The sequence below is a fragment of the Crinia signifera genome, chromosome 12, assembly GCF_055691185.1.
Source record: "Crinia signifera chromosome 12, ASM5569118v1, whole genome shotgun sequence".
NCBI classification, from domain to species: Eukaryota; Metazoa; Chordata; class Amphibia; order Anura; family Myobatrachidae; genus Crinia; species Crinia signifera.
Window position 1 is genome coordinate 11,459,923 of NC_139228.1, and position 141,360 is coordinate 11,601,282.

The window sequence follows — 141,360 nt, forward strand, 5'->3', positions numbered from 1 at the left end:
TGGCCATGAGCACATCACCAGAGCTACAGTGCTTCTATGGGCTGCTGTCTGTGCAGCCCAGAAGCAATTCTCTGCAGTGAGCATACCCAGACTTCAGTGAGTCAGTGTGATGCAGCTGAAGGAAGGTATGCATTGCACCAGAGAGGTGAATGGAAGTTTATTTTAATTTAATAATATTTGTGTGTAGATCTTTATTAAGAGTATCATTTTGTGTACTTTAATTAAAATTAAAGTTATAAAAAGTGTTTATTTTGCTCTGTACCTGTGTTTGTGTGCATATGAGTACATCATTTATTTACAGTAATTGCATACAAACACTGGTACAGCGCAAATCAAACTAATAACCTGCAAATATATAATGACTGTTTGCAACGAGCAGTACCCAGGAATATGCATCCCCCCTTAAGTCTAAAGGCAGGAGCCGCCACTGGGAGTGTCCATGCGTATTAGCGCCTATGCACATGAACAGTCCCCCACCGTCAGAACAGATCTGAATTGCCCCACTATTCTTGCTGTAGCCCCAGTTTGTTCCTCTGCAGCCAGGGCCACCGAGAGGAGGGGGGAGCAGGTACTAATTACCTGGGCCCGGGCTTGCTGGAGGGGCCCGGCAGGAGCCCTGGTCTGACCCCCCCCGTCCCTCCAGCAGCAGCACACACCTCTACAGCATGTGGTTTGCTGACAACGGGCTTAGCATTAGCGTCCAGAACCAGTAACGTTGGACCCACCTGCTGATTTCTCTGACCACCCGGTCCCCCCAAGTTTGGATGTCTTTGGCTAAATCACACCTGGCTTAATTGGATACAAATTACTGAGAGCTTGAAGACCCATCAAACCATCTAAAAGGGACTCCCTCATACAGCAGTCCAGGAAAATACTCCGTGTGGACTCCATGAACAATCGGGAGTGCTGCTATTGCGGACAGTGCAGGTTATATTCCAACCCCACTGTGGGTCATTCATAATTCCTTGCAATCTGGAATATTCTGATGCTGTTTTTAACCATTTAATTTCATTTCTGTCATATTAAAATTTTATTTTCATCGATTCACCTATTTTTATCATCTAATCGCTGTGTTGTCAGCATGAACGTCTCACTGACCGCACATGCTGTAGGTGTGTACTGCTGCTGGGTGTTGGGGGGGGGTGGCGGATGGACGGGAACAATAACACTCCCCTCGACTTTAGTGGTTTTTTCACCCCTCTCCATTTTGTGGGCGTGGCCTATTCGTCGGAGGTGGCCACGCCTTACGCAATTAGGACACGGCCCAAAATTGTACCGGCGCCCGGCATACCTCTGTCTGCAGCTACAGTATTGCCAGTCCCCGTAGCTCTGTAGCGCAGGATGGAGCAGTCTGCACAGGTATTCTGTACCAGCTCAGAGCTGCCGCACTTCTGGTCTCATCCAGTACTGTTTTGTGACTCCATTTGGTTAAATTTACTATCCAGAGTATTCGCAAAGCTGGCGAATATCCGTCTTGTGACCAATAGACTGATTTGGCAGGGAATGGGGGGGGGGGGGGGGGGGGGCAGGTACTGTAAGGTTATGTTATGCATGTAGACCATGCACTTGGAGACCTATCACATGCTGGACCCCTGGGGCAATACATACACACTGATGTTGGTGACTTGTGATTGGCTGACTGCGCCTGGACCCTTCCTGCTGATAGCATATACATCCTGATAGAGCACATTAACATTTTTGTACAGTGTATACTGGGATCACAAGTTAAAATGAATAGTTTGTTGATTTAATGGGTAGAACAATGATATGCAAGTCTTTTTAGTTGCCACAAGGCGCGCACAGCCCTGATTTCAGCCCTGCAATGAACACGGTGAGGAGCCGCTAGATTATGAGGACTGCTGTAGTGGGTGATGAAGTGCCGGAGTCGGCTGAAATACCTGAAAGTCCAGGGGCCCCGACATGGCTTAACCCTTAGAGTGCCAATTGAATTGGTCAAAATAGGTGTGAAAATTGCCAAGAAAACATTTGTATTCATCAGAATGATCTGTAATGTTACCTTATATAGGACATATCAGCTTTTTTACACAACGTATTTTATTTGAATTAATATAACAAAGGTGAGTGACGCTGGTATTTTTAGCAGGTATTTTGCACATCTCACAGAGATGTTGGCACTGAAAGGGTTACGACAGCCTTATCCCTAATTTCTTCCAGCCATTAACATTTCCTGTACATTATGCTTACTGTGCAATGACAGTTCTCGTGCTGCAGTAATACCTCTAGGAGAGTTTATACAGACTCTAATACTATCTTCTGGCCTGCTCTTTGCATTGCCATCAGATCACCGTTTTGTTGCTTGGACCAACCAGGGTTTATGATTCTAGAAAAAAAAAAGAGTAAGAAATGACATTGGAATTATCAGCACATATATTGTAGATTCAGAATTGGCGAATGAAATCCAAAATGCATCGTCACAAAAGTAGCAAAATGATAGCACTCACTAGAGAACCAGGACCATCACAGGGCAAGGGACAGCAATCAGAGGGCATGGGAGGGACGACTACAACATGTGGGACGGCAATCAGAGGACAAGGGACGGCAATCACAGGGCAAGGGACGGCAATCGGAGGGCATGGGAGGGACGACTACAACATGTGGGACGGCAATCAGAGGACAAGGGACGGCAATCACAGCACAAGGGACGGCAATCAGAGGGCAAGGGACGGCAATCACAGGGCATGGGATGGACGACTACAACACATGGGACGGCAATCACAGGGCAAGGGACGGCAATCACAGGGCAAGGGATGGACGACTACAACACATGGGACGACAATCAGAGGACAAGGGACGGCAATCACAGGGCAAGGGACGGCAATCACAGGGCAAGGGACGGCAATCACAGGGCATGGGATGGACGACTACAACACATGGGACGACAATCAGAGGACAAGGGACGGCAATCACAGGGCAAGGGATGGACGACTACAACACATGGGACGACAATCAGAGGACAAGGGACGGCAATCACAGGGCATGGGATGGACGACTACAACACATGGGACGACAATCAGAGGACAAGGGACGGCAATCACAGGGCAAGGGATGGATGACTACAACACATGGGACGACAATCAGAGGACAAGGGACGGCAATCACAGGGCAAGGGACGGCAATCACAGGGCAAGGGACGGCAATCACAGGGCATGGGATGGACGACTACAACACATGGGACGACAATCAGAGGACAAGGGACGGCAATCACAGGGCAAGGGACAGCAATCGGAGGGCTTGGGACAGCAGTCAGTGGGCATGGGATGGCAATCAGGGGGCATGGGATGGACGACTACAACACATGGGACGGCAATCAGAGGACACGGGACGGCAATCACAGGGCAAGGGACGGCAATCGGAGGGCATGGGAGGGACGACTACAACATGTGGGACGGCAATCAGAGGACAAGGGACGGCAATCACAGCACAAGGGACGGCAATCAGAGGGCAAGGGACGGCAATCACAGGGCATGGGATGGACGACTACAACACATGGGACGGCAATCACAGGGCAAGGGACGGCAATCACAGGGCAAGGGATGGACGACTACAACACATGGGACGACAATCAGAGGACAAGGGACGGCAATCACAGGGCAAGGGACGGCAATCACAGGGCAAGGGACGGCAATCACAGGGCATGGGATGGACGACTACAACACATGGGACGACAATCAGAGGACAAGGGACGGCAATCACAGGGCAAGGGATGGACGACTACAACACATGGGACGACAATCAGAGGACAAGGGACGGCAATCACAGGGCATGGGATGGACGACTACAACACATGGGACGACAATCAGAGGACAAGGGACGGCAATCACAGGGCAAGGGATGGATGACTACAACACATGGGACGACAATCAGAGGACAAGGGACGGCAATCACAGGGCAAGGGACGGCAATCACAGGGCAAGGGACGGCAATCACAGGGCATGGGATGGACGACTACAACACATGGGACGACAATCAGAGGACAAGGGACGGCAATCACAGGGCAAGGGACAGCAATCGGAGGGCTTGGGACAGCAGTCAGTGGGCATGGGATGGCAATCAGGGGGCATGGGATGGACGACTACAACACATGGGACGGCAATCAGAGGACACGGGACGGCAATCACAGGACAAGGGACGGCAATCACAGGGCAAGGGATGGCAATCGGAGGGCTTGGGACGGCAATCAGGGGGAATGGAACGGCAATCAGAGGGCATGGGACGGCAATCAGGGGGCATGGGATGGTAATCAGGGGGCATGGGATGGTAATCAGGGGGGCATGGGATGGTAATCAGGGGGGCATGGGATGGCAATCAGGGAACATGGGATGGCAATCAGGGGGCATGGGATGGCAATCAGGGGGCATGGGACGCCAATTAGAGGGCATGGGACGGCAATCAGGGGGCATGGGACGGCAAGCAGGGGGCATGGGATGGCAATCACAGGGCATGGGATGGCAATCAGAGGGCATGGGACGGCAATCAGAGGGCATGGGGCGGGCAATCAGGGGGCATGGGACGGCAAATCACAGAGCATGGGACAGACAACTACAACACATGGGAATGGCAATCACAGTTCATGGAATGAGTAAGGCTATGGGGAGTGAGGGTCAGGGTTATGGTGTGGGAAGCGAGGCGAGGGTTAGGGTTATGGTGCGGGAAGGGAGAATTAGGGCCATGGTGTGGGAAGGGAGGATTAGAGTCATGGAGCCAGATGTACTAAGCTTGAAAAGTGATAAAATGGAGAGTGGTAAACCACCAGCCAATCAGCTCCTACTTGCCATGTCACAAGCTGTGTTGGGAAAATGACAGTTACAAGCTGATTGGCTGGTGTGTTATCACTCTCTATTTTATCTCTTTTCTAAGCTTAGTACATCTGGCCCATGGTGCGGGAAGAGAGGGTTAGGCTGAGGGAAGGAAGGGAGGATTAGAGTCATGGTGCGGGAAGAGAGGGTTAGGCTGAGTGAAGGGAGAGTTAGGGTTCGGCTGTGGGAAGTGAGGGCTATGGTGTGGGAAGGGAGGATTAGGGTCACGGTGCGGGAAGGGAGGGTTAGGGTTAGGCCAGTGGTCAGGGAACTCGTCCTCATTATCCCACACAGTGCATGTTTTGCAGGTTTCCTCACAGAATCACAAGTGAAATAATTAACTCCGCCCTCGGACCTTATCAAATGTGTCTGTGAATAATTAGTACATCTGTGCACCTGCTGGGTTACCAGCAAAACATGCACTGTGTGGGGTAATGAGGACCGAGTTCCCTGACCACTGGGTAAGGCAGTGGGAAGGGAGGGTTATGGTGCGGGGAGGGTGGATTATGGTCATGGTGTGGGAAGGGAGGATTACGGTTAGGCTCTGGGATGGGAGGGTTATGGTACAGGAAGGGAGGATTAGGGTCATGGTGCGGGAAGGGAGGGTTAGGCAGTGGGAAGGGAGGGTTATGGTGCCGGAAGGGAGGATTAGGGTTAGGCTCTGGGATGGGAGGGTTATGGTGGGGGAAGAGAGGATTAGAGTCATGGTGCGGTTATGGGAGTGCAGTTTAAATCCCGGCGGTCGGGATCCCAGCGTTCAAAATCCCGACGCCGGAATCCTGAACCCCGAAATCCCAACACTTTCTCCCCCCGTCGGTGTCCACGACACCCTCGGAGGGAGAATAAATTAGTGTGCCGATCCACGCCCCCCCCCCTGTCGGGATTTCGGCGTTTGGGATTCCGGCGTCGGGATTTTGAACGCCGGGATCCCGACCGCCGGCTTTTCATGCCGAATCCGGTACAATCCGCCACTGGTTACAAGCCTAATATGAATGTGTTTTATATACTGTACCCAATCTTTTTCAGGCTGTCAGATCTCTGTATAAGTTCCTTGATAGATTTGTAGCCATTATCCAGAAAATGATTGTTACTCAGATCCAGATGCTTGAGCTGTGTATTGTTACTCAGTGATACCAGGTGTGTCGCTTCTTCATCCGTCAACTGGGTATCCCAAAGCCTGCATAATACAAGATAAGACACAGTGCACTCAATACAAACAGATACTGTACAAAGTACAATACTGTGATGACGTAATCATATGACATCACACTCACGGCTCAGGTACTTCCTAGATCTAAATGATCCCGCAGGTAATAGGGGCACATTTATCAACTGTCTTATCTCTGCTATTTGCGGAGACACAAATGAAAGACTCTCCAAAATATATTAAATGCATGGGCTCGTCATTTATCTTCTCTATCCGCACCATCCGGCGCTGCTGGGCGTATATGTATGGCAGCCATTACGGGGAAGGGTTCTCTCCTGGTCAGTTCTGCATTAAGTAGCCCATATAGCTGGGTGCAACAGAAACAGGAATCCCATCTCCGTCCTTCTACCATGTGGCAATTAGCCACTTCCTGATGCACCACACTTAACCGCACCCCCTTTTCTGATTGGCCTGTCTTATTCACGTGTCCCTAGCTAGTGATGTTCAATGACGGTTTAAACTGGTAGCCATAATCCATGAATGGTTTAATGCCACCCATGTAAATTACAGATGGCGCCATCAATGGTGAGCCAATCAGTGGCCATCCTTAATGTGTGTTTTGCATGCACTATTTTGGCTTAATATAATAGTATGGTGCAAAAAGCAATAATATGCCAAAAAATATAGCAACCAATCACAAATAATTATTAAGCAATCAACAGTAGTCATGGAATCTGATTGGTTGCCATGAGTTAAGCCCCATACACACTAGGCAATATAATAAGAGATGTAGCTCATTTTGGCACTTCTGAGCGTTATTGTTCATTGGATCACCCAGTGTGTTCGCCTCCAATGACGCACGATGTGCGCTCACCTGGGTCGTTAACGACACGCCTTGTATTCTCTGCATAGCCCACACTCCCCTCCAGCCGTCGCTCCCCCACCAGCATTGGCAAGTGTGTATTGGATTTCTGATGCCAGCACCCCACCGGTTTCCAGTGGACGCTGATATTGGCGGAGGCGACAGACCTGTGTACAGACCTTTACAGTGCCTAGTTGTTCCTTCAGCCAGGTTATTGTCTAAACCTTGTGGTTTCACCTTGTTTCATTGCCATAGAACTCTAGTTCAGAGATCAGTACTTTCATACAGTGGCGCGTGACAGAAAAGAGGCATAGCCTGGCATAAAGGGGTATGACCTTAATGGAAGGGGGAGGTGCGCCCAGCATTCCTGGAGCCACAGAGCTGCAATGGAGACTCTGCCTGGACTGCCAGCTCCTCCTCAGTGACAGTAGATAGGTGTTGCGGGACAATAACCTGGGCCCTGGCTTGCTGAGGGGCCCGGCGGGGGCCCTGGTCCGCCCCCTTCACCCCCCCTTCCCCCTCCATCCCTCCACACCTACAGCATATGCTGTGCTGACAGCAAGCTCAGCATGAGCGTCTCACTGACAGCGGGAGAGCTCATGCTGAGCCTGCTGTCAGCACAGCACATGCTGTAGTTGTGTGCTGCTGCTGCTAAAGGGGGGGACACAATAACACTCCCCCCTTGACTTTAGAGTGTTTTTTTCATCCCCCTAAACATTTTGGGGGCGTGACCTAATTGCGGGAGGTGGCCACACCTCCTGTGATTAGGCCACTCCCCCAATACTTTACCGGGGCCCGGCAGCCCTGCGGCCCCCTCTTAGTGACATATAGATCTGTTATACTCACAGTAATTCCTCAATCAGGCATGTTGGGCTGGATAGGGCGGCCATCAGCTCACTGAAGAGAGGACCAGCCAGGTTATTCTCAGTGAGGTCAAGGCGTCTTATGGACTGGTTCTTACTTACTGCGGAGGCCAACTGGGGACAAGACCTCTCTGTGAGCCCAGTGCTCCTCACACTGCAAAGAGCAGAATACAGTGACAAAGAACCATCGTGTGTGTGTGTGGTGTACATATCACAACCATGTCCTCGCAATAAAAAGGGTATACAGTCATTAGGTTGCCAATATTAAGGTCAACTTGCATTGTGTGTCAACCACATAAAGTGGACAGGCATTAGCTCGACACCTAAAATAGGTCAACATGGCCAGGGTCGGACGGTCAACACAAGCATTAGGTCGACAATGGGAAGGTTGACAGTCAAAAGGTGGACATGAGTTTTTCAAGGGATTGTTTTGAGCCGACATGTGCCGACAGGTGGTATTTCATGCCCTACCGTCCACTCTGACGTGGTGGGAGAGTAAAATGGTGTGCCGAGCGCAGTGAGCCATGCGAGGGGACGTGGTACACTTAGATGGTGTCCATGTCGACTATGTCAACATCTGGGACAAAAAAAAACACAAAAAAATCATGTCCAGCTCAGCTATGGTGAGGTCAGTGCATAGTAACATGGTTCCCTATACATGGCTATGGTGGGGTCCCCGGTTTGAATCCTAGGACCAGCGCTGTTTATATTACCTGTAATTTCCCCCCTGGCAGCCGGGTGATAACAGGTAACAGTCTCAGGATATTCTCAGTCATGTGGTGGCTCAGTGCACTCGTTACATGGTTCCCTGCACACAGCTATAAACCCATTACTGTACACTTTCCACTGTGCAGTGTGCGGTTCAAGACACAACTACCCTGGCAAATTCACACCACCTTCTATGCTAGATCCACATGACATGGCGGTCCAGGGGCTCAGCAGTCCTGAGTTGTATGTTGCACTTTATTTATTATTAAACAAAGTGCAACATCAACATCAGTCTGCTGCAGCGTTACACCCATGGAGTGGGGCCATTTTTTCTTATGTCTAGAAGAGAGAGTGTCAGCAGAGGGCGGTGTTACCCTATTACTATTAGGTGTATGCTAGATGCACAAGTCATGGTGGCCCAGGGGCTTTTGGGTGATGCTGGAAGCCTCAATCAGCTGTTCTGAGTTGTATGTTGCACTTTATTTATTATAAGTGCAACATCAATCTGCTGCAGGATTACACCACACCCCATTTAGGGTCAGATTGTCAGAGGCATACATCTTCCCCAGAAGTGTTCCAAACCCACTACTTGTATACTAGATGGATCTACTTGTACACGGTAATAGTGGTGGCTGACAGAAAAAAATAAATGATTTGTGATTTAGTGTAGAATAAATAGATTGTGCTGATGGTGAGCCTCCATTCCAAGAAGGCATTACACGAAGTCTGTTCCATAGAAAATGCCCAGCAGTATCTCTGTATCACCTGCTGCCTCTCCATCACACTTGCCCTCTCATACACTGCCTCTCTCCCTCACCTCCTGCCTCTATCCATAACCTTCTTCCTCTCAACATCTACCTCTCCAGCACACTTGTCCTCTCATACATTGCCTCTCTCCCTCACCTCCTGCCTCTATCCATAACCTTCTTCCTCTCAACATCTACCTCTCCAGCACACTTGCCCTCTCATACACTGCCTCTCTCCCTCACCTCCTGCCTCTATCCATAACCTTCTGCCTCTCCACGTCTACCTCTCCAGCACACTTGCCCTCTCATACACTACCTCTCTCCCTCACCTCCCACCTCTATCCATAACCTTCTGCCTCTCCACGTCTACCTCTCCAGCACACTTGCCCTCTCATACACTGCCTCTCTCCCTCACCTCCTGCCTCTATCCATAACCTTCTGCCTCTCCACATCTACCTCTCCAGCACACTTGCCCTCTCATACACTACCTCTCTCCCTCACCTCCCGCCTCTATCTATAACCTTCTGCCTCTCCACGTCTACCTCTCCAGCACACTTGCCCTCTCATACACTGCCTCTCTCCCTCACCTCCTGCCTCTATCCATAACCACTGTTTCCTACTTCGTGACCTTTGTTAGTAGACCTGCTTAGGGGTCACCTGTCCAGTGATATTTGTACGTTGGACTACTGGAGGATCCTTTCCAGTGGGGGACAGCTGCACCACATTTTGTTTAGTTTCCCATTTTTGATCTCTAGAGGGATTAACAGAGTTAGGGTTAGGATTGTGGCCTGTCCTTACCAGTAACCTTTGCATGGCTTTTCTCCCAGAACCGTAACACCCCACACCTTATTATGATGCCCCACACGCCACATGTAATTTTCTTCTGTACACAATGGATGGATAGCTAAATAAATGAGGCAGACAGATTTTTCTTTGCACACAACTCCTGTGCCGTGGTCTTCATATGAATGCAATGTTTCTTGGAGAACACAGAAACAGGCTACAAGCCCATGCTAGCACAGTCACACTGTAGCTGGTTACATTGCTGGCTGTGATGGTGGATGTCCTCACTCATAGCCCACCTTGGGGCAGCCTAGTAACAGCCCACAGCCGGGCATCACCCCAGCAGGTGGATGACTGCAATCAACAATAAAGATTACATGGCACTCCATGTACGACTCACAAAGAAACCTTGTTGCGCTTTGTGAATTTTTTTAAAGAAAACCCTACAGGATTTATTTGCTTTGTCTTATGTAAGGGAGGTATGCCACCTAATTTTTATCCATTTGGAAAAGCAGTTATGTAGTTATTGCTCAATAAAAAAAGGTTACTGTAATGTTAGTACCCTGCTTAGAGTCATTCCTACGTCTATTAAGTGGGTGGGGTACGCTTCTTTGTGAACTTGTTGCTTCACATATCCTTATAAAAATACATAATACACTTTTACTTGTTAGACATATAATCGGGACAACTGAAAAGGAAAAACCAGAAGAAAAAAAAAAAAATATATATTTATAGTCAAAATCTCATGCTGGACTGTACCGTGTGTACACACCATTAGATTCTTTGGCCACCCAATTTTCTTTCTGTGCATAATAACTCTCAGTAGCGCACGCAGGGGGGTTTCTGAGTACCCAAAAAAAACCAGGAGTCTATGGACCCTAGGCTAAAAGCTGAGGGTCTTCTCTTTCCATGGGTACAAGAATTTAGAAAATCGGCCCTTGGGAACCGGAGATATCTGACTTCAAAGCAGTGGTCCCCATCCAAGCCTGTTAATTGCTTTTCCCAGTCAGATATTTCAGGTTCTGTCTGACTTGGAGTTTTTCTGAGGGTATATTCCAAAAGCTGGGACTCTCCCCCTTTGATTGACACTAGTAGCTTGTCTCTACTGTTCCCAGAACCAGAGATATCAGCCTTCCAGCAGCTGGTTACTGCTCCAGCTCCACACACCTGGTATGTAGTTCTATATACTCGTTGGCAGATTGCTCTGCCTCCTGAACTCTGATCCCCTAGTCCCCAATACCATTTGGTAGGTGGGATTATCTAGTTGTATTTCCATTAAAATCTAAGAAATCTATTTCTGGGAACTGGAGATATCTGCAGTCAAGCAAGCTGTCCTCCCACCAGAAAATTATGAATAATAAGTCCACTCCACTATACACCCCTCCTCTGCATATTAAACATCCTCTACCACCCTGGAAGTTATGTATCAGGGCCCCTTCATTCAGCCCAATGCCCCCTTCTCCCACCTAATCTCCCACCATCTGTACAGTAAAGGGGTAATTAGTGGAAATTACTGATCCAGGCCCTACATGCTGAGCGGTTGATATAATACCCCCTACCACCCACGGGCCATCAAAGATTCCCCCACCCCTACCGCTGGAGGATCGGTAGGGGCCCCAATACATTCCTATGCCCAGGGGTCTACACTGCTTTTATTTATTTATTTATATATATATATATATATGTGTGTGTGTGTGTATATATATATATATATATATATATATATATAATTATTATTATTATTATTTATATACATTTGGTCTATCTATAATACTTTAACTGACCCAGCATATACTGGGTCACCTAAGTGTCCATCTCCGTGCTTTGCTCCGCCCCTCTGGAAACCCCCTTCTGAAAATCCTGCGTTTGCCCCTGACTCTCTATACATCTCAGTGTACATCAGTTACACTCACTTCAGATCCGCAATCCGGCATGTTGGCTTGGACAGTGCTGTCATCAAGTCACTGAAGTGAACACCAGCCAGGTTATTACTGGACAGGTCAACTTTCCTCAGGGACTGGTTATTGCTTATTGCAGAAGCCAAATGAGCACAAGAGCTCTCTATCAGGCCAACGTTTCCCATGCTGAAATATAGTACAGCGTTATATAATAATTTATATCAATATAATAGCACAGAGTAATATAATAATACAGTGCTATATAATAATATAGAGCAATATAATAACACAGAGTAATATAATAATACAGCGTTATATAATAATTTACCATATATACTCGAGTATAAGCCTACTTTTTCAGAACATTTTTTATGCTATAAAAGCCCCCCTCGGCTTATACTCGAGTGAGGGTCCCACTTGAGTGAATACGTTTTCCCAGTTTTTTGTTGTAAAATAAGGTGCCTCGGCTTATATTCGGGTCGACTTATACTCGAGTATATACGGTATATCAATATAATAACACAGAGTAATATAATAATACAGTGCTATATAATAATATAGAGCAATATAATAACACAGAGTAATATAATAATACAGTGTTATATAATAATATATATATCAATATAATAACACAGAGTAATATAATAATACAGCGTTATATAATAATATAGAGCAATATAATAACACAGAGTAATATAATACAGCACTATATAATAATATAGAGCAAAATAATAATAGAATTATATATAATATAAAGATATATAATAATACAGAGTAATAACAATATACAGCAATATAATAATACAGAGTAATATAATAATATAGAGCAATATACTAATACAAAGTATTATAATAATATAGAGGAATATATAACAATAGGGTTTATTCTAGCACCCACTGTCTTTGAAAACCCATGCATTTGCTCTTCCCTGCCTGGGGTGTTGCTGTCTGCTGTGGTGCTTCTAGCACAAGTCTGGTTTGCATATCAGTGCTGATATACAGACCACACTGTGCTAGAAACACCACAGCAGACAGCGACACACCAGGCAGGGAAGAGGAACTGCATGTGTTTTCAAAGATAGCGGGTGCTAGAATGAACACTATAATAATACAGTGTACAGGTTGAGTATCCCTTATCCGAAATGCTCGGGACCACGAGCATTCCGGATAAGGGACTTTTCCGGATTTTGGAATAATTTTTGTGTACTTGTTTCCTAGCACGGCGCCCGCGATTTTGATCGCATCGCATGCCAACCAAATCGCATGCGATGCGATCGACGCGATTTTTACATTGGAATACATGTAAAATGATCCCTGAGACACAATTTTACATTGATTTCAATGTAAAAAGCCCCAAAACCCCCCATTTTAATATCAAACCCCCCCTGATGGGTAAAATGGCCCTCCATTGTTAACGCCACCCCACTATTGACACCAACCCAAAGCGTGGCGAGCGCAGCGAGCCCGCGAGGGGCGGCAGTACGCGTCCTACGAACTTTTCATACCCCCACTATCCACATCGGCGTGGAGTTGATTTTCTAAAGTGTGGCGAGCGCAGCGAGCCACCGCGCCCGAAGCGTGGCGAGCGCAGCGAGCCCCGCGAGGGGACGCGCATAACTTCACAGGTATACATGTCCCCTCGCGGGGCTCACTGCGCTCGCCATGCTTCGGGCCTGGTGGCTCGCTGCGCTCGCCACACTTTATAAAATCAACTCCACGCTTACGTGTATAGTGGGGGTATGAAAAGGTCGGAGGACGCGTACCGCTGCCCCTCGCGGGCTCGCCACGCTTCGGGTTGGCGTCAATAGTGGGGTGGCGTTAACAATGGGGGTGCATTAACCATACTTTATACCCATGAGGGGGCAATGTCCCATTGTTCCCTATGTAAAATCGATATAATAATAGAGAGTAATATAATAATAGAGAGTAATATAATAATATAGAGCAATATAATAATAGAAAGTAATATAATAAATAAGTGATATAATAATATAGAGCAATATAATAATAGAGAGTAATATAATAATATAGAGCAATATAATAATAGAAAGTAATATAATAACAGAGAGTAATATAATAATATAGAGAAATGTAATAATAGAGAGTAATATAATAATATAGAGCAATATAATAATAGAGAGTAATATAATAATATAGGCCCTTATTCTGGTTGGTGCGGTAATGTCCGCGTGCGGTCGGTCCGCCGATGTTTTGTGTCTGCGCATGTGCAGAGGCGTCTCTGCGCATGTGCGAACGGGACGCACGTCCAAATTCCGCCTGAATTGTGTACACTACGAACAGGGGGTGGAGAGGGGCGTGAAGGGCTGTTTGGGCTCATTACCATATGTTTACACCCCGCGTTTCATGGGCGTTTTTGCACGGAGAAATGCCCGTGTGGTCTGAGGTTGTGGGAGCTGCCTGGCCACTCGGTCCTCCATTCGATGGTCTGGGACCATCGAATGATGGGGGAGGTTCCCTGAGATGGAGGAGGTGTATTCATGAGAAATACACTTGGGGTCCGTTCGGACAGCTTCTTACCGCATTCGGACAGAGTGAGCGATCCGTACGAAAGGCGGGGTTTTAGGACGCACGGTCCTGGCCGCATATTCGGCTCCGTCCGCACCGACCAGAATAAGGCCCATAGAGCAATATAATAATAGAAAGTAATATAATAATATAGAGCAATATAATAATAGAGAGTAATATAATAATATAGAGTAATATAATTTTAGAGAGCAATATAATAATAGAAAGTAATATAATAACAGAGAGTAATATAATAATATAGAGAAATATAATAATAGAGAGTAATATAATAATATAGAGCAATATAATAATAGAGAGTAATATAATAATATAGAGCAATATAATAATAGAAAGTAATATAATAATATAGAGTAATATAATAATAGAGAGTAATATAATAATATAGAGCAATATAATAATAGCGAGTAATATAATAATATAGAGCAATATAATAATAGAGAGTAATATAATAATATAGAGTAATATAATAATAGAAAGTAATATAATAATATAGAGCAATATAATAATAGAGAGTAATATAATAATAGAGAGTAATATAATAATAGAGAGTAATATAATAATATAGAGCAATATAATAATAGAGAGTAATATAATAATATAGAGCAATATAATAATAGAGAGTAATATAATAATATAGAGTAATATAATAATAGAGAGTAATATAATAATATAGAGCAATATAATAATAGAGAGTAATATAATAATATAAGGCAATATAATAAGAGTAATATAATAATATAGTGCAATATAATAATAGAGTTATATATAATTTATAGCAGTGATGGCTAACCTTGGCACTCCAGCTGTTGTTGAACTACACATCCCAGCATGCCCTGCTACAGTTTACTATTTGGCAATGCTAAAACTGATGCAGGGTTAGCCATCACTGATATAGAGCAATATAATAATAGGGCAAAGCATGTGTGCGCTTTAAATCTGTACTCTAAATTGAGATGTGGAACCAGAAAATGTATTTATCAGGGCTGGATTAAAGTTTGTTAGTTCCCACTGCGACTACCTTGTGGGTGGTCTCTACCAGGGTCGGATTAAGGCTTTGCGGCCCGGCTCCCAATCACTTCAATGGGACCCAGCACCAATTCTGCCACAGCACGCTGCTTAAAGCCACAGCGCCCCACACTGGGATTGTAACTGTGTGGGGGGCCCCCAGTGTGTGTGCTCAGTCCTGATCTATAAATTCTATAGAATACAGCTTGGAGAATCTATCATTTATATGGTGAGTGCAGAGCTTCTGCAAATGGTCACATGTCACATGCACCTCAGGTATGGGAGCGGTGCAGAGGATTAATGCTCTATGTATCGGAATATAATGACAGCATTGCGGAGAGTCTGGTGGTGCCGTGCTCTCACCAGCGGCTGGGGCAGTCACTCACTCTGGCATTGAAACAAGTACTCACAGTAATTCCTCAATCCTACAGGTTGGACTGGACAGGACGGATGCCAAGTCACAGAAGTGAGGTCCTCCTAGTTTGTTACCAGAGATATGAAGTATGGTTATGGACTGGCTGGTTCTTATTGCTGATGCCAGTGTGGAGCAGGAGCTGTCTGTGAGTCTGTTGTGGCTCAAACTAAGGAAAAATCAGAATGAGTCAATTAGAGGATTTGGCTGCTGATTGTTACTACTGGAAATGGCTACACAAGACCAGAATATTCTTAAATATTAGATAATGCTTCCGTGCTCATGTGAGATATACTATTACTACTACTACTACTAATAATAATAATAATTAAGAAGAAGAATATTTATATAGAACTTTTCTCAAAGTAAAGACTCAAAGAGCCCTAACAAGCGCATCTGCAAACACAGTTTGCCTTCAAAGACCTCACTCTTGCAAAGACAGATCAGCACAAAAACAACAGCGCTATTGAAAAAAATGCCATATTGCGCAGTTATGATCTGAAAGTTACCATCCAACAGTTTGACAAACCAAAATCCTCTGTTGGAGATATTGTTGTATGTGTACATATACACCCACACCCTAACCGCAACTGCTAGTGCTTAACTCTAGCCCTCATACCCCGCAGTCTGAACCAAACCCGCCGTCCCACAGCCTATCTGTAACCCCCTATTGGTTCCTAACCCTCACTCCCAGCAGACTATCCCTAACCCACACCCCTGTTTTGCCTGACCCTAAGTTTCTTACAAGTTTCTCCCTTTCATTCCTGGATTAACCGGCATCCTCATCAATTTTTTTGTTTTATTGTTTAAAAAACAAAACTTTTTTTCCCGTTTCTGGATGAGACTTACTTAAATAGCCAATGTAAACATCCTGTTTAGCTGTCCTTGAAGATGTTTTTTCCATCTTACAGGCAGCCAGGTGAGGAAAGTATAGAATGGGTGTTATTTGGCTGGAACCAGCCTTGTTTGTTTTGGTTGCAAGGACAAAACAGGGCACTTTATTCGGATAGAGGTGGTTACAGAAGCAATGTTGGAAGCAGTGGTTCTATACAAAGATGTATAGGAGGGCATACTGACCAGGAAAAACTGTACCTGCCATAAGGTGTGACCAATAGTACTTCAAGTAGTATTTCAGCATCTACAGAGGTTAACAGTGTCCAGAAAGGGAAGAAGGAGGCCCAGAAGAATAAGAAGAGGGAGAAGAGAAAAATAAAGAGAATTAGGAAGAGGAAGAAGACACAGAATACGTGAGAGAAGAGAAAGAGTAAGAAGCTTAAAACGAGGAAGAAGAATAGGAAGAGAAAGAAGAAGTCCCAGAAGAAGAAGAATAGGGAGGAGAAAGAGGAAGAAGTTTAAAAAGAGGAAGAAGGTAGAATGAGAAATAAGAAGAGGAAGAAGAGAAAGAGTAAGTAGTTAAAAAGAGAAAGAATGATTGGAAGAGAAAGTCCCAGAATAAAAAGAGAAAGAGGAAGAAAAGTGAAAAGAAGAAGAAGAATAGGAAGATAAAGAAGAAGCCCCAGAAGAAGAAGAAGAAGAAGAAGAGGGAGAAGACAAGAGAAAGAAGCTTAAAAAGAGGAAGAAGAATAGGAAGAGAAAGAAGAAGTCCCAGAAGAAGAAGAATAATAGGGAGGAGAAAGAGGAAGAAGATTAAAAAGAGGAAGTAGGTAGAATGAGAAATAAGAAGAGGAAGAAGAGAAAGAGTAAGTAGTTAAAAAGAGGAAGAATGATTGGAAGAGAAAGTCCCAGAAGAAAAAGAGAGGAAGAAAAGTGAAAAGAGGAAGAAGCATAGGAAGATAAAGAATAAGCCCCAGAAGAAGAAGGGAAAGAGGAAGAACATTATTAAGAGGAAGAAGAAGCCCCAGAAGAAGAAGAGTGAGAAGAGAAAAAGGAAGAAGGTTAAAAAGAGAAAGAACAGCAAGAGAAAGAAGAAGCCCGAGAAGAAAAAGAGGAAGAAGATTAAAAAGAGGAAAAAGTATAATAAGAGAAAGAAGAAGAAGAATAAGTTCAAAAAAGAGGAAAAAGAATAGGAAGAGAATGAAGAAGAAGAAGAAGAACCTGCAGAAGAAGAGGGAGAAGAAAAAGAGGAAGACAAAGCAGAAAAGGAATAAGGAGGTAGGATAAGAATATTATAGCTTTACGGCTCTTGTGCTGTGTCAGTAAATATATAACACTGAGAATATTGAGCGTCAGTAGGTGAGGCACAGCAATTCTATTTACTGCTAAGTCTGTTCCTCCGTAGTGACAAAGAAATGATATAGAATACAGGATACATTTCATGTGCTATCCTATTCTATCCATGTCCCATCAGTAACAAAGTATATCCAATAAGCTGTAAAAGGGTATTCAATTAAGTAGGCGGTACAATACAGTAGACCAGTTGATGCAGCATAGCAATTCAGCTACAGCCGGCTGAGGATTTATTTTAAGGGATCCACGTTGAATGGCCTGTCTGCAGGTGTTAAGAACATGATAGCTCATAGGTCTGGGAACTTACCCTGTATTCCTAGGGTTAACGCATGTCAACAGGGTAATTTACTGACCGAGAAAAAAGAGGTCTTATTGTATAGCTGCAGACAATAAAGGCCAAGATTGGTAAATGCCTTTCTGCCACTTCATCTTGGATGTCATCTCTCCTCCTCAAACTTAATATGTCCAAAATAAAATGAATTATGTTTCCATTAGCAATAGTAGTTAAAAACTTGTAGTAGTAACTAACTTCTCCGTTGAGCATGCGGCAATCAATCCTTCCGCACAAGCTCGCTACCTAGGTCTCATCCTTGACCGTTGCTTCCCGCGAACCAGGTTACATGTATCTAAATAACACATCCAAAATACGCCCATACCTTACACAAGGCACTGCTAACACTCTAATCCATGCTCTCAGCATCTCCCGCATTGATTATTGCAATAGTCTCCTACTGGTCTTCCCCAATACATACTCTCACCATTACAACCTATCCTGAATGCTGCTGCGAGGCTGATCTTCCTATCATACAATCCTTGGGAAGAGGTATCATAAGGTTGCAGACAACAGTAATAACAGAGCCATAGATAAGTATGCGCAAGCAGTGTTTCCGCTCACCACCAGGATGAGGGGGCGGCCACACCGCTGCCCTGAGGCACCTGGGCAGTATTTGGTTTGCTGGTCCGGCATAAAGCAGTCCTGCACTTCCTTAGGATGCACAGGGTGCTGAACCTCTTAGTTACACGGCAGCCACCACCCTCTTTGGAACTTTGTGACGAGGGATGTGTATGGGTCTCAGAAAACATTATCGTAATGCAAAGATTATGGAATACTATCATCTGGAGAAAAATATAAAGTAGATCATGAACAGAATCTTAAATAGAGGATCGATAAATAGTCAAACTCACCACAGGTGTTGGATCCTGCACCCCTGTTGATTTACTGCAGGTGCTATGAAATCAAAATACGAATCCTTCAGTTCAGTGCCTGTGAGGCTGGAAACAAAGGAACATTGGATTATACTGAATATCCTCACTGGACCTTAAATAGGGCCAAAATCATCAACGTTCCCAGTCACCAACTTCCCGCTAGTTGTGACGATGACTTTCAATACATATTGCTCCAGTACAGATACATGTGCTCCGAAAATGACCTGTCAACCTCAAGCTTTACTTATTACTAATTGCTAATGGGGGGGGGGGGGGGGGGTATGTAGTGCGGCCAAGATGGCCACCTCATCTGGAACTCTCACACCTCCCTACTCCCACTTATACTGTACTACCCATACACCTACCCTGCTCCCACCTATACTACCCACACTTATACACCCTCACACCTTCTTACTCCCACCTATACTACCTACATCTGTCAACAACAAACTAGAACTTATAGAACTTACACAACGTGCTTGATAGTGTGTAGCACTGGCGCCAGCCTCTCCCAGCCCTCACTCGGAATACTGCACTTCTCCACGTCCAGCTTTTCTGTCTCTCCGCAGGATTTGATGATAAAAGCTAACGCTGCACAGTCTACAGGTGTCAGGTGGCTAATGCGAAATGTAAAGGTTTTATTGGCACCCATATATTTTTTTATGAGAGTACTATTCCGGGACTCAAAGAGGTAGGCAAAAATACTTAGAAACTTCCTCATGTCACCAGTTCTGTCCTCATTGAAGTCAACAAGTGATTGCTGGAGCCACAGTGTTACATCTTTCAAAGCTTTCATGGAGAAATCTCCTAAACATTTCAAAAGAGACCTGGTGGAACTGTCCAAAAAACCGCAGAGGAATCGGAGGAACATCTCACTTTGTGTGTCATCCTTTATCTTACTTTTATCAAGTGCACTCTGCAACTTCTCAGGGGAATAGTCAAGATAATGGACCAAGGCAGCCAAAAATTCCTGGACAGTGAGATGCAAAAAGGAGAAATACACATTGGAAAATTTATCAGACTCCATCATAAAACTGGACAAGAGTTGCGAGGAGGCGTCCACATTGAAGGCTCGAAGGTCACACTCATCAAACACAAGGCGGTGGTATCTTACTCCGTGTTCTGCCATCCACCCAATGGATTTAATTTGTGTCTGAGCATCCTGCTTGTCTTGGCTGTGATTGGAGAGAATGTTGCTGACAAAGTACACAAAGAGCTGAGTCAAGGTTTTGGGCAGCGACGTCATCAGCTGGTCGTGATCTAACTGTTGGATTCTGAAGCACTCGGACAGTACTGTACAGATGATCCAGCAGCAGGATGGGATATAACATAAAGTGTAGAGTGTGTCATTCTCCTTTACATGATGGAACGCCTTGTCCGACAGTTCTTTACTTTGAAAATAGTTTTCAAAGTACTTCTGTCTCTCCTTGGGAAAGAATCCCATGATCTCCGACACACGTTGAAAAACAGTTGTATCAATGGATGCCAGCTTAGATGGACGACTGGTCATTAACACAGAACATCCCTTGAGGAGGGACTGCCTCAACAAGCTAACCACGATCAACATAACACTTACTGTCCATTGTGTGTTAGTGCACAAGTTATCTGATCTGAACTCCACCTGGAGAGAACTTTCATCTAGGCCATCAAATATGAAGAGAAGTTTTTCTGGATCTGTTAAGATATTTTCAAGTTGAGACTGAAGATATGGATATTGTTGAAGGATCATGTTCTCCAAGCTGACCTCACTCAGCGGGTTGAGTTCTCGGAATTTGAAGAAGAAGACAAAAGCAAATCTCTGATAGAGTTTCCTGTTCACCCAGTCGTAGACAAACTTCTGCATCAGTGTGGTCTTTCCTACGCCCGGTACTCCGCTCACCATCACTACACTTAGCTCGCACTGTTTCTGATATGACCAGCGGAACACCTTGTTAAGGGATATGTGCTCCGACATCAGCCGTCTTCTTCTCATTCTCATCACATGCTCTCTCCCGGTCTTTTCCAGCTCATCTTTAGGACGTTCTCTAAAGCAATCGGTGTAGACAACAATCATGTTGACATAACGCTCAGATATGTTGAAGCTTTGTTGTTCCTGTGTAGATCCTGGAGGTTTGTGTTCTTTTAGGTTCTCAGTCAACTCCAGGAGATGTTGCTTGTGCTGCTCCTGAATATCTAAAAATGATACAAATGTGAAAAATGTCCATTATTTTTAGATGCCACAAGGTGGAGAACACGCCCTATAAGACATATACAAACAAATAAGACATAAATGCAATGTGGAACAGTGAGTAGAGACCATAAACTGCATTAAAGCCATATCCAGGGTCTCACAAATACATGGGGACTTGCCGTAGGTAGAGTCAGCGGACAAGGGAGACCATGGCTTTCATGTTCACTGCAGATGGGCCATGTGATGCTTCATACAGAATGGAGGTCCTACTGTGAACCAAAATGTCAATCATATTGCATAAGCATAGGGTAACTTTGTAAGTGCATGAGTGCAGAGAACTGTGCCGGGCCTAGGTACTGGGAGGGGAGAGGCTAATGCAGGAAGGTGTGGCCAGTCCCCCTTCTTAGGGACTTTAAAAAATGTAAGCCTTTGTGCGGATGCGAAGGGGGCATCAGTGTAAAAACTGAAGGGCACCAGCAATAAGTGGGTGGCTAGCGGGTGGCAAGTTCCCACTCCACTCCCCCACATCACACAGGGAGAGATAGGAGTGACTGCTTCTGTATACAAGTATAATATAAATATATACTTGTAGAGTTAATGTAAAAGTCATCCTGCTTTTTGACACTGAATGGCACATATGTAGCATATATATTATAAGAATGAATCTTCTGTCTGTTGAGAGGTGTACTTATAATATAGACTAACAATACAAGGTCTGACAATTAAGTTGGCAAACTCACCACCGTGCGCTTGCCATGGCAGCACTTTGCAGACACCTCAGTATTGGCCTAAGCGCAGCCATTGGTTCATAGCTTCACACTTGGGTGGTGACCACAGTGATATTTAGCAATGAAGTATCTACTGTAGCACAGAACAGATCTTTATCTGAGCTGCTGGACTGCAGTCATCAGGACGTACAGTTTTTGTATATATGGTTTACACTTATCCACAATTATCCATTCAGTAGACGGCACCAGAGGAGACGTGTGATGCATAAAAATAATATATAAGGGTGACCAGGGCTCAGAGGGGGCCCCAACTTTTTGGTACATAGAGGCCTTTAGAAACTTTTGCCATTGAGTCTACAATATGTGTAGTTATTAGGTTTGCCCCTGGATCTGCTCATTTTATTGTGGTATGAAATGAACTGAAGAGCATTATAATATGGCATAATATGAACCTGGGGCACTTTAATGGTACAGTATATGAACTGGGGCGCCAAAATGTGGTACAATATGAAGTGGAGGGCACTATCATGTGGCATAATATGATATGGAAGGACTATCCTGTGGTATAATATGATCAGGGGTATTGTAATGTGGTACAATAAGAAGTGGAGTGCACTATCGTGTGGCATAATATGATGTGGAGGCACTATTGTGTGGCATAATATGATGTGTAGGCACTAGAATGTGGAATAATATGATGTTGAGGCACTATAGTGTGGTATAATATGAACTGTGGACACTGTAATGTGGCATAATATGAACTGTGGACACTGTGGGCCTTATTCTGTTTGGAGCGTCCGGGCCGTACGCGTACGTCCCGGGGTTTTTTACGATCTGCGCATGTGCAGATACGCTAATGCGCCGGCGCGAACACTCCACAACGCTTACGGCCGGGCTCTCAACGTGCGAAAAAACCTGTACGCGAGCGTACGGGTAATGGGGCGGCATAGGGGCGTGTTGATGGGAGCGGCCGAAATAATGAGGGAAAATGGGCGTAAATATGGGCGTACACGGGGGTGTGCACCAAAAATGAGCGGTGCTACTACCGCACGATCGACTAAGGCACCGTTCGTTTCGGACACCAAACAGGCGGCCGCCAACCGCCAGCTAAAACCACCCCTACAGATACCGCATGCCAGCGTGCGCCTGAGTTGGCTAATTTACGCTGATTACTACTCAAACACATACACCTGAATGTAATAAGCAATGCTGCAGTCTATTAACTACAAACCATGATTTCACTGCCTGCAAGCCACACATGCAGCACGCAAACACATTGGAAGCTTATGTTTCTATACTTCTCCACATTTAAAGGTTTGTTTAATTTAAGGTAAGAATCTTTTTATACGCTAAGGTAGGTATTTGCTAAACAGACACATTCACTACCTGCTTTCATAGACTTTACGCAGTAGCACACTCAATCTACACAAGTCGACATGTGTCAACGTGTTCACTGTAATACTAACATAGGTTTGGTATTTAGGATACAATAACATAAACCACATCTAACACCTACAAAGGATGTTTCAGCAATGTTTGAAGCCCATGACCACTATTTATCTTTATTAAGGTAGACAATTGAGTTAATAGAAAACAATAATTGAATAACAAATAGATTAATTAATCAATTGTCAGATTAGTAGTTGAGAGGCAAGATTTGCAGGTCCATATATGTGAAGGGTATGCCAGCGTGCACGGACGTACGCTCACTCTCACGAGCGGTGACATAAGCTGAGTTTTCCATTGAAAACAATAGGGACCCGTCCGTGCAAACTGGCGTACGCTCAGATCGCCGCAAGAAGGCGGTGGGGAGACGGAGGAAAGACGGCCGTAGACGGCGCCGTACGCTCAGTTGTACGCCTGTTGTCGGAGTGCAAGGGCTGGCCCGTCCGCGTACGTTGCCGTACGCTCATTTGTACGGCACTCCCCTTCTACGGTATTTCTGCCCGTACGTAAGCGGCTGATTTGTGGGTGGACTTAACCCTAACGGCCGCGTACGGCTAGCGTGCGGTAATTGTGAACGTACGCACGTTTGGCCGCTCCGATCAGAATAAGGCCCTGTATGTGGCACTGTTTATCATAATATGAATTGGGGGTACTGGGTGGCAGAATGTGTACGGACAGCCCTAAATGTGACATTGCGTGAACTGCGGAGAGGTGCCTCTCTATAAACATTGAAACAGGAGCCCTTAAACAAAATGTTTTTTATGGGGACAAGTTCTGGCTACACCCCTGCTCTAGCTGCTTGTGCCTTCTAACATGTTGCTGCCTTATAGGGACAAATAAGGTGATGAAGCCTAGGGAAGGTCTTTGAAATAAACCAGGTTTAATGAATCTTACTTTAGGTAGTTGCCTGTTTACTTCTTTAGGTATGTTCTAAATTTCTTGATGAATGAAACTATTATAATGAAGGTACAGTTATAAACCATTGTGAGGTCCCAAGGGCAACTACCTTGTGGGGCCCAAAACAATAAAAGTGCACTGTAGTGCCCTCAGGTATGCTGCTTTCACATCGCAAAATGCAGGGTCACACAGGGACTTTGAAACGGTTCAGTCCCGGTGCGACCCTGCATTTTGGTCTGTTTAGACGTCTGCTGATGTCATGCGGGAGCGGGGCAGAGCAGCGGAGCATCATCGGGGGCAGGGGAGGAGGCAGCGTTTAGAGCTGGCGCTACCGGTTTGCTGGACCGGGTAACCCCTTTCACATTGCACCAATTACCGGGTCGAAACGGCAAGAAACCGCCATGAACCCAGTACTTAGGTGCGATGTGAAAGGGTTATTAATGTTATACCACACAGAGACCCCAGTTCACGTTACTTCACAGTGCCCCCTACACTGTATGTAGCTGTGTGTGGTGGGTCCTCATGTGGGGGCCCCTTGGCAACTACCCTAGCTGCCACTATGACTCTGTGGGGTAAATTTACTAAAGTGTGAGTTTTTAGAAGTGATAGATATTGCCAATAGCAACCAGATTTTACCTATTATTCTCTAGAAGGTTCTAGATAAGTAGAAACTGATTGGTTGCTATGCTCCCACGTCTAAAAACCACCTTAGTAAATTGACTCCTAATTCTCTCAGGTTTGGACTATTTTACCATATTAATATTTACTTACCTGTCAGTTCTGGAGTCAGGTTGGGTCCATATTCATCCAACAGGATCTTCTCCACTAGAGTGTCCCCTAAATGTAAGAAAACCTATAGTTTTACTATATATGCTAAAGATACTAATGTCAAAATTAATGCATGTGAATAGGGTCTGAGCCAGTGCTTGAAGTGGGCCGGTATACAATGGTATGGCATACCGGCACTTCACTTGGAGCACTGCTTTTAGAACCCCACTAATCCCGCTCTGACGACCCCACCAGCAGCGCCACCCTCCCACTCTGACCCCATCAGCTGCGCCGCCCTCCCGCAGCATGGTCTGACGAGATTCTCATGGACAGGAAATCGTACCAGTGATGTGGAGGACCAATGAAGAGATGCCCAGTCCCCTTTCTGCATCCAATAATATCCCAGCTTGTCCCCACTCCCCTTTGATATATAGTTTGTTGTCCGGATCTGGGAGCTCCAAGTGTGATCTAGTCAGAGCACATTTCCCCGAGGCCTTGGGGAACCCCTGCCTGGTTGTGGTATTCGCTCCTCTTGACGGTAATTGATATGTGTGCCAGTTGTATGTTAACCGAATCTGCATTGCTAATCTATGTAACTGTTTCATTTCATGTATAAACTATATTGTATAGGTTCATAGTTTATATATATATATTCTATATTCTGTTAACCATTTGTGTCCACTTTGAACAATAAAAACTTATAATCACACGGGGTTGGATCCGTGATCCTAATAATACAGAGTGTGTGCTTCCATTACTTAATCGCAAGTGTATCAGCGTTTCAGACGCAGGGTCAGCTTTGAGCATAATCAAGCGCATATGCATTGTTAAGGTTTGTGTATCAATGACTGGCCTAAGGTCATAACAGGACATACATTGCATAAACTCTCATTGAGAGATACAGTCACTGATGCGACTGATAGTATGTTTAAATTGTGACCGGCTGCGATAATCACACAGTGTATTAAGTGTGGACCTTCATTTTCCATGCAGCAGTATAAGGGTTAAAATCTGCTAAGGTCACAGTACACTGGAATCAGCAGCTTCTAGCCATATGCAAATTTGTTGTTCCCATTGTCGGTGAATGTGAAGCTTTTAGAACTCTGAGCTAGGTATTTTCTAATATCACTGTGACAACCTGCCGTTGTTAGGGGTAACCAGCTGTATATTTTAGAAGGTAACGCATACAGTATAATTATTTTCCCATCCACTGGTTTATTAAACTATCAGTTTTAATAGACCCCATCAGCAGCACCGCACTCCTGTGCTCACCCCGCTGATGCTGGCAAGAGGGAGACTCTAAAAGGTGCCCACGCTGGGGAACGGAAGACCCAGTGACACTTTAGGTACACACTACACTCTATACCCTCTTACGACCTCTCTTTCTCTCCCTCTGTCTCACCACCATCTCTTAACTCCCTTTTTAATTCTGTCTCGCTCTGGCACTGCCTCTTGCTCTGTCTGACACCCTTTCTCACCCCTGAGGAAGCTAATCTGCGAAGCGCGTGCCGGCTAGCGGTGCGCAGGCAGATGGCTTGTTGATTTTTGTTATTTTTCATATGATGTAATTTATGATTGTGTACTTAGACTAGTGTATGTATCCTGGAAGCCGCTACTTAGGCTCATATGCGCTGGTACCTGTGTGTCAGTGCGTTCACTGTCAGCAAGGTACATAGCGCCCTTTGAAGTACAAAGGAATTCTATCCCTCCCTGGGCTGAGATCCCCTGGTGTATTAACACAGTGGGAAACCCATATATACGCAGGAGGCTCTGACAGTGCACTGGTGTATATCCTTTCACCAGCACGTCATAGATAGGATTATAACACACCTATTAATGCCCTATTAGAGGTGTGTGAATACATAGGAGTATTAAGAGGTTGTTATACCCACTCCCAATGAGGCTATTACCCGTAGCAATTTTTGTAGTACGGATGAGCCCTTGTACTAGATCTCAGTTAGAGGCATTATTGGAGAAGTGAATTAATCCACTCCCACCCAGTACATTATATGTGAAGATCTGGAAGCAGCCACTGCGATTCATTCTGTACTCGCAGGGTCTGCATAAGATCCAGACAGCCTATACACAATCCTACTAGTGTAAAACACTGACATTACAGCCACATCTGCCTGCCACCCCAGTCTTTTATTGTGTGAACCCTACCCATGTATGTTTAGTGTATTTTTAACAAATTTTCGCAGCCTTTTAAGTAAGCAAAAATAAAGGTTATATTTTAATAAATTTCCTAAGGTGCACCTTATCAAGGACATTCTTTTCTCTCTCGTAAATAAGGGTTAAAATCTGCTAAGGTCACAGTACACTGGAATCAGCAGCTTCTAGCCATATGCAAATTTGTTGTTCCCATTGTCGGTGAATGAGAAGCTTTTAGAACTCTGAGCTAGGTATTTTCTAATATCACTGTGACAACCTGCCGTTGTTAGGGGTAACCAGCTGTATATTTTAGAAGGTAACGCATACAGTATAATTATTTTCCCATCCACTGGTTTATTAAACTATCAGTTTTAATAGACCCCATCAGCAGCACCGCACTCCCGTGCTCACCCCGCTGATGCTGGCAAGAGGGAGACTCTAAAAGGTGCCCACGCTGGGGAACGGAAGACCCAGTGACACTTTAGGTACACACTACACTCTATACCCTCTTACTACCTCTCTTTCTCTCCCTCTGTCTCACCACCATCTCTTAACTCCCTTTTTCATTCTGTCTCGCTCTGGCACTGCCTCTTGCTCTGTCTGACACCCTTTCTCACCCATATGTATGTCCCACCAGGCCTTTGTGAATGTCTCCATGTGCTCCTCCCCCCAGTCACCAGTGTGTCCAGTAGTACGTACCAGTACCAGTAGTATATGGGATCCTACTACCATGGTGTATGAGGGGTATATGGTATATTACACTCAAAGTCACGCCCCCTTTTGTGTGGCCATGCCCCCTTTTCTGGAGCGTGCACAGAAAAACATTACTAACTTTTACACAACCCCACTTTAAAATTTCCGCTTCAACCACTGGTCCGAGCCCATGTATTGCATTTATCTTACATGGCGCTGCGAAACACTTGTGGCGCCTTATAAATAAAATTATAATAATAATAATAATAATAATCTTTAGTCTTCTTCTCTTCCCTGAGAGGGATCTAATGGTATCCCTATTTACAGCCCGTGCTGCTCCACAAGACCTTCACTTACCCCTTTGAACCATTTCCCCAAGTACTACGAGTAAATTCGGGTGTGGATAATCCATCTTTAGATAGAGGAGATATTTCCAGAATCCTATCACCGCTTCTCTTCCCGCAGCCAGAATATCTTGTACCACCGTTTCCGCACAGACGGAGTCACCCAGGTTTTTTTTAATTTCCTCGTAACCCTAGATAAAACAAGATCACAACAATGATCGTATAGTATATAAAGAATATGAACTTGATTCTATTAATATTACTATTATTGTATAATAATATATACAGTCACCAAGTTACTGGGACTAACTCCGCTGGCCCCGTAGATCTGCAATAATTGCAAAGCCTTTGCGGCAAAGGTACTTGTTTCCTAGCACGGCCCCACCAACTTTTATCTTATGGCATCGGGTTTATCACATCGGGTCGCATCGCATCGCATGCGACCCGATCGCATGCGATGCGATGCGATCACACCCGATTTTTAATTGTACACCCACCCTGATGGGTGATAATGCACCCCCATTGTTAACGCCACCCCCACTATCAAAGCCAACCCGAAGAGTGGCGAGCGCAGCGAGCCCGCGAGAGGCGGCGGTACGCGTCCTCCCACCTTTTCATACCCCCACTATCCACATTGGCGTGGAGTTGATTTTATATAATGTGGCGAGCGCAGCGAGCCCCACGAGGGGACGCGGATGACTTCACATGTATTCCGCGTCCCCTCACGGGGCTCGGTGAGCTCGCCACGCTTCGGGCTCGGTGGCTCGCTGCGCTCGCCTGACTATCTAGAATCAACTCCACGCCGACGTTGATAATGGGGGTATGAAAAGGTCGGAGGACGCGTAACGCCGCCCCTTGCGGGCTCGCTGCGCTCGCCACTCTTCGGGTTGGCTTTGATAGTGGGGGTGGCGTTAACAATGGGGGTGCATTTCACATATTAATCACCCATCAGGGTGGGTGTACAATTAAAAATCGGGTCTGGGGGTCCATTTAACATAGTAATGAGCCATCAGGGTGCCTTTACAATGTAAAATCGGGTCTCGTCGCATCGCATGCCATTGTAATGGCATGCGATGCGACGCGATGTTAAAATTGTACGGAATTGTACAGACAACTGTTAAAACCCTCATATCGGGTCAGATCGGGTCCCATCGCATACCTTAACTAATGGTATGTGATGGGACCCGACGGGCGCCGTGCTAGGAAACAAGTGCCATCACCAATCTGTGACTTTTACAGATCTGCGCATGCGCAAGTCTGAAACTGCAGTCACGGTGCGACCACAGTATACGGCACGATGGGGGTGTCACTATACGGTATATGTATTGTGCACAGTCTGGAACCTGATCCCTGGAGGGGGGATTGGGCCTGCAGGAAGTTGGGGTTTTTGCCCTGTACCCCTCTTCCCTGTCCAACATCATTACATCACTGTGGGTAGGAGACACAATGTCGTTCTTAAAAATATGAAAAATAAATAAATTTTATATTAAAATGTATTGGTAAAACATTTGCCATACCTCTGGCTCGAGCTTAGTCCATACATTCAGTTCACTAAGGACACGGTCGCAGTCGGCTTCCACAATGTACACAAAGTCTTCTTTGTAATATGCATATATCTTATTCAGTGTGGAATCATCAAATGTAAGTAGAAGGTTATAAAGCGTCTCTGTGCCATGTAAACAGAGATGGAGAAGAAAAGACATCATCGTCACTAAGAAATAATGGTCATGCAGTCATACACAGCAGCCGTAGTACTAATAACGGGGTAAATCCCTATGTGATACCCGTTTTAGTGATGTGTTGCATAGCACGTTTCCCCCTTGGCTCTTCTTAACCACTTGAGTGGCTGCTGCAGCGGGCTGTCTCTGAGAATTTCCGGGCATACCACTAAGATGAAAGTGTGTGCCAGTGGTGCCTGCAGCTGTGCATCACTGGCGCATCACCTATCGGGGCACCCCCCAGTGGCTGCTCTCCCCTCCCATCGCTCCCCCTCACCTCTCTGCTCCGGTGAACGTACGCCCAAGCTCCCCTGCCCCCGCTGCCATTAGTTCTAGTAAGCAGGCGGCAGGCTTGGGGTGTTCGTCGCGGCTCCTCAAGCCTGCCACCTGTTATGAACGGCAGCTGGATCAGTTGCAGGGCCCGGGAGCATCCGGCGTACGATTGGGGAGACCTCCTGAGCTGCCCCGAACATCCCCAAGCCTGCCACCTGTTATGAACAGCAGCTGGGGCATCGGCAGGGCCCAGGAGCTCTGGCATACGAGATGAGGGGGAGGGGAAACGACAGGAGGGGGGTTGCCCACAGCTCTGTGGTGGGTTATTACCTGCCCCATCAAAACCCACCACTCAAGGGGTTAAATTTTGCAGGACCCTTTGGCAGCCCCCCCCCCCCCCCAAGCTGGAACACAAAGACATCACTAGCTGTCCCTCTTATGCAGCAGCAGAACCAGGCAGTCAATATGCGAGCAGGACAGGACGCAGTGCAGGCAGAGACACAGGAGTACCAGGTTCCACGAGCTACCGGCAGAGTTTCCTGACCAGTGGAGAGATAGGAGGATGGAGAGAGCTGTAAGTGACTCAGGGATCCCAGCTTGTCCTCCTCCTCGTCTGAGTGTCTGAGAATTATTTAACTACTGGTTTAAATGTAATATACACAATCCAGATATCCCAACATGACCAATCCCAGGAGTGACAAATGCTGTCTACATGGACTTTCTTCTTGTAACCACCTGTGTTTTAACATCTCCCAGCCCTGTAAAATTGGGCAACCCATGCGGATACTGGTGCCCCCCCCCCCATCTCCCCTGTGGCAGTGTTCATTTCTCGTGATTCGTGACTTTTTGGGGGAGGGGGTTGGGCTAAAGATGCAAATCGCATCATTTAAAGCTAATCATATGTTAAGAGTGAAGTCCAGGAAGAGAGAATTTGTCACTACAGGAGTGTGTCATGTTGGGATACATGTACAATTTAATATATAACCCCCAAACCTTCCACTGGAGCCCCAAGGCTTAATCCGGCCCTGAGGAGGCGCGCACTGTAAGAATAAGGAGAGCCATTGCTAGTGCAGCTGCAATATTCAGATGAATTACATTTACCTGGGGGCATTCCTTCACCACGGCAGATCCGGATTGGCCCACAGAATTATAGAGCCCATCCTTTAGGAATCATCAGAATTATACATATGTTACATTATACTGCACAATACTATGGTGTATTCTCTACATGGAATTCATAGTAATAATCTGGTACATTACCATGCATGGACTAGTAGTATTTATTTATTAAGGGCCCAGACCATGCAATCTTTATTGGTTAGCCATGCCTCAATGGCAGCTGGCCACTCCCCCTCTGGAGACTGGCCACACCTTTAAACACAGGCCCCTACCGCTGCATCCCCCTGGGGTCCTAGTCCAACATTGCACCATGGTCCAAAGAGTTGGTGTACCTGTATCTACTTGCAATAAATGTCAGCTAATTCCATCAACGATTGTCTTATTAACAACATATATATAAATAAAGGACAAACATTTTGGTACCTTTTTCTGTAGTCGGTTCATCCTCCTCTTTTGATTGGCTCGCCTTCCATCCCCAACCTGGGAAGTGGCTGAAAACATGACCTGCACCACATTTATGGAATTGCAACAGCACATCCAGGGATTTCACATGGGAGAAGAAAAAATACAAAATAAGCTTTAATTTAATGAATAAGTGTTTTTGAGTTTTATTGAATTTTCCTTTTTACACCTATTTTCCTCATCATTTTGAAGGGGGGTTGATGTATAAAGCAATAAAAAGATTTGTGCAGTGGACCAGTGGAGATGTTGCCCATAGCAACCAATCAACATCTGCTTAATAAATGCTACCTCAAAGCTGATTGATTTCTGTGGTCAATATCTCCATTCAGGGTTGGAATGGAATGGGGAGGCCCTACTGCCTCTTTCTCCTCTAACGGTCCCCATATATGCACCCCTGGCAGAGAACGTGAAACACCTGGCAACAAGCATGAAACACCAGGGAATGAGCAAGTAACCCCCTGGCAACAAGCATGGAAACACCTGATAACAAGCATGTAACCCCTGGCAATGAGCATTAATCCCCTGTCAATGAGCATTACATCCCTGGCAACAAGCATGGGTACTTATGTATTATCTGGGCTCCCATGTTAAATGCACCCCATTTTTTCATACCCCTACTATCCAACTATGCATGGAGTTGATTTTATATAGTGTGGCGAGCGCAGCGAGCCACCGTGCCCGATGCGTGGCGAGCGCAGCGAGCCCCGCGAGGGGATGCGGTCTCATAAGAAAAACGGGAGCCCAGATATTACATAAGTACCCAAGCATGTAACCCCTGGCAATAAGCATGGAACTCCTGGCAATGAGCATAAAACACCTGGCAACAAGCATGAAACTCCTGGCAATGAGCATAAAACACCTGGCAACAAACATGCAACTCCTGGCAATGTGCAAGCAACCCCCTGGCAACAAGCATGGACACCCTTGGCAACAACCCCTGGCAATGAGTATAAAACACATGGCAACAAGCATGCAACCCATGGCAATGTGCAAGTAACCCCCTGGCAATAAGCATGGACACCCTTGGCAACAAGTATGTAACCCCTGGCAATGAGCATAAACACCTGGCAACAAGCATGTAACCCTTGCAATGTGTAAGTAACTTCCTGGCAACAAGCGTGGAAACCCCTGGAAGCAAAGCATGCAACCCCTGGCAACGAGCATTAAACCCCGGCAACAAGCCTGTGACCCCTGGCAACAAGCATGAAACACCTGGCAATGAGCACATAACCCCTGGCAAGGAGCATGTAAAAATGTGTCCTTGTTAAAAGGAAAGAGGCTTTTGACGCGTTTCTCCGGTCTTACGTGCACCGTTTCCTCAGAAGATCCTTGGTGAGAACTCTCTATATATATTTTACTGAAATACATTTGAGATAGTGTTTTCACATATACTTACTAGAAATTACTGTGTCCCACTTGTGTCAATGTTATTGTTTTATTTCTAAATGCTTACCATTTTTAATGTGATATTAATAAGATATTATTGAATCCTAAATTGTGGCAATTGCGCTCTGTTATGTTTGTATGACTTAGGGTTATTTCTTTCTGAGTGATACAGAATCACTCCTGAGAGCAGCATTTGTCATAAATTAAAGAATGTGTACCTATTATTATAATTATATATATATATATATCTATCAGGGTTGCCGACCCTCCCGGAATTACCGGGAGTCTCCCGAAAATTGGGTCCACCTCCCGGCCCCCTGGAAGGGTGGGCAACCCTCCCGGACCCCCACTGAACTCCCTGATCGCTGCATTTAATGCCGCAATCTGCGGGTCTCAGAGGAGGGGGCGGAGCTAAAATGACGCACTTGTGTCATTTTAGCCCCACCCCCTCCACGGAGATCAGTGATTTAGACTATTTCTCGTAATGGGGGCGGGGCATAATGATCTCAAAGTCAAGCCCCGCCCCCCCGAACGGGTAATGAAAGTCTCCTCTAAGGGCTTCTCCCGGAGAGGAGCATTTGAAAGTCGGCAACCCTGATATATATATATATATATATATATATTTTTTTTTTTTACTATTTGTGTCTAAATATATCACACATCTGTGACTACAAATTCAGGGTAATTTCTTGTATATCTATAATACAGTTTGTTAAGGAACACAACAGCTATTGTTTTGTCAGTTGGATTTGTCTTAACAGTACATACAGAATTATGATGTAATACGGACCTTTCCTTCTTGCTGCTGTCTGGCAAACATCCATTGTACATTAAAGAGAGGATCCGATAGAACCTTCAAGGTAGGAAATAAATAAATAGCATTTTATTAAAAGAACAATAAAGTTATAATTATCTTTTATATTTAAGGTGCTGCAAAGTCTACACAACTCCAAACAGGCAACAAACTCTTCATAGAAGCACACATGTAACCTGGTACAATGCGTTGTATATGTATATACAGTATATGAGGAACAATCTACAGCAATGTACAGGTGAATAAGGAGTGGGGGTCGGCAGGTGTTCATTTTCACTTGCATTGTAGAAATGAAGCCTATCTATACAGTATCGCTTCCCCTATTATTAGTTTCACATGCTGGAAAGTGAAAGTAGTTCAGGTCAGAGTTATGTGAGTCAGTAAAATGTCTCTATAAAGAATGGTTCTTTTGTTATTCTTTATACTTGACACTTCTGGGGATAAGGGAAATGTTACTCCCCCACGTTGGCCAATAACAGGTGTTACTCTAGACTCCAACAGTGTGTATGGGGCTTAAAGGGCAGGACTGTAAGTGACCCTGTGTCTGCTATTAGGGTGTGTACCGGAAGGGTCTACCAAAGACTGGTGAATGTTTAGCTGGGTACACAAAACTAGGCAATATTTTTAAATAGCATGCAGAATAATGATATCGTTAATGATATAATTGCGCATATTGTCTAGTGTGTACCAGGGGCTGGCTGGCAACTTTTAGCCTAGGGGGCAAGTCCAGAGCACTGGCCCATAATCTGCCAACTTTACGGTAGACGGAATGCTTTTGCGCGCCGAAGGCGCGCAGGAAAATTAGGGGCGAGGCCTATCATAAGGGGACGTACCATGCCTGTACCATGTAAGGGGACTGTAAGGGGACGTACCATGCCTGTACCATGATTGTATTGTCTACCTGCAGATTGCACATTTTAGCGAACCTTGTAATACCCATTACACATAAAGCCACATGCCGTAATGCCAATTACACATTATGCTGAACACCATGATGCCAGTTACACATTACGCCCAAAACTGCGATGCTAATTATTCAATACACCGCACACTGTGATGCTAATTACACATTATGCCGCACACCTTGATGCCCATTACACCCCATACTGTGATGGCAATTACCCAATGCTCTCCACACCGTAATGCCCATTACGCCCTATACCATGATGCCCATTACACCGCACAATGTGATGTCCACAGTGCCAGATATGCCCCCACAGTGCCAGATATTCCGCCACAGTGCCAAATACACATATGCCCCCACAGTGCCAGATATGCCCCCACAGTGCCAGATATTCCGCCACAGTGCCAAATACACATATTCCTCCACAGTGCCAGATATGCCCCCAGAGTGCCAGTGCCACATATGCCCCCACAGAGTGTCAGAGGCACATATGCCCCCACAGAGTGCCAGAGGCACATATGCCCCCAGAGTGCCAGAAGCACATATGCCCCCACAGAGTGCCAGAGGCACATATGCCCCCACAGAGTGCCAGAGGCACATATGCCCCCACAGAGTGCCAGAAGCACATATGCCCCCAGAGAGTGCCAGAGGCACATATGCCCCCACAGAGTGCCAGAGGCACATATGCCCCCAGAGTGCCAGTGCCACATATGCCCCCACAGAGTGTCAGAGGCACATATGCCCCCACAGAGTGCCAGAGGCACATATGCCCCCAGAGTGCCAGAAGCACATATGCCCCCACAGAGTGCCAGAGGCACATATGCCCCCACAGAGTGCCAGAGGCACATATGCCCCCACAGAGTGCCAGAAGCACATATGCCCCCAGAGAGTGCCAGAGGCACATATGCCCCCACAGAGTGCCAGAGGCACATATGCCCCCACAGAGTGCCAGAGGCACATATGCCCCCACAGAGTGCCAGAGGCACATATGCCCCCACAGAGTGCCAGAAGCACATATGCCCCCACAGAGTGCCAGAAACACATATGCTGCGGGGAGGGGGGGGGGAGCGCTTATCCACCCACTGGCTGCGGGCCGCACTGGATCAGCTCCTCCAGCGCTGGCCGCGGCTTCCTGCGTTGGCCGTGGCTTCCAGAACACGGCCGCGGCTACAGGAAAATGGCCGCCGGCCTCCTGCACTGAGGACATCCTCTGTGCAGGAGGCCGGCGGCCATTTTCCTGTAGCCGCGGCCGTGTTCAGGAAGCCGCAGCCGTGTTCAGGAAGCCGCGGCCGTGTTCAGGAAGCCGCGGCCGTGTTCAGGAAGCCGCGGCCAGCGCTGGAGGAGCTAATCCAGTGCGGCCCGCAGCCAGTGGGTGGGTAAGCGGCCCGGGGGGCAAATGGCACTCTGCCCCCCGGCCCAGCCCGCCCCTGGTGTGTACGCACTATAGTCAACCGAAAATCATGTTGACTTTTTCACCTGTCGACATTCTATATTTCGGTATTTTGACCTTGTCGGGATTTTAAATGTCGAGATTTTGACCTTGTCGGAATTTTGACCGTTGGTCAGTGGTTGTCGGTATTTTGACTGTCGGGATTTCATACCGAATCTAAGCAGCCAACCTATATCATTAGCCGTTGTTAGTACCGCTAACATATAGCAATTTTTGCAGTATGACCTTTTTCAGCTTAATAAATGATAAGTCTTGTCCGGGTCCAGTTTTTACTCCTTGTCCGGGTGGGATGCCTGTGATAGCTTTCACCAGGGGCATGGGGAGGGGAGATTACAGCCTCCCCGTGTGGTACGAACCGTTTCGGTTTTTGCTACATCTCCGGACCATGCAGGTAGGCTTTATTCTCTCCCTCCTCCTCTCCCTAGTGACAGGCAGCCCCACCGGACAGGACACCCGCAGACAGGCACTCCCCGGTCCGGACACTACAAGCTCCAGAATGACAGATTTTGATGAATGGAGCCTGTACGGTCCGGCGTTCCAGGGTCCTGTCCGTTTTTTACCCAAACCCTATGTAAAACCAGTTTGATGTTCAGTCTGGCCCGACAGTAATGAAATACCTTACAGGGTCTCTCACCCCCTTCAGGACAGCGGCAGTCTCCCAGCTGCTGGTGCTTATTAATCTGTATTGCAGATTTCCCCACAGCTCATACCCAACGATCGCTGTATCCTCCGTAGTTCAGAGTTAAGGATTTTATCCTCGGTGCATAAATCAGTCAGTTTGTCTCTAACGCGTTTCCCCCGCCACCTGTAGACTTTACCGGCTTCCTCAGAGTGTGGCTGTCATGATATAATGACATGAGAGAAGACAGTGACAGAAGGTGTCTGACTTTTAAAGGCTGCAAACCCAGAGCAGTCAGGTAAAACAAAGGGCCTAGTATGCAAACAAAATGAAATAATAACTGTTACCTCTTATCTGGTGATAAGTGTCTGCCTCGCTGTTCATGAGAGGTGCAGATTCACAGTGTGCTCAGCCCACCCTCAGCTCAGTTTAAGTAGTCTATATATGATATGATAGATATATGTACGGCTAGAATGTTGCTAGACTGGTCTGCACAGTTTGATTGAAGCCGGATAATGTAGATCTTTAACATGTGTTTCCTAGTGGCACGAATGTGTCCACAGATACGTGTGAAAATATGCAAGATCTGCTGCCACCCGGATTTGTGTTGAGATGATTACGGGCAGCTGCGTAGAAACGCCAAGATTCCACGGTATACGTCATTAGGTCGACCGTATTTAGTTTGACATGCATTGGGTCAACTACTGAAGGTTGACATGGCTTAGGTTGACACATGAAATAGGTCGACATGGGTAAGGTCAACAGGGTTGGAAGGTTGACACAATCATTAGGTCGACAATGGGAAGGTCTACAGTCAAAAGGTCAAGGTTTTCTTTTGAGCCGAAAGGCGGTATTTCATACCCTACCATCCTCTACGACAGGCGGTATTACATGCCCTACCATCCTCTACGACAGGCGGTATTTCATACCCTACCATCCTCTACGACAGGCGGTATTACATGCCCTACTATCCTCTACGACAGGCGGTATTACATGCCCTACCATCCTCTACGACAGGCGGTATTACATGCCCTACCATCCTCTACGACAGGCGGTATTACATGCCCTACCATCCTCTACGACAGGCGGTATTACATGCCCTACCATCCTCTACGACAGGCGGTATTACATGCCCTACCATCCTCTACGACAGGTGGTATTTCATACCCTACCATCCACTGCAGTAGGCGGTATTTCATACCCTACCATCCGCTATGGCAGGCGGTATTGCATGCCCTACAGATGTACCGGGTGTCATCTTTGCTGGCGATCCGCCAGCAGCACGGCGCCGCCATCTGACTGTGACGCGCGTGCGTCCCCCACGCACGCGCGTCACAGTATCCGGGGCGGCGAGGCGGACGCATTACTGTCCGCCTCCCGCTCGAGGGGCAGGGGGGGGGACCCGAGGAGGCTACGGGGGGGTGCGGTCGCCCGGTGTGGGCACCGGGCGACCGAGGGCAGCACCGTCGGAAGAGGACGCGTGCGTCCCCTTCCGGCATACAGATGGCGGCGGGGCATCACCTGCAAAGATGAGACCCGACCCATCTGTACCATCCACTACGACAGGCGGTATTTCATGCCCTACGATCCACTACGACAGGCGATATTTCATACCCTACCATCCTCTACGACAGGTGGTATTTCATACCCTACCATCCACTACAGTAGGCGGTATTTCATACCCTACCATCCGCTATGGCAGGCGATATTACATGCCCTACCATCCTCTACGACAGGTGGTATTTCATGTCCTACCATCCTCTACAGTAGGCAGTATTTCATGTCCTCTACGACAGGCAGTATTTCATGCCCTACCATCCTCTACGACAGGCGGTATTTCATACCCTACCATCCGCTACGGCAGGCGGTATTTCATGTCCTACCATCCTCTACGACAGGCGGTATTTCATACCCTACCATCCACTACAGTAGGCGGTATTTCATACCCTACCATCCGCTACGGCAGGCGGTATTTCATGCCCTACCATCCTCTACGACAGGCGGTATTTCATACCCTACCATCCACTACAGTAGGCGGTATTTCATACCCTACTATCCGCTACGACAGGCGGTATTTCATGTCCTACCATCCTCTACGACAGGCGGTATTTCATACCCTACCATCCACTACGTCAGGCGGTATTTCATGTCCTACCATCCTCTACGACAGGCGGTATTTCATAAACTACCATCCACTACGACAGGCGGTATTTCATGTCCTACCATCCACTACGACATGCGGTATTTCATGTCCTACCATCCACTACGACAGGCGGTATTACATGCCCTACCATCCTCTACGACAGGTGGTATTTCATACCCTACCATCCGCTATGGCAGGCGGTATTTCATGCCCTACCATCCTCTACAGTAGGCGGTATTTCATGTCCTACCATCCTCTACGACAGGCGGTATTTCATACCCAACCATCCGCTATGGCAGGTGGTATTTCATGCCCTACCATCCACTACGACAGGCGGTATTTCATGCCCTACCATCTGCTACGTCAGGCAATATTTCATGTCCTACTATCCTCTATGACAGGCGGTATTTCATACCCTACCATCCACTACGACAGGCGGTATTACATGCCCTACCATCCTCTACAGTAGGCGGTATTTCATGCCCTACCATCCACTACGACAGGCGGTATTTCATGCCCTACCATCCACTACGACAGGCGGTATTACATGCCCTACCATCCTCTACGACAGGCGGTATTACATGCCCTACCATCCTCTACGACAGGTGGTATTTCATGCCCTACCATCCTCTACAGTAGGCGGTATTTCATGCCCTACCATCCACTACGACAGGCAATATTTCATGTCCTACTATCCTCTACGACAGGGGGTATTTCATGTCCTACCATCATTACTACAGGTGGTATTTCATGCCCTACCATCCACTATGACAGGCGGTATTTCATACCCTACCATCCACTACGACAGGCGGTATTTCATGCCCTACCAACCACCGCTTGCACCTGACACAGGTGTCATACACCTACATAGGTACCTTATGCCTTTATACAGGTTGAGTATCCCTTATCCAAAATGCTCGGGACCAGGAGAATTTTGGATAACGGATTATTCCGTATTTCGGAATATTTTAATATTTCAATTATGTATTTTGAAGTATCTTGCATTTATGCTGTATAAACACATAATATACACACAAATATATTTTATTACCACATAAAATACACACAAATATATTTTAATTGTTCAAAAAACAAGGTTTCAAAACGTGAAACAAAATGTGTGTACTATCTCAGCACTGAATTTGAATGCCAAGCAATCATTGTCTTGCACATATATATAGTGCCAGTTACATATCATGTCCCCAGTGATGCTGTTCCATATGTCCCCAGTGAGTTTTTAGCAAAAAAAAAATTTTTTTTCACTTTCTGGAATGTCCGTATTTCGGAATAATTCGGATAACGGATATTCGGATACGGGATACTCGACCTGTATATATAATTTATTAACAATAAACATTGCAATCAAATTGTGCATTTTTAGCGAGGTTCTCCGCATAGTTATGGCCATAAGGAACGCCTTGCCCACCGCGTCTAGGTGACCTCATTAGTCGGGCAAGTCCCTAACATTTTTTTGGGGTACAAATCTAGGGTACAGGGCACCTCAAAACGAAGCAGCTGAGTGACCCCAGGGCAACACAAGAGTGAAGAAAATATATAGTGAAAAAAGTGAGGATAGGTTAGTGAGCAGGGGTAAGTAAGTGAGAGGTAACAAAATGAGAGATGAAGTAGTGAGAGGTAAAGTATTGAGAGGTGAAGGTGGGAAATGAGTTGCATTGAAAATAAAAGTGTTAATCTGTGTTGCTCCTGAGGTCACACAGCCAGAGCAGTCCAGGGGGCTCACAACTCAGAAATGCACACCCCCCCCCCCCCCCATCTGATAATCCAATGTACATTTGTGCAGGTCTCCCCTTGCTCTGCATGCAGTCTAATGGTTTAAAAAGGCTAAAATCGCATCGCACAAGACAGTACAGTACATTGCATCGCATCCCATACAAGTGCCCAAATCGCACAGCACCAATAAAGTTCAAAACGCACGGCACACTAAAATCGAAACGTGTATGGGCATCTTAAGAAATGTCAGGTCTGGACACTTCCCAAAAGAGATGTTAGAATCCTGTATAGTGGCTTTCTCTAAAACCAGGGAAAAACCCGATATTTACTGCTAATTACCGACCAATAGCGCTACTTAACACTGATGTTAAAGTCTATGCTAAACTTATAGCTAACAGACTAAACCCCTTATTGCCCTCCCTTATCCACCAAGATAAAGTTGGATTTGTGCAAGGCCGACAATCCCCAGACAACACTAGACGAGTTATTAATATGTTAGACTCCTTTGACCGGCTTCACTGGGGATCAGTGCCAGATTAAGACTTCGGGGGGCCCGGGGCACTTTAGACAGGGGGGCCCCCTTGCACTTGTCATTACTGGCCGCAAACTGATTACACTGTCAAAACACAGAGTAAAGGCAGTATAAACTTGGTCAATGGGTAACTTCAGGGGATATATCTATATATATATATATCTATATATATCTATATATATATATAGATAGATAGATAGATAGATAGATAGACACACACACACATACATACCACATGAAAAGCCTGTGTTTGTCCCTCTGCACCTTACTCTGTAGGAGACCTCACAGTCCCAGTGCTGCCTTTGAGTAAAAACCCTCCCATGACTAGGCTGCTGCTGCTGTTATCCATGGGCCTGAGAAGCATGTAATGAGCTCCACCAATCAGAGCTCAGCACAAACGTCTCAGCCTCTGCCCTCTGGTGCAAAGTGTCATGGGACTTAGTCAACTCCCAGTAATGCACTGCACACTTGGCTCCCAATGCTCAGCACCATTAATCATTGTCACATTGGCAGATAGGTGAAGCTGCAGCACTACCCCACTCCCATGCACAAAAGCTTTAGTTAAAAAAGAAAAAAAAAATTTGGGGGGGAAAAATACATGCCAACCACAGGGGGCCCCTAGCTAGAGGGGGGCCCAGGGGCACTGACCCCTTGTGCCCCCATTATAATCCGGCCCTGCTGGGGATACCTACAGGCTACACTCTTAAAATTCGAATCACAAACAGAGCACTTTCTTCCATCATGGCTCTATACTCTAGCCCCTCGGCTAGAGTATTCATAAATGGGATTTTATCCCCATTGTTTTCTATATCAAATGGAACACGCCAAGGGTGCCCCTTATCCCCTTTGATTTTTGCATTGGCAATCGAACCCCTTGCCAAAACTATTAGATCCCACCCTGAAATCACTGGACCTCTTCTACTAGGGACTCCTTACAAAGTCTGCCTCTTCGCAGACGATGTCTTATTAACCTTAACTAATCCATCCACTTCATTGCCACCTCTTCATGAAGTGCTAAATGAATACTCTAAAATCTCATATTACAAACTAAACAGCACTAAGACAGAGGCCCTTCCTATCAATTATACCCCAGGACTCCTTAAATTGCATAAAGAGTTATATTCCTATCTTTGGCAGGACAGAAGCCTCAAATACCTGGGGATCCATATTCCCTCACGGACATCTGACTTGATCTCCTGTAACCAGGGCAGCCGAGAGGAATGCTGGGCCCCGGTAAAATGTTGGGGGCGTGGCCTAAGTGTGTGTTGTGGGAACCTCCCAGACTTAGGCCACGCCCCCAAAATGTTTAGAGGAGGGTGAAAGAAAACTCTAAAAACTGTAATCTCAGAAGCAGCACACATCTACAGCATGTGCTGTGCTGACTGCAGGCTCAGCATGACCTCTCACGCTGTCAGTGAGACACTCATGCTGAGCCTGCTGTCAGCACAGCACATGCTGTAGAAGTGTGTGCTACTGTTGCTACCCGGGAGAGATGGAGGGGAAAGAGAGGGGTCAGACCAGGGCCCCTGCGGGGCCCTTTCAGCAAGCCTGGGCCCGGGTAATTAGTACCCTCTCCCCCCCTCTCTTGGCTCCCCTGCCTGTAACTACCCCCCTCTCTTATGTAAACTTTCTCTTTTGATGTCTGACTGGATTCTCCAGTCTGTTTCCTGGATGGGTCGAATTGCAGCCCTGAAAATGGTTATCCTCCCTAAAATGTTATATCTGTTTAGGACTATTCCTGTATTAGTCCCCAACTCCCTCTTATGTAAATTCCGTTCCCTTTGTCTCAAATACATATGGAAGGGGAAAAAACCCAGATTGTCCTACAACATACTGTCTCTACCTAAACTCGATGGAGGTCTGGCGGTACCAGACCTACAATTTTACCAATACGCCAGCTTGCTTGCCCAGGTAGGAGAATGGTTCGTAGAAAAAGATCCTAAGCCTTGGGTCCTACTTGAACGTAGCCTGGTAGGCCCTTTCCCCTTAACCGACATGTTGTGGCTTCCGCCAGGGGTGAAGATATCCCCAATGCCACAATCGTCAGCGGTAGCGGCCACACGCAAAGCATGGTTATCCCTCTTCTCAAGTTCCGGGGACATCTATCTTCCTTCTGTCTTTTTTTCCTTACAAGGCTTATCCCAACTCATTCCTAATCTGAATTTCTCTGCTTGGAACACGAAAAATTTAATATCTTTGAAAGACGTTACTTCTGAAGGCATGTTGATGTCCTACACTCAGCTCAGAGACCAATACTCTACCCCACAGAGACTTTTATAAATATTAAGCAAGGGAAATATAATGTGGTGGTATACAGTGTTGATACACTCTTGTATACCTTCTAAACTCCCCTCTATAGCTAAATGGGAATCGGACCTGGCATGCTCCTGATCAGAAAACGAATGGAATATGCTATATCGGACATGTTTCAGTCTGTCTAGATGCACATCCCATTCAGAACACGTTTATAAGCTTCTACATAGACTATACATGACACCAGTACGACTCCACACTATATGGCCCTCTACTTCCAACCTATGTTGGCGTAATTGTGGACATCCAGGTCCCCTATTCCACATATTCTGGTCCTGCTCAGCCGTGTCAGGATTATGGACCTCAGTGTTCACGACCATATCTAAAATAACGGACTCTCCAATAACGCCAAGCCCTGTATTAGCTTTATTCCATATCTATCGTGGACACATGTCCACCAATGATCGGTATCTGATGGGACATATCCTAATAACCACAAAGCTCCTTCTCGCACGACATTGGCGCACATCCCTTATCCCCACCATAGAAATGGTTGAATCAAATGTACAACTTCATTGTGATGTTGAAATAGCGAGAACCAAGTATTCCTCATCTACCTCTAACCCTATGATAAAATGGTTCCAGTGGTCAGAACATTGGCTTTCCCGGACTCATACTCACCTCTCTGGGCCCCAATCAACAATAACGCAACTTGCTGACTTACCCAAATGCTTCGGAAGCTGATAGGTACTAGCTTTCAGTAAAGTACCCCAGTTCCCACGATAACCCCCCCACTAGTTCAGTGAAGCTTTCCTATGAAACATTTCATATATTGTGTAAATAAGATGGATATGACCCCAGTCTATAGTCTACATTTTAGGTTATTGACTGCAAACGATTGGTGTACCCCCTGGTCTCCCCCCCCCCCCTCCTTTTTTCTCTTCTGTATCCATCCTTACCCAATTCTTACTGGTTTGATTTGTAAAATTATCTTTGAATTGTTGTCATAAACGTGTTTATGATGCTTTATAATTCTCAATAAAAACTTAGGCCCTTATTCTGATCGGTGCGGATATATCCGCGTGCGTTCGGCCCGCCGATGTTTTGTGTCTGCGTATGTGCAGAGGCGTCTCTGCGCATGTGCGAGCGGGGCGTACGGCCAAATCCCGCATGATATGTGAACACTCCGAACAGGGGGTGGAGAGGGGCGTGAAGGGCTATTTGGGCTCATTACCATATGCATACGCCCCGCGTTTCATGGGCGTTCCCATGAAAACGCTGGGCGTACGTATGGTAATGCGGCCGTGACGCACGTGTAGGGGGCGGATATATGACATCGCCGGATGTCAGCTGCCCGCCCAGATCCCTGCTTTTGCACGGAAAAATGTCCGTGTGGTCTGAGGTTGCGGGTGCTGGTGGAGCACTCGGTCCTGCATTCGATGGTCTGCGACCATCGAATGATGGGGGAGGTTCCCTTAGATGGAGGAGGCGTATTCCGTGAAAAATACACGTGCGGTCCGTTCGGCCAGCTTCTTACCGCATACGGACGGAGTTGGCGATCCGTATGGAAGGCGGGGTTTCGCACGCACGGCCCTGGCCGCATAATCGGCTCCGGCCGCACCGATCAGAATAAGGGCCTTAATTTGGAAAAAAAAGAACCTAATTAAAACCAATATATAGGACAGATGGGCATGGGTGCTACAACCAGGCAGAAGGGGTCTCTGGCCTTCTGGACCCCACCCCTGTATACATTTCAGTAATACCAAATCACTACAGGCCCGTGAAGACATTTCTTTCTCCCACCACAGTGTTACCCTCATTTGGTTAGTTTGCAATTACGTTTCCCGAGGGCCCAACTGTAAACTTTAAAAATAGAGTTGTTTTGTGTTATTCGGCTAGGAGGGGAGACCGAAAGAGAAAGTAAATTCCTAAAACCTTCTGTTACTACAACTGCCCTGCGGACCTTCCTTCTTAAGTCTCCTCCCCCGGCCTCTCTGATTGCCAGTTCATTGGGCAAATGCACATCATGAAGCTCGGGTACGGCATCTCAGTTCCCCATGAAACTCCTCACCCTACCCACCTCATTATGAAAATGAGTGTGGGGGGGACTGTCCCACAACTTACAAGAGAGTAGGCATGCATGATTTAACCCTGCAATGTCTATGCAATTCCTCCTGCTCCTACAGTAACCTACATCCGCCATGCGTAGTCATTTGATAATCGGTCGCCGTGCATATTCGCACAATGGTGATCAGTCCGAATAACCCCCTATATAGGAGGTGCCGCAGGTCAAACAATATAGCAAATACACATTGAATTATATCAGTTACCAATACCGTTCAATGACATCAGTGGGTCAGCAGCTGTGCATGCAGTGGGTCGGGGATTTGAGGGGGATTAATAATATATATATATATATATATATATATGTGCCAGCGCACATTGGTAAAGAGATTAAGTATACACACTAAACTTTTTTACAGATGGGCAAATGAAACATGTGACATAATGATGTCACACCAAGGTGGGCCTCCAACTCCAGGAAGACCAGCACTATTAGGGGGATGGCTAAGACTTTAGAGTCAAAGGGGACTGGCCTTATTAGAAATGCCACACCCACAAGTCACGCCCCCATTTTATACTGGGGGCTTGCCAGCATTCCAGAAGCTGCCAGACATCCCCGAGTCTTTCTCAGAGTCGGCACGTGTCCGAGTGTCCCCCCATTGCAGCCCATGGGTGGGACAGTGGGACCATGCCAGGAAAACGGGACTGCCCAGTTGAAATGAGGACATTTGGGAGGTACATATGGTAAATGAAGAAGCGCAACTCTTATGGCAAAATATATATATTTTATTATACATTACAAAAGTGCATTTGGATGAACATTTCACTACAACCACAGAAATATATCACATGGAAACACTTTATAACCTGAGAATTTACACTAGCCTGCTGGGATAAATATATACACTATGGTGGTATGTATAGTAATATCTGAGCTCTGATGTCATCACTGCAATGTAACCCTAGGAAAACTTCTGTACAATGAGGAATAACGGGTCCCTTACCTACAGCCCTCTGCTGATACCTGGTCATAATGCCTGATTCAGACCTCATCGGATCGGTGCTAATTTTTGAATCCCTTCGGAGATAGCTGCCGCCCCGCCAGAGTGAAATCCCGCCCAGTGCAAGACTGCAAATTGCTTAGCACGGCTTACGGAAAGTAGCCGGATCTGAGAAATCGCTGCAAACCATCTAAGATACCTTCTCGGAACTGTCGCTAGAATGGGTTTGCGGATAAGAGATCCCAAACTAGTATATTACCAGGGCCGGCTCTACCACTAGGCAGCTTTAGGCAGTTGCCTAGGGCGCCAGGTTCTAGGGGGCGCCACCAAGTCTGCCTATCCAAAAATCATGGATGTCTGTGACGATCCTTGTTGTACTTAATGCAGGTGGCTACCTCCGGAACTTTTAAGACCTCACCTCCGTACTTTCTCTTGAGGCATACTTCCTTACGTCGCTGCCCTCCCTTCCTGTACTCTGTTATGAGTGGCAAAGGGGAGAGTGCTGGGGGCCTCCAGGGAAAGCAAGGGTCTAGCTCACCTTCCTGGGGGGCTGGGTGGACCACTCAATTTTTGGGAGGCTCCCTGCCATTCCAGAATTTTAGGCAAGTATGCATTAAGGGGTTGTTAAATGGTTATTGGTGGCAGTATGGGGGTGGGGGGGGAAGGGCGGCAGTGGGTTGAAGTTTTGCCTAGGGTGCTGAGAAGCCTTACACCGGCCCTGTATATTACACATATTTCTTGATCTTCGTGATACACCATATCTGTCCAATCTTGTCTGCAGAGAAAGGGTCATGTGACAGACAGAAGATAAAATGTCCACCTGAAGTGTTCTTCTCACCTGCAGTGTTAATGTGACAACATATTGTAGTACTGATTAAAAAATAATACAAGAGATAAAGCAGTTGTGAGGTAAAATAATATTAATGCTCTGCGATGCCAGGTCCCAGGACTCATAATAAGTCTGACCTCGAGGCCCTCTTGATACCTGTACGAATGTGGCGGCCATTTTCAGCACTGTATGGATGCTGGTGCTTTTGGCAGCAAAGTTCATACTGGTAACGCATTTTCGGCCCTTTGACGTATTGGTTTTCCAGTCAGGTGATCATGCAATTTGTTTTGGTAAGGGAATCACATGATGTGACACATTCTGGAATGGAGTCTGGATTTTCTTGGCTTATCATGACGCTCCATATTGGGTACGTGAAGACAGTCCGAGGACTCACTCATGTCTCTGAAAATAGATATAGTATATCTTATTGCAAAGTTGGGCCTGTTAGCCTTCCACTCTTGGCCCCAGGGTCTTATGTATAATACATATATTATTGGACCCGCATATGGCCACCTGGCGCATTTTCATAATGCTCAGCCACCTCCTGTAACATGAAATGGTGCCAGAAACTAAAGCTTCTAAAGTCAAAAGCGGTGATGCTGCCCATAGCAACCAATCATATTCTATCATTTTCTAGGTTGCAAATGAGAAATTATAGAATCTGATTGGTTGCTATGGGAACCGCAACTCGGGTCATTTTTTTGAAGCTTAAGTAAATTTAGCCCTAAATCTGCTCCATGGGTTTGCAGATCCAAATGAAAATGTTGGTGGTGGAACCAGATAAATATCACTTCAAGTCCAACTTGCTGACACCTCAGGATCACCTCCTACATCCATTTCAACTGAAATGCCGGTCACTTTACCACAGTTGTAGTCACCACATAACATGGCTGCAAACGTATTCACTCCTGTAACACCACCATCTTGGCCCACAAATCCATGCCCTTATCGGCTTTACTGGGTTCATTGTCAAATGTAGAACTTGTGAATGAAAGGAGTGCCAATTGCCACTAGTGCTGAGGGGGCCCTTGGGCAGGTTTCTCTGGGGGTCTCCTCCCTTCATGTTGGCGCACAGTGTCTAAATATTCTTAATTGGTGGTTGGTCTCAGTTTATGCCCATATGGAGGCCCCAGGTACCCTCAGTTAACGCATGAGGGCTTCCTCATAGTGATACTGGCAGTGCCCACTTCCCACCCCATACTCTCCTCATCTCATCTGCAAACAGGAAAGAACCTTTCCTGTTTGCAGGCTCCATGTTTCCTAACTAAGGCACAAACTGGAATCCCTGTTGCTATATTACTAAATACTAATTACTAATAAATTTACTAAAGCCTCCAAACATAAAAAGGGGTGGTTTCCCATAGCAACCACTCAGATTCTGTCTACCATTTCTCTGTTGCATCCCAGAAAATGATAGACAGCATATAACCCCATGATAAGTCTTATTACGTTGCATAATAACAGGTGGGTACGTACCTCTCGGCTGCTGTTGTCTTCAGCTTTAGGGTTTCGTAGTCATGGTTGCCTGACAAACATTGGAACATGTCTGTGTTACTATCCGGTTATAATGTACATCGAACATTCATTTAATTTTACAGCACTTTATAAACAAGGTCATTTATGTAGTCGTTATTTTCGATCCCTTATCTGACACAAAAGGAATATTTTGTCCAATCCAAATTAGCCTTCTAGCGTACACATGAAACCGTAATCTCCTTCTATGGCCTATAGTAACATGAGCTGGTCTACGGCCCATGGTGGTCTACATGGACCTAGCTTGGCATGCCATCAGATGGCCTTCATTGCTGGCCAACTCTGTGATTGCTAATAATCTTCTATACGGCACATATGTTAGACTATCCTTCAGAAAATTGGAAATGGACCCCCAAGCACTTACTCCCTCATCCACACAGAGACCCTCCATCCTTGTACATTACCTTACAACCATGGGATAGGGGGTTTGGAACCAAGAGTTTACCTTCCCTACTTGTATACAGTAGTACAGCCTTAGCCTAATTGATCCCGCAGTTTAACCTCTACTCTTGGCCCCATGGAGGTACCTCCACACTGTCTGATTTATGGTCAGCAGACTCACCCAAACATCAAATGCAATGGGAACTAGACCTTCATATGGCTATATCTCCATGGCAGTTGGCTTTCATTTACAGGACTATCCTAATGCTCCAACCATCAGGAACTATATATTTGAGGTTATTGCACAGACTATATCGTATCCCGGCCCAACTTCATAAAATCTGAAGCACTCCAACCCCATTTCTGTATGACTGGGACCCTGCCCAAGGACAAACTCCTAACTGACGAGATCCTTAATAAAATCTGGCCTCCAGAAATGGAGGACCTGATCTGTTCTATGGTTCACAGCCTAGTGATGTATCCTGCCCACCAAGCCAGGCCACATATATTATGTACACAGAGTAAGCAGCAGAACAGCTATGGACTAGTCTAGCACAGCTGCCACCTAAAGGCTTGAACATAACACTAGACATGGTTCTTCTGGAACCACATTGAGCAGCCAAGAGGTCACACCCCTTCCGCAGAGTTCCGCTCATGGTAATCCCGATATACAGAAACAAATAAGGCTTCCAATTGGTCCCACAGAGCTGACACTTACTTTTCTGGGTGTCCTGTAACGCAGAGTTCTGGTAGAATGGGTCCGGATGGAGGTAGGTGTTATTCAGATTGCTGAAAATGAGAACCGCAAGTCAGGGGGCAGTTACAGGGGTGTCATCCATAAGTACAGAGAGGTGAGTAACCGCATGCAGCAATAATGGGGAGCAGGGAGGTGAGTGTCTGCACCTGGTCACATTACCTGTTGGCATTAGGATAGTTCCTAGTGCAGGCAGCGGCCGTGTGTGATTGCTGGCAGTCCTCCGAGTACTCGCTGGTCACCACGGTCAACGTGTCGCTGTCCTCCTCCTCTCCAGCTAGGTCTGTAACATATAGTAGCATGCCTCACAGTCCACTTTGGTAACCACTACACACCACACAGTCTACTCTGGTAACCAATACACACCACACAGTCCACTCTGGTAACCAGTACACACCACACAGTCCACTCTGGTAACCGGTACAGACCACACAGTCTACTCTGGTAACCGGTACAGACCACACAGTCTACTCTGGTAACCGGTACACACCACACCACACCACACAGTCTACTCTGGTAACCAGTACACACCACACAGTCTACTCTGGTAACCAGTACACACCACACAGTCCACTCTGGTAACCACTACACACCACACAGTCCACTCTGGTAACCAGTACACACCACACAGTCCACTCTGGTAACCAGTACACACCACACAGTCCACTCTGGTAACCAGTACACACCACACAGTCCACTCTGGTAACCAGTACACACCACACAGTCCACTCTGGTAACCGGTACACAATGCACCACAGAGTCTACTCTGGTAACGGGTAAACACCACACAGTCCACTCTGGTAACCAGTACACACCACACAGTCCACTCTGGTAACCACTACACACCACACAGTCCACTCTGGTAATCAGTAAACACCACACAGTACACTCTGGTAACGGGTAAACACCACACAGTCCACTCTGGTAACCGGTACACACCACACAGTCCACTCTGGTAACCGGTACACACCACACAGTCCACTCTGGTAAGCGGTATACACCACACAGTCCACTCTGGTAACCGGTACACAGCACACAGTCCACTCTGGTAACCTGTACACACCACACAATCCACTCTGGTAAATGGTACACATCCCTCTCTGGTAACCGGTACACACCACACAGTCCACTCTGGTAACCGGTACACACCACACATTCCACTCGTAAACCGGTACACACCACACAGTCCACTCTGGTAACCGGTACACAGCACACAGTCCACTCTGGTAACCAATACACACCACACAGTCTACTCTGGTAACCAGTACACACCACACAGTCCACTCTGGTAACCAATACACACCACACAGTCCCCTCTGGTAACCAATACACACCACACAGTCCACTCTGGTAACCAGTACACACCACACAGTCCACTCTGGTAAACATTATACACTTGAAACATCATAACCCCAATTTGATATCGAGTCCATAAAACAAACCTTTAATCTGGTGGCTAATTCATTGGTTTCAGATTAAAGTGTCAACAGTGTCTAGATAGAGAGTCAACAGGTTGCTGACAAAAGGTCAACATGCACAACATGACATTGACAAAAGTTTGACACAAGCAAAAGGTGGACTGAGTTTTTCACATGTTTTTGTATGAATGTCAACACCTGACCATGTGGACCCCCAAGTAGTGTACTGCATCCCCTCGCCATGCTTCGGGCCAGGAGCCTCTGAGACCACGTGGATGGTAACGCAAGAAAAAATTCATTAAAAAAAAACTTATGTCGACAATTCCATTCATTGACTATTTTCATGTTGACCTTCTGCTTGCTTCGATTTTTGACAATTTGATTGTCAAAAATCATTGTGCATGTCAGCCTTGTGTCAAAGTTGACCCTGCGCATGTTGACATGACTTAAGGTCGAATTTGCATAAAGGTCGACATGAGGAAGGTCGACTGGTCATAAGGTCGACATGGGTTTTTCACTGTTTTTTGAGCCGACATGTGCCGACAGGCGGTATTTCATGCCCTACCATCCACTAGGGCGAGGTGGGAGAATAAAATAGTGTGCCGAGCGCAGCGAGGCACCGTGCCCGAAGCATCGCGAGCGAAGCGAGCGATGCGAGGGTCCGATTCTCATTGCCAACTGTGTCCATGTCGACTGTGTCGACATTCGGATAAAAAAACAGTGAAAACCCCATGTCGACCTTATGACCAGTCGACCTTCCTCATGTCGACCTTTATGCAAATTCGACCTTAAGTCATGTCGACCTTGGCCCATGTCGACCTTAAGTCAGGTCGACCTTCCTGCCAGTCGACCTAGTGGGGTCGACCAAATGACTGTAGACCTAAATGCAGTCTGACGAATGATCCCATTCCGATGTAGCCTAGGGGTGTGATGCCGGCCTCCAATCTGGTGCCTACTATAGAAAACAGACCTCTAAAATAGTGACCAGCAGTACCACTGGGCAGCTGTCCAGGGCCTCACGATTCTACCGGGGCCAAGAGGGAGATCGGAGTTTCCCGGGAGACAGGTTGAAAATACTGCCTGGCCCCTCTGACTGTATGTAACCCACAGTCAGAGGGCCTGAGGACTCTGCGTTCCTCTCGGCCGACAGCCCTACGCACCGAGCAAGCAGCCGCACACTAGATGGACTTTTTCTGTTTTAATGAAATATAATCAAACAAATCTCCCACCTGACGCCCTGTTTTCCGAGGGCGGGTGCCCATTAAATCTGGCTGTCTCCCTGGTCTTTATGGTTGCGTACAGCTCTTGCTGAGGCGGACGCATCGTTCCTCTGGATTTTCTCAGTGACCTAAGGAACAGATCAGGTGGTAAGACAAGTGTTAGGGCCATACAAAGACTACATCTACCACTAATTCCACACTGCTGTAGGGACAGTTGTAGCTGGCGTGTGGGGGAAGGGCCAGGGTTTAGGAAGGGTACATGAGGTTGGTCATTTTTGGGAGTGGCAGGGATGGGAGAAGAGAATGAGGCTGGTAAGCCTGCTCGATCCCATGTTTCTGAGGCTCGGGGTGGGGCAGGTGAAGAGGTTGGGTCTGGTGTATTAGTGATATGACCCTGTGTCCATGCTCTAGGGCAGTGGTTTTTATAACTTTTTACCTTGTGGCACACTAAATAGGTTTTAAAAATTGCCAAGGCACACCATGAGATCCCCACAGGGCCTGACACATTGGCTCCCACAGGGGAAAAAAAACTATTGGCCCCCATTTAGAAAACAATCACACTGGTCCCCACAGGTAACAGAAATAACCTACATTGGGCCTTTACATGAAAAGAAGAGACCAGTAAATAACAGTTGAACTGGTGGTGGCTGTAAACAGGTGTGGACATCTCTAGATCTGGGGGCACATTGGAGAACAGCTCAAGGCACACTAGTGAGCCACGGCACAGGGGTTGAAAAACACTGCTCTAGGGTATGGGGAGTTGGCTGATAAGCGCATGGGTCATTATAAGGTCTATAAAATCTTCATGAATACTGTATGGAAAGTTGTTTCTACTCACTGCCGGAAGTCTTGCGGAGACATCTGAGTAATATTGGCATATCCGTGATTCACGCTCATTCGCTTTGTTCCTGGACCCTTTCCGGCAAAGTTTCTCTAGAGCACACAATAATTGATTGTATGTTAATTAGGGTGTGTTTTATAGGATCATATCATTACTGTCCACCCTTATAGTTGTTATTTTCTACCTTGTTCCCCCTTCCCCTGAGCTATCAGAGTCAATGTCACCCCAAGACGGACGGTCTCTTCTGTTGCATAACTAGGTCGCAGGCTGAGCACACTTGGGGCCACACATGCTGTGTAACCCATAACTACAACTCCGACCAGACAATGGAACAATTCCCTGCCTAAACCACTTTATATTAATGTCCTAAAGTATATTGTCTGGCAAATCCTTCCAAGGTTGGGTGTGTTATAATGGACAGAGCATGAGATGCGGGATAAGAAGGTTCTGACCACCGCGCACAGAGCCGGTTCAGAGGTGGGCAAGAACTCTGTCCATTGTGGTCACCATAAACATGACATCCATCTTTGCGTCACAATGCGGAAGGACACAGTAGAGGCTTTGGGAACTGCAGTGCATTACTTACCGCTGGTACAGCCGGGGGTAACCCTCCACCAAAGCTAGGGTTCCTGTTCACAGAGAGCTTGTACTGAAGGGCATCGGTCAGTTTGTTCACAATCCGCTCCTGAGCGATGTCGGAGTCCTCCTGCAACTGAAGAACACGGAAACAGAAGGACTAAAGACCGTGGTCTGAATTGACCAATGTGGTCACTGTCTAATTTGAACATCGATGTTGGTTTCTGGGTTTTCCATGACCTATACTACAAGGCCAAAAGTATGTGAGCACCTGAATACTACACTCAAAACATGGGCAAGCAGCTGGCCTCACTTTGCTGGTAGATTGGAGTCTGCTCTTCTGGGAAGGCTTTTGTTGTGCGTTCGTACCTTGGCTTTGGAGAGTAAGGCCAGAGCCTGCTTGTAGTACAGAATGGCCTTCTCGGGGTCCCTCAGACGGAATCTGGCTGCTCCAAGTCCTTCACACGCCTGCCACTGGCCATGGGCATCATCTGCTGGACAAGAAGAACATTCATGGGGGGGGCTCTGGAATACTCCATCAAAGTGAAGAGAACAATTATTTATTATGTGTAAATACAACTTTAAGGCTCATTTATAAATCTGCAAACATGTGTCACCTACGGTGTAAATTCAATCGAAGGCTTTTAGTGTGTGTGTTTGTATATATTAGAGATATGCGGGTTTGGTTTTACCTGGATTTACTCGGAGCTCAAAGTGGTATCTTATTGGCTATCCAGAACACGTGACAGGCGATAGCCAAACGTAAAAATCCAAACTAAAGGTGGCCATACATCAGAAAGATATTGTACCCAATCATACAATCTCAATTGATTGTAAGATGGATTGTATGCAGATTGTGTGCACATCTTGTGTACACAAATCATACAATCAATCATCAGATGGATTGTATGACTGATTGTATGATGGATTGTATGCAGATTGTGTGCACATCTTGTGTACACAATCATACAGCAGATGGATTGTATGACTGATTGTAAGATGGATTGTGTGTAGATTGTGTGTCCAAAAACCACCATGGACTGCCGGGGATTTCAAGGGAAATTGTACACAATCATGAGCGCAATCGATCTTAAGATCGATCTTTCTGATGTATGGCCAGCTTTACAATAATTTGGCGATAACAACCGAGTAAATCCGAACCTGCACATCTCTAATATGTATATATACTAAGAGTCTGACCTAAGTGAATTAATCCCCCAGGAAATGTCTGTTTCCGCTAAACACTCGACTACAGTTTGGGCTTTTAATGAAAGGCGAATAATGGGTCCTGGGGGTGTGGATGTGAGAGAGAAGGGAGGGCTCCATCCACAAGGCCCATTTTTGATCTTTAGGACTTCAGCCTGAGAGCAGGCTAATTAATGCCTGCGTCTGGAAGAAGCGGATATAAGCTGTGTCAAGGATTGTTTTAGGGTCTCTCACTACACTCGCCTGGCAGTCTGTACCAGATAATTACCTGAATCTTTAAAAGCTTGTAGCGAGTGCAGGTAATTTTCCCCCGCCGACTCGTGGTCATCCAGCTGACTCAGCGCATACGCCAAGTTTCCAAAACACTGGCCCTGCGCCCTCCGGTTACCAAGCATACCTGAAATAAACATTGTACATGATGTACGTACTTTGATTGTTTGTTCAGTATAAAAACTGACATTTTATATCAATTAATCTTAAAACATGTATTGATTAATTAATCAATTCTGCAATCATAATATAGTCACTGTTATTATCCTTTGTGAAGTGCAGTATAATATGTTGGTGTTATTTAAATGAATCAAAGAATCAAAAAACTTCCTTGATATAGTGCTTTCAAATGATAAGGATTGAATGCCGTCTGCCATGATGCGTCACACCAGGCTCTCTGGCTCCATCTTGTGGTCTGATTAAATGTTTACTTGTATGTGTTAATCTCGCCATACACTGGGGGAGAAGCTTACATGGAAGCTGCAGCTTCTAGCACTCATATGTTCATGTAGCAGGAGGTGTCTGTTCTATGTAGATTCCACTGGCATTCATTAGTGATTCGAACTGGCTTTCCATTTTATGTCTCCAGCAATCCAATCCCGCCCCCTTGTGTGTCTCCAGCAATCCAATCCCACCCCCTTGTGTGTCTCCAGCAATCCAATCCCACCCCTTGTGTGTCTCCAGCAATCCAATCTCTCCCCTTGTGTGTCTCCAGCAATCCAATCTCTCCCCTTTGCTTGTCTCCAGCAATCCAATATCTCCCCCTTGTGTCTTTAGCAATCCAATATCTCCCCCTTGTGTCTTTAGCAATCCAATATCTCCCCCTTGTGTCTACAGCAATCCAATCTCTCCCCTTGTGTGTCTCCAGCGATCCATTCTCTTCCCCTTGTGTGTCTATAGCAATCCAATCTCTCCCCCTTGTGTGTCTCTAGCAATCCAATTTCCCCTCCTTGTGTGTCTCCAGCAACCCAATCTCTCCCCCTTGTGTGTCTCCAGCAATCCAATCACTCCCACTTGTGTGTCTCCAGCAATCCAATCTCTCCCACTTGTGTGTCTCCAGCAATCCAATCTCTCCCCCTTGTGTGTCTCTAGCAATCCAATTTCCCCTCCTTGTGTGTCTCCAGCAACCCAATCTCTCCCCCTTGTGTGTCTCCAGCAATCCAATCACTCCCACTTGTGTGTCTCCAGCAATCCAATCTCTCCCACTTGTGTGTCTCCAGCAATCCAATCTCTCCCCCTTGTGTGTCTCTAGCAATCCAATTTCCCCTCCTTGTGTGTCTCCAGCAACCCAATCTCTCCCCCTTGTGTGTCTCCAGCAATCCAATCACTGCCACTTGTGTGTCTCCAGCAATCCAATCACTCCCACGTGTGTGTCTCCAGCAATCCAATCTCTCCCCCTTGTGTGTCTCCAGCAATCCAATCACTCCCACTTTTGTGTCTCCAGCAATCCAATCACTCCCACGTGTGTGTCTCCAGCAATCCAATCTCTCCCCTTGTGTGTCTCCAGCAATCCAATCTCTCCCCTTGTGTGTTTCCAGCAATCCAATCACTCCCCTTGTGTGTCTCCAGCAATCCAATCACTCCCACTTGTGTGTCTCCAGCAATCCAATCACTCCCCTTGTGTGTCTCCAGCAATCCAATCTCTCCCCCTTGTGTGTCTCCAGCAATCCAATTACTCCCCTTGTGTGTCTCCAGCAATCCAATCACTCCCCTTGTGTGTCTCCAGCAATCCAATCTCTCCCCCTTGTGTGTCTCCATCAATCCAATCCCTCTCCCTTGTGTGTCTCCAGAAATCCAATCCCCAGCCTTTAACAAGCTCTCAAAGCTGCTCTTTTCCGTGACACAGTCTCTGCTGTGAATGGCGTTGACGCTGTGCTGTACAAGCCGTCTGCTGCCTGTTATATAATATGACAGTGCAGCAGAGCAGGAAGCTACTAGATTCCCAGAACGTGGGGCAATAGCATATGGCATAATATGAATTAGGTGCACTGTATGGTGTAATGTGAACTTGGTCACTACTACTGAGCAGAACATGAACATGTGCTGTGTTGAGAGAGGTGTCTCTCTGGAATCCTGGTGAGCTGCCTAGTTACCTCTGTGGATGTTATAATGGTTTAGCAACTGTGGTTACAAAGGTCACCGCAACCTTGTTTGGTGGGTAGTGTTTTAAGACAAAACCATGATGTGTTCTATATAAAATCACAATGCAACTATTATTAGGTGACCTGTAGCATCCAGTCAGACATGGGCTCTGTTGAGGCAAGCACAGCTAGAAGAATAATGAAAGCTGATATCTGATTGGCTGCTATGAGTTACATATGCAGAGTATAAGCTTGCAGAGCGATCTCGTACTGTGCAGTGCTGCAGCCTTCCTGTGGTACTCCAGTCCTTCCTCGTACTGCTCCAGGGTGTTATATGCTGCCCCCAGGTTCTGCAGAATAACGGCCTCCTTGTGTCTGCCTGTTTCATCATCCTGGCAGAATGGCAGCGCCATCTGGAAACACTCCACGGCCAGAGAGAAAATCTTCAGCTGGGCGTAGCTCAGACCAATGTCATTATACAACTTGCCTGCAAGAAAACAGCAAAACCGTGTTATTAATGCAGAATGCATTACCCCAGAAGAAGCCGAAGTGGCAAGATATGCTACTGTGGGGCTCTGTCAAGGTTTGATGAGACTTGAAACTACAATTCCCAGCATGCCCTTCCAGACAGTGGCACAAAACCTGGAGCACCATCCTGTTTCCATAGGGCACCCTTGCAGCCCTTAGCAACCAATCAGATACCAGAATCCAATCTGACAGATGAAAGCTAAGATCGTATTGGTTGCGATGGTAACAAAATATAATACATATGTTCTATCTGTGCATTAATATGGTATGATAGGCCAGACCTACATTCTCTGGCACAATGGTTCTTAGGCTCAATCACCCCTTAGGTTAGTGGTGTAGCAATAGCCGCTGCAGACCCTGCAGTGGCTAGCTGGCGCTGGGTGGTTTGTGGGCACAGGAGGTCTGTGGGGGATATTGCTACCACTGTCTGAATATGCATCCCGTTGTGCCTGCTAACATTTAAAATGTCCCTCCCAAAATGGCCGCCAGCTCATAGGAAAGTTATTATAGATGCTAGAGGGGGCAGAGGCCATGTTGGTAGGGACATTTTTAATGAGGGCAGGCACGACAGACCATGGCAATTAGAGATGGGTCGTTCGTGAATGAAGCGTATCTTTTGAGCGGATCCCTTTAAAGAACGAGTGAGTCGCCGATTCCAAAAAGGTGAGCCGTCTGTCTTTTTACGGTGATTTTCAAACGTCAATGACCCACCCTCCCGCCCGGTGGATATGAATGAAATTAAGTACAGGGGAAATCTCGCGAGAGCTATCGACCTCTCGCGAGATTTTATGCTTTGTTAATATAAAATTAACCTGTTTTCAATGCGAGCCGAAGAGTCGTGTGAACGATCCGGATCTTTTCACTGACGGATCCACTGGATCCCGGCTTGTCTAAGTGAACTGTTTTGCCCATCTCTAATGGCAATGGACAGAGGCAGGGGCGGAATCCCCTGACAATGAGCAGGCATCATGTTGGGGAGGAAGGGAGGGGGAGCACATTATTTATAGTTACGCCACTGCCTCAGGTTTTTCCAACAGGATGTCTGCTGGAAACAGGTGAGATAATTACTGACCCAGCAAAATAGAGTAACTCACCTGTGCCTGATTAAAGACATCCACAAAATGTCCTGCTGATGGTGCTGAGGGCCAGATTGTCTAAGCCTCAAAAGTGATAAAATGTAGAGTGCTAAACAGCCAGCCAATCAGCTCCTACCTGCCATGTCAAAGACTGTGTTTGAAAAATGTCAGGCAGGAGCTGATTGGTTGGCTGTTTATAACTTTTGAAGCTTAGAGAATCTGGCCCTGAGGTAGAGAACCCCTGGTTTAGCATAAAGTCTAACATTTCTGATGGAACAATATGGACAAAATAGGTTACTGGCGTTCCACCAGACAATGCTCCAATCCATAAACGAGGTCCCATTTCATAATAATAATAATAATAATAATAATAATAATAATATTTTCCTACCAAGCAGGTCCTTTTTAGCGATGTGCTCGCACACCATCCGGGCCTCATTCAGAATTTGGAGGACATGACCCGAGTCGTAGCACTGACTTTGTAACATGTAGTTTGCAGCCTCATTAAGAGCCACAGCAGCCATGTCCAGCCTCTGGGCCTCCAGGTAAGAATTTGCAGCCTCCTGGAAGCACTGGGCCGTCCGCGCTGTGTCCTTCATACCCAAGTAGCAGTAACCCATCTTCATGTGAGTGTCCGCCTCGTTGACCAGCTGCGATGGCTTGTACAGAACGACAGCTTTCCTAAAATGTTCTAGTGCCTTGGGGTAATCCTGCAGGGACTCATAGGCCATGCCAAGGTTGAAGTAAAGATCTCCATTAGGTTCTTCTCCTTCTCCAGCCCTGGGCTGAGACTTCAGAAGGAACTCTAGTCCTTTTTCTGGTTTCCCAGTCTCCACGTAGACGGCTCCCAGGTTGAAAGCACAGGCCCGCTGGACGTTCTTCTGTTTCGTGCTCAGGGAGAGAAGGAAGGCTCTCTTGAAACAGGACATGGCCACCTGGAGGTCACCAGAGGTCAGGGCCCTGTGTCCAGCCTTGGTCAAGTCCTCGATTTCAGCCTGAGAGCTGGAAGAGTCCTCCTCTTCCTTACCATCGTCCTTTCCAGAAGGTTTGGCCTCCTCTTTTAATTTCTTCTTTTTCTTTTTAACAGATCGAGGCTCCGGAGGCGCAGAGTCTTCTGGATTCGGTGTCTCAGGCTGAAGGTCCTCAGAAGCCATTACTTATTTCTGGAAAGTCTGTGAGAAAACAAAAAAAAAAATCAATAAAAAAAAAATATTTTAAATGTATTCATCTCAAATATACATGAAAAACCATTATTGCTTAATGCATATGACTTTTACATCAGCTAGTGCAGCCATCGTTACTAGTAAGAAATACAATGGAGAAACAGTAGTTGTACCTTTACCCTATGCACAATTCAGAATATGGCCTAAAACTACACCCCTGCAGCACCCCTAAAATGGTTCCCTTCCCTGCACATGCCAGTTGACACCCATCAAAGCCCATTTTGAAGGTGGAATGCTCAGAGGATGCACCGATTTCCCACAATGTACGTCATTAGGACCCCGAACCACCCACGGCACTGGGGAAAATAAAAAAATAAAAAAATTTAGTTTTCTATAATGTGTTCACTGAATTCCGAAAGTGTTAGAAATAATGAATTATTATATCAGGTTCACTGTTCATATAGGGTACAGCAGGCAGTTTTCAGTATTCGTGCATGTAAATAATGACATACAAGCCACAAATCCACTTTACAGCAAACTTAGCTTCATATAGACAATCAAAGATACTTGTCCATGCAGCGCTCCTTGCGTGAGGTACCTCCAGGCACTGGCAGTCCAAGTTCCTGGTAATACAATACTTATGCCTACTTACTGGCCCCTATCGGGCATCAGCTCCATGAGCAGCAAACAGAACAAGGTTATGGGCCGCATTTATCAAACAATTGGACAGATGTATTAAGTCTGGCGAAGGGATAAACTAGAGATAAACTAAGCTGATCATCCACTCATTAGTCATCTCACGGCTTGACTACTGTAATGCTCTTCTCACTGGCCTCGCTCAATCCCAACTAGCTCCTCTCCAATCTGTCCTCAATGCTGCAGCCAGGCTTATCTTCCTCTCCCGCCGCTCTAATTCTGCTACTCCCCTTCAACAAAATCTGCACTGGCTTCCATTCCCCTACAGAATCCTCTTCAAACACCTCACACTCACATACAGGGCCATCTCTAATTCCATTGCTCCATATATCTCTAACCTCATCTCCATTCATACACCCTCCCGCCCTCTACGGTCAGCTGACGACTGTCGTCTCTCCTCCACCCTGATCACTGCTTCCCATGCTAGAGTACAGGACTTTGCCCGTGCTGCACCCCTTCAGTGGAACGCACTCCCTCGCTCCATTAGACTCTCCCCGACCTTGCAAAGCTTCAAACGGGCACTGAAAACTCACCTATTCATCAAAGCGTACCCTTCCACTGCATAAACCAGCTGGTTCTCCGACCCCTTGCCTGTTTCCTGTTTACATCCTGCTATCTAACCACCACCCCCTCGCTTGCACCTCTTGTAATCTGTCTGTCTCCCCTTCCTACTAGATTGTAAGCTCCTCCGAGTAGGGCCCTCTTCCCTCCTGTTGTCAAAGCCCACTTCTCTTCACATTTCACTCACAGCTCTCCTTTACTCCAACACTCAGTGACCATCTTCATACTCATCTCCATCATTGGCCTCAAGCCTCTAGTTGTATGTTGATTGGGTCCTCACTACTTACATTTAAGCTGTAATGTGTATTGAACTGTGGTGCTCTTTATTTGTACTGTATTTTTGTTATTTATTCAATGTTATGCCAAGTTTTGTCTCCCTGTATTGTTCCTTTGTACGGCGCTGCGAAACACTTGTGGCGCCTTATAAATAAAATTATAATAATAATAATAATAATAATAATAATAGATAAAGTGGAAAGAGATAATGCACCAACTAATGAGCTATATTTGAAATATGACAGTTGGGAGTTGATTGGCTGGTGCATTACCTCCTTTCACTTTATCTCCAGTTTATCTCTTTACTGATCGCACTGCTGCCGGGGCAGTGCATACCCTCCAACATTTTGCAAATAAATACTGGTACAGGGGGCGTGGCCATGGATATGGGGCGTGGCCACTGGTATAAGGGATATGGACACTAATGCTCATCCAGCAGCAGCTCCTACACAGTGAAGGCAGCACTCGGGCCAGTGATGATAGACCCAGGTGTGGGGAGTGTAATAGGATTCACTATCCCCAGCCCAGGTAGCGCTCTTTCTCTCATCCTTATAGCTCTGCCTCCATTCCCACACAACACGGCCACTGTCCAGAAAAAGCGTGTGTGCAGGGTGCGCAGACAGGTCCGCGGTGCGTCCTCATGACGTCATGATGGGACGCACACTGGTCTGGACCCGCAATGCACCCCTGGGTACAGGTGCAGGATATGCAAAGGCCGGATTTTCTTGGTGGGTGAAGGGGAACTGTGGACTTGCCAGGTCGCCGCCTGTCACAGCTGATATATAATGAAGGGGAGCCGCCTGTTTCATCAAAAACCGGTACAATCGGTACAGTGGAATTTAGCCGGTACAGACCGTTAAAAAACTGTACTGTACCGGCTAAATCAGTACAGCCCGGGGTCAGCGCTAACCACACATGCGCAGACACCCTGGCTACCGGCTCAGCGCATCGCAGGGACAGGCTCCTTTCGGAGGCCTGTCCCTGCGTGGTCAGGTATGATACATTCCACCGCTGTTATCGCATTTTACAATACGATCCTGGGCGGTAACATTCCGCCCAGATCACATTGTAAATGCAATGCTTGATGAATGGGCCCCTAAATCTCTTCCACTGCAATCAGTTTCCACCTGTGGCTGTGCAGGTCTGAAAACCTGGTCTGGAGCCGAGAGCCCACCCCTCTCTCCCCCAGGCACACCTCAGAGACCCTCTCCTGGCTTTGCAGTGAACCAGGTTCTGTTACCTGGCTGCAAAGCACTCTCTCTGAGGCTGGAGGGCTCCTCTTTAACCCTTCACAGGGCAGTTGTAGCCAAAGAATTATAGCACTGTCTGATGAAACTAACCCTAGTTTACCACATTATATTAACTGAATTTAGGCATTGAAAGACACCTGAACTATTAAAACTGTGGTTGTCATTGCAGAGTAGTTGTTCTGACAAAAAATTGTGACTGGTTCCTTCCCAGTGGGTTTATAGGTTGCACTTGACTATGCATTTATATGTATTTGGGTGTCAACCAACAAAATCGCAGCCTCCAGCAAAAAGTATACTGCTTATAAGGAGTTGGGACATTCCTTCAGCTCATGTAATAGATGCTTGCACTGTGTATAACGGGAGAGGTACAGCCACATACATGCTCCCATTATACATGATAATCTGCTGTCAGGGGGCGCTGTGCCACCTAATCCTGTGTCTGCTATTACTTCACTCATTCCATAAAGGGCAGATACGCAGAAAATTTAGTACTTTGTGCATTATGACTTATGTGAAAACAAGCCCTGTACACAAACACATCTATTCCCGTTCCCATGAGAAATAGCACCACAAAGCCCAGCATTGTCATACACACACACACACACACACACAGGTAAGGTGGTACAATATAAATAAAACATGTTCTATTACCCAGTGCAGCACACGGGTCAGGACAGAACCTACCTACCGGCGGATGTCCTAGGCTCCTGGCATGTAGTGTAGTCCTGCCCCAGGCTCAGTGTCTCTCAGACTCATCGCCACAATGGCTGCACCCTATCACGTTTCCTAGAGGAGATCAGCTTGCTTTGTCAACATCTCCTATGGTAACTGTAATCAACAATGCACAAGCAGACCTCCTCCCATTTGTACTGGGCCGGGGATGCCCATTGACGCTTAGCAAAGCACAATCCTGTTTATCACAGGCTATTAACTCCTTCACTGCCACTCCTCCAGTAAGAATGGGCAGAAGCACTGACTTAGGTGCAGTAAGGAAGGTTCATAGCCTGTCATGCAATTACTGCAGCCATGTATGTGCTTCTAATACCGGTTTGTCTGGCTGCACTTATAAAAAAGCTCAATTGTGGATGTTACGCCCATCACTGACCCCTCCGTCCACCACATTTGCCCATTGCATCTCCCCGTCAGGTTCCCCCCTGGATTAATTGTCGTAACACACAGATTTATATTTAAGATGGACATCAAATGATTGATCATTGATGGTTTTCATCGAAGGCAGCAAATCATAGATGTAAATCCATCGATGGTCTGAACCATCTGTGTCTGGCGCAGGTGAGGCCATGTGATTGTAGAGGCCCAACCAGAAGCAGACTCTACTATAGCGCTATAAGGAGTTCACTCCCGTTGTTATACTGTATTTAGTTAACACCCACATATTGTGCAGCGATGTACAACACGTGTCAGGGGTGTGGCTTATTAGACTGACAGCAGGTCTATCCCAAAAGGTCGACACCTCCTCTTCTCCCCTCACTTTTTTTTTTTACACAGGGTGACCCTGGTTGCCACCTATGGATCTCTCTGAGGGGGCTCTCTTAGATGTCGTGGTATGGGTGGTGCGTGAGTAGGTGTATAGGGGGATGAATGTGGAAAGGGGTGAGTGTGTGTGTTTAATGACACATAAAATGTCTGTCGTTCTGTTATAAACAGCTGGCATTCCATGGCATTCAGCATATAACAAATGTGTAATTGTCTAATACCGCTTTCACTGCACAAATAACCTGGGTCCGACCTGGGTTGTTGCCGCATCTATCACATGCAATACTTGGCACATGAAGTGCCTATTCACGTGTGACCTCTCCTGGGGAGCTGCCGGGACAATCAGGTCTGACTTATCTGTAGGACAAGTTGGACTAATGCAGGGGTAGCCAACTCCAGTCCTCCAGAGCTACCAACAGTTAATGTTTTCCAGGTCTCCTCACGGAATCACAAGTGAAGTATTTAGCTCCCCCTGTGCATCTTTTAAAATGTGTGTCAGTAATGAGTGCACCTGTGCAGCTGCGAGGTGAGCTGGAAAACATGAACTGTTGGTAGCTCTCGAGGCCTGGAGTTGGCTACCCCTGGACTAATGTATGGGGCCTTTAGTTGATAAGAAAGGTGTTTTTCCTCAGGTGATGATAATCATACGTTAAGGGGGTATTCAGAGATATCCGATAAGTGTATCATATGCAATGTATTTTACTTTTCGGTACATTAGGCATGCAAAGTAATTTCATTCAGGCGAAGTTTTCGGTTATTCTGACTTGAAAGTTGTAAAGTTTTTCTTCCGCAAAATTTGACCAATGATGTGAAAAGAGGGAGTTGCTCTTTCCGCATTTCCGACCTACGCAGTCTGTATAAGTTTTCGCTCCTCGAGATGCCATTTGCCGAAGAGGAAGGAGTTCTTCGTACTGGCATGCAAACCTCTCACAAGACAGAATATCAGTGTGTGGTCCCGATCCTGTGTGGGAGTGGTAAAAACACGTATAGATTTATCTATTTTCTTTCTTTGTTTGTTTTGATTTTTTTTGTTTACTTTTTTGGATAATTGTTGCTTTTTATACACAGTAGTAAGTAATGTATTCTGCATACAGTATATGTTAAATTCAATAACATAATTTAAAGTAAAAAAAAAATTGAAAAATGAAACAAACACATTTTAAGGAACAAAAGAATATAAAAAAAATAAAAAGCAAATTTAAAATGTAGCATGGTAACGCGGCAGAAAAAAAGCACACACACAGAATAGCGAAAATCAACCTAAAAAAAGGGCGAAAAAGCATTTACACTGAGATTACGAATACGCGAAATGAGGAATTCCTCAGTTTTTGCATAAAAAGGTCGAAAGCAAGTAAACATTTTCAAAAATCGAAAACTAAGATTCAGATGAAAAATCATAGTGTGAATACCCGATAATAGTTAGAATTCGAAAAAAAGAAGAAAAAGTAAACAGATTCCGCTAAAAACCACATAAAGCAAAACTCTGAACAGAGCAATGTGTCCCTCCTGGAGAGGCTCATGTTGGGAGGTATGTATTTTATATGTACATGTTACACACATATACATAAAATATATATCTCTGCGGGTTGGGATCGTTTGGTCTACAGCATGCTGGTCGACAGTCATTAGGTCAACACCATTTGGTCGACATGGGAAAAGGTCCACATGGGTCTAGGTCGACATGGTTCTAGGTCATTATGGTTCTAGGTCGAAAGGTCATTAGTTCGACATGTCATTAGTTCGACAAGGTGTATGTCCACAGTCAAAAGGTCGACATGGGGTTTTCACTGTTTTTTTACCTGAATGTCAACATGGACACAGTTTCAAGTGCACCGCATCCCCTCGCATTGCTCGCTATTGGTTGGGGACCGTGCCTCGCTGCGCTCGGGACACACTTTTATTCTCCCACCACACCCTAGTGCAGGGGTGTGGAACCTTTTTTGTGCCAAGGGCCGTTTGTATGGGGAAAAAATCCTTCGGGTGCCATATGTAAAAATTTATCTTACAAATTGTCCTGCTGCAGCCGCCCTACGCTCCGGCGGCTGCCGCTGACTAGGACTGACAGTCTCCGGCTGCTGTTGATTAAGAGGAATCTCGCGAGAACTGCCGACCTCTTGCGAGAATTCCCCTGTACTTGACTCCCGGCAAAGCTGCCAGGCGGATGGGAGGGCCACTCAGACAGGCTATGGGGGCCGCATACGGCCCCCGGGCCTGAGGTTCCCCACCCCTGCCCTAGTGGATGGTAGGGCATGAAATACCACCTGTCGGCACATGTCGGTTCACAAAACTCCATGTCGACCTTTTGACTGTCGACCTAGACTTTGTCGAACTAATGACCTGTCGAACTAACAACCTGTCCATGTTGACCTAGACCCATGTTGACCTTTTCCCATGTCGACCTATTGACTGTAGGCCATCATGCTGTAGACCAGGGGTGGCCAAACCTGTCCTCAAGATCTACCAACGATGCATGTTTTCCAGGCAACCTGTGGATCTATAGTAGGAATGAATGCAGCAGGTTTATAAATGTGACCGTTAGTAATGACTACAGCTGTGCTGCAGCTAGGTGATCTGGAAAACGTGGACCGTTGGTAGATCTCGAGGACCGGTTTGGCCACCCCTGCTGTAGACCAAATGACCGCATCCCATCTCTGCCACCCTAGTAATTGCTTCAGTGTCCTGTCCCCTTCTGGAATTGTCTTTATTTACCATGTACTTGTCCTAAATTGCCTTGTAGTGTAATTCGTTATATATTTGCTGACTTATGTATTGAGTTGCTGAACCCTTGTGGCACCATATAAACAATAATAATAATAATAATAAATAAGAGTGTGAGCTGTGTTATCAGTAATGGCATAGAGCACACACAGGCAGCCTCTCTGGGAATGGGGAGGCCTTGGCATGACTGGTGGACTACGAGCCCGTGAGGGTTCAATCCAGCTGAAATAAAGAAAAGCACCTACACACGTAAACAACATAAACCAGGGGTTTTAAACTCGGTCCTCAGGACCCCACACAGTTCACGTTTTCCAGGTCACCCGGCAGGTGCACAGGTGCACTCATTACGGAATGACACATTTTAAAACATTTAATTACTTCACTTGATCCTGTGAGGAGACCTCCAAACCATGGACCGAGTTTGAGAACCTGACATAAAAACCACTGTGAGGGTATCTAACAACTTCCGCCCTCACCTAACGTGACATCCTAGAAACAGCACTGGATTTAGAAGACCGACACAAGTTGCGGATTGGACGTGGTGGAGAGGATGGGACTACAACTCCCGGCATGCCAGCGGCGTGGATAACGTCATCAGCCGGGGCCGAGCCGCTGACAGTTGCTCCGGAAGAGGCCGGCGGCGGGACATTCAAACCCCAGTGTAAACATAGAGACTCAGCGACCACCGCGATCCAGGAGAGATGGGGACCAGGAACGGGCCCGGACCGCCCACGAACGGGTGTAAGTGTGTCATCAGCTGCCGGGGAGGAGGAGGGGCCTCGCTGCAGGCAATCATACCGCTACGTGTCAGCTCATAGACCCCCAGTATAACATGTGATGTGACTGGTCATACTGGTGTCTCTCTCCCCTGTCATTACCCCTCTCCCCTGATCCCAGTAACGTGACTGTTTATACTGGTGTCTCTCTCTCTCTCTCTACCCCCCGTCATTACCCCTCTCCCCTGATCCCAGTAACGTGACTGGTCATACTGGTGTCTCTCTCTCCCCTGTCATTACCCCTCTCCCCTGATCCCAGTAACGTGACTGGTCATACTGGTGTCTCTCTCTCCCCTGTCATTACCCCTCTCCCCTGATCCCAGTAATGTGACTTATCATACAACTCTCGCATACAATCCAGTAGCATGTGACTGGTCATACTGGTGCCACTGCCTAGCAGGGTATGGGTAAAAACCGGAATTGGACAGGACCCCGAGGGGCGTTCTGTCCCGGGAGGCTGCTTGTGACACCTGCCACCAGGGAGAGAATAAAGCCTCGCTGTATGGTCCGGGCATGTACCAAAACATCTAATCTACCCTTTCTCATGTCCCTGGTTATAGCTGTCACAAGCATCCCCCGGACAAGACACCCCCCAGCATTTTGGGGTTTTGTCCGGTTCCGGTTTTTACTTAGTCCCTGCCTAGCCCTGTCATTACCCCTCCCTCTTTCTAATAGATCCCAGTAACATGTTTGGGGCACACAGGTGGGTTCCCTGGGATATTGGGTTGGGGGCCGGGGTCAGAGACTTTCCCCGGGTACATAAAGGGCGCCCTGCAAGCTGAGTTTGAGGGTCAGTGACATACAGTTGGCTCCCCTGAGCGGAAGGATGAAGTCAGGGGCACGTTGGTAGGCTGGGGTCATAGGCATGTGGGAGGGCTCCCCTCAGGAGCTGCAGTCCAAGGCATGCAGGTGGTCTCCCCTGGTAAAGAGGGGCTGGGGTTAGAGGCACGCAGTTGGTCTCCACTGGAGAAGGAGGGGCTGGGGTTAGAGGCACGCAGTTGGTCTCCACTGGAGAAGGAGGGGCTGGGGTTAGAGGCACGCAGGTGGTCTCTACTGGAGAAGGAGGGTCTGGGGTCAGAGGCATGCAGGTGGTCTCCCCTGGTAAAGGAGGGGCTGGGGTTAGAGGCACGCAGGTGGTCTCCACTGGAGAAGGAGGGGCTGGGGTTAGAGGCACGCAGGTGGTCTCCACTGGAGAAGGAGGGGCTGGGGTTAGAGGCACGCAGGTGGTCTCTACTGGAGAAGGAGGGTCTGGGGTCAGAGGCATGCAGGTGGTCTCCCCTGGTAAAGGAGGGGCTGGGGTTAGAGGCACGCAGGTGGTCTCCACTGGAGAAGGAGGGGCTGGGGTTAGAGGCACGCAGTTGGTCTCCACTGGAGAAGCAGGGGCTGGGGTTAGAGGCACGCAGGTGGTCTCCACTGGTAAAGGAGGGGCTGGGGTTAGAGGCACGCAGGTGGTCTCCACTGGTGAAGAAGGGGCTGGGGTTAGAGGCATGCAGTTGGTCTCCACTGGAGAAGCAGGGGCTTGGGTTAGAGGCACGCAGGTGGTCTCCACTGGTGAAGAAGGGGCTGGGGTTAGAGGCACGCAGGTGGTCTTCACTGGAGAAGGAGGGGCTGGGGTTAGAGGCACGTAGGTGGTCTCCACTGGAGAAGGATGGGCTGGGGTTAGAGCAGGGCTGGGCAACACCGGCCCTCCAGATGTTAGTTAACTACACATCCCAGGATGCTTTGCATTAGTTTTGCTATGTGGCCATGCTGAAACTGATGCAATGCATGCTGGGATGTGTAGTTCATCAACATCTGGAGGGCCGGTGTTGCCCAGCCCTGGGTTAGAGGCACGTAGGTGGTCTCCACTGGTGAAGGGGTGGCTGGGGTTAGAGGCATGCAGGTGGTCTCCACTGGAGAAGGAGGGGCTGGGGTTAGAGGCATGTAGGTGGTCTCCACTGGAGAAGGAGGGGCTGGGGTTAGAGGCACGCAGGTGGTCTCCCCTGGAGAAGGAGGGGCTGGGGTTAGAGGCATGTAGGTGGTCTCCACTGGAGAAGGAGGGGCTGGGGTTAGAGGCACGCAGGTGGTCTCCCCTGGAGAAGGAGGGGCTGGGGTTAGAGGCACGCAGGTGGTCTCCATTGGAGAAGGAGGGGCTGGGGTTAGAGGCACGCAGGTGGTCTCCACTGGAGAAGAAGGGGCTGGGGTTAGAGGCACGCAGGTGGTCTCCCCTTAGGGAAAGGATAGGCGGTTGGGGTCAGAGGCACATGGGTGGTGTCCCTCGGGAGAAGATGGGTTATAAGCTATGCGGGTGGGCACCCATGGGAAGGGGGGTGGGGTCCCCAGGGAGGAAGCTGAAGTTAGAGGCATGTTTGTCAGTTCTCCAAGGGTCTAAATCTATAGTTTGATGGGTGGGCTCCCTGAAAAAGGTGTGACTGGTACTTGAGTTTCACAATGTGGGGAAAATTTCAGAGGGAGGTAGTGTCGTCTGGGGATGGACAGTCCATTCCCCGTGGATTTCCAGGTAGCTGACAATCTACTAGAATTCAAGATCCTTCTCGTCCTGTGTATTGCTGGCCCTGGAGAACACTGTCTGTAGTATTGGTAGTTGCCTGACTGTGATTAGAAATGAATGAGCTGAAGTACAGCACCCAAAGAGTTCTGTGCGCTCTGGTTTCAGATGAGCGCCTCACCGCTGATGAGATGGACGAGCAGCGGCGTCAGAATATCGCTTACCAGTACCTATGTCACTTGGAGGAGGCTAAGCGGTGAGGACGATATTACGCAGTTACCTTTTCCTGTCTTTTCCCTTTGTGCATTATGTGCTCACTTGTTCTCACTTGCATCCAACGTTAATTTAAATTCTGTTCCGTGCTTGCAGGTGGATGGAATCTTGTCTAAATGAGGAGCTACCGCCCCCTACTGAGCTGGAGGAGAGCTTGCGCAATGGAGTCACCCTCGCCAAGCTGGGGAATTTTTTTGCCCCAGAGCTGGTGCCATTAAAAAAAGTCTACGACTGTGACCAGATGCGTTACAAGGTGAATAGGACGTATACGAAGTGTATGGGATGCGGCTACGGCTGTGTTACACTCCAACCAATCAGGTTCTGAACTCAGATATTTGTATACGGCTATAAAGCAACATGTGTACGTATAGAACGGAATAAAACAGCATCTATGTATACTGCGTTACATTTTTTTAATTGTATTTCATTTTTAAGATCCTGAATTAACCCATATTTAGTGTACTGGGGACTATTTTGTGTTGGTTCAACACCACTCTCTCTGCTGTAGGTGGCAGGACTTCATTTCCGGCACACAGATAACATCAATCACTGGCGACGGGCCATGAGTCACATCGGGTTACCTACGGTATGCTTTTTTTAAATTTCAGAATGTGGGGGCGGGGCTTTAAGTGTCTTTGCCACTTTGAAAAAGCAAAACATCGATTTTGCTGTGCTGTCGATGAAGGGAAACCATCGGGTTCTCACTCATCGATGGCAAAAGTATGCAACATCGGATATAAACCATCCATTTCAAATCATTGGTAGTCGATGGCTATCCGTAATTTAAGTGCAAGGTGGTACTGTATCCATTCCATTCCCCACAAGAGGTCAGCACCACCAATGTGATTGTTCTAGGTACATGATTTGGGTGCCAGATGACCTCCCAACAGTAGACCGACATTGAAATCCTGACTTACAGGGGCTGTTCTCCCTTGTGGGCATCCGCAACCCCCATAGAGAGAGACTAGAACCTGTGGCAGCGAGGGAGCCCAGGTGGGGCTTTGTTGCGCTTGCCCTCTGTTGCAGTACCAGCAGTCGGGATTCCGATGTCTGTCTAATGACGGTCGGAATCCCAACTGTCAGGAGATCCTACCACACCCCCTGATCTATAAGTGATGGCTCTGTGATTTGACTGGGTACATGATACATTGAATATGGCTCTGCAATGGTATTGGGTGAAATGATACATCGTGATGCCATGGGCTGTGCCAAGTACCTGGCACATGGGTGACGGCTTTGGTTGTACTGGGTACATGATACACCTGTGACTGTTCCATGATTGTTATTGGTAAATCGATGAGGATACATTGGCGATAGCTCTGTAATTTGGGACTTGTAGTTCTCTGATGCCCCAGAACCACTACGTATTCTATAAGGACGCTTCTTTTTCATTTCAGATGTTCCAGCCTGAGACCACTGACATATATGACAAGAAGAATATGCCACGTGTTGTGTACTGCATCCACGCACTCAGGTGACTGCTGCTATAGACTTCATTACAATGTGGCTGATGGTGTCTGTTGTACTGCAGGAAATGTTCACTTAAACCAAATGAAAGATCGGAGTCTCTAGAGACAGAGGACCAGATGTGTCAAACTTCAATAAGTGATAAACAGCCAGCCAATCAGCTCTTAACTGGCATGTTACAGGCTGGATTTGGAAAATGACAGGTAGCAGCTGGTTGTTGATCTCTCTCCACTTTATCACTCTTTGAAGCTGTATACCTGGCCCAGAGAGAGGTAGAGATAAAGCTACTGTATAATCTGTATGGACAAGGCGCCTCCTAGTGTAATACTGCGCTGAGTGCCCCCAATGTGTAAAGGGCTATAAGTGGACAAGTACCATATAAATGAATGAATTCAGCTTATCTTAAATCTTTGTAGTGATTCACATGAAGCCATCAGCAATGTGATTTCACAAATGACCAGAAACCCATAGAAGCCGTGTTCCCGCAGGCACCGGGAGTAGAGGTCTCACCGGCCGTGGGCAGCTCTACTCCCGGTCTCTGATTTCACGAGTGGACACGTTACAGGACAACCCGAAACCCCAGCAGCTTAATAATCAGCATCGGGGGGGGGGGGGGACGGAGACGGACGACGACACTGTAGGAACCTGCACTGACACCTTCTCTCTTTCTGCAGTTTATATCTATTTAAGCTGGGACTGGCTCCCCAAATACAGGACTTGTATGGAAAAGTGAATTTCACAGGTAAGAGAATACTTATTCCTTTTCTGTGGGGAAACTGGATGCCTTATCCTCGAATGTACCGAGGTGTTGTCTGCGCTAATGCACTGATGAATGGCATTGTTACTCTGTGCTTTTGGGAGATCCTGTAGTTTCACATCCCATGCAGCCCCATCCTCTATCACACAAGTTAACAACTCACTGCTTCCCACAAGAACAGGTGTGATGTGCTGAAATACTATGTGCTGCTGTTTGGTGCTCATAGCGGTCTAGCCTGTTTGGTGCTCATAGTCCTGGACTATATCACTATATTTACTGCAAGTATTACTACATACATATTAATACTTTGCTCTGTAATATTTACTATAGTCTCTTTTGGTGAAATTAGTATTCTTTTTAACTGCTTGTGCAATGGTTTCCAGGGTAATGTTGCTCTGGTGATTACTAGCGGGTTAGATGCGGTTTGCTATTATACTTTCATTACGCTGTAATTACGATGCTGTAATTGTAGAGGAGGAAATCAATAACATGAAGTGTGAGCTGGACAAGTACGGGATACAGATGCCGGCGTTCAGCAAAATCGGGGGGATCCTCGCTAACGAGCTGTCGGTGGATGAAGCCGCAGGTGAGATCTCATTTCTTGTTCTACGTAAAGGAACTTCCTAAAAATAATTCCGGCGGCCAATTAATAGCATGATGATAATGAGTGAAGAGCAGCTGAAACAAGAATAGCGCTGAGCCCTTCCAATTTGCTTGGCACACTATCTGAGCTTGTCAATGTAAATGGATAAATGTATTTATTAAGTTATTGATATAGCGCACACACATTCCGCAGCGGTTTACAGAGAATAGTTGAACATTCACATCAGTCCCTGCCCCAGTGGAGCTTAGAGTCTAAATTCCGTGCCACATGTACACGCACACAGACATTCTGGGGTTAATTTTTGTTGGGAGCCAATTATGGTCTCTGAGCGACCATATTGCTAGTGATTTAATGTGCTGTGGGAGATAAATCACTGGGAGCATGCTCCCGCTGCCAGCCCTTCATGGTCACAGGAGCATGCTACCCCAATTATGGCTAAAAATTGCTGGTCGCTGGTGCACAATACACTGCACCAGTGACTAGCAATTTCTAGTCAAAATTAGGTAGAGACAGAATAGCTTGCAATTTTCAGCCCAAATCGCTGGTCGCTGAGCAATATACTGCTGAGCGATTTTAAGCCAAAATCACTCAGCGACCAAATCGCACAGTGTGTATACAGCTTAACAACAGCCAGGTTTCAGACTGACATAGCAGCACATGACACACAGGTTCCTAAACTCAGTCTTCAGGACAGCTGTTCTATGGGCATGGGGTTAGCAGGCAATTGAGGGCAATGTTAAAGTTGTCTCTTGTGTTGTCCATTTCTGCTTGTCCACTTTCTCCCTTTGTGTCTCTTAGTCCACGCTGCTGTTATTGCCATTAATGAAGCCGTGGACAGACGAGTGGCGCAGGACACCATGGCTGCCCTCCGGAACCCAAATGCTATGCTGCTCAACCTCCAGGAGAAGCTGGCGGCAGTGTACCAGGAGCTTCTCCTTCAAGCCAAGTCCACAAAGATGGCGAACGCCCGAAATAAGGCAAGAACCTAAGTGCTACCAGAAGGACCCCACCTATTAGCCCTCCCATACGAGCCTGAACCCCTGTAGAGATCTCCAGACAGGCTTATGGGAAATGTAGTCATAGAACAGACTGGGCAACAGCAGCGCATAGCGATTGAAGCCTTTATGCAGTAGGCCATGTTCTGTATGTAGGCTTTCTGCACGCTGCCTGCCTGCTAGGCCAGGCCGGACGCACATTGATTGTACCTGTACAGGATGTAGGGCCCAGGGCAGCGCTATCGCTGATGGCTGCATACACATATAATCCTTGGCCACGGGTGGCATCAAACTCCTCACCCGCCTGCCGGGAATACTGGTGCTGTGGGTTACAACACGGGCATCCTGTTAACACCAAGTTCTTCCCCCTACAGGCTGTGCAGAATACCTCCGACAGCCAGGATATATATGACCATTGCCTGACTCAGGCTGAAATACAGGGGAACGTCAACAAAGTCAATGGTAATCTGATGCCTGCGATGTATTTTGAATATTTTATGTATCCTTGTCTGGACCCTCAGTCATGTTATTTGTTTGTCAGCGGTCCTCCTATTATTATGCTGGGTACACACGATGCCTGGCATCCTCCATACACTCTAAGCCAGGGGTCTTCAACCTTTAAGACAGTGTGGGCCACATTAAAAAATTCAACGAAGCCCGAGGGCCACTAAGCTCTTCCGTGGTATTTAGCACAGCTCTTAATAGATAGACAGCACAGCCCCCGCATAGATAGTTGGCACAGCTGCCCATACACATAAACCCTGCCCCCAATAAATAGTCTGCACCAGGGCTATTTCTAAACAATTAGGGTCCCAGTGCGAACAGAATAAAAATGCAGCCCCACATACATAACTTGGCATTTAAGAAATTGTGCGCGCCCCAAAAAGGGGTGTGGGCTAATTATAAGGGGCATGGTCTAATTATAAGAGTGTAAACTAGTAGGAAAAAAATTACCTGACACCTCACTTTTGCAACCTGCATGACCAGACATTGATTACTGCAGGAATGGTTGTTGTCCTTCCACGCTTAAGTTGGCTGTCTAAAGGCCGCACAGTGACATATAAACATGAAGGCCCATTACACCATGATGCCCATTGCACATTATGCCTCACACCATGATGCCCATGCCACCTTGCACTATAAGGCCCCCAATACTTCTGCTTATGCATATGATGCCACCAGTAGTGTCCCTCATAAAATGCCACCAGTAGTGTCCCTCATAAAATGCCACCAGTAGTGTCCCTCACAAAATGTCCTAGTATTGCCCTCCATAGTCAGCACTGCATTGCACAGCATGCCAGCCCTCCCTTAGTCAGAACCACATTGCACTGCCAGCCCCCCTCCCCCATAGTCAGCACCCTCCCCATACACAGGGCCACATTGCACTGCCAGCCCCTCCTCCCCCATAGTCAGCACCGCGGTAGCTAGCCGGCATCACCCTCTCCTGAGACACTTGCCTTAGTGTCCCTTGCAGAGGTCTCCTTCAGAGGGCTGCTGCTGCTGGCGGCGTCGGCTGTCTTAACAGCCAAGGAGCATGCAGGGACAGGTTTGCGGCTGCCGGCGGTTGTCACACTCACTCCAGTCTCCCGGCTGTGGGCACGGGCGGGACGAGTGCGCGGCGTCAGGAAGTACACAATGCGCATGTCTGCGCACAGTCCTGCTGCCCCAGCCAGCATATCCACCTCCGCCGCATCCCACTGCTAAGGGGACAGCGCGCGGAAGGATTTTAAGGGGACAGCGCGCGGAAGGATTTTTTTTTTTTAAATCAGCACGGCATTTAATAAAAAAAAACGCAATTCACTGGCGGGCCACCTAATACAACTCGGGGGGCCACTTGTGGCCCGCGGGCCATGGGTTGAAGACCCCTGCTCTAAGCGATCCCCTGCACAATGTATCGTTACATGCTACATGTAATAACACCCACAACAGCACATCCAGTGGGATGTTTCACTTAATAACTACTCTTTGTAAGGATGGAGCATGCTTGAATAGAGAGGGGAGAGTATTGCAAGACAACGTTTCTAGTTGGATCTGATGTCTTATTGGTTAGATTCAATATTGGGCAGTGAAATTAAAGGCAGGTTAGAGGGGGAGACAATGGGGGAGGGAGGGCGGTTAGAGGAAGGTGGTTGAGAGACGACTGGGGAGGGGGGGGGGGTGTAGTACTAAGAGAAGATAAGTGTTTTGTTTTATCGAATACCCCATTCACACCGGCCACCTGGCAATGACCCGGCATTTGAGTGCCGGGTCATTTTGCCTGGTGCAGCCTGACCCCAATTCACACGATCTACAAATTACCTGGTTAATGCTTTTCAACCTGGGAATTTGCTGAAAAACCTGTTTTTTTCTGTGATGTGAAAGGGTCAACATTGATCTTAAATCCCGGCACTCCGACCCTGGTCAAGAGCAGGTTCGTTGTGCCGGGATTTAAGACCCGTGTTGACCCTTTCACGCCAAAGAAAAACCCGGTTTTCCAGCAAATTCCTGGGTTGAAAAGTCTTAACCCGGAATATTGCTTCTGGTGTGACTGGGTATAAAATAGCTTCAGTCTGAGCACCACTTGCACTCTTACAGTATGTGTGCATCTGTCACTATTACGTGTAGGTGATGGGCACTTTTAGATGTTTTGGGCAATTCCTCTATCCTGTTCTCTTCCAGTGCACGCAGCTTTGGAGTACGTGGACGAGGCGCTGGAGAGAAAGGACGCGTTGGGTCTCTATACAGCTCTGCAGGACCCCGCCCTCTTACTGCGCAGGTTACAGCGGGAGAACCCAGATTACTACCTGGAGCAGCTCACCACTGATCGGGAACAGAAAGCCATTGTTAGTTCATTTCTATAGCACCTCTGTAATAATAACTCTGTAACCTGCCTTGACAGATGCATTCCGCTACTGATGAGCTTCCCTGGCCAACTTTGGGATAAAATGTTTCTCATTGTATCGCGTCCTATGATATACCTCCTTATTGCTTTGTCAGTGGATGCTCTGCATGCTTATCCCTTTGTTTCACCGCTAGAAAAGTGATATTTCCTATTTTTTATATGTAATGTGGTCACTGCAAGAACAGAGCTCTCTCTAAGTCTGTGCTTTGTGTCCCAGGAACTGAGCTACATGGATCTCCTGGAGAGGGAGGAGCTACAAGCTGGGGTGGACGCAGCCAATCAGAATGCGAGCAGAGAGCATGCCAGTAAGTAGTGGGTGCTACGTTGTCCTCATTCTAATTGCCCGCCAGATCAGGTAGGATGCCGTATTCCCTCAGGACCTTATATCAGTCACACAAGATGTAGTTTGATGGGAAGCAGCGGCCGGCCTGGCAGGAAATTAGAATATCCAAGAAGCTCACACACGTGTAAAGTCTTGTTACCACACTTGTAGAAGTAGAACCACTTCACGGGTATGATTTTGGCTCTTAAAAACAAGATGTCCTGTGTTTCTTTCTCTCATCAGTGGAACTGGCTGTCTCCCGTATCAACACCGCTATCCGCAATGGAAACGCCGCACAGACCGCAAAAGAGCTCTCTAACCCAGATGCCCAGCTCCCAGATATCTATCCCTTTGCATCGCAGCTGTACCAACAGGAACTCTCCGTCCTGCAGGGGCAGAGTCCTCGGGTGAGTCAGGAAGCTTATTACATGGCAGATTTAGTTGTAATGGGTAGTTTTGTCTCCTGGTTAACGTCGAAATCCATCTCCTTACGTCGTAAAATACATAAGGCCAGATGCACTAGGCTTCAAAAGTGAAACAATGGAGAGTGATAAACAGCCAGCCAATCAGCTCCTGCCTGCCAGGTCAGACTGTGTTTGTTTGAAAAATGTCAGACAGGAGCTGATTGGTTGTTTATCACTCTTCATTTTATCACTTTTGAAGCTTCGTGCATCTGGCCCATAAAGTCATAAGAGGGGTTGGTGGAAATGAGCTTTAATATAGTGTTTTTAAAGGCCAGCGTGTGGACCTCCAGCTTTTTGATGAACAACAAAGCCCAGCAAACCTTGCTTGCCATTACAAATGCAGACAAGGCTCATACACCAGTATCTTCTGCTGTGTTTTGGGCAGAATTACTTCTAACGTTTGTGGTTTTGCCGGAACAGGGCTTCTTGGTGCAGGAGGAGCTGTTTGTGGCGGTGGAGATGCTGTCGGCCGTAGCACTAACCAACCGAGCCTTAGAAGCCGGGGATCTGAACGCTTTCTGGGCCACCTTGGTTAGCCCTGCTCTAGGCCTGTCCGACGTGGACGAGGAGAACGTACAACGGTGAGAGGCATCTTCTTCTCTCTCTAGAGAACCTTGAACATAACCCTTAATAGACAAAGCTGTACAGTTCACGTCTGGTAGACTCAATGTACCAGTCCTGTGCTCTAGTAGTAGATTGATTGCTTGGACTTCCATACCAGACTTCCTTCCTTCCCATGATCCATCTGCTTTCTATGCAGGTATTTCAACAAACTGTCCAAAAGGAAACGTCGCTCCCAGGGCCCCTCGGAGTTCTTCAGCTGGAATGATCTGCAGTCCTGTGTGAATAACATCAACCTCCATACACAAGAAGAGCATGACCGTAAGTGAGCCTGGCATCTCTGAACGTCACCGGGTGTTCCATGTCACATCTGTACCGTAAATGATCTTGGGGTGCGCTGCTGTCCGACCCCTTTATTTGAGCGTGTTTGGTTACTTCAGTTATTAAGGCCTCCGCTGACTTTGTTTCCACCAGAAATCCTGGCTGTAAGCCTCATTAATGAGGCGCTGGAACAGGACAACCCCCAGAAAACCTTCACGGCCCTACTGATGCCGGCAGCGGGGCTCACGGATGCCACTCTGCCCATCGCCAGCCTGTACCACCAGATCCTGACAAGTGCGCTACAGCACAAAAAGAAGGTAACGCGCCGCGGTTCACCACACTTCTGTAGGGACCTGGTTATATAATATACAGGATGGATAATTCCCAATGCTGGACTCTGTCTCACAGGTGACAAAGGATTTACACACGAGTGGTGCAATAGGTGCTTGCTAATGCTATAGGTCATTGCTATCTGTGTGTGGCCTGGCTCCACCATGACTCCTGCCCCAGCCAGGCCCTTACAACCTGCCCATTGTAGCCTGTAAGCCGCAGTGTCCGACACTGAGAGACTGGTTAACTGGACAGGCACTCCCTGTACCCGTGGCATAGATCTCCCAATCAGGGCAGTGTTTGTGGACAGATGTTATCAGCCAGGCATAGACTGGACCACTAGGGTCCACAGGAACAAGACGGAAGCCACGATTCTTGGGTGATCAAACCATTTCCTGAGACAGGAAACCAGTTTCAACAACTAAGTAACATAAGGGTTACAGATAAGTTACCAATATATTTGGGTGGGGTTTTTTTCCGGGGGGGGGGGGGGGGAAGCTTAGGAGAAAGCTTTGATCATCTGGGATACGGCAGCACAACGTCCGTGCGGGTCAGACTGGAGAACCATTGCTGCTACTGAAGATGATTCTGCCCAAAATTAATAACACAGAGATAGATATATGAATCAGTGATAAGGGAGGAGAAGTGATAAAGTGCCTGGTACTTTATCACCGGCCAATCAGCTCCTGACTGTTATGTTACAGGCTGTGTTTAAAAAGGGACAGTCCGGAGCTGATTGGTCGGTGAGGTGATACAGTACCAGGTACTTTATCACTTCTCCTCCCTTATCACTGATTCATACATCTGCCCCTGAGTGGGATAATTGAATAGAAATACATTGAGTCGGCTGCTGTTAGGCGCGTGCGGAACTGATAATGATCCCCCTGTGGTCCCCCAGGTGACTCGGGATGCCTCCGCAGTGCTCTGGTTAGAGGAGATCCAGCATGGGGTGTCTCAGGCCAACCAGGAGAATGCCAGAGCCAGGAAAAGTAAGATCACAGATTATTATTCTCTTTATCTTTTTACAACAACTGAAAAAAGCAAGAATAAAACCCTACACAGGCAATAGTGAGAGCAGCTTATGGGATAGGTACAGTTCGAGCAGAGAACCCATGAGAGCACATGATCAGTAACTGCGGTGATGCAGTGTGGATGTATTACTGGACTGTGAAGAGGAGATTGGGGATGTTGGGACGTGTACCAGGGCTCAACTGCCAGAGAGAACCTGTGAGTGGGAGGAAAAATCCCCAATAGAAAGTAAGTAACAGGGACTGAAGAACTAAATCTGCCGGGGTTCCCAAGTGAATCTATGGTCTCTGCTGATAAGTGGGCAAGTTCTCTGTTCCGCCACTGCTACATATCTTAAACCAAAATTGTGGCATTGTAATTTAGGGAATCCCTGTCTTACAGTCCCTAGCTATTTAGGATCGGGCTACAGAACAATTGCACCAATTTATGGGGTGGTCTGCTCAGCGGTTACTGGGGTGGTACAATTACATGGCACAACAAAGGTTATTATTAAATCTCTACCCTGCTCTATAACGTTCACTAATTGCCTAGATCAGGCATGGCCAACCTATGGCCCTCCAGCTGTTGTGAAACTACACATCCCAGCATGCTTTGCAATAGGTTAAGCATTCCCTAAAAGCAAAACTGTGGCAAGGCATGATGGGACTTGTAGTTTCACAACAGCTGGAGGGCCATAGTTTGGACATGGCTGCCCTAGAGCTTGTGATCAAGGGGGAGCATTGAGGTCTTCTCAGGGTGCCACACATGTGGCTTAAAATATCCCAGGACATTATCTGTAGCAGCGATTGCCCATTAATGAAAGGGATATAGGTAATTGCAGAGATGATTGTGACGGTTTTATAGCGTTTCATATCCAATATGTATAGCTGTATTCCGATTGGTCTTCGCCACGTCTGCTGAATGTGCTGTTTCTGTTTTCCCCCTCCTTCACTCAGTGGCTCTGGGCATTGCTGCAGCGAACCAAGCCATCAAAGAAGGGAAAGCGTCTCAGACCCTGCGAGTCCTGCGGAACCCGGATGCCTTACTGTGCGGCGTGGTGAGCGATTGCGCACAGGCCTATCAGGATGAACTTGGCGGAATAATGGACGGAAAGAGAAAACGGGGTATGAAGGATTTTGGCAGAAGCTTGGGAAGGACTTGCCCCATACGCATGATGGAGGCAGCCATTTTGTTCAGCGCTGCATCCTGTATTTGCTGGGAACCAGTGACTTGAACTGAGGCACTGTCGACTGATATATTCATGAGATCTGACTAATATTTCTGAGGTGATTTGGAATTAATAGGCTACATTGTAATGTGCTTTCAGCGCACAAAATGGCTGCCTCCGCTGTGGTATTGATGTTCGAACCTTTTGTGCCTTGTTACATTAGAAATAGATTTATATATATTTATATTTTTACATGAGTCTCTGAATTCTTCAGGAGGCGCTAAAGCGCTTTAACCCTTGTGAGGACTAGGGGCCCATTTATCCTGATCGCATTTACAATGCGATCTGGGCGGAATATTACCGCCCAGGATCGTATTGTAAAATGCGATCATATCGGGGGGATGTATCATTTTTAAGGGCGCAGGGACAGGGCTCAGATAGGAGCCCGTCCCTGCGAATCCCTAACCCGGAAGCCGGGAGGTCAGCGCATGCGCGGTTATGCGCTGACCCCCGCCGACCTCTCTGACCGCACTGCCCTGCTCGGGCAGTGCGAAGTGTAGCCATAGGCTACAATGGGCTATCGCCACATTAGAATGGCGATAGCCCAGGGGTGCGATGCCGGGCTGCCTGATGTTGATACATCGGGCAGCTTCGCATCCCCCATATAAACCTATGGGGGATGTGGCCGGCGGCGGTGCAGGGGGGATCGCAGCAGGGATCGGAGATCCCTGCTGCGGTCCCCCTTTAATACATTTGGGGATACTAAATATTTGCGGTGAACCCCCGAAAAAACTGATGTTTTCGGGGATTTAACCGCAAATATTGCTTGATACATGTGGCCCGACCCCTTGCCTGGGGGGCTTCTTGTTACTTTGCCAGAGGCAATTTGTGGTGGACTAGTCTTGCAATATGCATACAGGGGAGCAGAAATTGTATGGCATGGAACAGAATTCAGCCTAGGACCTGGTGACACGAGGCAAGTCTCACGCGGTCTCTAGTGTTTCAGTTCTTAGGCTGCATTCTAATTAATTTTGGATCAGCTATTTTAAACGTCTGCTTCCTTTTAACCCTTTGGGTGCCAACGGTGCTGTGAGATCCTTTAAATACCCGCTTTAAATGTCAGCATTGCCCACAGCGACTGTTCATTTAGTATAAATAACTACAAATACAGCTAAGTCCATTCATTGACGTTTAGTTAAATATCGCACCGGGGGGGGGTTTGCTGTCAGTGACGCTGACATGTTTTGCGGATCTGGCACAGCAACGTTGGCACTCAAAGGGTTCAGTAGGTTAATTTTAGTGAGGAATCTGTACAGTTGTGTCTAGAATTGTACATGATCTTTGCTGCCCTCTTGTGTCCTGTGTTGTAACCTGCAGGTGATGTGACAAATTATTGGGTGAGACACAAGGTAAAGGATCGAAGTGACTATTTCTTCCATTTGCGCACCTTTGAGGGGACCTGGGATCAGCCTCCTGGCTTCAGCCCCAGCACCACGCACCTGTCTCGGGAGGAAATTCAGGTGAGGGGGTAATTATGCCGGGCTTGTCAAAGTACTTGTCAGATTTAGCCACTAGATTTTAATACAAACCCATATTCAATATTCATGCCCCTTTTTATAATTTTTTAATGTACTTTGCAAGTTCTGGTGACCAAACTGTGCTAGGAGTACCGCAGCAGAGAGCGACACCCCAGGCAGGGAAGAGGAACTGAATGGGTTTTAAAAGATGCAGGGTGCTAGACTGGAAACTGTTATATGTCTTGTAACCATGAGATGAAGCCAGAATTGTAACCAGTTCCCAAATGATGGTATAGTGGTAAAAGTCCAAGCTGGCAATGACCGTGTCCACAGGGAAAGTCATAAACTCGCCCCTTAGTTTGATGTTTCGTTCCCAGAATATAGGGGGTTGCCTTTTGGGGGGAGTACCCTTGTTCTCCTCTATGGAAAGTCCTGCTTGGACATTACAGTGATTCACTTTCATTCTCTGTGATTTGCAGGCGGCTATCAACAGAGTGACGTGTGGCTTCCAGCGGGAGAAGCAGTGGGAGGCCTGCACGGACATGCTGGTGGGGCTGCAGGCACGCATGAGAGGTTACCTGGTCCGCAAGGCCTTCTCAGAGAGAACGCATCTACTGTGCAAGCAGGTGCCGGCCGCCACCCTGATACAGGTAAAGGTGCCCAAAGCTCACCTGTCAGGAGTGATCTCTGTGGCTGATGCTGGGTGGAATCAGCCAGGAATAATGATGCTCGAGGACATGGGTATCCAACCTCAGTCCTCAAGTACCCCCAACAGTGCACGTTTTCCAGCTCACCCTGCAGGTGTACTCATTACTCATGGACACATATCCCAGGTCACCCGGCAGCTGCACAGGTGTACTCATTACTCACTGCACATTTCCCAGGTCACCCAGCAGGAGCACAGGTGTACTCGTTACTCACGGACACATTTCCCGGGTCACCCAGCAGCTGCACAGGTGCACTCATTACTCACTGACACATTTCCCGGGTCACCCAGCAGCTGCACAGGTGCACTCATTACTCACTGACACATTTCCCAGGTTACCCAGCAGCTGCACAGGTGTACAGAATACCCAGTATGTCTGACATACAATTATCTGGCTGCAAGTATCTCGTCTCTATGGATTTTGGTGACAATAGCTGTGTATGGTGCTGATTGGTTCTCCTGGAGTATGAGCCGCAGCTGATTGTGGACCGCTCCCTGTGTTCTGATTTGTTTGTCTGCGTTCTTCACGCTAGCACTAGGGCTGTGTGTGTGTGTATCTATAAATATAAAGCCAACCTTTGTGTGTTCTCCCAGGCACACTGGCGCGGTTACAAGCAGCGACAAGCTTATCTGCACAGACTGCGTTACTTACGGAGGAATGTGGACTCCATTGTTAAGGTAAAACCGTTTTATATTTCTCCACAATTCAAAATTTTTTTATTTTCTTTTAAGTTCTAAGATCTGGTCATCTTACAGCGAATGTGCGGAACCTGGATTCCTGCTTGTATACAATAGGGGTAACCAGCGCTACTGTGCGCCGGCCCATATATTGTGTGCAAGGTCACATTCTAAACTGAAATACTGGAGATTTAGTAAAGATTCACCATCCATAATATCTGGCCTGCGTATCCGACACACATGCACGGCAATCCTGATACGCAGAACGCGCGTCCATCAACAGGGTCTCGCACATGGTCATATTACAGCCGCTTGGTGCCTGGCCGTGAGGTCTATTCTGGCACCGCAAGAACCGGTTAGTGTCTGCCTGCACATGGGCCGCAGGAGATGCTCCCTGCGGTTGACCGTATTAGGCAGTTGCGCATGAGACCAGTATTGGGGGTGTCCCCAAATACTTCTCCATGTTTTAAGAGGGATGGAGTTCTCTCCACTTATATTTTATATCTGTTTCGGTTTAGATCCAGTCGTGGGTGAGAATGTGGCTCGCCAAGAAGAAATATCGAGCGCGGCTTCGGTTTTTCAGAAGAAACGTAAGTCATTTTGTGGCTGTTCTTATAGGGTTTCTAGCACCGAGACCCTGAACAAAGGAACCTTTAGCACCACTAACCACACATGCCATAAACAGACTAACGCTAGGAGTATTGGTGTGGGAGGGGCTACATATAAAGGGGTGGAGTATCTCATGCTATCACTTTCATCTTTAAACCATTGGCCATACAGAGTTTGTGGGATACCTTAAGTATAGCACAGCTTGTACAGAGGGAATACCTTGTTGTAATATGTGGCCTTTGTCATTGCAGATTGCCAGTATAATAAAAATCCAGGCTTTTTTCCGGGCTAACAAAGCCAGAGGGGACTACAGGATGCTGGGTAAGGGCTGACCTTGTGTATCTCCAAATGTGCCATCATCTGACCTTGTGGTGGAATCTCTCTGCAGTGTAACCCTAAAAGTGATTGGTTTTGTTCTTTCGGTACTTGTTTCCTAGCACGGCCACCCCGATTTCCAGCGGGGTGGTCGTGTCAGAAAAATCGCGTTGGTCGCATCGCATGCGATTTGGTCGCATGCGATGCGACCGACCCGATTTTTTAATTGAATCAAATGTGAATAGGGTCCCTGGGACCCGATTTTACATTGGATTCAATGTAAAATATTCCCTAGACCCCCAAATTTAACACCGTAAACCCCACCCCACGATTGACGCCAACCCGAAGCGTGGCGAGCCTGCGAGGGGCGGCGGTGCGCGTCCTCCGACTTTTTCATTCCCCTACTATCCACGTCAGCGTGGAGTTGAGAATATAAAGTGTGGCGAGCGCAGCGAGCCACCGAGCCCGAAGCGTGGCAAGCGTACGCATATAACTTCACAGGTATACGCGTGCCCTCGCTGCGCTCGCCACGCTTCGGGCTCGCTGCACTCGCCACACTTTATATTCTCGACTCCACGCCGACGTGGATAGTAGGGGAATGAAAAGGTCGGAGGACGCGCACCGCCGCCCCTCACGGGCTCGCTGCGCTCGCCACGCTACGGGTTCACGTCAATCGTGGGGTGATGACGGGGCCATATATAATGTGAAATGGGTCATATTGGCCCATTTCACATTTTATCAAGTCCATCTCATCTTGTGCCATTATAATGGCACAAGACCGACGCGATGCTCCCGATTTCAATGTTAAAAATTATTTTAACATTGAAGCCTATAGCAAAATCGGGGGCATCGCGTCGGGGCCAATGTTTCCTTTGCCGGCAAAATGGACCTGATTTCAAAGGAAATCGGGTCCATCGCGGGCATCGTGTACCTTAACTTAAAGGTACACGATGCCCAAGATTGTGGCCGTGCTAGGAAACAAGTACCGTTCTTTCTTACCCAGTCCATGCCAAGAACCCCCCTCTGAGTACTCTCCGCAAGTTTGCCCACCTTCTGGAGCAGAGCGAGCGCGACTTGTGGGAGGAGCGGGAGGTCATGAAGATGAGGGAGGAGGTGGTTAAGAAAATCCGGTCTAATCAACGTCTGGAGAATGACCTCAACCTGATGGACATTAAGATCGGTCTACTGGTGAAGAACCGGATCACCCTGCAGGTAGGTGGCAAACCTTAAACTGGGTTGCAGCTCATCCGGGAGATGGAGCTAAATGAAATCCTTGCACATTATATGAGAGATAAAGATGGCGGGGTTTTTCTGTATCGTGCAGGAAGTGGTTTCTCATTGTAAGAAACTCACCAAGAAAAACAAAGAGCAACTGTCCGACCTGATGGCCATCGATAAGCAGAAGGGGTTGAAGTCTCTGAGTAAGGAGAAGCGTCAGAAGCTGGAGGCCTATCAGCACCTATTCTACCTGTTACAGGTGAGTCTTCGCCCAATCACATCCAGGTCACACCTATGCCGGTTTACGGCTCTCCTCATCAGAATAACACTGCTTTATAACAACTGTACAACTCTGTGATAAACTACCAATACATTCTCTGGAAATACAGGTCTCTCACAAAATGGCTGCTAGAACCTCTGCTCTCCCGCAAAATGGCTGTCCACTGTGTATACCCAATGGGCAGGTTATTAGGCCTGGTTGATGGTTTTGTGTGTATTCAAAACCTATATTGATGACAATGCACGGGCACGGTGAAGAGCTAGGAACGGTGAAGGCAACCATCTTGTGAGGTGGTGACAAAATGCCTGTATGCCACCGATCAACACTTGAGATCAATGGCATCCCCAAAATATTTAAAAATGCTAACTACCTTCATAGAGGCATGTCGTCAAAGTGCCTCAGTGTGGTCATAGTAATCTGCTGTACTCCATTTCCATGGATATTGGTTAATCACACAAAATGGCTGCCGCCACTGTACCGAGGCACCTTAATCATCGCCGGCTATTGTGTATTATTAGGCGACAGAGCTATAGGCATTTAGCTTAGCGTGAGCACAATCTTGCACTTGTTCGCAGACTAACCCAGAGTACATGGCCAGGCTGATCTTCCAGATGCCCCAGAACAAGTCCACCAAATTCATGGAGTCCGTAACCTTCACACTGTACAACTACGCGTCTAATCGCCGGGAAGCCTACCTGCTGCTCAGGCTGTTCCGCACCGCTCTGCAAGAGGAGATAGAGTAAGTGATCCTACACCTATGCATGCTTGCCTTCATCACCTGAGTGGGCTGTAAGAGCTTATGGGGTGTATATGTTTCTCTGCAGCTCCAAGGTGGATAGAATACAAGATATCATAACTGGGAACCCCACAGTCATAAGGTTGCTGGTGAGCTTTTACCGCAGCGCCAGAGGACAGAACGCTTTGCGCCAGATCTTGGGGAACGTAGTGAAGGAGGTTTTGCAGGACAAAACCATAAACATTCGGATCAACCCGGTGGAGATATACAAGAGCTGGGTCAACCAAGTGGAAACACAGACCGGCAATAAGAGGTATAATATGCGTCCTGCACAGTAATATACCGGACTGAGCACAGGGTTACTTGTGGTGGTGTTAGACAAGTCTTTGACTTTCATATTTGTTTTCTTTTGGATCCGGCTTTGGCCACAGTTATGTCATGTCCAATCCTTGGTACAGTCTACTGAAAGACGAGCTCTGCCAATAAACGCATTGCTGCAGCAATTCATACTTAATAATACTTTGCCATAAGCCTGCAGTCTTCTGGGTAGCTAATATAAAGGCGGCATATTGGAAGAATCCTACAATGCCTCACTTCCTGTGAACAACCTAACTGACATGCTTTGCTTTATCTTTTTAGCTTTTTGTAAATCTGTTCCACTTTGGATGCATAACGACTAGTTTATAGAGGGTGGAGGAGGTGATTGTGTATAGCAGCTGCTCTAGAAAATCACGGCAATCATGAATGTTCTCTCCTTGCTTAATACATGACACTGTGTACATATCATGTCTGTGTTATCCATTAGTACCCTGCCATATGATGTGACTCCAGAGCAGGCGCTCACCCACTCCGAGGTGCAGAGACGGCTCGATATCTCCATACGGAACCTTCTCTCAGTGACGGATAGGTTTTTCTCCACCATCTTCGCCAATGTTGACCAGATTCCGTGAGTATGAGGAGGGCACCAGCCATTACTATAGGTACATGTTAATGACACATCTGGTCATGGATAGACCCATGCGGGTGAATATATTGGGATCGATCCTATTTGTGAAAGGTGCAAGGTACCATTTGTGAAACGCCTTATGTTGTGTCTTCTATCTTCTCGCAGCTACGGGATGCGCTATGTTGTAGTTTCTTCTCCGTCTCTTCTGTGAATTGCCTTATGTTGTGTCTTCTATCTTCTCGCAGCTACGGGATGCGCTATGTTGTAGTTTCTTCTCCGTCTCTTCTGTGAATTGCCTTATGTTGTGTCTTCTATCTTCTCGCAGCTACGGGATGCGCTATGTTGGTAAAGTTCTGAAAGATTCTTTAAGTCAGAAGTTCCCGAAGGCCAGAGAGGAGGATATTCACAAGGTAGGAAGTTCTTGGATAAAGCTTCATTGACTGTGGACTCATTTACTGTATATTTGTACAACCAACAAAATGGTTGCTTGAACTGTATGGGCGTCCGGCTGTCTTTCGTGTATTTTCTACATGTGTTTTAGGATATTTGTTACATGTAATAAGCTTGGTTATGCCCCTTACTTGGTTCTCATTGCACACAATATTGATTAATTAAAAACTGTGTCCCATCTGCCTATCGTGTATAGTTAGATGGTCTTGTTACACGCAGCTTCCTATGGACTGGGCTGGTCATTCAATTTGAGTTCTGCCCCTTTTACTGAGCTCCTTTCCCTCAAGCCCAATGGTTTCAAGGTCATTATGACAGCCACAACAAGGGTCTAATGTGACAAAGTGGCTGAGAAGACCAGTAAGGCCGTGATACTGCTTTATGATTTTCAGTGTCCATTGTGGTTGGGCATAACCCTTATTCACCTCTGAATGGTAGATTGTTGGGAATTTGCTCTATTACCGCTTTATGAACCCGGCTGTGGTGGCACCGGACGCCTTTGACATTGTGGACATATCGGCGGGTGGCACAATCCATCCAGACCAAAGACGGACGCTGGGCTCCATCGCCAAGGTCCTCCAACACGCCGCGGCTAACAAAATGTTTGACGACTCTCATCTCGGCCTCGTCAACCAGTATTTGGAGGAGACCCACTGGAAGTTCAGGTCAGTCTTCTGCACCATTAAATGTGGCTCCCTGTTTTTATCTGTGAAGGACTTGGCGGTCAATCATCTGATGAACCAATGTTATCCCCCTTTATCATGAACATTAGGAAATTTATACGCACTGCTTGCAATGTCCCGGAGCCTGAAGATCGCTTTAATGTAGATGAGTATTCGGAGATGGTCAACACCATCAAACCGGTCATCTACATAACGGTTGGGGAATTGATCGACACACACAAGGTAAGGGGACCACTGCAAGACCTTGTCTATTTGGCCACCGCTGTTGCGTATGGAAGACCATGTGATTTATCAGAAAGCTGTGTCAAGTCATTGTATGTGTTTTGTGTATTACTAGTTGTTACTGGAACACCAAGATTCAATTGCTCCTGACCACAAAGATCCAATACATGAGCTCCTGGAAGATCTAGGAGAGGTGCCTACAGTACAGTCTCTGATTGGTACGTTAGCCCTATAGTATGCTAGCTCAACATTACCCATCGGACAGCAGAATTGCCATTAAGATTTATCCCCAACATGCTACACATAATAAAATGTCGAAAGTTCATCATGTTCTGTGGCCTTTTGCCACGAGGCTCCTGTGCGGCATTTTATTCCATAGTAATGTCCAAAAACCAGTAGGTGTTCAGGTTTATGCTCTGTACATAGTTTAGTAACAGTGACATCTGTTGGTCATAAATAGGTACTACACTGCTCTGCATTAAATGCTTTGAAATCCTAGTAAATTTTCTCTAATGACGATGAGCGTGCATACCCTAATCTGCATGGAATGTGAGGCACAACATCGCTATCATCAGACCCCACACCATTGATGATTTTTTGTATAAATCTAGATGGCTAGGTACAAAACCGAAGCAGTTGAATGTGCCTGGTTGGCCTGTTACAGAAGTCCAGCCCTGTTATACAGACCTGTCAGTAACTGTCCTCTGCGTTGTAGGAGAAAGCACTACCAACCTGCAGGACGCTGCCTCGGAACAAGCTTTGGCCCAGCTCCGGAAACTGGAGATGTCTCTTACGCTCACAAACAAGTTTGATATGATTGATACAAACGCAGAGGAGATGGGCACCCACGGCCTGCTGCTCAGGTGACTCATTAGGGTGCTACCATGTTTACTGATGCATAGAGGAACCCCCCTGGTGGCCAGGGGGACCATATATTCATGGATCCAGGTCATTGACTCCTCGGGTGGGCCTCCATGCAGTGAGCAGAGGGTAGTAACTGAATGGATAGTGGGTTTATTGTTCTGGCATTTGTTCCACCCTACTGGGCATTACGGCACACTCCTAATTCCTCACATGTTAGGTATAGTTCCCCCAGACGTTGGGTTATGATTTCCACTAAGAGGATTGAACAGACACCGGGTTTCCCAATCTGTCTTCAAGGTAACAGTCTAGATCTTAAGAAACTCCATGCTTGTGCACAGATGGAATACTTGAATGGTGAAGTCACCTGTGCTTAACCACAGCAATTTTTATAATGTGTACTGCTTGGGGAACCTCTGCCCTATAACGGCACCAACTCCTGGTCACAGGACATACGTGGCTGCCTCATCTTTGCACGGAACAAAAGATACATTTTCTAATGTGTGGGTTTACAAAAGTGCAGCGACCAAAACATATCTAGCAATCATTCTCTAGAACGTACCAGAGAAATAAAAGCTGGACTCTGACTGAATAATGAATATTGCACCCACTTCTGTAAATCTGCCAACCCCCAGGCTTTGTGTCTAAAATTAAGTTGTGTTTTCTGGGCACACGGCTGGACAGTGCTGTCTTCAGTGTCCCTGGGTAGAGCCCTGATGAAGTTGACTCTAAAGGTGGCCATACACACGCAGATTTATCTTCAGATCTGTCTGGTTGGAACAAAAACATAGTTATGGATGAGAGCAAATGACAGTTGACCATTTGCTTGGAAATGCTGGAAAACTGACAAACTGTCACTCATCCATAACCATGTTTTTGTTCCAACCAGCCAGATCTGCAGATAAATCTTACTAGTGTATGGGCACCTTAACACTGATGCGTCTGATTTCTCCATGCAGCACCAAGCACATGTTACTGGACATCCTGCAGGCCCAGCCTGTGGACTCCCTGGCAGAGCTCCTTAACATCTCCGCCTCCTCACAGCAGGTGAGTTTAGTATTTACGCCTGTCTCTGCTGCAGTTCACACCATGTAGGGGTATGGGTCATATAGTCAACCTAAAGATGGTCGACACCACTAGGTGGACATACTGCAATGTCAACATTTGTCTGTCGACATGGGACAAGGTCGACGTGGGGTTTTGCACTGTTTTTTTACATGAATGTCGACATGGACACAGAATTAAGTGCACCGCGTCCCCTCGCTGCGCTCGCCATGTTTCGGGCATGGTGCCTCGCCGCACACTCTTTTATTCTCCCACCACGCCCTAGTGGATGGTAGGGCATGAAATACCGCCAGTCGGCACAAAAAACAGTGAAAAACCCCATGTCGACCTAATGCTTGTGTCGACGGTGTCCCATGTTGACCTAGTGGTGTCGACCTAATGACTGTCGACCATCTTTAGGTTGATCAACCGACCATATCCCCCGTGTAGAATGCTGGTTGCCAGGAGACTGGATGCCTGTTTCTGCTGCTGTTCTCACCTGTGGCGTGCTGGTTGCCAGGAGACTGGAATTTACATAGAGAATCTTAAAATTGCAGCTTCACAGTGCCTTAGCTACATTGTCAGGGTACCATATATTTATCATTGTCCTGGTCGTGTAGCCATGCCGGGTATGAGCAATCCGGCATTCCCGCATGTGAAGGTTAGATGTCAGACAGGCTGTGTGCCACCGACCAGCCCTCTCAGTGTTGCACCGTGTTTGTCTCTTGTCTGACCAGGAAGCCTCACACTACAACTTAATGCACCAGCGAGCCATCCGGGATACCCAGACACCTGAGAAGATGAGACGACATCGATCGCTGCTGGGAAACTGTCAGTTGTCTATAGAGGACAAGAAGCGCAAGATCATCCGGAATTTGCGCAAACTAGAGAGCCTGGGACTGGTGTCTTCCGATAATCAGTATCAGGAAATGATCAACATGATCGCTAAGGTATTTCTGCTTATGAGAGCTGTTCCGCTAGTATAAGTTCTTAAGGCTCCATTGGAGGTTCTTCTGTGGTGGTCACTATGGCAATGACTTGGTAAGACGGCACAAGCATCAAAGTCCCCGGGAAGTTGATTTATACTTTTCTCCCATGTCCAGGACATACGGAATCAGAGGAGATACCGGCAGCACAGGAAGGTTGAGCTGGTGAAACTCCGACAGACCACGCAGAGGCTGCACTGCAAGACTGCCTTCCACGAGGAGCAGATCGATTTCTACAATCAGTACATCAAGACTTGTCTGGACAACCTCACAGCCAACCAGAAGTAAGTGCTAGCTTCGGCATGGCGGCTGACTTCCTTATTACGGAGGAGGGCTGTTACATGTACTGGTTGCTAAGTGACAGATGTCACCTCTTAAATCTAACTGGACTCTGTGTCTCTTCCCAAGACCTACAGGAAAGAATAAGAAGCAGAACACTCTGAGCTACACCGCGACCAGGCTGCGCGAGAAAGGTGTCTTACTGGAGATAGAGGATCTACCTTTCAGCCAGTGAGTGGTCACCATGTTACTCTAGCACAGTCCTCTCTCAAAAAACGACACCAATGTCCAAAACCCACCCTATGTATCCACAACTGCTTTCCGTTCCAGGTTCCGCAATGTCATCTTTGAGATATCCCCCAGCGAGGAAGCTGGGAAGTTCCAAGTGAAGACCAAGTTCTTGGGAGTTGACATGGAAAAATTTCAGCTGAACTATCAGGTGAGTGGAAGGGAGAGAAGACCGAATGGTGCGGTGGGAAGCTCGGAAATTTCTCCAGGGTGTCTGGAGCAGGTTAGGAGCTGGCGGCGGAGTGTGCTGCGCCCCATACACAGCCAGGTGCTGATGGCAGAGCTTGCTGCGCTCCATACACAGCCAGCCGCTGACGGCAGAGCGTGCTGTGCACCAGGCTGGCACTGACACGGAGCATGCTGCGCGGCAGGCACAGCCTGAAGCTGATGGTGGAGCATGCTGCACGCCAGGCAACAGCCTGGAGCTTACTTATATTTATATTCAGGTTTATGACCGAGCTGCAAAGCATTGCTTTCCCCAGTGGACCATAGGCCCGCACTAGTTACCGTAGAGCAAACTGGTGAGATCCCCAGTCAGCCTCCTCTGTATATACAGGCTTTGTTATAATAATGATGTGTTTCCTTTGTGACTATCTCCCCAGGATCTCCTCCAGCTGCAGTACGAGGGAGTGGCAGTCATGAAGATGTTCGATAAAGCAAAGATCAACGTTAACCTTCTCATCTTCCTGCTAAACAAGAAGTTCTTCCGCAGTTAAACAGGTGAAGCACCTCCGGCACACACACCGCTCTGCTTTCCCCATCACTTGTGCCCTAGGATCTACTACAACCTATCAGTGCTTGCCTGGCAGTGTGACGACCGCCCTCTAGAGGGGAAGAGACTAACTGCATCTTATGTACTGTATGTGCTCAAACCAGTTTATGAACTCACAATGTAAATGCTGCAGATTATTATTAATCGAACCAGAAGTGTGCTGCTTTGTTCCTATAGAAACCTTATTGCCTTTTTAAATAATCATGATCAATATAGCTGTTGGATTCTCTTGAACGCTCTAGTTAGTTGGCTGTCAAATTGCGGGAGGTTATTGGGCAAATTAATCAAATCTTGGAGAGCGATGAACTACCAACCAATCATCTCCTGCCATTTTTTTTTCAAACACAGCCTGTAATACGGCAGTTAGGAGCTGATTGGCTGATGCAGTATCTCTGTACTTTTATATGCATATATTATTGTTATGCTAGATTGCTTAAAGTCCGAGACTTTGCATTACAATGCCTGCCGGAAAAGCGTTCCACAGAGAGAAGAGGCCTGATGAAGGAGACGAAGCAATCAGATGATTGCTTCCAGTAGAACTATTGAGTTCATCAGTATTGTTATATTTAAATTCTATGTGTAATGCATTGTTGTCTGTGAGCTGGATGAGGAAGACAGATCTTCCTAATCCTTTCTTAGCCTAAGAATGACGGTGTTTTGAGTCGCTTTTCTGTGCGTCACAGCTAAACATATTAATGTACCAGCCTCTCCTTCACAAAACCACCTCCTGCATCTTCCTTGTTCCCAAAGACTGCAATATCTAACCTGGGGCGACCTGTACAATCGTAGTTGTTTAGCAACTTACCTTCTTATAATGCCAGAATCAATATGAACCTGCATCCAGCTCTGCCTCCATGAGCTTGTACTGGAGACCACTGCAGAATACCGCAAAATCTCTGCCCCAGCCTGTTCTACGGACTGTTGGATCGGAACGTGGACTGTTGGGTCACTTGGTTTATTGTTTTAAAATAAACGTACAGAACTTAAAATACGGTTTCTTGCCCAAGGAAATCCTTATGTGTATACTAGATTATTGTTAGAATAACTCAAGACCACGGTTTTCAATTCGGCAGTAGGAAAGTTTTCAGTTTAACTTACCTGTCCTTGTCCCGTTCCTGCCTTACCAGGTGGCAACTGTCGTGCCAAAGACCATGTATGGGGCCTCTAGTGACCACTACTATGTTACTTCATGAATTGTTACATGATCTATGTAACATCTAGGGTTCATTCCGTAACCAATATTCGCCATTGGGATATTGCCTGCGCAACATTCTGCTGAGAAACCTTCTAATTTTGCTGATTTTCAGCAAATCTATTCATTGACAACCTAGGCGGTTGTCAGCCCCACCCCTTTTCTCATATATTTGCAAATGGCTGTCAACTGGACCATTGAATGCAGGATCTGACAACTGTTCTATAAAGGTCATTGTCTGGATTTTTTAGATGTCACTTTTTAATCCGTCTTTGCAAAATTGTGTTGTTAAGGGAAAATGCTGAAATATTTGTATATTGTCTTTTTGTATGTGTGTTTGTTACAATTAAAAATCTATTTATACCTCGTAAATACCTTGCACTGCAATATGTATCACCCATATGTTAGTGTGCCTGTTTCCTAAAAGCAGAGGAGGCGGCCATTTTGTGTCCTTTTCATAAGAACTTGCATATCTATGGAGTAACTGGTTTCTTGTGCACCGGAAGGCTGCACCCACAAAATGGCTGCCTCCGCGACACAAGTGCTTAGTGTTTTGGATCCTCACCGCATTGTCCACTTATTCTGTCTTGCGTCGTATATTTTAATAAAGCTGACTTTTCCATTCATTTGTGCAGCTGTGGTTATTGTGTATGGAGAGAGGATTATACCATTGTCTGGAGAATAATTATTGTAGATTAAGTTTTTATGGCTTGCACTTGAAGGAAAGTTGTGATGGAATTTGCTAGAATTACATAAAAAAAAAAAAATGGGGGGAAAAAAATTATTTTCTGATGAAGTTCTCCTGTCAGATTGTGTTCCTGTCTCCAACATGCAAAGGAGGCAGCCATTTTGTGGGCTCAAGAAGAAAAAGAAAAGACTGCGCTGTTGTCCAAGATGTTATGTAAAATTTAATAATTTAACAGTTTAATTACCACTGAATAAGTTTTATTCTTAAAATGTATATAGAAATCAATACATACACCTCAATACTATGGTCAATAATAGACTATTAAAAAGGCCTTTAAAAGAAGGGGGGGGGGGGGGGGGTGAGTTATATTTTAGATAGCAGATGTATGGTCCGCTCCTTGATTATCCTCACTGTTGGTTATATGGGTAGGACAAAGGCAAAAGAGCCCCACTGGCAGTTCTGTAGGGAGGGTCCAAATGCCTCTTCAGTGTGTTCGCCAGATATGAATGAAGGGGTGCCTCTAGGTGATGGTGTTAGCCCAGGAGTTGTGTCCACGATGTTATGAATATCAGAGGTTCAAGGCGGAAATAATATCTGCGATATCTCTGGACTGGATACTTGGAGTCAGTCACATGTGTCCACCAACACGTTTCGCGCTAGGGAGCTTTTTCAATGTGTAGATTTTGTGGGCTCATCCGCTCAGCGGTGGAGATGCTTGTGGTCAGAAGACTTGACACCAGCATCCTGATACGGACGATTCCGAAAGGGTCTTCTCAAGTGCCCTAACACTCCCTGCTTACTGTCAACTCCTAATCTTCTCCCACAGTCTAACCCCCTGCCCGCAGCCTAGTGCAGTTGGCATAATAATCAATGTCTCCGTCCAAACCCCCAAGATTATAACTTCATCCCATGAGGATAGGTTCTCATGGCTACACATTACATAAAAGATAACGGCGTTCTTAAAGCCCACACAAAAGGATGATGGTTTTATGTCTCACATTGTTCTGTATTGCACACCGCCTCTCCCACTGATGTCTCCACTCCCCTCCTGTCCAGCATTGTAAGCTGCGGAAGAACCATTAATATCAGGGGCTAGTTCAGCTTCGTGAATAGCAAAAATCGCTAATTGCCGGCCTTTGCTACTCTGTGTGAGCCCTCAAACTGCAGTCCCATGCTGGAAAAACCACTGGCTTAGTGACATGGAGGGTGGGCACGGTTAGGATAACATAGGTGTGACCAGACTATTTTTCGAGGCAGCTGAAATAGTGACACCAGTATCTAAGTCACTATTTCAGGTGACTTAAAGGCACCAGTTCCAGTTACGCAACATTGCTCGCATCAGGCCCTTTCTCTCACAGAGTGCAACTAAGCTTATCATCCACTCACTGGTCATCTCACGGCTTGACTACTGTAATGCTCTCCTCACCGGCCTCGCTCAATCCCAACTGGCTCCTCTCCAATCTGTCCTCAATGCTGCAGCCAGGCTTATCTTCCTCTCCCGCCGCTCTAATTCTGCCACTCCCCTTCAACAAAATCTGCACTGGCTCCCATTCCCCTACAGAATCCTCTTCAAACACCTCACACTCACATACAGGGCCATCTCTAATTCCATTGCTCCATATATCTCTAACCTCATCTCCATTCATACACCCTCCTGCCCTCTACGGTCGCCTGACGACTGTCGTCTCTCCTCCACCCTGATCATGGCTTCCCATGCTAGAGTACAGGACTTTGCCCGTGCTGCACCCCTTCAGTGGAATGCACTCCCTCGCTCCATTAGACTCTCCCCGACCTTGCAAAGCTTCAAACGGGCACTGAAAACTCACCTATTCATCAAAGCGTACCCTTCCACTGCATAAACCAGCTGGTTCTCCGACCCCTTGCCTTTTTACATCCTACTATCTAGCCACCACCCACTCGCTTGCACCTCTTGTAATCTGTCCGTCTCCCCTTCCTACTAGATTGTAAGCTCCTCCGAGCAGGGCCCTCTTCCCTTCTGTTGTCAAAGCCCACTTCTCTTCACATGTCACTCACAGCTCTCCTATACTCAAACACTCAGTGACCATCTTCGTCTGCATACCCATCTCCATCATTGGCCTCTAGTTGTATGTTGATTGAGTCCTCACTACTTATATATAAGCTGTAATGTGTATTGATCTGTGGCACTCTTTATTTGTACTCTACTTTTGTTATTTATTCAATGTTAAGCCTAGTTTTGTCTCCCTGTATTGTTCCTTTGTACGGCGCTGCGAAACACTTGTGGCGCCTTATAAATAAAATTATAATAATAATAGGTGGGCAATGTAACAAAGCAATGAAGAAGGCAAGACAGATGCTTGGTTGCATAGGGAGAGGTATCAGCAGTAGAAATAAAGAAGTAATAATGCCACTGTATAGGTCATTGGTACGACCTCACCTAGAGTATTGTGTTCAGTTCTGGTGGCCATATCTCCAGAAGGATATAAATACATTAGGGACTGTACAAAGAAGAGCAACTAAAATGGTGCATGGCCTACATCACAAAACGTACCAGGAAAGACTAAAAGATCTTAATATGTATACTTTAGAGCAGAGAAGGGAAAGGGGGGACATGATAGAAACTTTCAAATATATCAAGGGTTGTAACAAGGTACAGGTGGGAGACATTCTTCACAGGAAGAGGAGCAACAGAACACGAGGACATGCACTGACACTAGAGGGAGGAAGATTCAGGGGAAATGCGAGGAAGAATTACTTCACAGAAAGAGTAGTAGATAAGTGGAATAGCCTCCCATCAGAGGTGGTAGACGCAAATACAGTAGTACAATGTAAACATGCTTGGGATAGGCATATTGATATCCTTACAAAGAAATAAGGATCAAATATGGTTTGAGGTAACATATTTAAAAAAGGGGCAGACTAGATGGGCCAAGTGGTTCTTATCAAAATATGGCAGCCCAGCACCTACCTTCGCACGGCTAGGCTGTGCTGGCCGTTGGATACTATAGTGGTGTGAACACACTGCTATTCTGCAGAGCATTGAGGGGCAGTCTAGCTAGAAGATGGTGCCTCTCGCCTTGCACCTCCTCTCTGGATGGGTAGTCTCCTTTATTTCAAGTACTTTTTGTGAGGACCCCAGGATCTATGCGGCTGCCTCCTGCATAGCCCCTTCGTTCCTTCTGAGTTCCAAATATTGCACAGGAATACACAATAGCAAAAGTATTAGCTTTATTTTACACACTGGTTATACATGTAATATCAGCAATTACAGTCTATATACAGAAAGGTCGTCAGTTTGTCCAATTGATTTACACACATTTGTGTACACATACTGTACAATTATTTATACAGATATTTAGGTAATACACATTTGGGAAGACTGCCATCATTAACGTCAGAGTCACAGGTTCTAATTCAAGTTTACTCAGAGCAGGACTTAAAGGCATCGCCGTAACCCCTGGCAACGCTGAACGTCCCTCCTACGAATGGCACAGGGAGTTTTGCTGATCCTCCATTCCAGGTTCTCCTGTGCCAGGACAACTACCTTGTTGCCTTCATATGTGTATGTGATACAGTATACAATGCTTTGGGAATGTATTACCCCACAGAGAACGGTCATTTATATAACAGTGGCACACATCATCACCCTAGTGGAATTATTCAGTATAACATACTGTGAAGTCCCCTGTATACAGTAGTCTGGAGAATACAGCTCAGGTGTGAATACAGTCAGTGATAATATCCGGTTATCGCCGGCATTTTGCACTTCTCTTGCTGAAACGCAGAAACAGGCGGGAGAAAAATACGTTGCGGAACGCTGACGTGGTCACGTTCCGCCACACTTGTGTCGGGTGCCGGACAGTTTCCCGACAGTTGAAACCCCATCACTCAAGGTCCCGGCAGCCACCGGCTTTTCTCCCTCATAGAGGGCGAATAGAATAGGTGGCGAGCGTAGCGAGTGCAGAAAGCCCACAAGGGGCTTTGTTGCACTCGTCCCGCTGCCTGAGTCCGGCCAGTCAGGATTCCTACTGTCGGGACCTTTACCACACCCACTTGTGTCACTCACATAGGGAAGGCAGACATTTTGGCCTACAGTCTACCGGTGCACAAGAAACCAGTTGCCCCACAGATATGCAAGTTCTCATAAATACAACTTAAGGCCACAAATCGTGGAATGTAGTCTAACATCGGGATGACGTCTGACGGATCCTGCAGAGCTTCCAGTAGTCAATATGGCTGTGTCTGTAAACCCTCTCCCTAGTGCCCAACCCTAACCTCCTCCCGTAGTCTGGTGGTCAATGCAGAATGTCAACATTTCATTTGATGATGTGAACATGTTGACATTCTGCCGATGCTGAAATATGCAAAGTTTATATTTCAACAATGTTGATCCCAACTGTCGACGTTGTGTCGACTTTACGAATGTCAACATTATAGCTACATCTAGTATTTTACCTACTGGTGTGACACAATATGGAGGTACGTTGAACGTATGCTGCCTTTGTGTGGATTGCTGTGAGTACAGTTTAAAGTCGCAGGATTTTCATCTGGGATACATTAGTCTTCCCTCCAATATCATCTCCTTATACGGGACTGTGGTTGTTCCAGAGGCGTCGTACGTATGACAGTGGGACTGAGCATTACAACGACTAGGAGCATTTTTCAGCAGTGCTCTTTCCTCTTAACCCTTCACACGCCTCAAGTTTCTAATTATTATTTTGGCTTATGTGAATATGTAATGTATGTATCAATATTTTTATTTTGCCGTTATTATAAATGTATGTTATTACATTGCTATGTCTTGTGTGGTATTTTTTATTTGCCAAGACAATTTATTTTTTGTTGTGTTTGTTCTTTCGGGGCAAATACCATCGCAGCGGCGATAAAGTATGCCGCGTCTGTAGGAGAATAAGCAAATGTCGCAGCCGCCGGGGTTTCTATAGAGACGCTCCCTGGAGGCGTTTCCTATCGGCTGCTTGCATACAAAGACTCCGCCATTGGTTGGCAATCGTCCGTCCGCGTTCCCTATAAAAGTGAGTAAGACGCACGTGACGCTGCAACTGCGTACAGGATCGCAGTCACAAGCTGGGAAACGCCCCCGAAACGTCCGCGATGCGTGAATGTGTTGCCCCCCCCCCCCCCCCCCCCCCCGTTACCTCCCACAAATGCTCCCTGACTGTCAATCACTTTGCAGCTAAATCTATTGAGAGAACAAAGCCTCATAGTTTCCCCGTAACAAATATTTTGGTGCCCGCGGCAGAGCAAACATGGGATAATGACGGTGTTTTCTGTAGGATTGGCCGGAACAGGCCTCCTTGTCAGCTTGGCCCGGGTTCGTTGTGGAGACTGTGTTTAAGGTCTCTCTGCCGCAGCGGGCTGGCATGGTGTGAAATGACATGTTTGGTTACTGGTCTCCTGGCACAAGCCTCACACACATTCTGCCTATTCATGATCCTAAAATAGCGGCATTGTTCTGTCAGGGCAGTGACTGTGGGACTATTGATAACCCCGTAAGTGTACACAGTCGTTTCCTTTACACACTGCTATGAAAGGACTTTGTTCTGCAAGACACTGATCGAAACAAACTTTTTTTTTTTTTTTTTCCATTCCAAAAACTCCTACTGTGCATATATGGACTAAAAATATCTCTGTGCTATAAATAGCCTGAGGTCTAGACAAGGCACCCGGCGCACTTCCTAGTGGGTTATTTTCCTTCTTACACGCAGATGACGTCCCGGCCTGCATGATCCTACATCGCCGCATGGGGGTGGAGAGCACCGGCTAATAAGAACAAGGAGTCTGGGATTAGGGAAGGCGAAACAGATCCTGTCATATTATCTGGGCCATGCACTAAATGGCTCTCAGAATGTGTCAGTGATTGTGCTGCGAAGCTTGCCATCGATGTGCATAGACAAATGACAAAAAATAAATTATATATATATATATATATCACTCCCTCCCATCTTGTTGGGCATGCAATGGTGAGTGCCAGGCGATGCAGCTCAGCACTCAATGGGCCTGTGCACAAGGTACGGATTTTCTCTCATCTCATGGAATATCGATGGTAATCAGCCATCGATGGTTTGTGATGTTCTACAGCTGATGATCAATGTTTTTCTCATCAATGGCGACACCTGATGTTATTTAAAACAAAAAGACGCAGACAATGTCTAGGACGCAGCGATAGGTCGGCCCCAAAAAGTTGACACCCAGGTCAGCACTTGCAAAAAAGGTCTGCACAAATTAAACATTGACGCATAAAAGGTTGACGTGAAAAAGTTGACATGAGTTTTTTCACTTTTTCTGTCGACACTTGAGCAGGTGGACCGAGCCCCCTCGAATGCCTCGCTCAGCTTTCCACTCATTGTGCCATGTAAGCACCAAAAGGTCACTGTTGACAATCACGAAGGGTCGACATATGACATATGTCCTGCCCTATGGAGCTTACACGCTTTATAGGAACGAGGCTTTACAAGTTGTGTGTGGGGTATTCCCTCAGCCCTGCTTTCCTTGGCATGATATCTTAGGGACGCTTTTAGAAACATACTTTTATTTTGGGTTTTCTTGCTTCCCCATAACTAACAGGACGTCCCTCATTCTCCTGCCGGCTGTACCTGCACATTAGCGGCACCAGGATTGCTCTGTGTCAGCATGATGATTGCAGCTTTGCAGGAAGCGTATTTGTATAAACATACCCCCACATGGGTGGCAGACCACGTATCCCGTATTCCACCACACTGCTTTAATTAAAGAGCCTCAAACCTTTTAACTTTTACTTTGTATTATACAGTATGTTTCCCTAATGTAAATAGGAATAAATGTAACAATATTCCTGCTGCGAAAGTCTGCTTAGCTTCTGTGATGGTGTCACATCTGCTTGGACGGTGCACTTTTTAGTAGAGTTCCATTGTTTGCATTCTCTTCCCCCAGAATCCTCACAGGACTGTCCTATCTAACTTAAGCCTTCTACCCATGGGTCGTTGCCTTGGAGACACATGGATCCCTGTTGTGTGTGTTTGACATATTGCCTTTTTTTGTATTAAAGCAATAGATATACTCAGAAATATACCTATAAGTTCTGTCAACATTTTTTATTACATTAAAAAATTTATGAAAAATAAAGGATTTAAAAAAGGTGCTCAGCTTTCCCTGCTGATTTAATAGAGATCTGTTTCTGGATATGGATGGTTAGGTTGACCACTATTGGTCGACACAAACAAAATGTCGACATGCACAAAATCATCATGAAAAAGCTTAAAATTAATACTTTTCTTTTTTTTTTTTGGTGTCTATGTTAATGGTATTGAACTGGGTGGGTGCCAGACTGAAAGCATGGGAAAAGGTCTGGAACTGGTAACGCTCACATGCCAGTCTGGGACTGGTATTGCCTGCATGCCAACTGGACCATGCTAAACATGCAGGATCTCCAGGCTGCAGGGAAGCACTAGGTTAGGCTGGTACCTGTAGTGCACCGGAGAATGCAGATGAAATACAACATCTAGCGTATACCACCTATCCACCTATGATTGGTTGCTATGGGCAACATCTCATCTGCAATAGAACTCCCATCTTAGTAAATTTACCCCAATGAGTGGAATTTCAGACATGAAAGGTGGCTCTAGGGGTGACCTGAATCGATTCTGTATCGTCTTGTCCAGATTCTCCATTACGTCTGTTGTTTTTGTAGAGATTTTAGCCATAGACTAATTGGTATACTGCCATTAAGTCGACATGCATTGCGTCGACTACTGAAGTTCGACATTGCTTAGGTCGAAACATGGAATAGGTTGACATGGCTAAGGTAGACAATAAAAAGATCAACAGTCAAAATGTTGACATGAGTTTTTCACTTTTTTTTTGAGCCGACATGTGCCGACAGACAGTATTTCATGCCCTACCACCCACTAGGGAGTGGATGGATAACAGAATAGTGTGCCAAGCGCAGCGAGGCACCGCGCCCCAAGCATGGTGAGTGCAGCGGTACACTTTAACCGTGCCCATGTCGACAATCGGGACAAAAAAACGTGGAAAAATCATATTGACCTTTTGACTGTTGATCTTGCCATTGTCGACCTAATGCATGGGTCGACCTTCCAACCGTGTCAACCTTAGCCAGTATTTCATGTGTCGACCTTCAGGTCAGCAGAGAACACTGACCCAAAACACTGAAACCAGGGATTGTCGACATAAATCGACACCACTTCATTCGATGAAAAATTCAGTTGATTTTATTTGACTACTTACTTTTAATTCAAAGGTCTCTTCGTTGTCTTTGTTTGCATTGGGAACATATTTGAACCGTGCTCTTGTCCTTTCGCCTCATTTCTCGCCTTTATCGCGTTTCGTCCAGGGGTGGGGGTCCGTGGTAAGGGATGAGGTCCGCCCTGATAAGGCCTTTCACTGCAGGTCCTCCGAATACATTCATCCTGTCTAATTTATGAGGCTGCTATGCCCGGCCTATCCCCTGTTCTGTATGTACAGGCCATCGCCAAGGTGAGGCCCGGTGTTTGCGTACAAGAGGTGTAGAAACGCAAACTACTGCAGGTTTAACCATTTCACAGCCAAGTCAGATTAAATGTTCATTTCTTTGGCCTGTAACACTTATACATGTATAGGCGTAGTCGTTTTTGCCCACACAATATATAATTTTCTCAATAAGACCGAATATGGCACTTTTTATTTTATGTTTACTCATTCCCTAAGCATTTTAGTGGAATAGAGCCATTTCATTGTAGAGCAGTACTCCATAACAGCCTGTAGGTGGCGTCATGCTCTTTACTGTCCTTTGCAATTCCACACATACAGTATACAGCAAATACGACATTGGCTGAAGACGCTTAATAACTAATAACCCTAAAATAGTTTTCCTGCATAAAATATCTATTAATAATTGCTGTGGAAATGTCCCATGTTCTCCCACAAGTAAGCTGCGGTTGCTTCTTTTTGTATGTTACCCTCAGTAAGCTTCATGATGAAGACTCATATAGACTCTGGTTCTCACTCTGGGGTAGTATTACCCCCAGGGGTATCTGTGGCCCCGCAGCTGCATCTCTGGGGCCTCCCCTGATGGTGGGGCAAATTCAGAGTAGGACCCTCAGAGGTGGATTCAGAGGACAAGCTGCCGCTAGGCACATTATTGCCCCCTCCAGCAAATTGACCCCTTACTACTCACACTGTAGTCAGCAGGGGCTGGATACCAATTCCCCCGATCGCGGTGTCCTTCCCCCAACTGCGGCATTTAAATACCGCGATCTGACGGTTTCCGCGATCCGACGGTATCATTTTAGCACCATCCCTTCCATGGAGATCAGCAAACCGTATTAATTTACATCCTGGGGGTGGAGCTTAATGATGTTACAATCAAGCCCCGCCCCTGAAGTGCTGCTGAAAGTGTCTCCTTCCTGAGAGGAATCTAGAGAAGTTAGCAACCCTGCCCTTACAAATTACACCCCTATCACCCCTCCTTTTTTCCTGAAGACTTTAGGTCACCTCCTAGACTCTGTCCTGATCAGCCCATGTATCACGGAATTTATCTCAAGTAATAGGGATGTTGTACACAGTACACTAATGCATACGCCATCGAATGGGGGTTATTCAGAGCTGATCGCTGTTGTGTGAATTCGCAAGTGGATCGATTATCACATGATTTCACATGCGTACAGATTGTAGAGCATGTGCAAGGCCAAACATCGTCAAAAATCAGCAATTACCTTTTTTTTGCAGTCCCCTAACAACTTGCCTGTTTGCGGGTTGTGGTGACTGGACGTGTGTTGGGGGATAACGCAGGTGTGCCCAGGCGTTATCAGGGAGGGTCTGTGACAGCTCCTGCCTCGATCAGTCAGTCTTTGTCGCACAGTTGTGGAAGGGTCAGAGTTCAGCACCCTCACCCAGACTGAGGAAATAACACGACGGTCGGTGACCGTCGGAAGATGTGGGAGTTTACCCGCGCCATACGAATGGATGTTTATGCTAAACATCTATTCGCAGCCTGTGTGGGCGAACCCGCGCTGCGAGGCGGACAGTCGCCGGGTGGGGTGTCTTGCTATTCAAACAGAATAACCCCCCTTGTGTGTTGGAGGCTTGCTAGGCCACAGACTGGATTTGAATAACTTTACCTTATTGATTGTTTATTTATGTCATGGTCTGGAAGGTGGCTTTCACACTGTATGCCCTCACACCTGCTGCATGTGCACTACATGTACTTTGCAGTTACAAAACCCGCCTGTGCGGGGCCCCCGTTTACCTCAGGAGCCTGAGGTGAGGAAGCATGAGCGTCAGCTGGGCGGTATAACAGAGAAATACGCCACCTCCGCCGGCATGGCAAGCAGGGGGTTACAGATGTTTAGGACTTCTGTTGCCATGGTGACGAGTGACAAGATGGCAGAACGGAAGTCTTATTCTGCGATGCTGACAAAGTGCGAAATGTGTTTGAAGAAGGTGATGGCATCTTGTGGAAACAGAGGGATTAACCCATTACTATCCAGCCGCCTACACCAGCAAACTGTCTCCGCGTTTTCTCACTGATGCCTCATTCAGTTTTAGAACGGCGGAAGGTGCGCAGCTTTGATTTGTAGAATGTGCGCGGTCAGGAAAGGTGTTGTGTCGTCAGCTAAAGGAAGTTTTAATAGACAGCATAGTTGTTCTCGTAGATATATTGTTATCTGTCAGTAAATTTACAGTATACGCTACTAATTCTGGTTGATAGGTCGACACGTGAAAACAAGGTTGACATGCTATATAGTTTGACATTGCAAAAAGGTCAAGACAAGAAAAAGGCCGTCATGTCAATGGTTGACACAGAAAAAGGTTGACATGAGTTTTTCGTGGCTTTTTTTTTTTTTAACGGACTTGTTCTTACTTCATGATCCAAGTGAGCATAGAGGGTGAAAATAATATTGTGTGTCCGAAAAATAGGGTGAGGGGATGTGGTACACCACATACAGCTGTCGACATAGAACCAAAGACATGAAAAAATCATGTCAACCTCCTGTCGGGGTGGAGTCAGTGGGTTATGTGACTTGTGAGCGTGTGGCCAGGTGGTTATCTGCCCTGGAAGGGTGTGGCCAGGCAGTTACCTACTTTGTGTGGGTGGAGCCAGGTGGTTATCTGCCCTGTTGGAGCAAGTGTTCTGTCAGTATGGGGCGTGGCAGTTTTACTCCCTGGAAGGGTGAGGTGGTCTGGCAGTTATCTGCCCTGGGAGGGTGAGGTGGTCTGGCAGTTATCTGCCCTGGGAGGGTGAGGTGGTCTGGCAGTTATCTGCCCTGGGAGGGTGAGGTGGTCTGGCAGTTATCTGCCCTGGGAGGGTGAGGTGGTCTGGCAGTTATGTGCCCTGGGAGGGTGAGGTGGTCTGGCAGTTATTTGCCCTGGAAGGGTGAGGTGGTCTGGCAGTTATCTGCCCTGGGAGGGTGAGGTGGTCTGGCAGTTATCTGCCCTGGGAGGGTGAGGTGGTCTGGCAGTTATTTGCCATGGGAGGGTGAGGTGGTCTGGCAGTTTTACTCCCTGGAAGGGTGAGGTGGTCTGGCAGTTATCTGCCCTGGGAGGGTGAGGTGGTCTGGCAGTTATCTGCCCTGGGAGGGTGAGGTGGTCTGGTAGTTATATGCCCTGGGAGGGTGAGGTGGTCTGGCAGTTATCTGCCCTGGGAGGGTGAGGTGGTCTGGCAGTTATCTGCCCTGGGAGGGTGAGGTGGTCTGGCAGTTATTTGCCCTGGGAGGGTGAGGTGGTCTGGCAGTTTTACTCCCTGGAAGGGTGAGGTGGTCTGGCAGTTATCTGCCCTGGGAGGGTGAGGTGGTCTGGCAGTTATCTGCCCTGGGAGGGTGAGGTGGTCTGGTAGTTATATGCCCTGGGAGGGTGAGGTGGTCTGGCAGTTATCTGCCCTGGGAGGGTGAGGTGGTCTGGCAGTTATCTGCCCTGGGAGGGTGAGGTGGTCTGGCAGTTATCTGCCCTGGGAGGGTGAGGTGGTCTGGCAGTTATGTGCCCTGGGAGGGTGAGGTGGTCTGGCAGTTATTTGCCCTAGAAGGGTGAGGTGGTCTGGCAGTTATCTGCCCTGGAAGGGTGAGGTGGTCTGGCAGTTATCTGCCCTGGGAGAGTGAGGTGGTCTGGCAGTTATCTGCCCTGGGAGGGTGAGGTGGTCTGGTAGTTATCTGCCCTGGGAGAGTGAGGTGGTCTGGCTGTTATCTGCCCTGGGAGGGTGAGGTGGTCTGGTAGTTATCTGCCCTGGGAGAGTGAGGTGGTCTGGCAGTTATCTGCCCTGGGAGGGTGAGGTGGTCTGGCAGTTATTTGACCTGGGAGGGTGAGGTGGTCTGGTAGTTATATGCCCTGGGAGGGTGAGGTGGTCTGGCAGTTATCTGCCCTGGGAGGGTGAGGTGGTCTGGCAGTTATCTGCCCTGGGAGGGTGAGGTGGTCTGGCAGTTATTTGCCCTGGGAGGGTGAGGTGGTCTGGCAGTTTTACTCCCTGGAAGGGTGAGGTGGTCTGGCAGTTATCTGCCCTGGGAGGGTGAGGTGGTCTGGCAGTTATCTGCCCTGGGAGGGTGAGGTGGTCTGGTAGTTATATGCCCTGGGAGGGTGAGGTGGTCTGGCAGTTATCTGCCCTGGGAGGGTGAGGTGGTCTGGCAGTTATCTGCCCTGGGAGGGTGAGGTGATCTGGCAGTTATCTGCCCTGGGAGGGTGAGGTGGTCTGGCAGTTATGTGCCCTGGGAGGGTGAGGTGGTCTGGCAGTTATTTGCCCTGGAAGGGTGAGGTGGTCTGGCAGTTATCTGCCCTGGAAGGGTGAGGTGGTCTGGCAGTTATCTGCCCTGGGAGAGTGAGGTGGTCTGGCAGTTATCTGCCCTGGGAGGGTGAGGTGGTCTGGTAGTTATCTGCCCTGGGAGAGTGAGGTGGTCTGGCTGTTATCTGCCCTGGGAGGGTGAGGTGGTCTGGCAGTTATCTGCCCTGGGAGGGTGAGGTGGTCTGGCAGTTATCTGCCCTGGGAGGGTGAGGTGGTCTGGCAGTTATGTGCCCTGGGAGGGTGAGGTGGTCTGGCAGTTATTTGCCCTGGAAGGGTGAGGTGGTCTGGCAGTTATCTGCCCTGGGAGGGTGAGGTGGTCTGGCAGTTATCTGCCCTGGGAGGGTGAGGTGGTCTGGCAGTTATTTGCCATGGGAGGGTGAGGTGGTCTGGCAGTTTTACTCCCTGGAAGGGTGAGGTGGTCTGGCAGTTATCTGCCCTGGGAGGGTGAGGTGGTCTGGCAGTTATCTGCCCTGGGAGGGTGAGGTGGTCTGGTAGTTATATGCCCTGGGAGGGTGAGGTGGTCTGGCAGTTATCTGCCCTGGGAGGGTGAGGTGGTCTGGCAGTTATCTGCCCTGGGAGGGTGAGGTGGTCTGGCAGTTATTTGCCCTGGGAGGGTGAGGTGGTCTGGCAGTTTTACTCCCTGGAAGGGTGAGGTGGTCTGGCAGTTATCTGCCCTGGGAGGGTGAGGTGGTCTGGCAGTTATCTGCCCTGGGAGGGTGAGGTGGTCTGGTAGTTATATGCCCTGGGAGGGTGAGGTGGTCTGGCAGTTATCTGCCCTGGGAGGGTGAGGTGGTCTGGCAGTTATCTGCCCTGGGAGGGTGAGGTGGTCTGGCAGTTATCTGCCCTGGGAGGGTGAGGTGGTCTGGCAGTTATGTGCCCTGGGAGGGTGAGGTGGTCTGGCAGTTATTTGCCCTAGAAGGGTGAGGTGGTCTGGCAGTTATCTGCCCTGGAAGGGTGAGGTGGTCTGGCAGTTATCTGCCCTGGGAGAGTGAGGTGGTCTGGCAGTTATCTGCCCTGGGAGGGTGAGGTGGTCTGGTAGTTATCTGCCCTGGGAGAGTGAGGTGGTCTGGCTGTTATCTGCCCTGGGAGGGTGAGGTGGTCTGGTAGTTATCTGCCCTGGGAGAGTGAGGTGGTCTGGCAGTTATCTGCCCTGGGAGGGTGAGGTGGTCTGGCAGTTATTTGACCTGGGAGGGTGAGGTGGTCTGGTAGTTATATGCCCTGGGAGGGTGAGGTGGTCTGGCAGTTATCTGCCCTGGGAGGGTGAGGTGGTCTGGCAGTTATCTGCCCTGGGAGGGTGAGGTGGTCTGGCAGTTATTTGCCCTGGGAGGGTGAGGTGGTCTGGCAGTTTTACTCCCTGGAAGGGTGAGGTGGTCTGGCAGTTATCTGCCCTGGGAGGGTGAGGTGGTCTGGCAGTTATCTGCCCTGGGAGGGTGAGGTGGTCTGGTAGTTATATGCCCTGGGAGGGTGAGGTGGTCTGGCAGTTATCTGCCCTGGGAGGGTGAGGTGGTCTGGCAGTTATCTGCCCTGGGAGGGTGAGGTGATCTGGCAGTTATCTGCCCTGGGAGGGTGAGGTGGTCTGGCAGTTATGTGCCCTGGGAGGGTGAGGTGGTCTGGCAGTTATTTGCCCTGGAAGGGTGAGGTGGTCTGGCAGTTATCTGCCCTGGAAGGGTGAGGTGGTCTGGCAGTTATCTGCCCTGGGAGAGTGAGGTGGTCTGGCAGTTATCTGCCCTGGGAGGGTGAGGTGGTCTGGTAGTTATCTGCCCTGGGAGAGTGAGGTGGTCTGGCTGTTATCTGCCCTGGGAGGGTGAGGTGGTCTGGTAGTTATCTGCCCTGGGAGAGTGAGGTGGTCTGGCAGTTATCTGCCCTGGGAGGGTGAGGTGGTCTGGCAGTTATTTGACCTGGGAGGGTGAGGTGGTCTGGCAGTTATGTGCCCTAGGAGGGTGAGGTGGTCTGGCAGTTATCTGCCCTGGGAGGGTGAGGTGGTCTGGCAGTTATCTGCCCTGGGAGGGTGAGGTGGTCTGGCAGTTATCTGCCCTTGGACCAGACCAGTTGCATTGATGGTGCTGCAGCACTGTTCAAAATTCAAATAGGGGAGCCACACCCACTGCCAGTGAGTCAGTTTGGAATGGCAGCTTGTGGCAGTTGGTGTTGCTCCCCTATTTGAAATTTGAACTGCTCCGTGTGGGTGGGGTCTGGCAGTTATCTTCCCTGGGAGGGATGGACAAGGCGATTATCCGTCCTCATCATTGTAAACTTGTTTCATTACATGGAAATCCTATTTTTCTGTCTTGTCATATGGTTTTCTTAGAATATATATATATATAATATATATATATATATATATATATATATATATATATATATATATATATATATATACGTGTGTGTATCTACCACTTTAATAATTACTTCAGAGTCCTGTCCCCTGATGCAGCTATCCTTATTTACCATGTACTTGTCCTAAATTGCCTTGTACTGCGAGTTGGTGTTGTCTTGGTTTTGCTCATTAATGTAAGGCGCTGCAGAACCCTTGTGGTGCCATATACATAAACAATAAAATAATAATTTACTTATTCTTCCTGAAAATCAGCAGTAATCCAAGTTATAAATCACATATACAGTACCTACCACTATGCTACATTCTCTGGTTACCCAACATCCAGTCTAGAGCTCACATGCACCATTGATCATGTCGGCTTACAAATATCATGCGTGGCACTCCTCCCCCCCCCCCCCCCCCCCCATCTTGCTGGTACAATGGAGTCACTGAGACCACAATGACTTCCCTAAGTAAGCGAGGCATCGTCTGTGAGCTGAGGTGAGCTGTTCCGGCTCCTGGAAACTCTCTCTCTCTCTCTACGTTTCTTCTGGATGAGGTTTAACTGCCTCTCACATCTGCGACCGCAGGAACCAGCTGTGCTCCAGAACTGTGGGGCGGAGGTGGTTGAAGAAGAGTGAGAGTGTGTTATCCACCACTGAATCACCGGCATCAAGAAATAAGGCTCCATTCTGGTGCTCATTGTACCCTTATTATACACCGTCACCTGGCCAATTATTTATAACACAAGTAGTATTAATGGCACTCTAGTCCCGCTGCTTATACTCACAGAAGATGGTGTAATGTTGTTAGGAAATGTGTATTCATCTGTGACAGGTAAAAGAATTGTGTGTAAGGGAGAGAAATCATGGCAACCGTGTTCTTCTAACTGCCCCATGCAGCAGCATCAGACTTAGGCTGGGCATCCGATGGCGCAAGTCCCCATTCTCTCCCCTCAGATCACATGAGGCACTGCCCACTAATGACGGCCATTGACTTTCCAATAATGGAATATATTGTAGTTTGATCATTTATTTATTTACAGTTTTTATATAGCACAGCAGATTCCGTTGCGCTTTACAATATAGGGATAATTGATATTCACAGATGGTGAACGTCCGTCGTGGATGTCAGATGGCAGCAGCATTCGGCACAGGTGCAGTTGGCCACCATTAATGGCTCAACCACCGATAATTTCCTCCCAATGGGATAAATCAGCCATCAGTGATTATTTTGTCAGTGGTCAACTCTATTGTCCCCAAACATCAGTAGGAACGGCCGTCAATAGGAAGCACCCAATGATTGCTCCAGAGGAGGGGGCTGCAGCTCCGTCCAAAATACAAATACTGGAGCCACCAACTGCCATTCCAAAATGACTCACTGGCAGTTGGTGTGGCTTCCCTATTTGTCTGTGAGACTGCACTGGCTTCACTGTGACTGGCAGTAACTTCCTATTGGATGTCCAATCTGCCTATCACCTAAGGCAGTCCCATTAGGAGCTGCCACTGATCTTAACTCATACAAATAAATGCGAATGCTGTATTTTCAATATAAAAAATAATAATATGCAACCACAAATGTGAAGACATGTAATTCCATATGCAAACACCTGTTGTTTTCTCTATGAGAATCAGTTGTGAATCTGCTTTCCTGCAGCCCCGTATTACACAGCGGCATCACTAATGTGTTATGGGCCGTATTCAGAGAAGGACGCAGTGTACGCGGCAGCTGTGCGGTAATATGCTAATGCGTGTATCCCCTCCTTGCACCCAAATAGCCGCAGCCTATCAAACAGGCTACAGAATTCGCGGCATAGCGCCAGATGACGCAGGACCCGTTCTGCCAGTACAGAAAACACTGGAGATGTACGTTAACCATCGCTTCGCCGACATCTCTGAATGAGCCCCAAACTATGATCATTGTAATTGAATAACTGTGTATATTACTCAAATAAACTATCCATTCCCGCCTTTCGCTGCAACCCCTGTAGCCATTTAAAGGGTTAAACCTTTTGTGCAGGCAGAGTACTACACTATATATACAAATATATATATATATATATATATATATATATGTATAGAACAATATAATATACTGTATATATATATATATATATATATATATATATATATATACACACTGTATATATATATATATATATATATACACAGTTATTTATATTTTTCCCTGCCTTCGCCACCACCTCTCCGTTAGTTAATGTGACCCCTTATTACACTCCGCAGGAATTGTCTTGCTTCGGGTTCCCTGGCAACCGCCCGTTACCATGGTATCCCCTGACAACCTTATGCTCATTAATTTATCAAGAAAAAAAAAGGGTTCACACTGTAACAAATGCTATAGTTATAATCTTGTCATGGCGTTACAGAGAACAGGCAAACGAGCAGCCCAGGCCTCATCCGCAGACAGTAGGGGTGGTGATACTTCCATGTTCTATAGACCTAATGCTAGGGTTAAGACGCAAGCCTACCTTATTATTTCTCAAAGAAGTTCTTTATTTAGAATGTGGAACCGGTTTCAAAATTCCCTTTCTCTGTCTTCCGCAAGAACTTTCAAGCATCTCCCTTAAATGTGGAAAACACAGGGATTAAATCCAAGCGCAGGGCCTTTGTGTGCAGCAGGGAAATTGCTGCAAAGGATTCTGGGTAGCGGCTTAGCTGAACCATTTTTTAAAGCAAGAGCCGCTTTCTCCTATCTCGGTATCAGAGATTAAAGTAATGCCCGCGTGGGCCGCGCTGCTCTATTCCAAGTGCAAGATGCCAGCAAGTGCTCTCTCTGTTATATTCTCATGTCTCAGGTGGATATACAGGAGTGATTTCTTCTGTCTCGTATCTATTGGGTTGTGGGCTAGCTGTTAGCTGTCCCGATTACAGCGGAACAGTCCCGCTAATTGGACACAGCCCCAATGTCCCACCAACCGGTTGCAGTGTCCCTCTTGTGGAGGGATAGTTGGGGGAGTTCTGGGCACAAACCTCAAATGACAATGGCGGAGGTTTATTGTGATAGGCTCCTCCCCTCCACTCAAGGCCATGCCTCCCCTACTATGGTCCCACCCCTTTTTTGGGCCAGCCGCAATCCCTAAAGGAGAAAGTTGGGAGGTGTGTGATACCAGTGGCATAACGAGATTCGTACAGCTTCCTGGCAGTCAAGATGCCGTGTTTATAATACTGACAACATTGTTGCGTGAAAAGCGCAAGCAGGACATCTGGGCGCAAAATTAAAACGTGAGCGAATTCAATTACACTTCATATTATGTCACATTGTAGGCCTACCAGTACACATTATGCCCCAGGGGCGGATCCCATCGTCAGAAGAACTCCCATCTTAGTAAATTTACGTGTTGGTTTGCCTCCAGAGAGATTTTGAAAAGGAGATAATCCCTTGTATTTACTGTATATTAACCTGCCATTTAAAGAAAGAAAAACAACTTCTGTGTGGGATTGCTGGTTTAGTCTATCAGTTTACCAGTATGTTTTCGGAGTAGAAAGCCGGAAACCTGTGGGAAACCAATGTAAACATGGGGAGAACATACAGACTTCACACAGATGGGTCTCTGTTCAGAACAGAACCCACAGCTTAACCAATGCACCAGGAATGTCTGTGTAATACATTTTCAGAACAACTTGTCATAACATTATAATACAACTTTATTGTGCATTTCTCTAGCAAAGAATTTTAGGGACACTCTTATGTGGAGAAATAATAATTCAACACTAATGGATAACCCCCCCCCCCCACCCCCAAAAAAACCCTGCTATTCTCATGTTCTGATAATATACAGTAGGCCGTGTGGAATAATCATTCATTCGGAGGCCTGGATATAAAGGCCTCTGTGTACAATAGTATTTGGTATCTTGTCTTATGCCGTGATCTTGGCAACCCTGCAGCTGCGCTCACCTTCGATTTTCTGTAGGGGGATGATATCATGGAAGTGTCTCTGATGCTGGCTGCCTATTGACTCTGACCTAGAGCTCACAGTGATAATATCTGCTGGGACAATTAGGGAAGTTTCTTTTTCCTTCCTGTATAAGGAAAATCTATCTGTCCCTGGCAGTCTAGATTCCCTTGGAATTGTGAGCGGCCAATTGCAGTAGATATGGACTGATTTGTTCTGTGTAGGTACCTTGCTTATCTCTCTCCCAGGTATAGTCTGAGTGTCTGCTCCATATATGACATACTTGGTAACTGACAGTAGGATGTGCTGCACTTAAATGCTCATTGGTGCAAGATATTTCTATACAACATTAGTAACAGTATATTTTGGGAAGTTTTGCAAGTATGGATACTAACATTGCTGCCTGCAATATCGGGTTTCTTGTTTGCAACTATTTAATCACTGTGATATTTATTTTTCTTCTCACTCAGCAAATTATACCTGATTAATGTGATGCCTATGCAATTCATTGCAAATGCAATTTGATAAGTATGTTTTAGGTGTATTGAATGTTCTAATTTAACAAATGTATTTACCTTAATAAAAATTACTAGCAAAAATTCTAACCCTAAATCACTCACTAGCAGCAGCACGCTATGGATGAGTGCACACCAGCACAGATAAGTAGACCCTGTGTGATCATGTTCAGCTGTCTCTCTCCTGTGAGGGATTCCAACAAGGAGGGATAATGAAAGTAGTCAGCAGGGACTCCTGAGAAGCTACAGAAAATCACAGGTTTACAGAAAAATCACTGCCCTTGTGAAGAAACTCTTAGTGGCACCCTTGGCAGACTCTTAAGAATCTGGGAGCGCATTTCAGGGCAGAAGATTTATGACTGAAACAGGAGCCTCCTGCAGGGTGTGAGAGGGTAGGCAACTATAGTATAGGACCAGTTAAATGGCATAACTGGGTGGAAAATAAGCCCCTCTGCACTTATCCATTGCTTGCTAATATATATGTGTATAGGATAAATAATTATTGTGATGGTTAACATTATGCCCCCACATCCCTGAGGTGTTGAGTTGACTTCCGGACCTAGGAACAATCTGTGCCAAGCATTCTTGCCTATTCAGAAGCTGCAGAACACTAACACTTTTGGGTAGAACCTGGCACCCCAGGAGAGTAGGTGGTTCCTCCGCATCCTGCCCACTTCCTAGTGCAGTGGGCAGGATTAACAGATGATTACAGAAATCCTGGTGCCATATCGAGGGAGCGGAGCTTAAGAGGTGCACCATTTTAGTCTTGCTCCTTTCCCATGGACCCACAAATCACGGCATTTTGCCATTGTAGGAATGCTGCTCGTAGGGAGAATTTCATCCTCGCTTACAGTAGGCGAGTTAACGAGGAGTGGCTTAAAATGCCTACACCATCTCAGCCTACATCTGCGTTTCCATATGCCAAATACACGGCAACAGTATCTCAGAGCCCACGGCCATTTTGCGCCACTATAGGGTCCCTCAGATGACCGATTATGGTGTTTGTACACAGCATTTGCATATTTTCGTGCATCCGTTTCCCCCATATCTGCCCCATAGACAGAGCCGCCATTTGGGATTCCTATGGGCATGCATTTCCAGCATAGGGTCAGCTCACAGTGACAGTGGGCAGCAACAGACCGAGACAGGCATAATGTGTATAAGGTAAAGAGGTACTAATGTGTGACATAGCATGAATAAGGAACACTATCATTTTATATAGGCTAACACAATCATATTCTATAGGCTTTCTGTCAGCAAAGGCATATTTGTGAGTGGGTTAGTTGCCCCTGTTTCCGAAATGAATGTCCTCTTCTGGCGTTCTTCCCATCACATGTAATGGCGTTCTAGGCTCTCAATGGTCAGACCTGTAGAACAGATAATGAGAGGATGTAACACAACGTTACTTCACATTAACTTCTGTACTGTCCTAATGAATGCGTCCTAATATCTCATCTCTGCAAAGACAGTGAACAGCCCCCAATGGAAATGAGGACACTCTTTCCGAATCCAATTACCAGCGAGTCCCCGTTTTTCTCTCTCAATCTCCTTTCATCCTTGATTCCAAGTACAGGTCCCCCGAACTTAACCCATTTTGCATTAAAGTTATTCTCCCCTATATATATATATATATATATATATATTTTTTTTTTATTATATAAACCAGGAATAATATGATTTTTTTTCTCCCTCAACATCAAAGATCTGTGGTGCAGAGAAAATATGGCTTTTATCTCTGCCGGATTCCGCCGCGTCCCACATTTTAAAGGGCACCCAGTCTCCCTTGATCATCCGCTAAGGCTGAAAGTTTAACATCTAACACAGTTCTGTTGCTGTGATTCTGCGCTCCAGACGGATTCCTGTTCCTTGGGGAACTGCGTGTAGCTTAATACGACCCTTTAGCTGTATTTGAGAGTTTAACATGATTTAACCCTGACTCCCAGCAGGAAATCCAAGCCCAATAAGTGGATCGGCGGACTTAGCTTATAGGACATGATAAGTGCCACCCCGCTATGTCCGTGAGCCACTTTCCAAACCCTTTCTGCGCCAACTGGGCCGACTTGTGGGAAGCGATTTCATTGAGTAACGTAAAGCGAGACATTTCATTGATCAATTCCATATGTATATTATATACTGCTGTCATTAAATGAATTGTAAATGGGAAGATGGCTGCCCACCGGAAGAATGGGCAAGTCACCCGATACTGGCCACCCATACCACTTACCGAGTAAAGTGGGGGTCTTGGCGGGTGGGGGTGACGCAATTTTAAATGAACCTTGGCCTGCTCCCCCGCTGTATAATGGCAGAACTAACTTCTGTGCAGTGACCACCTCCCTGCGATGATGTCACCACCAAACAAATGGGAAAAATCATGAAAAAACTCACGGCGACCTGTTTTGACCATTGCCATGTTGACCTGTTGACTTCTTGTCAATGTCAACCTTGGGCATGTCCATCTTTTGGTGACTAACTGTTGGCTGTCTATCTAGACATTGAGCCTGATTCAGATCAGAGGTAGAACTCTGGGAGGCAATGGAGTCATCTGCCGCCGGCTACTCATTTCATTTCATGCATATGTTGGATGCATATGTGCATCTGTCTGGAATAGCGATGCCAATCCCGGGGCATTTTTTCAATCCCGGATTCTGGGATTGAAAAATGCTCAATCCCGGGATTCTCAGGATCCCGGGATTGGCATCAATAAAATAAAAACATGCCCTATCCACCCCTACATGGGTGGGCGGGTGCGTGGCAGCCGGGAGCGGGGAAGAGCAGTGCTGCGGGGGGTGCCTGGTACCGCCCCGCAGAATTACTTACATAGATGGGCGGGAGCGGGGCAGACAGCAGCGCTGCCGTGGTGCTTGCCTGGTGCCTCGGGCAGGTAGCGGCAGCACTAACTGGGCAGGAGGGGAGGCTAGGAGCGGTCATCTGCAGGACGCTGCGGCCTGTGCAGCGTGACGGTCAGAGGTTATGCTGCACAGGTCGCATGCCAGGGTCGGGAACAGCCGAGCAGCACCTGAGCGGGTGCTCAGAAGCTGCCCGGCATTAGACTGCGCATGGAAAATATTTTTACCATCGATGGGGCAGAAATAGATGGTTTGCCACCATCGATGCAAGCAAGGAATTATTCTTATTTTTTTACAAAGTGCCAGGAAGCTTAGCTCCACCTCCAACACTCCTGTGAAGCTCCGCCTCTGAATAAGGGTTCCAGCTGCCCTAGTCTATACAGACACCCCCGTTTCCGTACATTAACTATCATTTCTGTTAACTACGTGCTCATTGCCAGGGGTTATGTACTCGCTGACAGTGGTTTTTGCTCATTGCCAGGAGTTACTTGCTTGTTTCCAGGTGTTACCTGCTCATTGCCAGGGGATTACTTGCTCGTTGCCTAGAGTTACATTTGTTCATTGCCAGGTGTTATATGCTCATTGCCAGGGGTTATTTGCTCATTGCCAGGTGTTACATGCTCATTGCAAGGGGTTACTTGCTCGTTGCCTTTGGTTAAATTTGCTCATTGCCAGGTGTTACCTGCTCATTGCCAGGGGTTACTTGCTCGTTGCCTCGGGTTACATTTGCTCATTGCCAGGGGTTATGTACTCATTGCCAGGGGTTACATGCTCATTGCCAGGGATTACTTGCTCATTGCTGAGGGTTACATTTGCTCATTGCCAGAGGTTATGTACTCGCTGCCACAGGTTTTGTGATTATTGCCTGGGGTTTCATTTTCTTGTTGCCAGAGGGTTACATGCTCATTTACAGGGGGGTGACTACTCATAGCTCACCGGCGCTGTGTGCGCTGCCTTCCCATGACATGCTTAAGATCTTCAATAAAACTCCCATCTTAGTAAAGCCAAGGCCGAGCGTGCCCATGACGGGTCTCCTGTTTAAATCAGTGCCGGCTGATCACAATGGGGAGCAGACAGACTGGTTTAGCAGGGGTGAGGCAGTCGATGTCTCAGTGCAGCGCCTGAGGTTTTTAATAGATACCGTTTAATAATTTAAGAAGTGTAGACCAAAATAGCCCAGATCTGTACTTTACAGGGGCCATCCGAACAGGCACGGTGGGGATATAGCCTGGCCCGGCCTGTGCATCCGCCCTGGAGATGATGGCCTGACAACCACTTTGTGAAATGTACTCTTCTCAGTTCCCCCCAGCTGTCACCTTCACATGTTCTGCAAGGTGGGAATTTACCAATACGCTGGGAAATATGTTTATATCAGACCCGGACGAAGACCCCAAGGGTCCCTAGGCAACATACTGTTTTGGATCATTCCCCCTTTGTAAGGTCAGGTAACCTGTATCCCACAGTGATCACTGGACCCGAAGCAAGAGCCTAGGTTGCCTAATGATAGATCAGACTGTGATTTAAAGGGAATCAGCCAATCACTATCTGTCATTTTTCAAACACAGCCTGTCACATGGCAGTTAGGAGATGATTGGCTGGTACTTTATCTCTCTCCAAGGCTTAGTATATCTGCCTCTACGTCTTGGACTTTCTATAGGAAACCTACTTTTTGACGTGATTCCCAAAGCGTGCGATGTCAGCAAAATATTCCGTAGCACTGGACCATCAATTCGGGGAGGGAAATAATTGCTGCTTCGGATCTACATACGGACCAGATGTTGTGTGTATGTGATCAGCACCATGTTCCTAATTAACCCCCTACGCTGCTGCCATCAGTGGTAATGCTTTGCAGGACTTACAGGCAGGGCGGAAGGTTACGCTTGTAGGGACCTAATTATGGGAACTAACAGAAGTTTGGTCTTACGTTATTTTGCTGTTGCTGATTGGCTGGTGTTTATTTTGCCAACAGACGGAATTTATTTTTACGAATAGAGAAATGTCTTTTCCTCCTATACTGGATAACAAGGGGGTTGCCTGAATGTGTGAGCACTTCGCTGTGTAGCACATTGAGGGTTGGGACCCGGCGTGCTGGGCGGCCTTGCCCTGTGCTGTTCTGTGTAAGTGGTATAAGCGGTGCCATATGCTGTGTATGTGGTATATGTGGTGCTCTGTGCTATGTATGTGGTATATGCGGTGCTGTGTATGTGGTATACATGGTGCTTAGCGATGTGCTGTGTATGCAGTATATGTGGTTCTCTGTGCTGTGTATGTGGTATATACGGTGCTCTGTGCTATGTATGTGGTATACGTGGTGCTCTGTGCTCTCTATGTGGTATACGTGGTGTTCTGTGCTGTGTATGTGTTATACGCGGTGCTCTGTGCTGTGTATGTGGTATACATGGTGTTCTGTGCTCTCTATGTGGTATACGCGGTGCTCTGTGCTGTGTATGTGGTATACGTGGTGCTCTGTGCTCTCTATGTGGTATACGCGGTGCTCTGTGCTGTGTATGTGGTATACACGGTGCTCTGTGCTGTGTATGTGGTATACATGGTGTTCTGTGCTCTCTATGTGGTATATGCGGTGCTCTGTGCTGTGTATGTGGTATACATGGTGTTCTGTGCTCTCTATGTGGTATATGCGGTGCTCTGTGCTGTGTTTGTGGTATACGCGGTGCTCTGTGCTCTCTATGTGGTATACGCTGTGCTCTGTGCTGTGTATGTGGTATACAAGGTGCTCTGTGCTGTGTATGTGGTATACGCGGTGCTCTGTGCTGTGTTTGTGGTATACGCGGTGCTCTGTGCTGTGTATGTGGTATACACGGTGCTCTGTGCTGTGAATGTGGTATACGCGGTGCTCTGTGCTGTGTAGGTGGTATACACGGTGCTCTGTGCTGTGTGTGTGGTATACACGGTGCTCTGTGCTGTGTATGTGGTATACACGGTGCTCTGTGCTGTGTATGTGGTATACGCAGTGCTCTGTGCTGTGTATGTGGTATATGCGGTGCTCTGTGCTGTATGTGTGGTATACGCGGTGCTCTGTGCTGTGTATGTGGTATACACGGTGCTCTGTGCTGTGTATGTGGTATACACGGTGCTCTGTGCTGTGTATGTGGTATACGCGGTGCTCTGTGCTGTGTATGTGGTATACGCGGTGCTCTGTGCTGTGTATGTGGTATACGCGGTGCTCTGTGCTGTGTATGTGGTATACGCGGTGCTCTGTGCTGTGTATGTGGTATACGCGGTGCTCTGTGCTGTGTATGTGGTATACACGGTGCTCTGTGCTGTGTATGTGGTATACACGGTGCTCTGTGCTGTGTATGTGGTATACACGGTGCTCTGTGCTGTGTATGTGGTATACGCGGGGCTCTGTGCTGTGTATGTGGTATACACGGTGCTATTTGCTGTGTATGTGGTATACACGGTGCTCTGTGCTGTGTATGTGGTATACACGGTGCTCTGTGCTGTATGTGTGGTATACGCGGTGCTCTGTGCTGTGTATGTGATATACGCGGTGCTCTGTGCTGTGTATGTGGTATACACGGTGCTCTGTGCTGTGTATGTGGTATACGCAGTGCTCTGTGCTGTATGTGTGGTATACACGGTGCTCTGTGCTGTGTATGTGGTATACACTGTGTTCTGTGCTGTGTATGTGGTATACGCAGTGCTCTGTGCTGTATGTGTGGTATACGCGGTGCTCTGTGCTGTGTATGTGGTATACACGGTGCTCTGTGCTGTGTATGTGGTATACACGGTGCTCTGTGCTGTATGTGTGGTATATGCGGTGCTCTGTGCTGTGTATGTGGTATACGCGGTGCTCTGTGCTGTGTATGTGGTATACGCAGTGCTCTGTGCTGTGTATGTGGTATATGCGGTGCTCTGTGCTGTATGTGTGGTATACGCGGTGCTCTGTGCTGTGTATGTGGTATACACGGTGCTCTGTGCTGTGTATGTGGTATACACGGTGCTCTGTGCTGTGTATGTGGTATACGCAGTGCTCTGTGCTGTGTATGTGGTATATGCGGTGCTCTGTGCTGTATGTGTGGTATACGCGGTGCTCTGTGCTGTGTATGTGGTATACACGGTGCTCTGTGCTGTGTATGTGGTATACACGGTGCTCTGTGCTGTGTATGTGGTATACGCGGTGCTCTGTGCTGTGTAGGTGGTATACACGGTGCTCTGTGCTGTGTATGTGGTATACGCGGTGCTCTGTGCTGTGTTTGTATACGATATACGCGTGCTCTATGGAATGCATGGATGTTCTGTGTACAATGTGCATGCGGGGTTATGCACAGACATAACACAGAACAGCTGGAAAGCGGGGGCTCAGCTATCAGGGTCCAGCTGTGCAGGCAGCTCAGGCCTGATGGATATCCCTTTAAAGCCGGCCACGTGCAGTCTGGCAATACAGGAGACAGTGACGCCATTGTGACGTCAATTGCAGCTTTGGGAGAATGTAGGGCCTGGGCAGCGCTGAGAGTTGTGGGGAATCATAATACCATGATAGTGCATAGGAGGGAAAGACAACATAGGCGTGGAGCTGAGCGTGCAGGCGAGACCAGTGAGTGGATCCCAGCGTGATCACACTCATATATCTCTGTCCGACTTTCTCACTGCTCACACCCATGCCTGAATGTAAACACTGTATCCTTCCTCAGAAGAAAAAAAGTCCCTCTCAGAGTCAGTACATCGTCAAGTCTCGAGGCAGTGATCCCTCTCAGGGGCACCAGTAATATAGCTGCCAGCATTTCTGTGCATTTAATTAGATCAGCAGGCTGTATATTAGGCCTGATTCAGTCCTGATAGCTGTTGTGGGAATTTGCAGAGCCCTGCGATCAGATAGCCGCTACCCCATGAAATCCCGCCCCGCGCACGTCTGCGAATGGCTTGTGAATGGATCGCTGTTCCGCAAATCGCTTCGCAACTTCCTCACCATCAAATTATTTCCTCAGCCTGTGTGCGTAACCCTGACCCTTCCACATGTCTGCCACAGAGATGGCTCTGACGTCACCCAGCCTCCCTGAAAACGCCTGGGCCCGCCTGCATCATTCCTGACACTCCCAGAAAACGAACGGTTACCACCAAACGCCGGCTTCCTGTCAGTCAAGTTGTGAGGGGATTATGGAAAAGTAATCGCTGATGTTTGTCGCTGTTTGGCTTTGCGCATGTTTACTGCAATTCATACGCATGTGTAGTTTTCCGATTATCGATCCACTTTGAATATTCAGCTGAAGCAATGATGCGCAGGTCCGCAGAATGACAAATTGGGCACTCTAACATCTACACCAGGGGTTCTCAAATTCGGTCCTCAGGATCCCACGCACTTCATGTTTTCCAGGTCACCTGACAGGTGCACAGGTGCACTCATATATATATATAATATTACCCCACGGCCCCTGCATCTGGTTAGCAGAGTGTCTAGCATGGTGCCCGGCATCCAGGATCATTGCTACAGCTTTGGCCAGAGCGTCCGTTACACACTCCAGACCGCCGGCACCATGCTGCACTGACCTGCGCCAGGGTCTCCGCCCCTAAGAGACATCATCAGTGCGGCAGAGGTGCCGATTTATGTTTTTGCTGGTGGGTGCTCAAGCCTGTTGAAAGGCTCAACAAGCAAATACAGTGGCCCGGCATTTGGACTCTGGAGTTACGGGCACGTGGGTGCTCATTAATTCCTGTGGGTGCTCGGGCCCTTGAGCACCCACAGAATTGGCACCTATGCAGTGCGGTGCAGCCCCCATTACTGAACGGTGGTTGGGCGCCGCTGAACTTAGCAACGCTTGAATTGTCCTCTTGGGTGCCATCTTGTGGCCGCTGGCGCACAAAACACTTGTTCTCCACATAAAGGTGAGGAGCAGCAAGACTTGTATTTTTTATTATAAAGGATTTTTCTGGTATATTCATCAAGATTCAACTCAGCGTATAAATAATATAATGAAGCGATAGAGCCCCCAAACTATCCCCATGTAGAGGCCCTGCTGTATATGCCAACAGTAAACATGTCCTCTTTGCCGTCTCCTAGAAACGCTCCAACCCGGAGTTGTATCTAAGGGGAAGGAAAGTGAAACATCGCATTAGGATTTTCCTATTTTCTGTGGTTATTAGACCCAGCTCCAATCGGTACAGTAATGACACCGATATAACCTGACCCGCAGGAGAGCAGACTCACACCCTTCTAATCTGTCGATTAATCCAGACGTTGCCCAGATGAAAATCAGGTCACGTCGGATTGTGACTAGCACGGTGTTTACTCTCTCGCCTCTCTCCTGCTGATGAAAGCGCTTCTCACTTCCCACTTTCTCACATTACACCGGTACACCTGCTCTGCCGTCTCACAGCAGACTGCCTGCCGACATGTTAACCCCTCAGACGCCAGGTAAAACTTCCATACACATTTATGGTGTAAAACTATTATACTTATTATTATTATTATCCTTTATTTATATGGTGCCACAAGGGATCTGCAGCGCCCAATTACAGAGTACATAAATGAATAAGCAAGACAGTGAGTTACAGCAGAATACAATAGAGGACAAGTACTGGGCACATAACCATAGCTGCATCCGCAGGGGATACTGGGATAAGTACCAGGAGGTCAGAAACCGCAGGATTTGGAGCCATAAAATATTGTTTAAGTCAGAGAAGGAAAATAACATGAGGGCAGAGGGCCCTGTTCGTGAGTGCTTACATTACCATTCATTATTACTTTATAATGGCACACATATATTACACAGATGTGTATTATATTTTGTGGATAATATATCAACATTCAAAATGTCAACAATGACCATATTAACATTCATCATGTCGTTACTGATGAAATATCAACATGAATAAAATGTTGAACAAACATCTGTGGTTATCTAATCAACAAAGTACAAGTGGATGGTCCGATGGGAGAAGGTTACGATGGCATGGTTTGCGCTGAATTGCGTCATCATAGCCATGCCCCCTGCGTTACAGTGCCTTGTTTTCAGCACTGTCTAGCGCTATGAAGGCACAATTGCAGAGCTACGCCCCAGCCAGCCCACCTTCCCGCTTGGCCACACATCTAACGCCCTGCTGCGCTGCCCCCCCTCCCCCCACGAGTAGGCTCTGGCAGCTGGCTTTGTGCCAGTCTACTGTGCATGTGCAGGGCTCCAGGAACATGGCATCCTGGGGCCATCTCCACTGTGGAGATCACTGGAAAAATGAACACCACTGCATTTTCCCACTGATTTCTGTCTGCAACGATGGCGGCCTTAGCTGGGGGCAGTAGAATTATATGGGTACAGGATATGTGGTGTGGACCCTCCTGGACCTAAGGATCTGTATGCACCACATCTCCTGCGCCCATAATCCTTCTCCTCGGCCATTGTATAGTGTCACAGGGCAGACATAGTATGCTTGGAACGGTATAAGACCATAATCATTTGTGGGGAGATGTATTAACGATCAAAGAGAGATAAAGTGGAGAGAGATAACAAGGAAGATGCATTAAACCTTGGGAAGAAAGTACCAATCAATCAGCTCCTACTTTCCATTTTTCAAACACAGCCTTTAACATAGCAGGTAGGAGCTGATTGGTTAATACTTTATCTCTCTCCAATTTTACTCCTCATCTCACTGATAGTGAGACACTATTGAAATCCGTACTGTTTCTTTAAGCGTTTGTATCCCCCTCACAGTGAGCGCTCTGTGCCTGCCTGCACGCAGAGAGGCCGGTAACCCAATTGCAGGTCATTAATAGGCTATTATAGAGGCCTCTGTCATGCAGCACATTTAGCTGGGGTTACTCTGCGCCCCTGAGTGGTCTGACATTGATCTGTGGTTGGGCGTATTTGGATGCCTTGTGAGATAAGGAAGAACCTGTCTCTCATACATCCACCCCGTTACCAGAAATCCTCGGAGTGGTCTCTCTGCGTCCCTATTAGCGCCATTATCAGACCTCGCCATTAGAGCATCACTAAACTGAAAATAGAAGCTGGAGCTACATCCGCCATTCACGGATGTATAGGCAGAGGCGTATTAATAGGATATAAGAGCATTTATCTTATGGGGAACCTTTCTTTCCCTATACAGAGGCCTAGCGTAAAATAACCACTCAGGACACCCGTCACTCTGGACCCTGATGCAGAACTGCCGCCATATTGCGCATGCTGAGGTAAATGTTGATACTGGCCCATATATTGTGTTGTAGATGTCTCTGGGGCAAGGCTGACCCTATCTGTATGCTCACTTTATTGCTGCCGCCATTATCAAGCAGAGGCGATGTCCGCGTACTACCAGGGGCAGGTTGTCGTTGGTAGAGATGACCGATTACTAGATATGTGAGTATAGATGGTTGCTAGGAGTGAGCTGTAATTGAAGTGCGAGGGAAGAGGGCTGCGAGAACAGGAGGGAAGAGGGCTCTGCTCCAAGGAGCTTACAGTCTGGAGCAGTGATATTCGTCACACCGACAAAACTTTAAAATTGCCAAAGCACACCATTGGGGCCCCATGGGGAAAAAAACACCCAGTGGCCCCCACAGTAATTACCCGGCGGTTGTGTACTGATAGCGGGGCCGGCAGCTGCGCAAGCAATTTGTTAGGTTGGCAGCTACTGCAGATGGGCAGCTACTGTAGATGGCGCGGTGGCAAGGCACACCTGGTAAACGCTAGTGCACCATGCAGCGGTTGAAAATCACTGGTCTGGAGGAAGGGGGAGACAGACAGGTGGTACGAGGTGCAGGCAAAGAGGCCTGAAGGCAGGACGTGAGCATGGCATAGAGAGCCAGCCGGACATGAGGTGGCGGGTTCTAGGCCTTGGTACTTACCCTGAAATATGGTCCCTGGATCATGAAGGGACATTCCTGGGTTGGCCCCTTTCACACCGGCCAAATCTCTGCATTTTCTGGTGTGAGAGGGGCAGCAGGGTCCGGGCAGCAGGTGGCGGGGTCCGGGATCCAGATTGCGGGGATCCGGCAGCGGTGGCTGGGCACATGTAGCACTATTTGCCAGGCAGTGGGGCGGGAGAATTTGAAAACATTTTGAAAAGACTGTCCAGACGCTGATTGGCTGAGAGCATCCGGTCAGTCTATTCATATCCAGCATCACTTCCCACCATGCTGCCCGGCAAATAGCACTACAAGCGCCCAGCCGCTGCTGCCGGATACCCTCAGTCTGGACCCCGCTGCCCGGACCCTGGACCCCCTGCCTGCCACCCAGATGCCAGTGCCCGGACCCCGCTGCCTGGAAATTTTCCTGGGAATTTGGCCCGGGAACCATGCACACCAGCGCTAATCGTGGGTAGTTTCTGGGGCCAACCCGGGAATTCAGGCAGGTGTGAAAGGGGTATTATAAAGCGAGGAAGCTCATTCCAGTGAAGGGGGGCAGCATGGGCTAGAGAGGCAGTGACCAGGGCAGAGGCGACAGTCATTGGCTGACCGGAGAGGGCAGGAGGGAGTGTACAGGGAGATGAGGTTAGAGAGGTTCTTGTATGTGACGGTAATAAGAAGAGGATTCTGTAGGGGAATTGGAGCCAAGGCAGGTTTTCTTGAAGAGAATAAGCCTTTGTGACACCAGATATCCATCATAGTGTGTGTACATGAAATCTCTACCATTGATCCGTCTTTCTAAGGACAAGGGTAGGTAACTAATGCTATAGAAATCTCCGGAAGCGCAGGCCGTGTATAAGAACCGGTGGAACGAGCCAAACTAGCTGCCATTTTGTTCAGTCATTGTGTTTGGTCAGAAACAAAAGCCATTGACCTTTAAATCGTAATAGCAGCAATGAAAACACGCCTCACCCGGTCCTGTTCCTCTTTACACACGGCTGAGCCTGTTTGTACAGTGCCTGCTTCTCTTGCAGTCGCCCCTTTATAGCAATGATAACTCCTCTGGTGCATAGAATAACATGAGACATTTAGGGTCCGATTCAGGATCGCTCAAATTCGGCCCCAGCCCTGAAGGTCGGGGTTTGCGCATGCCCATTTCTGCGGTTCTTCGGACGGGCGGCGAGCAGAGTTTATGGGCTCGTAAGGCAGCCTGAATCAGGCTCTTAGTGCGGTTAGTCGGGCTGAATACAGGGAATTGCGCTAGATTTCAGGACAGGAGAAGTTGTACTGTGCAGAGGACATGTAATGACAGATACTGAGGGGGCCATTTATGAAGTTGAGAAAAGCTCTTTTTAAAACATTAATGCCAGAAAAAATGTTTCGGCCATCTTGGGAAAACATGCGAAGCCTCCAGGCCAAAGACGATTATGTGGACAGTTCTTATGTCTATCAAGTTCAACCTCACCCAGGACCCCTTTGGTGGTATAGACTAGTTGTGATATCCCTGTTTCAGTTTTACCCTTTGTCCCAACTATGGCTGAATAGTGATTAGTTGTACCCCTGAATTTCTTTTTTCCAGAAAATGTTTGTCTATCCCTATTTTAAATGTGTTCAATGTGTCTGTCATCACCATCTCCCATACCCTTACTGCCCCGACCGTTAAAAAAAAAAACCCTTTCCTTTTAAGGGTACGGAATATTCTCTCCTCTAGTCTAGTCTGGCCACATGTCCGTGTGTCCGACCTCAAAGCAAAGAGGTTGCCCGATAGTTCATAATATTGCCCCCTGATATATCTGTACTTGTTAAGCAGGTCTTACCTTGAGCGTCTCTTTTCCAGCATAAACATTCTTAATTTGACTAATTTGTCTTCGTAGCTTAAACACTCTATCCCTTCTATGAGCTTGGTTGCTCTTCTCTGGACTTTTTCCAGCTCCATACTGTCCTTTTTGTAGTGTGGATCCCAAAATTGCACTCCAAATTCTAGGTGCGGTCTAACCAGGGCCTTGTAGAGTGGCATCATTACATTGTCTTCCCTAGTATCTAGGCCCCTTTTTATACAGGCTATTATCCTGTTGGCCTTAGTGGCTGCACCATGACACTGAGAGCTGCACACCAGTTTGTTGTCAATTTGGACTCCTAGGTCCTTTTCCAATTCAGATTTAACCAATTCTACTCTAGTTTATATAAGTCGCACACTGGTTATGTCTTCCGAGATGCATAGCCTTACATTTATCAACAATGAACTTCATTTTTCATTTATCAGTCCATTCATCAAGTTTATCGAAGTCCCTCTTTAGAACAGAGACTTCCTCGACCATTACAACCACCCTGCACAGTTTTGTGTCATCGGCAAAATATGAAGATTCTTTTAATATCATTAATGAATATGGTAAATACCCTGGTGTCCTCACCTTTGGTGGCAGCAGTGGGATCACCTAGTCCTAGCCGGAGAACACAAAACAAGCGTAAGGACTGCTTGGGCAGATACAGCACCAAGTCTTGCCTCAGATGCAGTCTCATTCCCAAATGTCGACATTCACCTTCAGGTGTTCGCGCCCATGGGGAACGTGTATTGTCTTGAGGGGGCAGAGTATCCCCGATATCTAGGTCACAGTCTGATGGGATGGGCATGTGAGCTGTTCAATGCTTGGAGACCACCAGAAAGCCGCGGTTGTAACTCTGGAGACTTAAAGATTACCTTTTAGGTGCCAGCCAGCTGGAATAGCACAAACCCAACCATGGAGATGAAGAAGTCTACATTGGATTATGAAGATGTGCCAAATCCTCCCGTGTCCGAGAAAATGGGCAGAGCATATGGCAGGATTGAGGTCCTGAGAGGCCACCACCATGACCAGTGAACAGTGATAGAACCCCCCCCCCAAAGTCTTCCTTAACGGAAAGAGGCCTGGAGCTTCTTCTTTATATTGTTGTATCGTCATCATCGTCATCACAATAATAAATAAATCTCTCCAGACAATGTGTAAGCTCTTTGTCGTATTCGTAACCCAACAATAAATAATACATGGAATCTCTCTTCACGTGGACCTTAATGGTAACATAAAGGAGGGATGGCAGGCTGGCTGGATGTCTGCAGTTTGACATGTCTGGTCTACAGACTAGCGTTTAGCACTCGTCCCTTTGCGGCTTGGGAAGAGCCAGTGGGGAGCGGTATTAATGTTCATTATCAAATACCAACCTATCCTAATCTTTATTGATTAGAACCCGTCAGGCTGCTGACAGAGGGTGACCTTGTTTACTTTGGAATGGTTCAGCATGCAAGACGCAGCAGACAGGATACACATTTCCATTACATGAAATTGCGCTGTAAATGGCCTGTCTGATATTGGGAAGCAGCCTTAGAGATGGCTTTCATAGCTTTGCCTTGCAGCACCATTCTGTTCATAAGGAGAGGAAGAAATCACAAAGAAATATGTCAGTAGGTAGTCGGCAGAGATGATGGCATTGCTGACATAACGACAGGCAGGAAAGACAATCCTGTGACATTCATATTGTGAGAGGTGGCTACAGGGCCGCCGGCAGCGCCGCCGAGCCCCCGTAAAATAAAATAAGATAGATAGAATCAACTTTATTGGCCATGTGTGCTTGCACACACTAGGAATTTTTTGTGGATTACAGTGCAGCATCAAGCAGGGATGAAGGGAGGGACACATTACATTTAGACATTACATGAGGGGAACACATGCCCGCCGAGCTGCACAGCGCCTAGGCAGCCATCAGCGGCGCCACTGGTCGTTGCAGCAGCCAGGTAGGTAACAATATAAGCAGGGACAGTACAGTTATCACACAGGGCACACATACCCACCGAGCTGCACAGCGCCTAGGCAGCCATCAGTGGTGCCACTGGTCGTTGCAGCAGCCAGGTAGGTAACAATATAAGCAGGGACAGTACAGTTATCACACAGGGCACACATACCCGCCGAGCTGCACATCGCCCAGGCAGCCATCAGTGGCGCCACTGGTCGCTAATAAAGGGGCGTGACCATCTGACGGTTGGGACACCCGCTCAGGAAGAGAGAGGACAGGCTGCCGCTGCAGCTGCCTCTCTCCCCCGCTCAGGACGAGCGTACGGCCACAAAATCATTTGATGCTCATGGACCATCGAATGATAATTTTTAGGCATTTGCAAATAACAGTCAGTCCAGACCATCTTTTATTTGCCTCGGAAATGTCCGAGAACGGGGCGGGCCCCAGGCAGGCTTCCACACGCCTGCGTTTGCATGAGGATGCCCAGCGGTTTTTGGGGCATGCCCAGGAAACTACATCCCCCTGTCCGCCCACTGCCCACTCCTCTCTGTGCGAACGCCTCAACCATACGCATGCGCTAAGCTGCGCCATTGGTCCGAGGACCGAATTCGGGAGCATACGAGCCAAGTTGAATCACCCCATAAATATTGTACTCTATAGCTGTAGATAAGCCGCGTGTGTCTGAAATGACTTATATTCCTTTTATCAGGGCGGTAATTCCATGCCAGCTTTAGTATGAGCCGAGTATTGGACTTTTGGCTTGTTTCTTCAGTGCCTGCAGCTTCCAACACACCAGCAGGTGGCACTGATGCCCACAGGGAGTGCTCTGCTATATTGTGACGCTCGCCTTTGATGTCCTGGTAAAGGGGTGTCATGGGGAGAGGGGAATATTAAGCCACCAAATCATTATGTCCTAAAATCAAACCTATTCCCCAGGCCGGCTGCTTCAGACACAGGTAGCGCTTATTATGGTATAATTCCTTTATATGTGTCCTTACCCAGTTAATCTAAAGCTACTAAATATTACGGATAACGCTTTGACAGTCAGCCATGCTGCGGCAAAGCAGCTACTGCAATGTACAGGCTCTGTGGGTGCACTATTGGCACCTCATTGCCCATCCTACTGGCCATTCCATGCCGGTAGCATGGCAGTAGTGCCCCTACAGCAGCCTGTATTCTGGAGACTGCTGTAGTTTCTGGGTGCCGACTCCCCCGCCCCCTGAGCTGTGATGTCACACATAAAAGAGGCGGGGCCAGCACAGGGTGCCGGGAGTGCTTGTTACAGATATGAATATTTATATTCCTAAGCATAGGCGAATCTAGAATTATGGTAATGGGTGGTCCAAGATCTAGAAACAACAGTAGGGGGACCTTTGCGCGGCGTAGCCGCATGCCAAAAAGGGGGTGTGGCCTCATGGAAAGGAGCCGTGGCATCACAAAAAGGGGTGTGGTATTACACTTTAGACCATACACAGTAATGCCCATTAAACATTTTAGAAAACTCCGTAATACCCATTACACATAAAGCCACACGCCGTAATGAAAATTACACATAAGGCCACACACCGTAATGCCCATTACACATTGTGCCACACATCATGATGCCCATTACATACTATATAACAAACCGTAATGCCCATTACATATTTGCCATATAAGTGCTGCTTACCTACGTGCTCATTGCTAGGGGGTTCTTGCTTGATGGCACCATAGTACCCATTACACATGATGCCGCACACCATAGTACCCATTACACATGATGCCGCACACCATAGTACCCATTACACATGATGCCGCACACCATAGTACCCATTACACATGATGCCGCGCACCATAGTACCCATTACACATGATGATGCACACATAATGCCCCTTACACATGATGCTGCACACCGTAATGCCCCTTACACGTTAAGCCACACATTATGCGTAATGCCCCCACATACCGCCACTTGTAGCGTCCCTTAAGCAATGCCCCCAAAAGTGCCACTTACTGTAAATTTTTATATGAGCCTTCGCTGCTGCTGCAGGGAGAGATGGAGAGTGGTGCAGCTGCTTCTATGGGGAGAGGAGCAGAGCGCAGCGCAGAACACACTCCCACTCCCCTCCTGGTGTCCCCTCTAGCCAAGTGGACATTTAAAATATTGTGCGCGCTGTTGTTGAGCGTGACATCAGGGGAGCACGCCGGGAGCCGGCACCACATGATTAAAGGGGGAGCAGGCTGAGGTGAAAGCGGGGAGAAGAATTGGAGCGGAAGCTGCAGGGGTGACAGTCATTGACAGCTGGGCAGAGAGCAGGGGGCTGCCCGGCTGTATTCAGAGCACTGCAGGTCACGGCTGTTTGAAATAATACCCCTTTCACAACAGAAAATGCAGGGATTTACCCAGGAATATGGTCCCAGGATCATGCAGTGACATTCCCAGGCTGACCCCTTATACACCAGCCCTGCATTTTCTGGTGTGAGGGGGAGAGACAACCACTCCCCTCTCCCTACCCCCCCTTTAACCAACCAGCTATATCTTCGGAACCAACTGACCCATTTACATGAGACCAGTATCATATTGAAGAACTTTTGAGTTGGCTTCGAATGATTTTGGTTCCGTGAAACTGGGCTGTTTGGTTCCAGAGAAATCTGCCCTCAAAGAACATAAACAGTCATGAAATTACATTTAAGAAATGAAAAAAACGGTTTAACCTCAATATCCCTGGAACCAATTAACCCATATGGATCCAGCCTGATATCAGATTGAAGGCCCAGCGATTTGGGTTCGACTGAGATCAACCTTAAGCTTCAGTGATGCCGAAGGGGGAACTGGCAGCCTTTAAACTGGGTGGGGGTCGGAATTAGCGGGTCCCGTTTTATCTTATAGGGAAAACGTTCCAGCTTTGCCTGGCAGTATCTCCGGTTCCCAGGGGGCTAGAGACACGGGGCTGGGCTCGTTGGAAAGCCCCATCCCTCAGCTACAAAATGGGCTAATGGGTGGTCCTGTGCACCCCCGGACCACCCCCTAGATTCGCCTATGTTCCTAAGGGCCGCACCAATATAATTGGTCTTCTCCCACTATTCCTCCCATCTACTCCTATCCCTCCTCCTGTCTCCACTTATTCCTCCTCCCATCTCCCCCTATTCCTCCTCCCATCTCCCCCTATTCCTCCTCCCATCTCCCCCTATTCCTCCTCCTATTTCTCCTCCCATATCCCCCTATACCTCCTCCCGTCTCCAGTTATTCCTCCTCTTGTCTCCCGCTATTCCTCCCATCTTCCCCAATTCCTTCCGTCTCCCACTATTCCTCCCATTTCCCCCTATCCCTCCTCCCGTCTCCCCCTATTCCTCATCCTGTCTCCTGTTATTCCTCCCATCTCCCCCTACTCCTCCATCCATCTCCTCCTATTCCTCCTCCTGTCTCCTGCTATTCCTCCCATCTCCCCCTACTCCTCCTTCTGTCTCCCCTATTCCTCCTCCTGTCTCCCGCTATTCCTTCCATCTCCCCCTATCTCTCCCTCCATATCCCCCTATTCTTCCTCCCATCTCCCCCTATACCTACTCCCATCTCCTCCCGTCTCCCCCATCCCTCCTCCCATCTCCCCCTATTCTTCCTCCCGTCTCCCCCTATTCTTCCTCCTGTCTCCCATTATCCCTCCTCCCATGTCCTCCTATCCCTCCTCCCATCTCCCCTTATTCCTCCTCTCATCTCCCCCTATTCCTCCTCCCATCTCCCCTATTCCTCCCATCTCCCCATATTCCTCCTCCTATCTCCCCTTAATTCACCCATCTCCCCCTATTCCTCCTCCCGTCTCCCCCTATTCTTCCTCCTGTCTCGCACCATTCCTTCCACCTCCCCCTACTCCTCCTCCCGTCTCCCCCTATTCCTTCTCCTGTCTCCCGCTATTCCTCCCATCTCCCCCTATTCCTCATCTCGTCTCCCACTATTCTTCCCATCTCCCCCTATCCCTCCTCCCATCTTCACTATCCCTCCTCCGATCTCCCCCTTTTCCTCCTCCATCCCCTACTCCTCCTCCCGTCTCCACTTATTCCTCCTCTTGTCTCCCATATATTCCTCCTCCCATCTCCCCCTATTCCTCCTCCCGTCTCCCCCTATCCCTCCTCCTATTTCTCCTCCCATATCCCCTATACCTCCTCCCGTCTCCACTTATTCCTCCTCTTGTCTCCCGCTATTCCTCCCATCTTCCCCAATTCCTTCCGTCTCCCACTATTCCTCCCATTTCCCCCTATCCCTCCTCCCGTCTCCCCCTATTCCTCATCCTGTCTCCTGTTATTCCTCCCATCTCCCCCTACTCCTCCATCCGTCTCCCCCTATTCCTCCTCCTGTCTCCTGCTATTCCTCCCATCTCCCCCTACTCCTCCTTCTGTCTCCCCTATTCCTCCTCCTGTCTCCCGCTATTCCTCCCATCTCCCCCTATCCCTGCCTCCATCTCCCCCCATCTCCTCCCGTCTCCCCCTATCCCTCCTCCCATCTCCCCCTATTCTTCCTCCCGTCTCCCCCTATACCTACTTCCATCTCCTCCCTTCTCCCCCTATCCCTCCTCCCATGTCCTCCTATCCCTCCTCCCATCTCCCCTTATTCCTCCTCTCATCTCCCCCTATCCCTCCTCCCATCTCCCCTTATTCCTCCTCCCGTCTCCCCTTATTCTTCCTCCCGTCTCCCCTATTCTTCCTCCCGTCTCCCCCTATTCTTCCTCCTGTCTCCCATTATCTATCCTCCTATCCCTCCTCCCATCTCCCCCTATTCCTCCTCCCATCTCCCCTATTCCTCCCATCTCCCCCTATTCCTCCTCCCATCTCCCCTATTCCTCCCATCTCCCCATATTCCTCCTCCTATCTCCTCTTAATTCACCCATCTCCCCCTATTCCTCCTCCCATCTCCCCCTATTCTTCCTCGTGTCTCCCGCTATTCCTCCCATATCCCCCTACACCTCCTCCCGTCTCCCCCTATTCCTCCTCCTGTCTCCCGCTATTCCTCCCATATCCCCCTACACCTCCTCCCGTCTCCCCCTATTCCTCCTCCTGTCTCCCGCTATTCCTCCCATATCCCCCTATTCCTCCTCCCTTCTCCCCCTATTCCTCCCATATCCCCCTATTCCTCCTCCCATCTCCCCCTGTTCCTCCCATCTCTCCCTGTTCCTCCTCCTATCTCCCCCTATTCCTACTCTCTCCCCCTATTCCTCCACCTGTCTTCCCCTGAGGCTCAGGGTCCCTAATTCCTCCCTTCTCCTCCTATTCCTCGCATCTCCCCCTATTCCTCCTCCTGTCTCCCCCTACTGCTCAGGTCCACCCTATTCCTCCTGTCTCCCCCTATTCCTCCTCCTTTCTCCTCCTACCCCCCCCCCCCCCCCCCCCATAGCTGTGTCACAGACAGGTGGTCTCCTGTACAAGCAGCTCTCAGACTGGGTTTTATGACTGCAGCCTATCCCTCGTCCCACTATCGCCGGACGCAGTGATTCCCCTGGACTCTGATACAGGAGTCCCTCAGTGGTGTCCTCAGTAATAATGCCCGTTCCTGCTGGCCACACAATAGCAGGCCCTTGTTACACGCCTACAGGCGGCGAATGTAACTTTGGATTTCTGTGACCTGTATACAATCTGTCGCTTCTTACATGATCAAGGAACTACTTGGCAATGCCTATATCATTTACATAATTCTCCAGCTTGAGGGCACTACAAATAATAACATAAGTAGAAAACATGACCCCTGGGGATAATTATGTTACAATTCTGCTGAATGTTATTTGCCTGCAATAAATATTAACTATTACAAGGCACAGGATGAGACTAGAGAGACTAAGTCACGAGCAGGGCCCTCTGACTTCTCGAAGATGTCAGTGGGAAGATGGTACCGCGGAGGAGGACAGACAAGGTGACATACTCTGAAAGCAGGGTGTGTGATGTGGGTGTCAGGCGCTGGGGTAGGCGTCGCTGTGCCCCTGCTCTCCTGACAGTTTCGGCGCTGCGGGAGCAGGGACAGCAGCGCCGCCGGCGATCATCAAGCTGTGCTGGGCGGAAGTGTCGGGACGTTGCTAGGTAACGACCCGAACTTCCGCCGCTCAGGGTGCAGCAGCACAGGGAAGCGTCGGGGATGTTGCTAAGCAACGCCCCGAGCTTCCATTCAGATCACGGGCTGCACAGCTGCGGGCAATTTATGTCACCCACGCCTGGTTCGGATCCCTGCTACCAGAGTGCCAGTTTGTATCCTGTATCCAGCATTACAGAGTCACTGTGCCAGCGTGGCTGTGCCTTGTCAGGAGCCCTGCCTGTCAGCGTTGCTGATCTCTGACTTTCCTCTGTGGCTACCATCTCACAGATAAATCAGGGGTTCTTCCGCAGTTTATTCTGTATTGCTGTTACATTTACTTATATTCCACCGTTGAGTATTGTTACATTTACTTTTACTTATATTCCACCGTTGGGTATTGTTAACTTTGCATTTAACTTATACTGTATACCACCGTTGTGCATTGTCGCATTTGGGTGACCAACTCATCCCTTTAAGCCGGTACATATTAATTACACAGGATCTGTGGCAGTTTAAAACCAGGTGAAAGCCAGCCACAGAACCTGTGTAATTAATGTGTGTCCCGGATTAAAGGGACACATAGTGGGCGGTATTCAATGTGAATACCGGCGAGGTGCAGCGAATCCTGTTTAGGATTCGCTGCACATTCGCCACGTTCCGGAGCCTCGCCGGCTCCGGTATTCAACGAGTCAGGGGCTCGCTGCCCCTGACCGGCGAATATGAGCTCCTGCAGCGAACGCCGCAGGGAGCCTGAGGAGGGTGCCAGGCAGAGAGATGGAAGTCTCTCTGCCTGTCCCAGAGCGTATGTGGGGGGAGGTGGGCTCCCCGGGTGCCAGGCAGCACAGGCTGCCCCCCGGGGGTGCCAGCAGGGGACGGGTATATTCACTACACCCGATCGTGCATAATATCTAATGAGCGGCTTGGCTCCGGCGCCCCCTGCTTACAGCACATGAATAAAAATAGCATGCCCCTCCTCAGAATAAAATTCCTGATTTTTTTACACCAAATGTAAAAAACAAAACACTTTATTTTAAAAGTTCACCTTCCACTTCACCATAAAAAGATAGCGATTGCTACTTGGTGAATCATGGCGAAAAAAACCTTCAAATGTATTCGCCATCTGGTCATTGAATAGGGTGATTCACCGTTTTAGTCAAAAATTCGCCAAACAGCACAAAATCGCCATAAAAACCTGGCGAATCAGCCTCATTGAATACCGCCCATAGTGTAGGTCACCCTAGTGTGTACCCAAATGCAACAATAGATAGATATAGAACTGCAGCATACAAGTAGCATTGTCTGTTAGTGTACTAGTTAAAAGCCCACCCTCTCTACATATCCAGCAAGTTTGCAACAGATCAGCATACCTCCCAACTTTCTTTTAGGTGGCGTGGCCTATACTTGCGGCTCACCCGCGAGGCCACGCCCCCATTTTGCCGCTATGGGGGCATGACCCAGAGGCTCTGTGAGCCTCTAGCCATGCCCCCAGCCCCCTAGCTGCGGGAATAGACGCTGTGCGCATGCGCACAGCGTTTATTCCCCGCTGCTTAGCAGCCGACAGGGGGGACTCCCAACAGCCCCCCCTCACCGCGGGACACTGCCGCCCGCGGGTGGGACAGCGGGACAGGCCCTAATAATCGTGACTATCCCGTGACTATCCCGCTAAAATAGGGACTGTTGGGAGGTATGGATCAGTGCCTGAAAAAATTGTTTCACTTTCAAGGAGTAATTTGGTTGGTCAAGTGGCCTCTAGTGGTCACCTCAGAGGCCAAAAAGATAGACAGACAGGCAGATAGATAGATAGATAGATAGATCAGTCCCTGCCCCCAGTGATGCAAATCCCGCAATATACGGGTCTCCGATGATGAGGCGGAGCTAAACATGCCCAATTTGAATATTTAGCCCCGCCCCTTCCGGCGAAACGCCGCAAATCGCGGCAATTTCAAGCTTCTGCCCCCCGGGAGGGGACCGCCGGATCCTGATTTTCGGGATCCTCCCTGCCATTTCGGGAGGGTTGGCAACCCTGAGATAGATAGATAGATAGATAGATAGGGTTAGGCACTAAGGAGAGGTTAGGCTTAGGCTGCATGAGGCAATGTTTAGGGCAGGGGTTTCCAAACTGTGCCGTGGCTGCAGGGGTGCCCTGGATTGGTGGTCCAGAACCGATTACAATTATTTGTGGTCAATGTAACAGGCAAAACCAATGCTTGGGGCTTCCAATTATAAAATATGTGGGTAAACAGAAGTGACTCTTGTCCCTTGCCACATAACTGGACCTTAGGATGACATATAAGCACAACTTATTTAATATATTTTTATACAATTCTCTGTAACAAATTTTGCATCTAGGGGTGGAATTAAAACATCCTGACACTCTGGGGTGCCGTGATTCAAGAAAGTTTTGGAAACACTGCGTTATGCCCCTTTCAGACTGCACTTATTATCTGTTATATTGCCGTTTGTTTACTGTTTCAAAACGGTAATATGTGCGGTCTGAAAGGTCCAAAATTAATTTACCGTTTTACAAAAAATGGTATTTCAAAACGGTAAAAATGCAGGGTCCTACCCATTTCAGACACCCGTTCTTTTTGCAGTCTGAACAGGTCTGAAATGGTATTGAGGACCCTGCCAGTAGTGAGCACTGAGCTGGTACCGTTTTGTGCATATCTAATTAGCGGGACCCAGCACAGTGAATATTTAATGAGCGGGTCCCCGCCCCTAGCACATGGAATGAGCGGGTCTCTCAATGGCGATGTGAAAGGGGTATAAGTGTGCCGGTGCCTGCCTGCCTGCCGGCCGCTCCACACCCCTTTCTGCCTGTTGTATCCCTCGGACTCCCGTAGTGTCACCGCCACTAGCCAACGCCACCCGGGGCTGTCTTGCACACCCCCTACTGCCTGTCATTGACCGGTGTCCCCGGGGTTTCCTCACCTGCTCTGCGTGAGCGAGGCCTACTCCCCTCCACCAAACTCCACCATGTTCCCAAGGCAACCTCAGGTAATACTATGGCCTCATTGCCGATCGGAGGCCCCGCCGAAAGTAGTGTGCTTTCACACCCCGCAAAACCTGCTTAGACCCAATATAATACTGGGTAATTCTGTATGTGTGGTCTGAAAGGGGCATAATCTGCTTTGACCCGTTTTAAGAAACGTTTTAAATACCTGGTCTAAGCAGGTTTTGCGGTGTGAAAGCAGCATTAGGGTTAGACTGTGGGAGGGGATGATTAGGGTTAGATTGTGGGAAGGGTTGATTAGGATTAGGCTGTGGGAGGTGATGATTAGGGTTAGACTGGGAGTAGATGATTAAGGTTAGGCTGTGGGAGGGGATGATTAGGGTTATGCTGTGGGAAGTGATGACTAGGGTTAGGCTATGGGAAGTGATGACTGGGGTTAGGCTGTGGGAGGGGATCATTAGGGTTATGCTGTTGGAGGGGATGATTAGGGTTAGGCTGTGGGAGGGGTGATTAGGGTGAGGCTGTCGGAAAGGGATGATTAGGGTTAGGCTGTGGGAGAGATGATTAGGGTTAGGCTGTGGGAGGGGATGATTAGAGTTAGGCTGTGGGAGGGAGTGATTAGGGTTATACTGTGGGAGGGGATGATTAGGGTTATACTGTGGGAGGGGATGATTAGGGTTATACTGTGGGAGGGGATGATTAGGGTTAGACTGTGGAAGGGGGTGATTAGGGTTAGACTGTGGGAGGGGATGATTAAGGTTAGGTTGTGTGAGGGGATTATTAGGGTTATACTGTGGGGGGGATGATTAGGGTTATAGTGTGGGAGGGGATGATTAGGGTTATACTGTGGGAGAGGTTGATTAGGGTTAGACTTTGGGAGGGGATG

At 47.5% G+C, this 141,360-nt stretch overlaps 3 protein-coding genes across 6 annotated transcripts; 1 reads left to right on the forward strand and 2 right to left on the reverse strand.

Annotated features, from left to right (window-relative positions):
* Positions 1-2,083: 2,083 nt before the first annotated feature.
* LOC146050502 (NACHT, LRR and PYD domains-containing protein 12-like) lies at positions 2,084-42,754 on the reverse strand. 2 transcript variants are annotated; one of them, XM_083167547.1, is made up of 13 exons: positions 42,685-42,754; positions 34,127-34,189; positions 31,912-31,992; positions 29,896-30,044; positions 28,392-28,569; positions 25,194-25,259; positions 19,652-21,353; positions 19,161-19,247; positions 15,787-15,957; positions 11,840-12,010; positions 7,673-7,843; positions 5,830-5,994; positions 2,084-2,341 (listed from the first exon to the last, which is right to left on the reverse strand). In XM_083167547.1, the coding sequence occupies exons 2-13, from the start codon at positions 34,158-34,160 to the stop codon at positions 2,251-2,253; spliced, it is 3,066 nt and encodes a 1,021-aa protein (XP_083023673.1). In that variant the 5' UTR covers positions 34,161-34,189; positions 42,685-42,754; the 3' UTR covers positions 2,084-2,250. The 2 variants fall into 2 exon arrangements, with proteins under 2 accessions (XP_083023673.1, XP_083023674.1); XM_083167548.1 differs by lacking the exon at positions 42,685-42,754 and adding an exon at positions 37,139-37,309.
* Positions 42,755-46,597: 3,843 nt separating this feature from the next.
* TTC24 (tetratricopeptide repeat domain 24) lies at positions 46,598-68,481 on the reverse strand. 3 transcript variants are annotated; one of them, XM_083167133.1, is made up of 12 exons: positions 68,195-68,481; positions 59,952-60,732; positions 58,228-58,443; positions 55,874-56,002; positions 54,769-54,893; positions 54,410-54,535; positions 53,821-53,915; positions 52,992-53,110; positions 50,507-50,627; positions 50,309-50,379; positions 49,153-49,201; positions 46,598-48,078 (listed from the first exon to the last, which is right to left on the reverse strand). In XM_083167133.1, the coding sequence occupies exons 2-12, from the start codon at positions 60,712-60,714 to the stop codon at positions 47,976-47,978; spliced, it is 1,917 nt and encodes a 638-aa protein (XP_083023259.1). In that variant the 5' UTR covers positions 60,715-60,732; positions 68,195-68,481; the 3' UTR covers positions 46,598-47,975. The 3 variants fall into 3 exon arrangements, with proteins under 3 accessions (XP_083023259.1, XP_083023258.1, XP_083023260.1); XM_083167132.1 differs by lacking the exon at positions 68,195-68,481 and adding an exon at positions 64,195-64,353; XM_083167134.1 differs by lacking the exon at positions 68,195-68,481 and adding an exon at positions 64,195-64,351 and having other exon boundaries at positions 46,599-48,078; positions 54,769-54,890.
* Positions 68,216-96,536, forward strand: IQGAP3 (IQ motif containing GTPase activating protein 3). Its single transcript, XM_083167131.1, has 38 exons — positions 68,216-68,459; positions 71,151-71,238; positions 71,352-71,508; positions 71,764-71,841; positions 72,653-72,729; positions 73,397-73,464; positions 73,952-74,065; positions 74,882-75,060; positions 75,453-75,540; positions 77,737-77,900; positions 78,177-78,264; positions 78,525-78,688; positions 79,166-79,326; positions 79,506-79,627; positions 79,781-79,944; positions 80,856-80,946; positions 81,922-82,089; positions 83,511-83,653; positions 84,130-84,300; positions 84,951-85,034; positions 85,553-85,624; positions 85,895-85,964; positions 86,962-87,170; positions 87,283-87,435; positions 88,032-88,195; positions 88,281-88,505; positions 88,998-89,138; positions 89,464-89,548; positions 90,024-90,250; positions 90,358-90,490; positions 90,606-90,708; positions 91,206-91,353; positions 92,311-92,398; positions 93,133-93,345; positions 93,499-93,665; positions 93,790-93,891; positions 93,991-94,099; positions 94,551-96,536. The coding sequence occupies exons 1-38, from the start codon at positions 68,420-68,422 to the stop codon at positions 94,662-94,664; spliced, it is 4,932 nt and encodes a 1,643-aa protein (XP_083023257.1). The 5' UTR covers positions 68,216-68,419; the 3' UTR covers positions 94,665-96,536.
* The last annotated feature ends 44,824 nt before the right edge of the window (positions 96,537-141,360 follow it).

Excerpts from the sequence above, each read along its gene's own strand:
- LOC146050502 (XM_083167547.1), bottom strand. The coding sequence starts at position 34,160 with ATGGATGTTTGCCAGACAGCAGCAAGAAGGAAAG. Across the intron at positions 25,260-28,391 it reads TGGGGAAATGGTTCAAAGGG|GGGACACTCTAGTGGAGAAG; the intron begins GTAAGTGAAGGT and ends TCTTACATTTAG. Across the intron at positions 7,844-11,839 it reads TGCCGGATTGCGGATCTGAA|TGTGAGGAGCACTGGGCTCA; the intron begins GTGAGTGTAACT and ends TGCTCTTTGCAG.
- TTC24 (XM_083167133.1), bottom strand. The coding sequence starts at position 60,714 with ATGGCTTCTGAGGACCTTCAGCCTGAGACACCGAATCCAGAAGACTCT. Across the intron at positions 56,003-58,227 it reads GAAGGCTGCAGCACTGCACA|GTATGCTTGGTAACCGGAGG; the intron begins GTACGAGATCGC and ends TGTTTATTTCAG. Across the intron at positions 50,628-52,991 it reads CTCGGAAAACAGGGCGTCAG|ACCTAGCTGGAGAGGAGGAG; the intron begins GTGGGAGATTTG and ends TATATGTTACAG.
- IQGAP3 (XM_083167131.1), top strand. The coding sequence starts at position 68,420 with ATGGGGACCAGGAACGGGCCCGGACCGCCCACGAACGGGT. Across the intron at positions 89,139-89,463 it reads GCCAATGTTGACCAGATTCC|CTACGGGATGCGCTATGTTG; the intron begins GTGAGTATGAGG and ends ATCTTCTCGCAG. Across the intron at positions 91,354-92,310 it reads ACCCACGGCCTGCTGCTCAG|CACCAAGCACATGTTACTGG; the intron begins GTGACTCATTAG and ends TTCTCCATGCAG.